Here is a 144,179-nt window from a genome sequence, read left to right as displayed (position 1 = left end):
CTTCATCCCACTGAAGCTGATTACAGTCTTCTAAAGCTGTCTTCATCACACTGAAACTGATTACATTCTTCTAAAGCTGTCTTCATCCCAATGAAACTGATTACATTCTTTTAAAGCTGTCTTTATCCCAATGAAACTGATTACATTATTCTAAAGCTGTCTTCATCACACTGAAACAGATTACATTATTCCAAAGCTGTCTTTATCAAACTGAAGCTGATTACAATCTTCTAAAGCTGTCTTCATCCCACTCAAACTGATTACATTATTCTAAAGCTGTCTTCATCACACTGAAACAGATGACATTATTCCAAAGCTGTCTTTATCCCACTGAAACTTATTACATTCTTCTAAAGCTGTCTTCATCCCACTCAAGCTGATTACAGTCTTCTAAAGCTGTCTTCATCCAACCGAAACTGATTACATTCTTCTAAAGCTGTCTTTATCAAACTGAAGCTGATTACAGTCTTCTAAAGCTGTCTTCATCCCACTGAAACTGATTACATTCTTCTAAAGCTGTCTTCATCCCACTGAAGCTGAATACAGTCTTCTAAACCTGTCTTCATCCAACCGAAACTGATTACATTCTTCTAAAGCTGTCTTCATCCCACTGAAGCTGATAACAGTCATCTAAAGCTGTCTTTATCAAACTGAAGCTGATTACAGTCTTCTAAAGCTGTCTTCATCCCACTGAAGCTGATTACAGTCTTCTAAAGCTGTCTTCATCCAACTGAAACTAATTACATTCTTCTACAGCTGTCTTCATCCCACTGAAGCTGATTACAGTCTTCTAAAGCTGTCTTCATCACACTGAAACTGATTACATTCTTCTAAAGCTGTCTTCATCCCAATGAAACTGATTACATTCTTTTAAAGCTGTCTTTATCCCAATGAAACTGATTACATTATTCCAAAGCTGTCTTCATCACACTGAAACAGATTACATTATTCCAAAGCTGTCTTTATCCCACTGAAACTTATTACATTCTTCTAAAGCTGTCTTCATCCCACTCAAGCTTATTACATTCTTCTAAAGCTGTCTTCATCCCACTCAAGCTGATTACAGTCTTCTAAAGCTGTCTTAGTCCAACCGAAGCTGATTACAGTCTTCTAAAGCTGTCTTTATTCCACTGAAGCTGATTACAGTCTTCTAAAGCTGTCTTCATCCCACTGAAGCTGAGTACAGTCATCTAAAGCTGTCTTCATCCAATTGAAGCTGATTACATTCTTCTAAAGCTGTCTTCATCCCACTGAAGCTGAATACAGTCTTCTAAACCTGTCTTCATCCAACCGAAACTGATTACATTCTTCTAAAGCTGTCTTCATCCCACTGAAGCTGATAACAGTCATCTAAAGCTGTCTTTATCAAACTGAAGCTGATTACAGTCTTCTAAAGCTGTCTTCATCCCACTGAAGCTGATTACAGTCTTCTAAAGCTGTCTTCATCCAACTGAAACTAATTACATTCTTCTACAGCTGTCTTCATCCCACTGAAGCTGATTACAGTCTTCTAAAGCTGTCTTCATCACACTGAAACTGATTACATTCTTCTAAAGCTGTCTTCATCCCAATGAAACTGATTACATTCTTTTAAAGCTGTCTTTATCCCAATGAAACTGATTACATTATTCTAAAGCTGTCTTCATCACACTGAAACAGATTACATTATTCCAAAGCTGTCTTTATCAAACTGAAGCTGATTACAATCTTCTAAAGCTGTCTTCATCCCACTCAAACTGATTACATTATTCTAAAGCTGTCTTCATCACACTGAAACAGATGACATTATTCCAAAGCTGTCTTTATCCCACTGAAACTTATTACATTCTTCTAAAGCTGTCTTCATCCCACTCAAGCTGATTACAGTCTTCTAAAGCTGTCTTCATCCAACCGAAACTGATTACATTCTTCTAAAGCTGTCTTTATCAAACTGAAGCTGATTACAGTCTTCTAAAGCTGTCTTCATCCCACTGAAACTGATTACATTCTTCTAAAGCTGTCTTCATCCCACTGAAGCTGAATACAGTCTTCTAAACCTGTCTTCATCCAACCGAAACTGATTACATTCTTCTAAAGCTGTCTTCATCCCACTGAAGCTGATAACAGTCATCTAAAGCTGTCTTTATCAAACTGAAGCTGATTACAGTCTTCTAAAGCTGTCTTCATCCCACTGAAGCTGATTACAGTCTTCTAAAGCTGTCTTCATCCAACTGAAACTAATTACATTCTTCTACAGCTGTCTTCATCCCACTGAAGCTGATTACAGTCTTCTAAAGCTGTCTTCATCACACTGAAACTGATTACATTCTTCTAAAGCTGTCTTCATCCCAATGAAACTGATTACATTCTTTTAAAGCTGTCTTTATCCCAATGAAACTGATTACATTATTCCAAAGCTGTCTTCATCACACTGAAACAGATTACATTATTCCAAAGCTGTCTTTATCCCACTGAAACTTATTACATTCTTCTAAAGCTGTCTTCATCCCACTCAAAGCTGCTTCTCTCCTCCCCATTACAGTCTTCTAAAGCTGTCTTAGTCCAACCGAAGCTGATTACAGTCTTCTAAAGCTGTCTTTATTCCACTGAAGCTGATTACAGTCTTCTAAAGCTGTCTTCATCCCACTGAAGCTGAGTACAGTCATCTAAAGCTGTCTTCATCCAATTGAAGCTGATTACAGTCTTCTAATGCTGTCTTCATCCCATTGAAGCTGATTACAGTCTTCTAAAGCTGTCTTTATCAAACTGAAACTGATTACATTCTTCTAAAGCTGTCTTCATCCCACTGAAGCTGATTCTATCTTTTAAACCTGTCTTCATCACACTGAAACTGATTACATGCTTCTAAAGCTGTCTTCATCCCACTGAAACTGATTACATTCTTCTAAAGCTGTCTTCATCCCACTGAAGCTGATTACAGTCTTCTAAAGCTGTCTTCATCCAACTGAAACTGATTACATTCTTCTAAAGCTGTCTTCATCCCACTGAAGCTGATTACAGTCTTCTAAAGCTGTCTTCATCCAACCGAAACTGATTACATTCTTCTAAAGCTGTCTTCATCCCACTGAAGCTGATAACAGTCTTCTAAAGCTGTCTTCATCACAGTGAAACTGATTACATTCTTCTAAAGCTGTTTTCATCCCAATGAAACTGATTACATTCTTCTAAAGCTGTCTTCATCCCACTGAACCTGATTACATTATTCTAAAGCTGTCTTCATCACACTGAAACAGATAACATTATTCCAAAGCTGTCTTTATCCCACTGAAACTTATCACATTCTTTTAAAGCTGTCTTCATCACACTCAAGCTGATTACAGTCTTCTAAAGCTGTCTTTATCCAACTGAAACTTATTACATTCTTCTAAAGCTGTCTTTATCAAACTGAAGCTGATTACAATCTTCTAAAGCTGTCTTCATCCCACTCAAACTGATTACATTATTCTAAAGCTGTCTTCATCACACTGAAACAGATGACATTATTCCAAAGCTGTCTTTATCCCACTGAAACTTATTACATTCTTCTAAAGCTGTCTTCATCCCACTCAAGCTGATTACAGTCTTCTAAAGCTGTCTTCATCCAACCGAAACTGATTACATTCTTCTAAAGCTGTCTTTATCAAACTGAAGCTGATTACAGTCTTCTAAAGCTGTCTTCATCCCACTGAAACTGATTACATTCTTCTAAAGCTGTCTTCATCCCACTGAAGCTGAATACAGTCTTCTAAACCTGTCTTCATCCAACCGAAACTGATTACATTCTTCTAAAGCTGTCTTCATCCCACTGAAGCTGATAACAGTCATCTAAAGCTGTCTTTATCAAACTGAAGCTGATTACAGTCTTCTAAAGCTGTCTTCATCCCACTGAAGCTGATTACAGTCTTCTAAAGCTGTCTTCATCCAACTGAAACTAATTACATTCTTCTACAGCTGTCTTCATCCCACTGAAGCTGATTACAGTCTTCTAAAGCTGTCTTCATCACACTGAAACTGATTACATTCTTCTAAAGCTGTCTTCATCCCAATGAAACTGATTACATTCTTTTAAAGCTGTCTTTATCCCAATGAAACTGATTACATTATTCTAAAGCTGTCTTCATCACACTGAAACAGATTACATTATTCCAAAGCTGTCTTTATCCCACTGAAACTTATTACATTCTTCTAAAGCTGTCTTCATCCCACTCAAGCTTATTACATTCTTCTAAAGCTGTCTTCATCCCACTCAAGCTGATTACAGTCTTCTAAAGCTGTCTTAGTCCAACCGAAGCTGATTACAGTCTTCTAAAGCTGTCTTTATTCCACTGAAGCTGATTACAGTCTTCTAAAGCTGTCTTCATCCCACTGAAGCTGAGTACAGTCATCTAAAGCTGTCTTCATCCAATTGAAGCTGATTACAGTCTTCTAATGCTGTCTTCATCCCATTGAAGCTGATTACAGTCTTCTAAAGCTGTCTTTATCAAACTGAAACTGATTACATTCTTCTAAAGCTGTCTTCATCCCACTGAAGCTGATTCTATCTTTTAAACCTGTCTTCATCACACTGAAACTGATTACATGCTTCTAAAGCTGTCTTCATCCCACTGAAACTGATTACATTCTTCTAAAGCTGTCTTCATCCCACTGAAGCTGATTACAGTCTTCTAAAGCTGTCTTCATCCAACTGAAACTGATTACATTCTTCTAAAGCTGTCTTCATCCCACTGAAGCTGATTACAGTCTTCTAAAGCTGTCTTCATCCAACCGAAACTGATTACATTCTTCTAAAGCTGTCTTCATCCCACTGAAGCTGATAACAGTCTTCTAAAGCTGTCTTCATCACAGTGAAACTGATTACATTCTTCTAAAGCTGTTTTCATCCCAATGAAACTGATTACATTCTTCTAAAGCTGTCTTCATCCCACTGAACCTGATTACATTATTCTAAAGCTGTCTTCATCACACTGAAACAGATAACATTATTCCAAAGCTGTCTTTATCCCACTGAAACTTATCACATTCTTTTAAAGCTGTCTTCATCACACTCAAGCTGATTACAGTCTTCTAAAGCTGTCTTTATCCAACTGAAACTTATTACATTCTTCTAAAGCTGTCTTTATCAAACTGAAGCTGATTACAATCTTCTAAAGCTGTCTTCATCCCACTCAAACTGATTACATTATTCTAAAGCTGTCTTCATCACACTGAAACAGATGACATTATTCCAAAGCTGTCTTTATCCCACTGAAACTTATTACATTCTTCTAAAGCTGTCTTCATCCCACTCAAGCTGATTACAGTCTTCTAAAGCTGTCTTCATCCAACCGAAACTGATTACATTCTTCTAAAGCTGTCTTTATCAAACTGAAGCTGATTACAGTCTTCTAAAGCTGTCTTCATCCCACTGAAACTGATTACATTCTTCTAAAGCTGTCTTCATCCCACTGAAGCTGAATACAGTCTTCTAAACCTGTCTTCATCCAACCGAAACTGATTACATTCTTCTAAAGCTGTCTTCATCCCACTGAAGCTGATAACAGTCATCTAAAGCTGTCTTTATCAAACTGAAGCTGATTACAGTCTTCTAAAGCTGTCTTCATCCCACTGAAGCTGATTACAGTCTTCTAAAGCTGTCTTCATCCAACTGAAACTAATTACATTCTTCTACAGCTGTCTTCATCCCACTGAAGCTGATTACAGTCTTCTAAAGCTGTCTTCATCACACTGAAACTGATTACATTCTTCTAAAGCTGTCTTCATCCCAATGAAACTGATTACATTCTTTTAAAGCTGTCTTTATCCCAATGAAACTGATTACATTATTCTAAAGCTGTCTTCATCACACTGAAACAGATTACATTATTCCAAAGCTGTCTTTATCCCACTGAAACTTATTACATTCTTCTAAAGCTGTCTTCATCCCACTCAAGCTTATTACAGTCTTCTAAAGCTGTCTTTATCCAACTGAAACTTATTACATTCTTCTAAAGCTGTCTTCATCCCACTCAAGCTGATTACAGTCTTCTAAAGCTGTCTTAGTCCAACCGAAGCTGATTACAGTCTTCTAAAGCTGTCTTTATTCCACTGAAGCTGATTACAGTCTTCTAAAGCTGTCTTCATCCCACTGAAGCTGAGTACAGTCATCTAAAGCTGTCTTCATCCAATTGAAGCTGATTACAGTCTTCTAATGCTGTCTTCATCCCATTGAAGCTGATTACAGTCTTCTAAAGCTGTCTTTATCAAACTGAAACTGATTACATTCTTCTAAAGCTGTCTTCATCCCACTGAAGCTGATTCTATCTTTTAAACCTGTCTTCATCACACTGAAACTGATTACATGCTTCTAAAGCTGTCTTCATCCCACTGAAACTGATTACATTCTTCTAAAGCTGTCTTCATCCCACTGAAGCTGATTACAGTCTTCTAAAGCTGTCTTCATCCAACTGAAACTGATTACATTCTTCTAAAGCTGTCTTCATCCCACTGAAGCTGATTACAGTCTTCTAAAGCTGTCTTCATCCAACCGAAACTGATTACATTCTTCTAAAGCTGTCTTCATCCCACTGAAGCTGATAACAGTCTTCTAAAGCTGTCTTCATCACAGTGAAACTGATTACATTCTTCTAAAGCTGTTTTCATCCCAATGAAACTGATTACATTCTTCTAAAGCTGTCTTCATCCCACTGAACCTGATTACATTATTCTAAAGCTGTCTTCATCACACTGAAACAGATAACATTATTCCAAAGCTGTCTTTATCCCACTGAAACTTATCACATTCTTTTAAAGCTGTCTTCATCACACTCAAGCTGATTACAGTCTTCTAAAGCTGTCTTTATCCAACTGAAACTTATTACATTCTTCTAAAGCTGTCTTTATCAAACTGAAGCTGATTACAATCTTCTAAAGCTGTCTTCATCCCACTCAAACTGATTACATTATTCTAAAGCTGTCTTCATCACACTGAAACAGATTACATTATTCCAAAGCTGTCTTTATCCCACTGAAACTTATTACATTCTTCTAAAGCTGTCTTCATCCCACTCAAGCTGATTACAGTCTTCTAAAGCTGTCTTCATCCAACCGAAACTGATTACATTCTTCTAAAGCTGTCTTTATCAAACTGAAGCTGATTACAGTCTTCTAAAGCTGTCTTCATCCCACTGAAGCTGATAACAGTCTTCTAAAGCTGTCTTCATCACAGTGAAACTGATTACATTCTTCTAAATCTGTCTTCATCCCACTGAACCTGATTACATTATTCTAAAGCAGTCTTCTTCACACTGAAACAGATTACATTATTCCAAAGCTGTCTTTATCCAACTGAAACTTATTACATTCTTCTAAAGCTGTCTTCATCCCACTCAAGCTGATTACAGTCTTCTAAAGCTGTCTTCATCCCACTCAAGCTGATTACAGTCTTCTAAAGCTGTCTTAGTCCAACCGAAGCTGATTACAGTCTTCTAAAGCTGTCTTTATTCCACTGAAGCTGATTACAGTCTTCTAAAGCTGTCTTCATCCCACTGAAGCTGAGTACAGTCTTCTAAAGCTGTCTTCATCCAACCGAAGCTGATTACAGTCTTCTAATGCTGTCTTTATCCCATTGAAGCTGATTACAGTCTTCTAAAGCTGTCTTTATCAAACTGAAGCTGATTACAGTCTTCTAAAGCTGTATTCATCCCACTGAAACTGATTACATTCTTCTAAAGCTGTCTTCATCCCACTGAAGCTGATTCTTTCTTTTAAACCTGTCTTCATCACACTGAAACTGATTACATGCTTCTAAAGCTGTCTTCATCCCACTGAAACTGATTACATTCTTCTAAAGCTGTCTTCATCCCACTGAAGCTGATTACAGTCTTCTAAAGCTGTCTTCATCCAACTGAAACTAATTACATTCTTCTACAGCTGTCTTCATCCCACTGAAGCTGATTACAGTCTTCTAAAGCTGTCTTCATCACACTGAAACTGATTACATTCTTCTAAAGCTGTCTTCATCCCAATGAAACTGATTACATTCTTTTAAAGCTTTCTTTATCCCACTGAAACTGATTACATTATTCTAAAGCTGTCTTCATCACACTGAAACAGATTACATTATTCCAAAGCTGTCTTTATCCCACTGAAACTTATTACATTCTTCTAAAGCTGTCTTCATCCCACTCAAGCTGATTACAGTCTTCTAAAGCTGTCTTTATCAAACTGAAGCTGATTACAGTCTTCTAAAGCTGTCTTCATGCCACTCAAGCTGATTACAGTCTTCTAAAGCTGTCTTCATCCCACTGAAGCTGATTCTTTATTTTAAACCTGTCTTCATCACACTGAAACTGATTACATTATTCCAAAGCTGTCTTTATCCCACTGAAACCGATTACATTCTTCTAAAGCTGTCTTCATCCCACTCAAGCTGATTGCAGTCTTCTAAAGATGTCTTCATCCAACCGAAACTGATTACATTCTTCTAAAGCTGTCTTTATCAAACTGAAGTTGATTACAGTCTTCTAAAGCTGTCTTCATCCCACTGAAGCTGATAACAGTCTTCTAAAGCTGTCTTCATCACAGTGAAACTGATTACATTCTTCTAAAGCTGTCTTCATCCCAATGAAACTGATTACATCCTTCTAAAGCTGTCTTCATCCCACTGAACCTGATTACATTATTCTAAAGCTGTCTTCATCACACTGAAACAGATTACATTATTCCAAAGCTGTCTTTATCCCACTGAAACTTATTACATTCTTCTAAAGCTGTCTTCATCCCACTCAAGCTGATTACAGTCTTCTAAAGCTGTCTTTATCCAACTGAAACGTATTACATTCTTCTAAAGCTGTCTTCATCCCACTCAAGCTGATTACAGTCTTCTAAAGCTGTCTTCATCCCACTCAAGCTGATTACAGTCTTCTAAAGCTGTCTTAGTCCAACCGAAGCTGATTACAGTCTTCTATAGCTGTCTTTATTCCACTGAAGCTGATTACAGTCTTCTAAAGCTGTCTTCATCCCACTGAAGCTGATTACAGTCTTCTAAAGCTGTCTTCATCCAACCGAAGCTGATTACAGTCTTCTAATGCTGTCTTCATCCCACTGAAGCTGATTACATTCTTCTAAAGCTGTCTTTATCAAACTGAAGCTGATTACATTCTTCTAAAGCTGTCTTCATCCCACTGAAACTGATTACATTCTTCTAAAGCTGTCTTCATCCCACTGAAGCTGATTCTTTCTTCTAAACCTGTCTTCATCCCACTGAAACTGATTACATTCTTCTAAAGCTTTCTTCATCCCACTGAAACTGATTACATTCTTCTAAAGCTGTCTTCATCCCACTGAAGCTGATTACAGTCTTCTAAAGCTGTCTTCATCCAACTGAAACTAATTACATTCTTCTACAGCTGTCTTCATCCCACTGAAGCTGATTACAGTCTTCTAAAGCTGTCTTCATCACACTGAAACTGATTACATTCTTCTAAAGCTGTCTTCATCCCAATGAAGCTGATTACATTCTTTTAAAGCTTTCTTTATCCCACTGAAGCTGATTACATTCTTCTAAAGCTGTCTTCATCACACTGAAACTGATTACATTATTCCAAAGCTGTCTTTATCCCACTGAAACTGATTACATTCTTCTAAAGCTGTCTTCATCCCACTCAAGCTGATTACAGTCTTCTAAAGCTGTCTTTATCAAACTGAAGCTGATTACAGTCTTCTAAAGCTGTCTTCATGCCACTCAAGCTGATTACAGTCTTCCAAAGCTGTCTTCATCCCACTGAAGCTGATTACTTTATTTTAAACCTGTCTTCATCACACTGAAACTGATTACAGTCTTCCAAAGCTGTCTTTATCCCACTGAAACCGATTACATTCTTCTAAAGCTGTCTTCATCCCACTCAAGCTGATTGCAGTCTTCTAAAGATGTCTTCATCCAACCGAAACTGATTACATTCTTCTAAAGCTGTCTTCATCAAACTGAAGCTGATTACAGTCTTCTAAAGCTGTCTTCATCCCACTGAAGCTGATAACAGTCTTCTAAAGCTGTCTTCATCACAGTGAAACTGATTACATTCTTCTAAAGCTGTCTTCATCCCAATGAAGCTGATTACATCCTTCTAAAGCTGTCTTCATCCCACTGAAGCTGATTACATTCTTCTAAAGCTGTCTTCATCACACTGAAACAGATTACATTCTTCCAAAGCTGCCTTCATCCCACTGAAACTTATTACATTCTTCTAAAGCTGTCTTCATCCCACTCAAGCTGATTACAGTCTTCTAAAGCTGTCTTTATCCAACTGAAACGTATTACATTCTTCTAAAGCTGTCTTCATCCCACTCAAGCTGATTACAGTCTTCTAAAGCTGTCTTCATCCCACTCAAGCTGATTACAGTCTTCTAAAGCTGTCTTAGTCCAACCGAAGCTGATTACAGTCTTCTAAAGCTGTCTTCATCCCACTGAAGCTGATTACATTCTTCTAAAGCTGTCTTCATCAAACTGAAGCTGATTACATTCTTCTAAAGCTGTCTTCATCCCACTGAAACTGATTACATTCTTCTAAAGCTGTCTTCATCCCACTGAAGCTGATTCATTCTTCTAAAGCTGTCTTCATCACACTGAAGCTGATTACATTCTTCTAAAGCTGTCTTCATCCCACTGAAGCTGATTACATTCTTCTAAAGCTGTCTTCATCCCACTGAAGCTGATTACAGTCTTCTAAAGCTGTCTTCATCCAACTGAAACTGATTACAGTCTTCTACAGCTGTCTTCATCCCACTGAAGCTGATTACAGTCTTCTAAAGCTGTCTTCATCACACTGAAGCTGATTACATTCTTCTAAAGCTGTCTTCATCCCAATGAAACTGATTACATTCTTCTAAAGCTTTCTTCATCCCACTGAAGCTGATTACATTCTTCTAAAGCTGTCTTCATCACACTGAAGCTGATTACATTCTTCTAAAGCTGTCTTTATCCCACCGAAACTTATTACATTCTTCTAAAGCTGTCTTCATCCCACTGAAGCTGATTACAGTCTTCTAAAGCTGTCTTCATCCAAACTGAAGCTGATTACAGTCTTCTAAAGCTGTCTTCATGCCACTGAAGCTGATTACAGTCTTCTAAAGCTGTCTTCATCCCACTGAAGCTGATTACTTTATTCTAAAGCTGTCTTCATCACACTGAAACTGATTACATTCTTCTAAAGCTGTCTTCATCCCACTGAAACCGATTACATTCTTCTAAAGCTGTCTTCATCCCACTCAAGCTGATTGCAGTCTTCTAAAGCTGTCTTCATCCAACCGAAGCTGATTACATTCTTCTAAAGCTGTCTTCATCACACTGAAGCTGATTACAGTCTTCTAAAGCTGTCTTCATCCCACTGAAGCTGATTACAGTCTTCTAAAGCTGTCTTCATCACACTGAAACTGATTACATTCTTCTAAAGCTGTCTTCATCCCAATGAAACTGATTACATCCTTCTAAAGCTTTCTTCATCCCACTGAACCTGATTACATTCTTCTAAAGCTGTCTTCATCACACTGAAACAGATTACATTATTCCAAAGCTGTCTTTATCCCACTGAAACTTATTACATTCTTCTAAAGCTGTCTTCATCCCACTCAAGCTGATTACAGTCTTCTAAAGCTGTCTTTATCCAACTGAAACTTATTACATTCTTCTAAAGCTGTCTTCATCCCACTCAAGCTGATTACAGTCTTCTAAAGCTGTCTTCATCCCACTCAAGCTGATTACAGTCTTCTAAAGCTGTCTTAGTCCAACCGAAGCTGATTACAGTCTTCTAAAGCTGTCTTTATTCCACTGAAGCTGATTACAGTCTTCTAAAGCTGTCTTCATCCCACTGAAGCTGAGTACAGTCTTCTAAAGCTGTCTTCATCCAACCGAAGCTGATTACAGTCTTCTAATGCTGTCTTCATCCCATTGAAGCTGATTACAGTCTTCTAAAGCTGTCTTTATCAAACTGAAGCTGATTACAGTCTTCTAAAGCTGTCTTCATCCCACTGAAACTGATTACAGTCTTCTAAAGCTGTCTTCATCCCACTGAAGCTGATTACTTTCTTCTAAAGCTGTCTTCATCCCACTGAAGCTGATTACATTCTTCTAAAGCTGTCTTCATCCCACTGAAACTGATTACATTCTTCTAAAGCTGTCTTCATCCCACTGAAGCTGATTACAGTCTTCTAAAGCTGTCTTCATCCAACTGAAACTGATTACATTCTTCTACAGCTGTCTTCATCCCACTGAAGCTAATTACAGTCTTTTCAACCTGTCTTCATCCCACTGAAGCTTATTACAGTCTTCTAAAGCTGTCTTCAAACAACTGAAGCTGATTACATTCTCCTAAAGCTGGCTTCATCCCACTGAAACTGAGTACATTCTTCTAAAGCTGTCTTCATCACACTGAAACAGATTACATTTTCCAAAGCTGTCTTCATCCCACTGAAACTTATTACATTCTTCTAAAGCTGTCTTCATCCCACTGAAGCTGATTACAGTCTTCTAAAGCTGTCTTTATCAAACTGAAGCTGATTACAGTCTTCTAAACCTGTCTTCATGCCACTGAAGCTGATTACAGTCTTCTAAAGCTGTCTTCATCCCACTGAAACCGATTACAGTCTTCTAAAGCTGTCTTCATCCCACTCAAACTGATTACATTCTTCTAAAGCTGTCTTCATCCCACCGAAGCTGATTACATTCTTCTAAAGCTGTCTTTATCACACTGAAGCTGATTACAGTCTTCTAAAGCTGTCTTCATCCCACTGAAGCTGAGTACAGTCTTCTAAAGCTGTCTTCATCACAGTGAAGCTGATTACATTCTTCTAAAGCTGTCTTTATCCCAAACTGAAGCTGATTACATCCTTCTAAAGCTGTCTTCATCCCACTGAAACTGATTACATTCTTCTAAAGCTGTCTTCATCCCACTGAAGCTGATTACATTCTTCTAAAGCTGTCTTCATCCCACTGAAACTTATTACATTCTTCTAAAGCTGTCTTCATCCCACTGAAGCTGATTACATTCTTCTAAAGCTGTCTTCATCCAACTGAAACGGATTACAGTCTTCTAAAGCTGTCTTCATCCCACCCAAGCTGATTACATTCTTCTAAAGCTGTCTTCATCCCACTGAAGCTAATTACAGTCTTCTAAAGCTGTCTTTGTCCAACCGAAGCTGATTACAGTCTTCTAAAGCTGTCTTTATTCCACTGAAGCTGATTACAGTCTTCTAAAGCTGTCTTCATCCCACTGAAGCTGAGTACAGTCTTCTAAAGCTGTCTTCATCCAACCGAAGCTGATTACATTCTTCTAAAGCTGTCTTCATCCCACTGAAGCTGATTACAGTCTTCTAAAGCTGTCTTTATCAAACTGAAGCTGATAACAGTCTTCTAAACCTGTCTTCATCCCACTGAAGCTGATCATTCGTCTAAAGCTGTCTTCATCCCACTGAAGCTGATCAGTACTGTCTTCAAGCTGTCTTCATCCCACTGAAACTGATTACTTCTTCTAAAGCTGTCTTCATCCCACTGAAACTGATTACATTCTTCTAAAGCTGTCTTCATCCCACTGAAGCTGATTACATTCTTCTAAAGCTTTCTTCATCCCACTGAAGCTGATTACATTCTTCTAAAGCTGTCTTCATCCCACTGAAACTGATTACATTCTTCCAAAGCTGTCTTCATCCCACTGAAGCGTATTACATTCTTCTAAAGCTGTCTTCATCCCACTCAAGCTGATTACAGTCTTCTAAAGCTGTCTTCATCCCACTGAAACTGATTACATTCTTCTAAAGCTGTCTTCATCCCACTGAAGCTGATTACAGTCTTCTAAAGCTGTCTTCATCCAACTGAAACTGATTAAATTCTTCTAAAGCTGTCTTCATCCCACTGAAGCTGATTACAGTCTTCTAAAGCTGTCTTCATCCCACTGAAGCTGATTACATTCTTCTAAAGCTGTCTTCATCCCACTGAAACTGATTACATTCTTCTAAATCTTTCTTCATCCCACTGTAACTGATTACATTCTTCTAAAGCTGTCTTCATCACACTGAAACAGATTACATTCTTCTAAAGCTGTCTTCATCCCACTGAAACTGATTACATTCTTCTAAAGCTGTCTTCATCCCACTCAAGCTGATTGCAGTCTTCTAAAGCTGTCTTCATCCAACCGAAACTGATTACATTCTTCTAAAGCTGTCTTCATCCCACTGAAGCTGATAACAGTCTTCTAAAGCTGTCTTTATCAAACTGAAGCTGATTATAGTCTTCTAAACCTGTCTTCATCCCACTGAAGCTGATCAGTCGTTTAAAGCTGTCTTCATCCCACTGAAGCTTGATTACATTGTTCTAAAGCTGTCTTCATCCCACTGAAGCTGATTACTTCTTCTAAAGCTGTCTTCATCACACTGAAACTGATTACATTCTTCTAAAGCTGTCTTCATCCCAATGAAACTGATTACATTCTTCTAAAGCTTTCTTCATCCCACTGAAACTGATTACATTATTCTAAAGCTGTCTTCATCACACTGAAACAGATTACATTATTCCAAAGCTGTCTTTATCCCACTGAAACTTATTACATTCTTCTAAAGCTGTCTTCATCCCACTCAAGCTGATTAGAGTCTTCTAAAGCTGTCTTTATCCAACTGAAACTTATTAGATTCTTCTAAAGCTGTCTTCATCCCACTCAAGCTGAGTACAGTCTTCTAAAGCTGTCTTCATCCCACTCAAGCTGATTACAGTCTTCTATAGCTGTCTTAGTCCAACCGAAGCTGATTACAGTCTTCTAAAGCTGTCTTTATTCCACTGAAGCTGATTACAGTCTTCTAAAGCTGTCTTCATCCCACTGAAGCTGAGTACAGTCTTCTAATGCTGTCTTCATCCAATTGAAGCTGATTACAGTCTTCTAAAGCTGTCTTTATCAAACTGAAGCTGATTAGTCTTCTAAAGCTGTCTTCATCCCACTGAAACTGATTACATTCTTCTAAAGCTGTCTTCATCCCACTGAAGCTGATTACAGTCTTCTAAAGCTGTCTTCATCCAACTGAAACTGATTAAATTCTTCTAAAGCTGTCTTCATCCCACTGAAGCTGATTAAAGTCTTCTAAAGCTGTCTTCATCCAACCGAAACTGATTACATTCTTCTAAAGCTGTCTTCATCCCACTGAAGCTAATAACAGTCTTCTAAAGCTGTCTTTCACCAACCGAAGCTGATTACAGTCTTCTAAAGCTGTCTTCATCCCACTGAAGCTGATTACAGTCTTCTAAAGCTGTCTTCATCCCACTGAAGCTGATTACAGTCTTCTAAAGCTGTCTTCATCCAACTGAAACTGATTACATTCTTCTAAAGCTGTCTTCATCCCACTGAAGCTGATTACAGTCTTCTAAAGCTGTCTTTATCAAACTGAAGCTGATAACAGTCTTCTAAACCTGTCGTCATGCCACTGAAGCTGGTCAGTCGTTTAAAGCTGTTTTCATCCCACTGAATCTGATTACAGTCTTCTAAAGCTGTCTTTATCCCACTGAAACGTATTACATTCTTCTAAAGCTGTCTTCATCCCACTCAAGCTGATTACAGTCTTCTAAACCTGTCTTTATTCCACTGAAGCTGATTACAGTCTTCTAAAGCTGTCTTCATCCCACTGAAGCTGAGTACAGTCTTCTAATGCTGTCTTCATCCAATTGAAGCTGATTACAGTCTTCTAAAGCTGTCTTTATCAAACTGAAGCTGATTACAGTCTTCTAAAGCTGTCTTCATCCCACTGAAACTGATTACATTCTTCTAAAGTTGTCTTCATCCCACTGAAGCTGATTACATTCTTCTAAAGCTGTCTTCATCCAACTGAAACTGATTAAATTCTTCTAAAGCTGTCTTCATCCCACTGAAGCTGATTACAGTCTTCTAAAGCTGTCTTCATCCAACCAAAACTGATTACATTCTTCTAAAGCTGTCTTCATCCCACTGAAGCTAATAACAGTCTTCTAAAGCTGTCTTTGACCAACCGAAGCTGATCAGTCGTTTAAAGCTGTTTTCATCCCACTGAAGCTGATGACAGTCTTCTAAAGCTGTCTTCATCCCACTGAAACTAATTATTTCTTCTAAAGCTGTCTTCATCACACTGAAACTGATTACATTCTTCTAAAGCTGTCTTCATCCCAATGAAACTGATTACATTCTTCTAAAACTTTCTTCATCCCACTGAAACTGATTACATTATTCTAAAGCTGTCTTCATCAAACTGAAACAGATTACATTATTCCAAAGCTGTCTTTATCCCACTGAAACGTATTACATTCTTCTAAAGCTGTCTTCATCCCACTCAAGCTGATTACAGTCTTCTAAAGCTGTCTTCATCCCACTGAAACTGATTACATTCTTCTAAAGCTGTCTTCATCCCACTGAAGCTGATTACAGTCTTCTTAAGCTGTCTTCATCCAACTGAAACTGATTAAATTCTTCTAAAGCTGTCTTCATCCCACTGAAGCTGATTACAGTCTTCTAAAGCTGTCTTCATCCCACTGAAGCTGATAAGTCTTCTAAAGCTGTCTTTATCCCTCTGAAACTGATTACATTCTTCTAAATCTTTCTTCATCCCACTGTAACTGATTACATTCTTCTAAAGCTGTCTTCATCCCACTGAAACTGATTACATTCTTCTAAAGCTGTCTTCATCCCACTCAAGCTGATTGCAGTCTTCTAAAGCTGTCTTCATCCCACTCAAGCTGATTACAGTCTTCTAAAGCTGTCTTTGTCCAACCCGAAGCTGATTACAGTCTTTTAAAGCTGTCATCATCCCACTGAAGCTGATTACAGACTCCTAAAGCTGTATTTATTCCACTGAAGCTGATTACAGTCTTCTAAAGCTGTCTTCATCCAACTGAAACTGATTAAATTCTTCTAAAGCTGTCTTCATCCCACTGAAGCTGATTACAGTCTTCTAAAGCTGTCTTCATCCAACCGAAACTGATTACATTCTTCTAAAGCTGTCTTCATCCCACTGAAGCTGATAACAGTCTTCTAAAGCTGTCTTTATCAAACTGAAGCTGATTATAGTCTTCTAAACCTGTCTTCATGCCACTGAAGCTGATCAGTCGTTTAAAGCTGTTTTCATCCCACTGAAGCTGATTACAGTGTTCTAAAGCTGTCTTCATCCCACTGAAACTGATTATTTCTTCTAAAGCTGTCTTCATCACACTGAAACTGATTACATTCTTCTAAAGCTGTCTTCATCCCAATGAAACTGATTACATTCTTCTAAATCTTTCTTCATCCCACTGAAACTGATTACATTATTCTAAAGCTGTCTTCATCACACTGAAACAGATTACTATATTCCAAAGCTGTCTTTATCCCACTGAAACTTATTACATTCTTCTAAAGCTGTCTTCATCCCACTCAAGCTGATTAGAGTCTTCTAAAGCTGTCTTTATCCAACTGAAACTTATTAGATTCTTCTAAAGCTGTCTTCATCCCACTCAAGCTGAGTACAGTCTTCTAAAGCTGTCTTCATCCCACTCAAGCTGATTACAGTCTTCTATAGCTGTCTTAGTCCAACCGAAGCTGATTACAGTCTTCTAAAGCTGTCTTTATTCCACTGAAGCTGATTACAGTCTTCTAAAGCTGTCTTCATCCCACTGAAGCTGAGTACAGTCTTCTAAAGCTGTCTTCATCCAACTGAAGCTGATTACAGTCTTCTAAAGCTGTCTTTATCAAACTGAAGCTGATTACAGTCTTCTAAAGCTGTCTTCATCCCACTGAAACTGATTACATTCTTCTAAAGCTGTCTTCATCCCACTGAAGCTGATTACAGTCTTCTAAAGCTGTCTTCATCCAACTGAAACTGATTAAATTCTTCTAAAGCTGTCTTCATCCCACTGAAGCTGATTAAAGTCTTCTAAAGCTGTCTTCATCCAACCGAAACTGATTACATTCTTCTAAAGCTGTCTTCATCCCACTGAAGCTAATAACAGTCTTCTAAAGCTGTCTTTGACCAACCGAAGCTGATTACAGTCTTCTAAAGCTGTCTTTATTCCACTGAAGCTGATTACAGTCTTCTAAAGCTGTCTTCATCCCACTGAAGCTGAGTACAGTCTTCTAAAGCTGTCTTCATCCAACTGAAACTGATTACATTCTTCTAAAGCTGTCTTCATCCCACTGAAGCTGATTACAGTCTTCTAAAGCTGTCTTTATCAAACTGAAGCTGATAACAGTCTTCTAAACCTGTCGTCATGCCACTGAAGCTGGTCAGTCGTTTAAAGCTGTTTTCATCCCACTGAATCTGATTACAGTCTTCTAAAGCTGTCTTCATCCCACTGAAACTAATTATTTCTTCTAAAGCTGTCTTCATCACACTGAAACTGATTACATTCTTCTAAAGCTGTCTTCATCCCAATGAAACTGATTACATTCTTCTAAAGCTTTCTTCATCCCACTGAAACTGATTACATTCTTCTAAAGCTGTCATCATCAAACTGAAACAGATTACATTATTCCAAAGCTGTCTTTATCCCACTGAAACGTATTACATTCTTCTAAAGCTGTCTTCATCCCACTCAAGCTGATTACAGTCTTCTAAACCTGTCTTTATTCCACTGAAGCTGATTACAGTCTTCTAAAGCTGTCTTCATCCCACTGAAGCTGAGTACAGTCTTCTAATGCTGTCTTCATCCAATTGAAGCTGATTACAGTCTTCTAAAGCTGTCTTCATCAAACTGAAGCTGATTACAGTCTTCTAAAGCTGTCTTCATCCCACTGAAACTGATTACATTCTTCTAAAGCTGTCTTCATCCCACTGAAGCTGATTACAGTCTTCTAAAGCTGTCTTCATCCAACTGAAGCTGATTACAGACTCCTAAAGCTGTATTTATTCCACTGAAGCTGATTACAGTCTTCTAAAGCTGTCTTCATCCAACTGAAACTGATTAAATTCTTCTAAAGCTGTCTTCATCCCACTGAAGCTGATTACAGTCTTCTAAAGTTGTCTTCATCCAACCGAAACTGATTACATTCTTCTAAAGCTGTCTTCATCCCACTGAAGCTGATAACAGTCTTCTAAAGCTGTCTTTATCAAACTGAAGCTGATTATAGTCTTCTAAACCTGTCTTCATGCCACTGAAGCTGATCAGTTGTTTAAAGCTGTTTTCATCCCACTGAAGCTGATTACAGTGTTCTAAAGCTGTCTTCATCCCACTGAAACTGATTATTTCTTCTAAAGCTGTCTTCATCACACTGAAACTGATTACATTCTTCTAAAGCTGTCTTCATCCCAATGAAACTGATTACATTCTTCTAAATCTTTCTTCATCCCACTGAAACTGATTACATTCTTCTAAAGCTGTCTTCATCCCACTCAAGCTGATTACAGTCTTCTAAACCTGTCTTTATTCCACTGAAGCTGATTACAGTCTTCTAAAGCTGTCTTCATCCCACTGAAGCTGAGTACAGTCTTCTAATGCTGTCTTCATCCAATTGAAGCTGATTACAGTCTTCTAAAGCTGTCTTTATCAAACTGAAGCTGATTACCGTCTTCTAAAGCTGTCTTCATCCCACTGAAACTGATTACATTCTTCTAAAGTTGTCTTCATCCCACTGAAGCTGATTACAGTCTTCTAAAGCTGTCTTCATCCAACTGAAGCTGATTACAGACTCCTAAAGCTGTATTTATTCCACTGAAGCTGATTACAGTCTTCTAAAGCTGTCTTCATCCAACTGAAACTGATTAAATTCTTCTAAAGCTGTCTTCATCCCACTGAAGCTGATTACAGTCTTCTAAAGTTGTCTTCATCCAACCGAAACTGATTACATTCTTCTAAAGCTGTCTTCATCCCACTGAAGCTGATAACAGTCTTCTAAAGCTGTCTTTATCAAACTGAAGCTGATTATAGTCTTCTAAACCTGTCTTCATGCCACTGAAGCTGATCAGTCGTTTAAAGCTGTTTTCATCCCACTGAAGCTGATTACAGTGTTCTAAAGCTGTCTTCATCCCACTGAAACTGATTATTTCTTCTAAAGCTGTCTTCATCACACTGAAACTGATTACATTCTTCTAAAGCTGTCTTCATCCCAATGAAACTGATTACATTCTTCTAAAACTTTCTTCATCCCACTGAAACTGATTACATTATTCTAAAGCTGTCTTCATCAAACTGAAACAGATTACATTATTCCAAAGCTGTCTTTATCCCACTGAAACGTATTACATTCTTCTAAAGCTGTCTTCATCCCACTCAAGCTGATTACAGTGTTCTAAAGCTGTCTTCATCCCACTGAAACTGATTATTTCTTCTAAAGCTGTCTTCATCACACTGAAACTGATTACATTCTTCTAAAGCTGTCTTCATCCCAATGAAACTGATTACATTCTTCTAAAACTTTCTTCATCCCACTGAAACTGATTACATTATTCTAAAGCTGTCTTCATCAAACTGAAACAGATTACATTATTCCAAAGCTGTCTTTATCCCACTGAAACGTATTACATTCTTCTAAAGCTGTCTTCATCCCACTCAAGCTGATTACAGTCTTCTAAAGCTGTCTTCATCCCACTGAAACTGATTACATTCTTCTAAAGCTGTCTTCATCCCACTGAAGCTGATTACAGTCTTCTAAAGCTGTCTTCATCCAACCGAAACTGATTACATTCTTCTAAAGCTGTCTTCATCCCACTGAAGCTAATAACAGTCTTCTAAAGCTGTCTTTGACCAACCGAAGCTGATTACAGTCTTCTAAAGCTGTCTTTATTCCACTGAAGCTGATTACAGTCTTCTAAAGCTGTCTTCATCCCACTGAAGCTGAGTACAGTCTTCTAAAGCTGTCTTCATCCAACTGAAACTGATTACATTCTTCTAAAGCTGTCTTCATCCCACTGAAGCTGATTACAGTCTTCTAAAGCTGTCTTTATCAAACTGAAGCTGATAACAGTCTTCTAAACCTGTCGTCATGCCACTGAAGCTGGTCAGTCGTTTAAAGCTGTTTTCATCCCACTGAAGCTGATTACAGTCTTCTAAAGCTGTCTTCATCCCACTGAAACTAATTATTTCTTCTAAAGCTGTCTTCATCACACTGAAACTGATTACATTCTTCTAAAGCTGTCTTCATCCCAATGAAACTGATTACATTCTTCTAAAACTTTCTTCATCCCACTGAAACTGATTACATTATTCTAAAGCTGTCTTCATCAAACTGAAACAGATTACATTATTCCAAAGCTGTCTTTATCCCACTGAAACGTATTACATTCTTCTAAAGCTGTCTTCATCCCACTCAAGCTGATTGCAGTCTTCTAAAGCTGTCTTCATCCCACTCAAGCTGATTACAGTCTTCTATTTCTGTCTTAGTCCAACCGAAGCTGATTACCGTCTTCTAAAGCTGTCTTTATTCCACTGAAGCTGATTACAGTCTTCTAAAGCTGTCTTTATCCCACTGAAGCTGAGTACAGTCTTCTAATGCTGTCTTCATCCAATTGAAGGTGATTACAGTCTTCTAAAGCTGTCTTTATCAAACTGAAGCTGATTACAGTCTTCTAAAGCTGTCTTCATCCCACTGAAACTGATTACATTCTTCTAAAGCTGTCTTCATCCCACTGAAGCTGATTACAGTCTTCTAAAGCTGTCTTCATCCAACTAAAACTGATTAAATTCTTCTAAAGCTGTCTTCATCCCACTGAAGCTGATTACAGTCTTCTAAAGCTGTCTTCATCCAACCGAAACTGATTACATTCTTCTAAAGCTGTCTTCATGCCACTGAAGCTGATCAGTCGTTTAAAGCTGTTTTCATCCCACTGAAGCTGATTACAGTCTTCTAAAGCTGTCTTCATCCCACTGAAACTGATTACATTCTTCTAAAGCTGTCTTCATCCCACTGAAGCTGATTACAGTCTTCTGAAGCTGTCGTCATGCCACTGAAGCTGGTCAGTCGTTTAAAGCTGTTTTCATCCCACTGAAGCTGATTACAGTCTTCTAAAGCTGTCTTCATCCCACTGAAACTAATTATTTCTTCTAAAGCTGTCTTCATCACACTGAAACTGATTACATTCTTCTAAAGCTGTCTTCATCCCAATGAAACTGATTACATTCTTCTAAAACTTTCTTCATCCCACTGAAACTGATTACATTATTCTAAAGCTGTCTTCATCAAACTGAAACAGATTACATTATTCCAAAGCTGTCTTTATCCCACTGAAACGTATTACATTCTTCTAAAGCTGTCTTCATCCCACTCAAGCTGATTGCAGTCTTCTAAAGCTGTCTTCATCCCACTCAAGCTGATTACAGTCTTCTATAGCTGTCTTAGTCCAACCGAAGCTGATTACCGTCTTCTAAAGCTGTCTTTATTCCACTGAAGCTGATTACAGTCTTCTAAAGCTGTCTTTATCCCACTGAAGCTGAGTACAGTCTTCTAATGCTGTCTTCATCCAATTGAAGCTGATTACAGTCTTCTAAAGCTGTCTTTATCAAACTGAAGCTGATTACAGTCTTCTAAAGCTGTCTTCATCCCACTGAAACTGATTACATTCTTCTAAAGCTGTCTTCATCCCACTGAAGCTGATTACAGTCTTCTAAAGCTGTCTTCATCCAACTAAAACTGATTAAATTCTTCTAAAGCTGTCTTCATCCCACTGAAGCTGATTACAGTCTTCTAAAGCTGTCTTCATCCAACCGAAACTGATTACATTCTTCTAAAGCTGTCTTCATGCCACTGAAGCTGATCAGTCGTTTAAAGCTGTTTTCATCCCACTGAAGCTGATTACAGTCTTCTAAAGCTGTCTTCATCCCACTGAAACTGATTACATTCTTCTAAAGCTGTCTTCATCCCACTGAAGCTGATTACAGTCTTCTAAAGCTGTCTTCATCCCACTGAAACTAATTATTTCTTCTAAAGCTGTCTTCATCACACTGAAACTGATTACATTCTTCTAAAGCTGTCTTCATCCCAATGAAACTGATTACATTCTTCTAAAACTTTCTTCATCCCACTGAAACTGATTACATTATTCTAAAGCTGTCTTCATCAAACTGAAACAGATTACATTATTCCAAAGCTGTCTTTATCCCACTGAAACGTATTACATTCTTCTAAAGCTGTCTTCATCCCACTCAAGCTGATTGCAGTCTTCTAAAGCTGTCTTCATCCCACTCAAGCTGATTACAGTCTTCTATAGCTGTCTTAGTCCAACCGAAGCTGATTACAGTCTTCTAAAGCTGTCTTTATTCCACTGAAGCTGATTACAGTCTTCTAAAGCTGTCTTTATCCCACTGAAGCTGAGTACAGTCTTCTAATGCTGTCTTCATCCAATTGAAGCTGATTACAGTCTTCTAAAGCTGTCTTTATCAAACTGAAGCTGATTACAGTCTTCTAAAGCTGTCTTCATCCAACCGAAACTGATTACATTCTTCTAAAGCTGTCTTCATGCCACTGAAGCTGATCAGTCGTTTAAAGCTGTTTTCATCCCACTGAAGCTGATTACAGTCTTCTAAAGCTGTCTTCATCCCACTGAAACTGATTACATTCTTCTAAAGCTGTCTTCATCCCACTGAAGCTGATTACAGTCTTCGAAAGCTGTCTTCATCCAACTGAAACTGATTAAATTCTTCTAAAGCTGTCTTCATCCCACTGAAGCTGATTACAGTCTTCTAAAGCTGTCTTCATCCAACCGAAACTGATTACATTCTTCTAAAGCTGTCTTCATCCCACTGAAGCTAATAACAGTCTTCTAAAGCTGTCTTTGACCAACCGAAGCTGATTACAGTCTTCTAAAGCTGTCTTTATTCCACTGAAGCTGATTACAGTCTTCTAAAGCTGTCTTCATCCCACTGAAGCTGAGTACAGTCTTCTAAAGCTGTCTTCATCCAACTGAAACTGATTACATTCTTCTAAAGCTGTCTTCATCCCACTGAAGCTGATTACAGTCTTCTAAAGCTGTCTTTATCAAACTGAAGCTGATAACAGTCTTCTAAACCTGTCTTCATCACACTGAAACTGATTACATTCTTCTAAAGCTGTCTTCATCCCAATGAAACTGATTACATTCTTCTAAAGCTTTCTTCATCCCACTGAAACTGATTACATTATTCTAAAGCTGTCATCATCAAACTGAAACAGATTACATTATTCCAAAGCTGTCTTTATCCCACTGAAACGTATTACATTCTTCTAAAGCTGTCTTCATCCCACTCAAGCTGATTACAGTCTTCTAAACCTGTCTTTATTCCACTGAAGCTGATTACAGTCTTCTAAAGCTGTCTTCATCCCACTGAAGCTGAGTACAGTCTTCTAATGCTGTCTTCATCCAATTGAAGCTGATTACAGTCTTCTAAAGCTGTCTTTATCAAACTGAAGCTGATTACAGTCTTCTAAAGCTGTCTTCATCCCACTGAAACTGATTATATTCTTCTAAAGTTGTCTTCATCCCACTGAAGCTGATTACAGTCTTCTAAAGCTGTCTTCATCCAACCGAAACTGATTACATTCTTCTAAAGCTGTCTTCATCCCACTGAAGCTAATAACAGTCTTCTAAAGCTGTCTTTGACCAACCGAAGCTGATTACAGTCTTCTAAAGCTGTCTTTATTCCACTGAAGCTGATTACATTCTTCTAAAGCTGTCTTCATCCCAATGAAACTGATTACATTCTTCTAAAACTTTCTTCATCCCACTGAAACTGATTACATTATTCTAAAGCTGTCTTCATCAAACTGAAACAGATTACATTATTCCAAAGCTGTCTTTATCCCACTGAAACGTATTACATTCTTCTAAAGCTGTCTTCATCCCACTCAAGCTGATTGCAGTCTTCTAAAGCTGTCTTCATCCCACTCAAGCTGATTACAGTCTTCTAAAGCTGTCTTTGTCCAACCAAAGCTGATTACAGTCTTTTAAAGCTGTCATCATCCCACTGAAGCTGATTACAGACTCCTAAAGCTGTATTTATTCCACTGAAGCTGATTACAGTCTTCTAAAGCTGTCTTCATCCAACTGAAACTGATTAAATTCTTCTAAAGCTGTCTTCATCCCACTGAAGCTGATTACAGTCTTCTAAAGCTGTCTTCATCCAACCGAAACTGATTACATTCTTCTAAAGCTGTCTTCATCCCACTGAAGCTGATAACAGTCTTCTAAAGCTGTCTTTATCAAACTGAAGCTGATTACAGTCTTCTAAACCTGTCTTCATGCCACTGAAGCTGATCAGTCGTTTAAAGCTGTTTTCATCCCACTGAAGCTGATTACAGTCTTCTAAAGCTGTCTTCATCCCACTGAAACTGATTATTTCTTCTAAAGCTGTCTTCATCACACTGAAACTGATTACATTCTTCTAAAGCTGTCTTCATCCCAATGAAACTGATTACATTCTTCTAAATCTTTCTTCATCCCACTGAAACTGATTACATTATTCTAAAGCTGTCTTCATCACACTGAAACAGATTACATTATTCCAAAGCTGTCTTTATCCCACTGAAACTTATTACATTCTTCTAAAGCTGTCTTCATCCCACTCAAGCTGAGTACAGTCTTCTAAAGCTGTCTTCATCCCACTCAAGCTGATTACAGTCTTCTAAAGCTGTCTTAGTCCAACCGAAGCTGATTACAGTCTTCTAAAGCTGTCTTTATTCCACTGAAGCTGATTACAGTCTTCTAAAGCTGTCTTCATCCCACTGAAGCTGAGTACAGTCTTCTAATGCTGTCTTCATCCAATTGAAGCTGATTACAGTCTTCTAAAGCTGTCTTTATCAAACTGAAGCTGATTACAGTCTTCTAAAGCTGTCTTCATCCCACTGAAACTGATTACATTCTTCTAAAGCTGTCTTCATCCCACTGAAGCTGATTACAGTCTTCTAAAGCTGTCTTCATCCAACTGAAACTGATTAAATTCTTCTAAAGCTGTCTTCATCCCACTGAAGCTGATTACAGTCTTCTAAAGCTGTCTTCATCCAACCGAAACTGATTACATTCTTCTAAAGCTGTCTTCATCCCACTGAAGCTAATAACAGTCTTCTAAAGCTGTCTTTGACCAACCGAAGCTGATTACAGTCTTCTAAAGCTGTCTTTATTCCACTGAAGCTGATTACAGTCTTCTAAAGCTGTCTTCATCCAACTGAAACTGATTACATTCTTCTAAAGCTGTCTTCATCCCACTGAAGCTGATTACAGTCTTCTAAAGCTGTCTTTATCAAACTGAAGCTGATAACAGTCTTCTAAAGCTTTCTTCATCCCACTGAAACTGATTACATTATTCTAAAGCTGTCATCATCAAACTGAAACAGATTACATTATTCCAAAGCTGTCTTTATCCCACTGAAACGTATTACATTCTTCTAAAGCTGTCTTCATCCCACTCAAGCTGATTACAGTCTTCTAAACCTGTCTTTATTCCACTGAAGCTGATTACAGTCTTCTAAAGCTGTCTTCATCCCACTGAAGCTGAGTACAGTCTTCTAATGCTGTCTTCATCCAATTGAAGCTGATTACAGTCTTCTAAAGCTGTCTTTATCAAACTGAAGCTGATTACAGTCTTCTAAAGCTGTCTTCATCCCACTGAAACTGATTACATTCTTCTAAAGTTGTCTTCATCCCACTGAAGCTGATTACAGTCTTCTAAAGCTGTCTTCATCCAACTGAAACTGATTAAATTCTTCTAAAGCTGTCTTCATCCCACTGAAGCTGATTACAGTCTTCTAAAGCTGTCTTCATCCAACCGAAGCTGATTACAGTCTTCTAAAGCTGTCTTCATCCAACTGAAACTGATTACATTCTTCTAAAGCTGTCTTCATCCCACTGAAGCTGATTACAGTCTTCTAAAGCTGTCTTTATCAAACTGAAGCTGATAACAGTCTTCTAAACCTGTCGTCATGCCACTGAAGCTGGTCAGTCGTTTAAAGCTGTTTTCATCCCACTGAAGCTGATTACAGTCTTCTAAAGCTGTCTTCATCCCACTGAAACTAATTATTTCTTCTAAAGCTGTCTTCATCACACTGAAACTGATTACATTCTTCTAAAGCTGTCTTCATCCCAATGAAACTGATTACATTCTTCTAAAACTTTCTTCATCCCACTGAAACTGATTACATTATTCTAAAGCTGTCTTCATCAAACTGAAACAGATTACATTATTCCAAAGCTGTCTTTATCCCACTGAAACGTATTACATTCTTCTAAAGCTGTCTTCATCCCACTCAAGCTGATTGCAGTCTTCTAAAGCTGTCTTCATCCCACTCAAGCTGATTACAGTCTTCTATTTCTGTCTTAGTCCAACCGAAGCTGATTACCGTCTTCTAAAGCTGTCTTTATTCCACTGAAGCTGATTACAGTCTTCTAAAGCTGTCTTTATCCCACTGAAGCTGAGTACAGTCTTCTAATGCTGTCTTCATCCAATTGAAGGTGATTACAGTCTTCTAAAGCTGTCTTTATCAAACTGAAGCTGATTACAGTCTTCTAAAGCTGTCTTCATCCCACTGAAACTGATTACATTCTTCTAAAGCTGTCTTCATCCCACTGAAGCTGATTACAGTCTTCTAAAGCTGTCTTCATCCAACTAAAACTGATTAAATTCTTCTAAAGCTGTCTTCATCCCACTGAAGCTGATTACAGTCTTCTAAAGCTGTCTTCATCCAACCGAAACTGATTACATTCTTCTAAAGCTGTCTTCATGCCACTGAAGCTGATCAGTCGTTTAAAGCTGTTTTCATCCCACTGAAGCTGATTACAGTCTTCTAAAGCTGTCTTCATCCCACTGAAACTGATTACATTCTTCTAAAGCTGTCTTCATCCCACTGAAGCTGATTACAGTCTTCTGAAGCTGTCGTCATGCCACTGAAGCTGGTCAGTCGTTTAAAGCTGTTTTCATCCCACTGAAGCTGATTACAGTCTTCTAAAGCTGTCTTCATCCCACTGAAACTAATTATTTCTTCTAAAGCTGTCTTCATCACACTGAAACTGATTACATTCTTCTAAAGCTGTCTTCATCCCAATGAAACTGATTACATTCTTCTAAAACTTTCTTCATCCCACTGAAACTGATTACATTATTCTAAAGCTGTCTTCATCAAACTGAAACAGATTACATTATTCCAAAGCTGTCTTTATCCCACTGAAACGTATTACATTCTTCTAAAGCTGTCTTCATCCCACTCAAGCTGATTGCAGTCTTCTAAAGCTGTCTTCATCCCACTCAAGCTGATTACAGTCTTCTATAGCTGTCTTAGTCCAACCGAAGCTGATTACCGTCTTCTAAAGCTGTCTTTATTCCACTGAAGCTGATTACAGTCTTCTAAAGCTGTCTTTATCCCACTGAAGCTGAGTACAGTCTTCTAATGCTGTCTTCATCCAATTGAAGCTGATTACAGTCTTCTAAAGCTGTCTTTATCAAACTGAAGCTGATTACAGTCTTCTAAAGCTGTCTTCATCCCACTGAAACTGATTACATTCTTCTAAAGCTGTCTTCATCCCACTGAAGCTGATTACAGTCTTCTAAAGCTGTCTTCATCCAACTAAAACTGATTAAATTCTTCTAAAGCTGTCTTCATCCCACTGAAGCTGATTACAGTCTTCTAAAGCTGTCTTCATCCAACCGAAACTGATTACATTCTTCTAAAGCTGTCTTCATGCCACTGAAGCTGATCAGTCGTTTAAAGCTGTTTTCATCCCACTGAAGCTGATTACAGTCTTCTAAAGCTGTCTTCATCCCACTGAAACTGATTACATTCTTCTAAAGCTGTCTTCATCCCACTGAAGCTGATTACAGTCTTCTAAAGCTGTCTTCATCCCACTGAAACTAATTATTTCTTCTAAAGCTGTCTTCATCACACTGAAACTGATTACATTCTTCTAAAGCTGTCTTCATCCCAATGAAACTGATTACATTCTTCTAAAACTTTCTTCATCCCACTGAAACTGATTACATTATTCTAAAGCTGTCTTCATCAAACTGAAACAGATTACATTATTCCAAAGCTGTCTTTATCCCACTGAAACGTATTACATTCTTCTAAAGCTGTCTTCATCCCACTCAAGCTGATTGCAGTCTTCTAAAGCTGTCTTCATCCCACTCAAGCTGATTACAGTCTTCTATAGCTGTCTTAGTCCAACCGAAGCTGATTACAGTCTTCTAAAGCTGTCTTTATTCCACTGAAGCTGATTACAGTCTTCTAAAGCTGTCTTTATCCCACTGAAGCTGAGTACAGTCTTCTAATGCTGTCTTCATCCAATTGAAGCTGATTACAGTCTTCTAAAGCTGTCTTTATCAAACTGAAGCTGATTACAGTCTTCTAAAGCTGTCTTCATCCAACCGAAACTGATTACATTCTTCTAAAGCTGTCTTCATGCCACTGAAGCTGATCAGTCGTTTAAAGCTGTTTTCATCCCACTGAAGCTGATTACAGTCTTCTAAAGCTGTCTTCATCCCACTGAAACTGATTACATTCTTCTAAAGCTGTCTTCATCCCACTGAAGCTGATTACAGTCTTCGAAAGCTGTCTTCATCCAACTGAAACTGATTAAATTCTTCTAAAGCTGTCTTCATCCCACTGAAGCTGATTACAGTCTTCTAAAGCTGTCTTCATCCAACCGAAACTGATTACATTCTTCTAAAGCTGTCTTCATCCCACTGAAGCTAATAACAGTCTTCTAAAGCTGTCTTTGACCAACCGAAGCTGATTACAGTCTTCTAAAGCTGTCTTTATTCCACTGAAGCTGATTACAGTCTTCTAAAGCTGTCTTCATCCCACTGAAGCTGAGTACAGTCTTCTAAAGCTGTCTTCATCCAACTGAAACTGATTACATTCTTCTAAAGCTGTCTTCATCCCACTGAAGCTGATTACAGTCTTCTAAAGCTGTCTTTATCAAACTGAAGCTGATAACAGTCTTCTAAACCTGTCTTCATCACACTGAAACTGATTACATTCTTCTAAAGCTGTCTTCATCCCAATGAAACTGATTACATTCTTCTAAAGCTTTCTTCATCCCACTGAAACTGATTACATTATTCTAAAGCTGTCATCATCAAACTGAAACAGATTACATTATTCCAAAGCTGTCTTTATCCCACTGAAACGTATTACATTCTTCTAAAGCTGTCTTCATCCCACTCAAGCTGATTACAGTCTTCTAAACCTGTCTTTATTCCACTGAAGCTGATTACAGTCTTCTAAAGCTGTCTTCATCCCACTGAAGCTGAGTACAGTCTTCTAATGCTGTCTTCATCCAATTGAAGCTGATTACAGTCTTCTAAAGCTGTCTTTATCAAACTGAAGCTGATTACAGTCTTCTAAAGCTGTCTTCATCCCACTGAAACTGATTATATTCTTCTAAAGTTGTCTTCATCCCACTGAAGCTGATTACAGTCTTCTAAAGCTGTCTTCATCCAACCGAAACTGATTACATTCTTCTAAAGCTGTCTTCATCCCACTGAAGCTAATAACAGTCTTCTAAAGCTGTCTTTGACCAACCGAAGCTGATTACAGTCTTCTAAAGCTGTCTTTATTCCACTGAAGCTGATTACATTCTTCTAAAGCTGTCTTCATCCCAATGAAACTGATTACATTCTTCTAAAACTTTCTTCATCCCACTGAAACTGATTACATTATTCTAAAGCTGTCTTCATCAAACTGAAACAGATTACATTATTCCAAAGCTGTCTTTATCCCACTGAAACGTATTACATTCTTCTAAAGCTGTCTTCATCCCACTCAAGCTGATTGCAGTCTTCTAAAGCTGTCTTCATCCCACTCAAGCTGATTACAGTCTTCTAAAGCTGTCTTTGTCCAACCGAAGCTGATTACAGTCTTTTAAAGCTGTCATCATCCCACTGAAGCTGATTACAGACTCCTAAAGCTGTATTTATTCCACTGAAGCTGATTACAGTCTTCTAAAGCTGTCTTCATCCAACTGAAACTGATTAAATTCTTCTAAAGCTGTCTTCATCCCACTGAAGCTGATTACAGTCTTCTAAAGCTGTCTTCATCCAACCGAAACTGATTACATTCTTCTAAAGCTGTCTTCATCCCACTGAAGCTGATAACAGTCTTCTAAAGCTGTCTTTATCAAACTGAAGCTGATTACAGTCTTCTAAACCTGTCTTCATGCCACTGAAGCTGATCAGTCGTTTAAAGCTGTTTTCATCCCACTGAAGCTGATTACAGTCTTCTAAAGCTGTCTTCATCCCACTGAAACTGATTATTTCTTCTAAAGCTGTCTTCATCACACTGAAACTGATTATATTCTTCTAAAGCTGTCTTCATCCCAATGAAACTGATTACATTCTTCTAAATCTTTCTTCATCCCACTGAAACTGATTACATTATTCTAAAGCTGTCTTCATCACACTGAAACAGATTACATTATTCCAAAGCTGTCTTTATCCCACTGAAACTTATTACATTCTTCTAAAGCTGTCTTCATCCCACTCAAGCTGAGTACAGTCTTCTAAAGCTGTCTTCATCCCACTCAAGCTGATTACAGTCTTCTAAAGCTGTCTTAGTCCAACCGAAGCTGATTACAGTCTTCTAAAGCTGTCTTTATTCCACTGAAGCTGATTACAGTCTTCTAAAGCTGTCTTCATCCCACTGAAGCTGAGTACAGTCTTCTAATGCTGTCTTCATCCAATTGAAGCTGATTACAGTCTTCTAAAGCTGTCTTTATCAAACTGAAGCTGATTACAGTCTTCTAAAGCTGTCTTCATCCCACTGAAACTGATTACATTCTTCTAAAGCTGTCTTCATCCCACTGAAGCTGATTACAGTCTTCTAAAGCTGTCTTCATCCAACTGAAACTGATTAAATTCTTCTAAAGCTGTCTTCATCCCACTGAAGCTGATTACAGTCTTCTAAAGCTGTCTTCATCCAACCGAAACTGATTACATTCTTCTAAAGCTGTCTTCATCCCACTGAAGCTAATAACAGTCTTCTAAAGCTGTCTTTGACCAACCGAAGCTGATTACAGTCTTCTAAAGCTGTCTTTATTCCACTGAAGCTGATTACAGTCTTCTAAAGCTGTCTTCATCCAACTGAAACTGATTACATTCTTCTAAAGCTGTCTTCATCCCACTGAAGCTGATTACAGTCTTCTAAAGCTGTCTTTATCAAACTGAAGCTGATAACAGTCTTCTAAAGCTTTCTTCATCCCACTGAAACTGATTACATTATTCTAAAGCTGTCATCATCAAACTGAAACAGATTACATTATTCCAAAGCTGTCTTTATCCCACTGAAACGTATTACATTCTTCTAAAGCTGTCTTCATCCCACTCAAGCTGATTACAGTCTTCTAAACCTGTCTTTATTCCACTGAAGCTGATTACAGTCTTCTAAAGCTGTCTTCATCCCACTGAAGCTGAGTACAGTCTTCTAATGCTGTCTTCATCCAATTGAAGCTGATTACAGTCTTCTAAAGCTGTCTTTATCAAACTGAAGCTGATTACAGTCTTCTAAAGCTGTCTTCATCCCACTGAAACTGATTACATTCTTCTAAAGTTGTCTTCATCCCACTGAAGCTGATTACAGTCTTCTAAAGCTGTCTTCATCCAACTGAAACTGATTAAATTCTTCTAAAGCTGTCTTCATCCCACTGAAGCTGATTACAGTCTTCTAAAGCTGTCTTCATCCAACCGAAACTGAATACATTCTTCTAAAGCTGTCTTCATCCCACTGAAGCTAATAACAGTCTTCTAAAGCTGTCTTTGACCAACCGAAGCTGATTACAGTCTTCTAAAGCTGTCTTTATTCCACTGAAGCTGATTACATTCTTCTAAAGCTGTCTTCATCCCAATGAAACTGATTACATTCTTCTAAAACTTTCTTCATCCCACTGAAACTGATGACATTATTCTAAAGCTGTCTTCATCAAACTGAAACAGATTACATTATTCCAAAGCTGTCTTTATCCCACTGAAACGTATTACATTCTTCTAAAGCTGTCTTCATCCCACTCAAGCTGATTGCAGTCTTCTAAAGCTGTCTTCATCCCACTCAAGCTGATTACAGTCTTCTAAAGCTGTCTTTGTCCAACCGAAGCTGATTACAGTCTTTTAAAGCTGTCATCATCCCACTGAAGCTGATTACAGACTCCTAAAGCTGTATTTATTCCACTGAAGCTGATTACAGTCTTCTAAAGCTGTCTTCATCCAACTGAAACTGATTAAATTCTTCTAAAGCTGTCTTCATCCCACTGAAGCTGATTACAGTCTTCTAAAGCTGTCTTCATCCAACCGAAACTGATTACATTCTTCTAAAGCTGTCTTCATCCCACTGAAGCTGATAACAGTCTTCTAAAGCTGTCTTTATCAAACTGAAGCTGATTACAGTCTTCTAAAGCTGTCTTCATCCCACTGAAACTGATTACATTCTTCTAAAGCTGTCTTCATCCCACTGAAGCTGATTACAGTCTTCTAAAGCTGTCTTCATCCAACCGAAACTGATTACATTCTTCTAAAGCTGTCTTCATCCCACTGAAGCTAATAACAGTCTTCTAAAGCTGTCTTTGACCAACCGAAGCTGATTACAGTCTTCTAAAGCTGTCTTTATTCCACTGAAGCTGATTACAGTCTTCTAAAGCTGTCTTCATCCCACTGAAGCTGAGTACAGTCTTCTAAAGCTGTCTTCATCCAACTGAAACTGATTACATTCTTCTAAAGCTGTCTTCATCCCACTGAAGCTGATTACAGTCTTCTAAAGCTGTCTTTATCAAACTGAAGCTGATAACAGTCTTCTAAACCTGTCGTCATGCCACTGAAGCTGGTCAGTCGTTTAAAGCTGTTTTCATCCCACTGAAGCTGATTACAGTCTTCTAAAGCTGTCTTCATCCCACTGAAACTAATTATTTCTTCTAAAGCTGTCTTCATCACACTGAAACTGATTACATTCTTCTAAAGCTGTCTTCATCCCAATGAAACTGATTACATTCTTCTAAAACTTTCTTCATCCCACTGAAACTGATTACATTATTCTAAAGCTGTCTTCATCAAACTGAAACAGATTACATTATTCCAAAGCTGTCTTTATCCCACTGAAACGTATTACATTCTTCTAAAGCTGTCTTCATCCCACTCAAGCTGATTGCAGTCTTCTAAAGCTGTCTTCATCCCACTCAAGCTGATTACAGTCTTCTATTTCTGTCTTAGTCCAACCGAAGCTGATTACCGTCTTCTAAAGCTGTCTTTATTCCACTGAAGCTGATTACAGTCTTCTAAAGCTGTCTTTATCCCACTGAAGCTGAGTACAGTCTTCTAATGCTGTCTTCATCCAATTGAAGGTGATTACAGTCTTCTAAAGCTGTCTTTATCAAACTGAAGCTGATTACAGTCTTCTAAAGCTGTCTTCATCCCACTGAAACTGATTACATTCTTCTAAAGCTGTCTTCATCCCACTGAAGCTGATTACAGTCTTCTAAAGCTGTCTTCATCCAACTAAAACTGATTAAATTCTTCTAAAGCTGTCTTCATCCCACTGAAGCTGATTACAGTCTTCTAAAGCTGTCTTCATCCAACCGAAACTGATTACATTCTTCTAAAGCTGTCTTCATGCCACTGAAGCTGATCAGTCGTTTAAAGCTGTTTTCATCCCACTGAAGCTGATTACAGTCTTCTAAAGCTGTCTTCATCCCACTGAAACTGATTACATTCTTCTAAAGCTGTCTTCATCCCACTGAAGCTGATTACAGTCTTCTGAAGCTGTCGTCATGCCACTGAAGCTGGTCAGTCGTTTAAAGCTGTTTTCATCCCACTGAAGCTGATTACAGTCTTCTAAAGCTGTCTTCATCCCACTGAAACTAATTATTTCTTCTAAAGCTGTCTTCATCACACTGAAACTGATTACATTCTTCTAAAGCTGTCTTCATCCCAATGAAACTGATTACATTCTTCTAAAACTTTCTTCATCCCACTGAAACTGATTACATTATTCTAAAGCTGTCTTCATCAAACTGAAACAGATTACATTATTCCAAAGCTGTCTTTATCCCACTGAAACGTATTACATTCTTCTAAAGCTGTCTTCATCCCACTCAAGCTGATTGCAGTCTTCTAAAGCTGTCTTCATCCCACTCAAGCTGATTACAGTCTTCTATAGCTGTCTTAGTCCAACCGAAGCTGATTACCGTCTTCTAAAGCTGTCTTTATTCCACTGAAGCTGATTACAGTCTTCTAAAGCTGTCTTTATCCCACTGAAGCTGAGTACAGTCTTCTAATGCTGTCTTCATCCAATTGAAGCTGATTACAGTCTTCTAAAGCTGTCTTTATCAAACTGAAGCTGATTACAGTCTTCTAAAGCTGTCTTCATCCCACTGAAACTGAATACATTCTTCTAAAGCTGTCTTCATCCCACTGAAGCTGATTACAGTCTTCTAAAGCTGTCTTCATCCAACTAAAACTGATTAAATTCTTCTAAAGCTGTCTTCATCCCACTGAAGCTGATTACAGTCTTCTAAAGCTGTCTTCATCCAACCGAAACTGATTACATTCTTCTAAAGCTGTCTTCATGCCACTGAAGCTGATCAGTCGTTTAAAGCTGTTTTCATCCCACTGAAGCTGATTACAGTCTTCTAAAGCTGTCTTCATCCCACTGAAACTGATTACATTCTTCTAAAGCTGTCTTCATCCCACTGAAGCTGATTACAGTCTTCTAAAGCTGTCTTCATCCCACTGAAACTAATTATTTCTTCTAAAGCTGTCTTCATCACACTGAAACTGATTACATTCTTCTAAAGCTGTCTTCATCCCAATGAAACTGATTACATTCTTCTAAAACTTTCTTCATCCCACTGAAACTGATTACATTATTCTAAAGCTGTCTTCATCAAACTGAAACAGATTACATTATTCCAAAGCTGTCTTTATCCCACTGAAACGTATTACATTCTTCTAAAGCTGTCTTCATCCCACTCAAGCTGATTGCAGTCTTCTAAAGCTGTCTTCATCCCACTCAAGCTGATTACAGTCTTCTATAGCTGTCTTAGTCCAACCGAAGCTGATTACAGTCTTCTAAAGCTGTCTTTATTCCACTGAAGCTGATTACAGTCTTCTAAAGCTGTCTTTATCCCACTGAAGCTGAGTACAGTCTTCTAATGCTGTCTTCATCCAATTGAAGCTGATTACAGTCTTCTAAAGCTGTCTTTATCAAACTGAAGCTGATTACAGTCTTCTAAAGCTGTCTTCATCCAACCGAAACTGATTACATTCTTCTAAAGCTGTCTTCATGCCACTGAAGCTGATCAGTCGTTTAAAGCTGTTTTCATCCCACTGAAGCTGATTACAGTCTTCTAAAGCTGTCTTCATCCCACTGAAACTGATTACATTCTTCTAAAGCTGTCTTCATCCCACTGAAGCTGATTACAGTCTTCGAAAGCTGTCTTCATCCAACTGAAACTGATTAAATTCTTCTAAAGCTGTCTTCATCCCACTGAAGCTGATTACAGTCTTCTAAAGCTGTCTTCATCCAACCGAAACTGATTACATTCTTCTAAAGCTGTCTTCATCCCACTGAAGCTAATAACAGTCTTCTAAAGCTGTCTTTGACCAACCGAAGCTGATTACAGTCTTCTAAAGCTGTCTTTATTCCACTGAAGCTGATTACAGTCTTCTAAAGCTGTCTTCATCCCACTGAAGCTGAGTACAGTCTTCTAAAGCTGTCTTCATCCAACTGAAACTGATTACATTCTTCTAAAGCTGTCTTCATCCCACTGAAGCTGATTACAGTCTTCTAAAGCTGTCTTTATCAAACTGAAGCTGATAACAGTCTTCTAAACCTGTCTTCATCACACTGAAACTGATTACATTCTTCTAAAGCTGTCTTCATCCCAATGAAACTGATTACATTCTTCTAAAGCTTTCTTCATCCCACTGAAACTGATTACATTATTCTAAAGCTGTCATCATCAAACTGAAACAGATTACATTATTCCAAAGCTGTCTTTATCCCACTGAAACGTATTACATTCTTCTAAAGCTGTCTTCATCCCACTCAAGCTGATTACAGTCTTCTAAACCTGTCTTTATTCCACTGAAGCTGATTACAGTCTTCTAAAGCTGTCTTCATCCCACTGAAGCTGAGTACAGTCTTCTAATGCTGTCTTCATCCAATTGAAGCTGATTACAGTCTTCTAAAGCTGTCTTTATCAAACTGAAGCTGATTACAGTCTTCTAAAGCTGTCTTCATCCCACTGAAACTGATTATATTCTTCTAAAGTTGTCTTCATCCCACTGAAGCTGATTACAGTCTTCTAAAGCTGTCTTCATCCAACCGAAACTGATTACATTCTTCTAAAGCTGTCTTCATCCCACTGAAGCTAATAACAGTCTTCTAAAGCTGTCTTTGACCAACCGAAGCTGATTACAGTCTTCTAAAGCTGTCTTTATTCCACTGAAGCTGATTACATTCTTCTAAAGCTGTCTTCATCCCAATGAAACTGATTACATTCTTCTAAAACTTTCTTCATCCCACTGAAACTGATTACATTATTCTAAAGCTGTCTTCATCAAACTGAAACAGATTACATTATTCCAAAGCTGTCTTTATCCCACTGAAACGTATTACATTCTTCTAAAGCTGTCTTCATCCCACTCAAGCTGATTGCAGTCTTCTAAAGCTGTCTTCATCCCACTCAAGCTGATTACAGTCTTCTAAAGCTGTCTTTGTCCAACCGAAGCTGATTACAGTCTTTTAAAGCTGTCATCATCCCACTGAAGCTGATTACAGACTCCTAAAGCTGTATTTATTCCACTGAAGCTGATTACAGTCTTCTAAAGCTGTCTTCATCCAACTGAAACTGATTAAATTCTTCTAAAGCTGTCTTCATCCCACTGAAGCTGATTACAGTCTTCTAAAGCTGTCTTCATCCAACCGAAACTGATTACATTCTTCTAAAGCTGTCTTCATCCCACTGAAGCTGATAACAGTCTTCTAAAGCTGTCTTTATCAAACTGAAGCTGATTACAGTCTTCTAAACCTGTCTTCATGCCACTGAAGCTGATCAGTCGTTTAAAGCTGTTTTCATCCCACTGAAGCTGATTACAGTCTTCTAAAGCTGTCTTCATCCCACTGAAACTGATTATTTCTTCTAAAGCTGTCTTCATCACACTGAAACTGATTACATTCTTCTAAAGCTGTCTTCATCCCAATGAAACTGATTACATTCTTCTAAATCTTTCTTCATCCCACTGAAACTGATTACATTATTCTAAAGCTGTCTTCATCACACTGAAACAGATTACATTATTCCAAAGCTGTCTTTATCCCACTGAAACTTATTACATTCTTCTAAAGCTGTCTTCATCCCACTCAAGCTGAGTACAGTCTTCTAAAGCTGTCTTCATCCCACTCAAGCTGATTACAGTCTTCTAAAGCTGTCTTAGTCCAACCGAAGCTGATTACAGTCTTCTAAAGCTGTCTTTATTCCACTGAAGCTGATTACAGTCTTCTAAAGCTGTCTTCATCCCACTGAAGCTGAGTACAGTCTTCTAATGCTGTCTTCATCCAATTGAAGCTGATTACAGTCTTCTAAAGCTGTCTTTATCAAACTGAAGCTGATTACAGTCTTCTAAAGCTGTCTTCATCCCACTGAAACTGATTACATTCTTCTAAAGCTGTCTTCATCCCACTGAAGCTGATTACAGTCTTCTAAAGCTGTCTTCATCCAACTGAAACTGATTAAATTCTTCTAAAGCTGTCTTCATCCCACTGAAGCTGATTACAGTCTTCTAAAGCTGTCTTCATCCAACCGAAACTGATTACATTCTTCTAAAGCTGTCTTCATCCCACTGAAGCTAATAACAGTCTTCTAAAGCTGTCTTTGACCAACCGAAGCTGATTACAGTCTTCTAAAGCTGTCTTTATTCCACTGAAGCTGATTACAGTCTTCTAAAGCTGTCTTCATCCAACTGAAACTGATTACATTCTTCTAAAGCTGTCTTCATCCCACTGAAGCTGATTACAGTCTTCTAAAGCTGTCTTTATCAAACTGAAGCTGATAACAGTCTTCTAAAGCTTTCTTCATCCCACTGAAACTGATTACATTATTCTAAAGCTGTCATCATCAAACTGAAACAGATTACATTATTCCAAAGCTGTCTTTATCCCACTGAAACGTATTACATTCTTCTAAAGCTGTCTTCATCCCACTCAAGCTGATTACAGTCTTCTAAACCTGTCTTTATTCCACTGAAGCTGATTACAGTCTTCTAAAGCTGTCTTCATCCCACTGAAGCTGAGTACAGTCTTCTAATGCTGTCTTCATCCAATTGAAGCTGATTACAGTCTTCTAAAGCTGTCTTTATCAAACTGAAGCTGATTACAGTCTTCTAAAGCTGTCTTCATCCCACTGAAACTGATTACATTCTTCTAAAGTTGTCTTCATCCCACTGAAGCTGATTACAGTCTTCTAAAGCTGTCTTCATCCAACTGAAACTGATTAAATTCTTCTAAAGCTGTCTTCATCCCACTGAAGCTGATTACAGTCTTCTAAAGCTGTCTTCATCCAACCGAAACTGAATACATTCTTCTAAAGCTGTCTTCATCCCACTGAAGCTAATAACAGTCTTCTAAAGCTGTCTTTGACCAACCGAAGCTGATTACAGTCTTCTAAAGCTGTCTTTATTCCACTGAAGCTGATTACATTCTTCTAAAGCTGTCTTCATCCCAATGAAACTGATTACATTCTTCTAAAACTTTCTTCATCCCACTGAAACTGATGACATTATTCTAAAGCTGTCTTCATCAAACTGAAACAGATTACATTATTCCAAAGCTGTCTTTATCCCACTGAAACGTATTACATTCTTCTAAAGCTGTCTTCATCCCACTCAAGCTGATTGCAGTCTTCTAAAGCTGTCTTCATCCCACTCAAGCTGATTACAGTCTTCTAAAGCTGTCTTTGTCCAACCGAAGCTGATTACAGTCTTTTAAAGCTGTCATCATCCCACTGAAGCTGATTACAGACTCCTAAAGCTGTATTTATTCCACTGAAGCTGATTACAGTCTTCTAAAGCTGTCTTCATCCAACTGAAACTGATTAAATTCTTCTAAAGCTGTCTTCATCCCACTGAAGCTGATTACAGTCTTCTAAAGCTGTCTTCATCCAACCGAAACTGATTACATTCTTCTAAAGCTGTCTTCATCCCACTGAAGCTGATAACAGTCTTCTAAAGCTGTCTTTATCAAACTGAAGCTGATTACAGTCTTCTAAACCTGTCTTCATGCCACTGAAGCTGATCAGTCGTTTAAAGCTGTTTTCATCCCACTGAAGCTGATTACAGTCTTCTAAAGCTGTCTTCATCCCACTGATACTGATTATTTCTTCTAAAGCTGTCTTCATCACACTGAAACTGATTACATTCTTCTAAAGCTGTCTTCATCCCAATGAAACTGATTACATTCTTCTAAATCTTTCTTCATCCCACTGAAACTGATTACATTATTCTAAAGCTGTCTTCATCACACTGAAACAGATTACATTATTCCAAAGCTGTCTTTATCCCACTGAAACTTATTACATTCTTCTAAAGCTGTCATCATCCCACTCAAGCTGATTAGAGTCTTCTAAAGCTGTCTTTATCCAAATGAAACGTATTAGATTCTTCTAAAGCTGTCTTCATCCCACTCAAGCTGAGTACAGTCTTCTAAAGCTGTCTTCATCCCACTCAAGCTGATTACAGTCTTCTAAAGCTGTCTTAGTCCAACCGAAGCTGATTGCAGTCTTCTAAAGCTGTCTTTATTCCACTGAAGCTGATTACAGTCTTCTAAAGCTGTCTTCATCCCACTGAAGCTGAGTACAGTCTTCTAATGCTGTCTTCATCCAATTGAAGCTGATTACATTCTTCTAAAGCTGTCTTTATCAAACTGAAGCTGATTACAGTCTTCTAAAGCTGTCTTCATCCCACTGAAACTGATTACATTCTTCTAAAGCTGTCTTCATCCTACTGAAGCTGATTACAGTCTTCTAAAGCTGTCTTCATCCAACCAAAACTGATTACATTCTTCTAAAGCTGTCTTCATCCCACTGAAGCTGATAACAGTCTTCTAAAGCTGTCTTTATTCCACTGAAGCTGATTACAGTCTTCTAAAGCTGTCTTCATCCCACTGAAGCTGAGTACAGTCTTCTAAAGCTGTCTTCATCCAACTGAAACTGATTACATTCTTCTAAAGCTGTCTTCATCCCACTGAAGCTGTTTACAGTCTTCTAAAGCTGTCTTTATCAAACTGAAGCTGATAACAGTCTTCTAAACCTGTCTTCATGCCACTGAAGCTGATCAGTCGTTTAAAGCTGTCTTCATCCCAATGAAACTGATTACATTCTTCTAAATCTTTCTTCATCCCACTGAAACTGATTACATTATTCTAAAGCTGTCTTCATCACACTGAAACAGATTACATTATTCCAAAGCTGTCTTTATCCCACTGAAACTTATTAGATTCTTCTAAAGCTGTCTTCATCCCACTCAAGCTGAGTACAGTCTTCTAAAGCTGTCTTCATCCCACTCAAGCTGATTACAGTCTTCTAAAGCTGTCTTCATCCAACCGAAACTGATTACATTCTTCTAAAGCTGTCTTCATCCCACTGAAGCTAATAACAGTCTTCTAAAGCTGTCTTTGACCAACCGAAGCTGATTACAGTCTTCTAAATCTGTCTTTATTCCACTGAAGCTGATTACAGTCTTCTAAAGCTGTCTTCATCCCACTGAAGCTGAGTACAGTCTTCTAAAGCTGTCTTCATCCAACTGAAACTGATTACATTCTTCTAAAGCTGTCTTCATCCCACTGAAGCTGATTACAGTCTTCTAAAGCTGTCTTCATCCCACTGAAACTGATTACATTCTTCTAAAATTGTCTTCATCCCACTGAAGCTGATTACAGTCTTCTAAAGCTGTCTTCATCCAACTGAAACTGATTACATTCTTCTAAAGCTGTCTTCATCCCACTGAAGCTGATTACAGTCTTCTAAAGCTGTCTTCATCCAACTGAAACTGATTAAATTCTTCTAAAGCTTTCTTCATCCCACTGAAGCTGATTACAGTCTTCTAAAGCTGTCTTCATCCAACCGAAACTGATTACATTCTTCTAAAGCTGTCTTCATCCCACTCAAGCTGATTACAGTCTTCTAAAGCTGTCTTTATCCAACTGAAACTTATTACATTCTTCTAAAGCTGTCTTCATCCCACTCAAACTGATTCTTTGTTTTAAACCTGTCTTCATCACACTGAAACTGATTACAGTCTTTTAAAGCTGTCTTCATCCCACTGATGCTGATTACAGTCTTCTAAAGCTGTCTTCATCCCACTGAAACTGATTCTTTCTTTTAAACCTGTCTTCATCACACTGAAACTGATTACATTCTTCTAAAGCTTCCTCCATCCCACTAAAGCTGATTACCTTCTTCTAAAGCTGTCTTCATCCCACTGAAGCTGATTACAGTCTTCTACAGCTGTCTTCATCCCACTGAAGGTGATTACAGTATCTAAAGCTGACTTCATCCAACCGCAGCTGATTACAGTCTTCTAAAGCTGTCTTTATTCCACTGAAGCTGATTACAGTCTTCTAAAGCTGTCTTCATCCCACTGAAGCTGAGTACAGTCTTCTAAAGCTGTATTCATCCAACTGAAACTGATTACATTCTTCTAAAGCTGTCTTCATCCCACTGAAGCTGATTACAGTCTTCTAAAGCTGTCTTTATCAAACTGAAGCTGATAACAGTCTTCTAAACCTGTCTTCATCCAACTGAAACTGATTAAATTCTTCTAAAGCTTTCTTCATCCCACTGAAGCTGATTACAGTCTTCTAAAGCTGTATTCATCCAACCGAAACAGATTACATTCTTCTAAAGCTGTCTTCATCCCACTCAAGCTGATTACAGTCTTCTAAAGCTGTCTTTATCCAACTGAAACGTATTACATTCTTCTAAAGCTGTCTTCATCCCACTCAAACTGATTACAGTCTTCTAAAGCTGTCTTCATCCCACTCAAGCTGATTACAGTCTTCTAAAGCTGTCTCAGTCCAACCGAAGCTGATTACAGTCTTCTAAAGCTGTCTTTATTCCACTGAAGCTGATTACAGTCGTCTAAAGCTGTCTTCATCCCACTGAAGCTGAGTACAGTCTTCTAATGCTTTCTTCATCCAACCGAAGCTGATTACAGTCTTCTAATGCTGTCTTGATCCCATTGAAGCTGTTAAGTCTTTTAAAGCTGTCTTCATCCCACTGATGCTGATTACAGTCTTCTAAAGCTGTCTTCATCCCACTGAAACTGATTCTTTGTTTTAAACCTGCCTTCATCACACTGAAACTGATTACAGTCTTTTAAAGCTGTCTTCATCCCACTGATGCTGATTACAGTCTTCTAAAGCTGTCTTCATCCCACTGAAACTGATTCTTTCTTTTAAACCTGTCTTCATCACACTGAAACTGATTACATTCTTCTAAAGCTTCCTCCATCCCACTAAAGCTGATTACCTTCTTCTAAAGCTGTCTTCATCCCACTGAAGCTGATTACAGTCTTCTAAAGCTGTCTTCATCCCACTGAAGGTGATTACAGTATCTAAAGCTGTCTTCATCGAACCGCAGCTGATTACAGTCTTCTAAAGCTGTCTTTATTCCACTGAAGCTGATTACAGTCTTCTAAAGCTGTCTTCATCCCACTGAAGCTGAGTACAGTCTTCTAAAGCTGTCTTCATCCAACCGAAACTGATTACATTCTTCTAAAGCTGTCTTCATCCCACTGAAGCTAATAACAGTCTTCTAAAGCTTTCTTTGACCAACCGAAGCTGATTACAGTCTTCTAAAGCTGTCTTTATTCCACTGAAGCTGATTACAGTCTTCTAAAGCTGTCTTTATTCCACTGAAGCTGATTACAGTCTTCTAAAGCTGTCTTCATCCCACTGAAGATGAGTACAGTCTTCTAAAGCTGTCTTCATCCAACTGAAACTGATTACATTCTTCTAAAGCTGTCTTCATCCCACTGAAGCTGATTACAGTCTTCTAAAGCTGTCTTTATCAAACTGAAGCTGATAACAGTCTTCTAATCCTGTCTTCATGCCACTGAAGCTGATCAGTCGTTTAAAGCTGTTTTCATCCCACTGAAGCTGATTACAGTCTTCTAAAGCTGTCTTCATCCCACTGAAGCTGAGTACAGTCTTCTAATGCTGTCTTCATCCAATTGAAGCTGATTACAGTCTTCTAAAGCTGTCTTTATCAAACTGAAGCTGATTACAGTCTTCTAAAGCTGTCTTCATCCCACTGAAACTGATTACATTCTTCTAAAGCTGTCTTCATCCCACTGAAGCTGATTACGGTCTTCTAAAGCTGTCTTCATCCAACTGAAACTGATTAAATTCTTCTAAAGCTGTCTTCATCCCACTGAAGCTGATTACAGTCTTCTAAAGCTGTCTTCGTCCCAATGAAAGTGATTACATTCTTCTAAAGCTTTCTTCATCCCACTGAAACTGATTACATTATTCTAAAGCTGTCTTCATCAAACTGAAACAGATTACATTATTCCAAAGCTGTCTTTATCCCACTGAAACGTATTACATTCTTCTAAAGCTGTCTTCATCCCACTCAAGCTGATTACAGTCCTCTAAAGCTGTCTTCATCCCACTCAAGCTTATTACAGTCTTCTATAGCTGTCTTAGTCCAACCGAAGCTAATTACACTCTTCTAAAGCTGTCTTTATTCCACTGAAGCTGATTACAGTCTTCTAAAGCTGTCTTCATCCCACGGAAGCTGAGTACAGTCTTCTAATGCTGTCTTCATCCAATTGAAGCTGATTACAGTCTTCTAAAGCTGTCTTTATCAAACTGAAGCTGATTACAGTCTTCTAAAGCTGTCTTCATCCCACTGAAACTGATTACATTCTTCTAAAGCTGTCTTCATCCCACTGAAGCTGATTACAGTCTTCTAAAGCTGTCTTCATCCAACCGAAACTGATTACATTCTTCTAAAGCTGTCTTCATCCCACTGAAGCTAATAACAGTCTTCTAAAGCTGTCTTTGACCAACCGAAGCTGATTACAGTCTTCTAAAGCTGTCTTTATTCCACTGAAGCTGATTACAGTCTTCTAAAGCTGTCTTCATCCCACTGAAGCTGAGTACAGTCTTCTAAAGCTGTCTTCATCCAACTGAAACTGATTAATTCTTCTAAAGCTGTCTTCATCCCACTGAAGCTGATTACAGTCTTCTAAAGCTGTCTTCATCCCACTGAAACTGATTACATTCTTCTAAAGCTGTCTTCATCCCACTGAAGCTGATTACAGTCTTCTAAAGCTGTCTTCATCCAACTGAAACTGATTACATTCTTCTAAAGCTGTCTTCATCCCACTGAAGCTGATTACAGTCTTCTAAAGCTGTCTTTATCCAACTGAAACTTATTACATTCTTCTAAAGCTGTCTTCATCCCACTCAAACTGATTACAGTCTTCTAAAGCTGTCTTCATCCCACTCAAGCTGATTACAGTCTTCTAAAGCTGTCTTAGTCCAACCGAAGCTGATTACAGTCTTCTAAAGCTGTCTTCATCCCACTGAAACTAATTATTTCTTCTAAAGCTGTCTTCATCACACTGAAACTGATTACATTCTTCTAAAGCTGTCTTCGTCCCAATGAAAGTGATTACATTCTTCTAAAGCTTTCTTCATCCCACTGAAACTGATTACATTATTCTAAAGCTGTCTTCATCAAACTGAAACAGATTACATTATTCCAAAGCTGTCTTTATCCCACTGAAACGTATTACATTCTTCTAAAGCTGTCTTCATCCCACTCAAGCTGATTCAAGTCCTCTAAAGCTGTCTTCATCCCACTCAAGCTTATTACAGTCTTCTATAGCTGTCTTAGTCCAACCGAAGCTAATTACACTCTTCTAAAGTTTCTTTATTCCACTGAAGCTGATTACAGTCTTCTAAAGCTGTCTTCATCCCACTGAAGCTGATTACAGTCTTCTAAAGCTGTCTTCATCCCACTGAAGGTGATTACAGTATCTAAAGCTGTCTTCATCCAACCGCAGCTGATTACAGTCTTCTAAAGCTGTCTTTATTCCACTGAAGCTGATTACAGTCTTCTAAAGCTGTCTTCATCCCACTGAAGCTGAGTACAGTCTTCTAAAGCTGTCTTCATCCAACTGAAACTGATTACATTCTTCTAAAGCTGTCTTCATCCCACTGAAGCTGATTACAGTCTTCTAAAGCTGTCTTTATCAAACTGAAGCTGATAACAGTCTTCTAAACCTGTCTTCATCCAACTGAAACTGATTAAATTCTTCTAAAGCTTTCTTCATCCCACTGAAGCTGATTACAGTCTTCTAAAGCTGTATTCATCCAACCGAAACTGATTACATTCTTCTAAAGCTGTCTTCATCCCACTCAAGCTGATTACAGTCTTCTAAAGCTGTCTTTATCCAACTGAAACGTATTACATTCTTCTAAAGCTGTCTTCATCCCACTCAAACTAATTACAGTCTTCTAAAGCTGTCTTCATCCCACTCAAGCTGATTACAGTCTTCTAAAGCTGTCTTAGTCCAACCGAAGCTGATTACAGTCTTCTAAAGCTGTCTTTATTCCACTGAAGCTGATTACAGTCTTCTAAAGCTGTCTTCATCCCACTGAAGCTGAGTACAGTCTTCTAATGCTGTCTTCATCCAACCGAAGCTGATTACAGTCTTCTAATGCTGTCTTGATCCCATTGAAGCTGTTAAGTCTTTTAAAGCTGTCTTCATCCCACTGATGCTGATTACAGTCTTCTAAAGCTGTCTTCATCCCACTGAAACTGATTCTTTCTTTTAAACCTGTCTTCATCACACTGAAACTGATTACATTCTTCTAAAGTTTCCTCCATCCCACTAAAGCTGATTACCTTCTTCTAAAGCTGTCTTCATCCCACTGAAGCTGATTACAGTCTTCTAAAGCTGTCTTCATCCCACTGAAGGTGATTACAGTATCTAAAGCTGTCTTCATTGAACCGCAGCTGATTACAGTCTTCTAAAGCTGTCTTTATTCCACTGAAGCTGATTACAGTCTTCTAAAGCTGTCTTCATCCCACTGAAGCTGAGTACAGTCTTCTAAAGCTGTCTTCATCCAACCGAAACTGATTACATTCTTCTAAAGCTGTCTTCATCCCACTGAAGCTAATAACAGTCTTCTAAAGCTGTCTTTGACCAACCGAAGCTGATTACAGTCTTCTAAAGCTGTCTTTATTCCACTGAAGCTGATTACAGTCTTCTAAAGCTGTCTTTATTCCACTGAAGCTGATTACAGTCTTCTAAAGCTGTCTTCATCCCACTGAAGATGAGTACAGTCTTCTAAAGCTGTCTTCATCCAACTGAAACTGATTACATTCTTCTAAAGCTGTCTTCATCCCACTGAAGCTGATTACAGTCTTCTAAAGCTGTCTTTATCAAACTGAAGCTGATAACAGTCTTCTAATCCTGTCTTCATGCCACTGAAGCTGATCAGTCGTTTAAAGCTGTTTTCATCACACTGAAGCTGATTACAGTCTTCTAAAGCTGTCTTCATCCCACTGAAACTAATTATTTCTTCTAAAGCTGTCTTCATCACACTGAAACTGATTACATTCTTCTAAAGCTATCTTCATCCCAATGAAAGTGATTACATTCTTCTAAAGCTTTCTTCATCCCACTGAAACTGATTACATTATTCTAAAGCTGTCTTCATCAAACTGAAACAGATTACATTATTCCAAAACTGTCTTTATCCCACTGAAACGTATTACATTCATCTAAAGCTGTCTTCATCCCACTCAAGCTGATTACAGTCCTCTAAAGCTGTCTTCATCCCACTCAAGCTTATTACAGTCTTCTAAAGCTGTCTTTATCGAACTGAAACTTATTACATTCTTCTAAAGCTGTCTTCATCCCACTCAAACTGATTACAGTCTTCTAAAGCTGTCTTCATCCCACTCAAGCTGATTACAGTCTTCTAAAGCTGTCTTAGTCCAACCGAAGCTGATTACAGTCTTCTAAAGCTGTCTTTATTCCACTGAAGCTGATTACAGTCTTCTAAAGCTGTCTTCATCCCACTGAAGCTGAGTACAGTCTTCTAAAGCTGTCTTCATCCCACTGATGCTGATTACAGTCTTCTACAGCTGTCTTCATCCCACTGAAACTGATTCTTTGTTTTAAACCTGTCTTCATCACACTGAAACTGATTACAGTCTTTTAAAGCTGTCTTCATCCCACTGATGCTGATTACAGTCTTCTAAAGCTGTCTTCATCCCACTGAAACTGATTCTTTCTTTTAAACCTGTCTTCATCACACTGAAACTGATTACATTCTTCTAAAGCTTCCTCCATCCCACTAAAGCTGATTACCTTCTTCTAAAGGTGTCTTCATCCCACTGAAGCTGATTACAGTCTTCTAAAGCTGTCTTCATCCCACAGAAGGTGATTACAGTATCTAAAGCTGTCTTCATCCAACCGCAGCTGATTACAGTCTTCTAAAGCTGTCTTTATTCCACTGAAGCTGATTACAGTCTTCTAAAGCTGTCTCCCACTGAAGCTGAGTACAGTCTTCTAAAGCTGTCTTCATCCAACTGAAACTGATTACATTCTTCTAAAGCTGTCTTCATCCCACTGAAGCTGATTACAGTCTTCTAAAGCTGTCTATATCAAACTGAAGCAGATAACAGTCTTCTAAACCTGTCTTCATCCAACTGAAACTGATTAAATTCTTCTAAAGCTTTCTTCATCCCACTGAAGCTGATTACAGTCTTCTAAAGCTGTCTTCATCCAACCGAAACTGATTACATTCTTCTAAAGCTGTCTTCATCCCGCTCAAGCTGATTACAGTCTTCTAAAGCTGTCTTTATCCAACTGAAACTTATTACATTCTTCTAAAGCTGTCTTCATCCCACTCAAACTGATTACAGTCTTCTAAAGCTGTCTTCATCCCACTCAAGCTGATTACAGTCTTCTAAAGCTGTCTTAGTCCAACCGAAGCAGATTACAGTCTTCTAAAGCTGTCTTTATTCCACTGAAGCTGATTACAGTCTTCTAAAGCTGTCTTCATCCCACTGAAGCTGAGTACAGTCTTCTAAAGCTGTCTTCATCCAACCGAAGCTGATTACAGTCTTCTAATGCTGTCTTGATCCCATTGAAGCTGTTAAGTCTTTTAAAGCTGTCTTCATCCCTCTGATGCTGATTACAGTCTTCTAAAGCTGTCTTCATCCCACTGAAACTGATTCTTTGTTTTAAACCTGTCTTCATCACACTGAAACTGATTACAGTCTTTTAAAGCTGTCTTCATCCCACTGATGCTGATTACAGTCTTCTAAAGCTGTCTTCATCCCACTGAAACTGATTCTTTCTTTTAAACCTGTCTTCATCACACTGAAACTGATTACATTCTTCTAAAGCTTCCTCCATCCCACTAAAGCTGATTACCTTCTTCTAAAGCTGTCTTCATCCCACTGAAGCTGATTACAGTCTTCTAAAGCTGTCTTCATCCCACTGAAGCTGATTACAGTCTTCTAAAGCTGTCTTTATAAAACTGAAGCTGATAACAGTCTTCTAAACCTGTCTTCATCCAACTGAAACTGATTAAATTCTTCTAAAGCTTTCTTCATCCCACTGAAGCTGATTACAGTCTTCTAAAGCTGTATTCATCCAACCGAAACTGATTACATTCTTCTAAAGCTGTCTTCATCCCACTCAAGCTGATTACAGTCTTCTAAAGCTGTCTTTATCCAACTGAAACTTATTACATTCTTCTAAAGCTGTCTTCATCCCACTCAAACTGATTACAGTCTTCTAAAGCTGTCTTCATCCCACTCAAGCTTATTACAGTCTTCTAAAGCTGTCTTTATCCAACTGAAACTTATTACATTCTTCTAAAGCTGTCTTCATCCCACTCAAACTGATTACAGTCTTCTAAAGCTGTCTTCATCCCACTCAAGCTGATTACAGTCTTCTAAAGCTGTCTTAGTCCAACCGAAGCTGATTACAGTCTTCTAAAGCTGTCTTTATTCCACTGAAGCTGATTACAGTCTTCTAAAGCTGTCTTCATCCCACTGATGCTGATTACAGTCTTCTACACCTGTCTTCATCCCACTGAAACTGATTCTTTGTTTTAAACCTGTCTTCATCACACTGAAACTGATTACAGTCTTTTAAAGCTGTCTTCATCCCACTGATGCTGATTACAGTCTTCTAAAGCTGTCTTCATCCCACTGAAACTGATTCTTTCTTTTAAACCTGTCTTCATCACACTGAAACTGATTACATTCTTCTAAAGCTTCCTTTATCCCACTAAAGCTGATTACCTTCTTCTAAAGGTGTCTTCATCCCACTGAAGCTGATTACAGTCTTCTAAAGCTGTCTTCATCCCACAGAAGGTGATTACAGTATCTAAAGCTGTCTTCATCCAACCGCAGCTGATTACAGTCTTCTAAAGCTGTCTTTATTCCACTGAAGCTGATTACAGTCTTCTAAAGCTGTCTCCCACTGAAGCTGAGTACAGTCTTCTAAAGCTGTCTTCATCCAACTGAAACTGATTACATTCTTCTAAAGCTGTCTTCATCCCACTGAAGCTGATTACAGTCTTCTAAAGCTGTCTATATCAAACTGAAGCAGATAACAGTCTTCTAAACCTGTCTTCATCCAACTGAAACTGATTAAATTCTTCTAAAGCTTTCTTCATCCCACTGAAGCTGATTACAGTCTTCTAAAGCTGTCTTCATCCAACCGAAACTGATTACATTCTTCTAAAGCTGTCTTCATCCCGCTCAAGCTGATTACAGTCTTCTAAAGCTGTCTTTATCCAACTGAAACTTATTACATTCTTCTAAAGCTGTCTTCATCCCACTCAAACTGATTACAGTCTTCTAAAGCTGTCTTCATCCCACTCAAGCTGATTACAGTCTTCTAAAGCTGTCTTAGTCCAACCGAAGCAGATTACAGTCTTCTAAAGCTGTCTTTATTCCACTGAAGCTGATTACAGTCTTCTAAAGCTGTCTTCATCCCACTGAAGCTGAGTACAGTCTTCTAAAGCTGTCTTCATCCAACCGAAGCTGATTACAGTCTTCTAATGCTGTCTTGATCCCATTGAAGCTGTTAAGTCTTTTAAAGCTGTCTTCATCCCTCTGATGCTGATTACAGTCTTCTAAAGCTGTCTTCATCCCACTGAAACTGATTCTTTGTTTTAAACCTGTCTTCATCACACTGAAACTGATTACAGTCTTTTAAAGCTGTCTTCATCCCACTGATGCTGATTACAGTCTTCTAAAGCTGTCTTCATCCCACTGAAACTGATTCTTTCTTTTAAACCTGTCTTCATCACACTGAAACTGATTACATTCTTCTAAAGCTTCCTCCATCCCACTAAAGCTGATTACCTTCTTCTAAAGCTGTCTTCATCCCACTGAAGCTGATTACAGTCTTCTAAAGCTGTCTTCATCCCACTGAAGCTGATTACAGTCTTCTAAAGCTGTCTTTATAAAACTGAAGCTGATAACAGTCTTCTAAATCTGTCTTCATCCAACTGAAACTGATTAAATTCTTCTAAAGCTTTCTTCATCCCACTGAAGCTGATTACAGTCTTCTAAAGCTGTATTCATCCAACCGAAACTGATTACATTCTTCTAAAGCTGTCTTCATCCCACTCAAGCTGATTACAGTCTTCTAAAGCTGTCTTTATCCCACTCAAGCTGATTACAGTCTTCTAAAGCTGTCTTAGTCCAACCGAAGCTGATTACAGTCTTCTAAAGCTGTCTTTATTCCACTGAAGCTGATTACAGTCTTCTAAAGCTGTCTTCATCCCACTGAAGCTGAGTACAGTCTTCTAAAGCTGTCTTCATCCAACCGAAGCTGATTACAGTCTTCTAATGCTGTCTTGATCCCATTGAAGCTGTTAAGTCTTTTAAAGCTGTCTTCATCCCACTGATGCTGATTACAGTCTTCTACAGCTGTCTTCATCCCACTGAAACTGATTCTTTGTTTTAAACCTGTCTTCATCACACTGAAACTGATTACAGTCTTTTAAAGCTGTCTTCATCCCACTGATGCTGATTACAGTCTTCTAAAGCTGTCTTCATCCCACTGAAACTGATTCTTTCTTTTAAACCTGTCTTCATCACACTGAAACTGATTACATTCTTCTAAAGCTTCCTCCATCCCACTAAAGCTGATTACCTTCTTCTAAAGCTGTCTTCATCCCACTGAAGCTGATTACAGTCTTCTAAAGCTGTCTTCATCCCACTGAAGGTGATTACAGTATCTAAAGCTGTCTTCATCCAACCGCAGCTGATTACAGTCTTCTAAAGCTGTCTTTATTCCACTGAAGCTGATTACAGTCTTCTAAAGCTGTCTTCATCCCACTGAAGCTGAGTACAGTCTTCTAAAGCTGTCTTCATCCAACTGAAACTGATTACATTCTTCTAAAGCTGTCTTCATCCCACTGAAGCTGATTACAGTCTTCTAAAGCTGTCTTTATCAAACTGAAGCTGATAACAGTCTTCTAAACCTGTCTTCATCCAACTGAAACTGATTAAATTCTTCTAAAGCTTTCTTCATCCCACTGAAGCTGATTACAGTCTTCTAAAGCTGTATTCATCCAACCGAAACTGATTACATTCTTCTAAAGCTGTCTTCATCCCACTCAAGCTGATTACAGTCTTCTAAAGCTGTCTTTATAAAACTGAAGCTGATAACAGTCTTCTAAATCTGTCTTCATCCAACTGAAACTGATTAAATTCTTCTAAAGCTTTCTTCATCCCACTGAAGCTGATTACAGTCTTCTAAAGCTGTATTCATCCAACCGAAACTGATTACATTCTTCTAAAGCTGTCTTCATCCCACTCAAGCTGATTACAGTCTTCTAAAGCTGTCTTTATCCCACTCAAGCTGATTACAGTCTTCTAAAGCTGTCTTAGTCCAACCGAAGCTGATTACAGTCTTCTAAAGCTGTCTTTATTCCACTGAAGCTGATTACAGTCTTCTAAAGCTGTCTTCATCCCACTGAAGCTGAGTACAGTCTTCTAAAGCTGTCTTCATCCAACCGAAGCTGATTACAGTCTTCTAATGCTGTCTTGATCCCATTGAAGCTGTTAAGTCTTTTAAAGCTGTCTTCATCCCACTGATGCTGATTACAGTCTTCTACAGCTGTCTTCATCCCACTGAAACTGATTCTTTGTTTTAAACCTGTCTTCATCACACTGAAACTGATTACAGTCTTTTAAAGCTGTCTTCATCCCACTGATGCTGATTACAGTCTTCTAAAGCTGTCTTCATCCCACTGAAACTGATTCTTTCTTTTAAACCTGTCTTCATCACACTGAAACTGATTACATTCTTCTAAAGCTTCCTCCATCCCACTAAAGCTGATTACCTTCTTCTAAAGCTGTCTTCATCCCACTGAAGCTGATTACAGTCTTCTAAAGCTGTCTTCATCCCACTGAAGGTGATTACAGTATCTAAAGCTGTCTTCATCCAACCGCAGCTGATTACAGTCTTCTAAAGCTGTCTTTATTCCACTGAAGCTGATTACAGTCTTCTAAAGCTGTCTTCATCCCACTGAAGCTGAGTACAGTCTTCTAAAGCTGTCTTCATCCAACTGAAACTGATTACATTCTTCTAAAGCTGTCTTCATCCCACTGAAGCTGATTACAGTCTTCTAAAGCTGTCTTTATCAAACTGAAGCTGATAACAGTCTTCTAAACCTGTCTTCATCCAACTGAAACTGATTAAATTCTTCTAAAGCTTTCTTCATCCCACTGAAGCTGATTACAGTCTTCTAAAGCTGTATTCATCCAACCGAAACTGATTACATTCTTCTAAAGCTGTCTTCATCCCACTCAAGCTGATTACAGTCTTCTAAAGCTGTCTTTATCCAACTGAAACGTATTACATTCTTCTAAAGCTGTCTTCATCCCACTCAAACTAATTACAGTCTTCTAAAGCTGTCTTCATCCCACTCAAGCTGATTACAGTCTTCTAAAGCTGTCTTAGTCCAACCGAAGCTGATTACAGTCTTCTAAAGCTGTCTTTATTCCACTGAAGCTGATTACAGTCTTCTAAAGCTGTCTTCATCCCACTGAAGCTGAGTACAGTCTTCTAATGCTGTCTTCATCCAACCGAAGCTGATTACAGTCTTCTAATGCTGTCTTGATCCCATTGAAGCTGTTAAGTCTTTTAAAGCTGTCTTCATCCCACTGATGCTGATTACAGTCTTCTAAAGCTGTCTTCATCCCACTGAAACTGATTCTTTCTTTTAAACCTGTCTTCATCACACTGAAACTGATTACATTCTTCTAAAGTTTCCTCCATCCCACTAAAGCTGATTACCTTCTTCTAAAGCTGTCTTCATCCCACTGAAGCTGATTACAGTCTTCTAAAGCTGTCTTCATCCCACTGAAGGTGATTACAGTATCTAAAGCTGTCTTCATCGAACCGCAGCTGATTACAGTCTTCTAAAGCTGTCTTTATTCCACTGAAGCTGATTACAGTCTTCTAAAGCTGTCTTCATCCCACTGAAGCTGAGTACAGTCTTCTAAAGCTGTCTTCATCCAACCGAAACTGATTACATTCTTCTAAAGCTGTCTTCATCCCACTGAAGCTAATAACAGTCTTCTAAAGCTGTCTTTGACCAACCGAAGCTGATTACAGTCTTCTAAAGCTGTCTTTATTCCACTGAAGCTGATTACAGTCTTCTAAAGCTGTCTTTATTCCACTGAAGCTGATTACAGTCTTCTAAAGCTGTCTTCATCCCACTGAAGATGAGTACAGTCTTCTAAAGCTGTCTTCATCCAACTGAAACTGATTACATTCTTCTAAAGCTGTCTCCATCCCACTGAAGCTGATTACAGTCTTCTAAAGCTGTCTTTATCAAACTGAAGCTGATAACAGTCTTCTAATCCTGTCTTCATGCCACTGAAGCTGATCAGTCGTTTAAAGCTGTTTTCATCCCACTGAAGCTGATTACAGTCTTCTAAAGCTGTCTTCATCCCACTGAAACTAATTATTTCTTCTAAAGCTGTCTTCATCACACTGAAACTGATTACATTCTTCTAAAGCTATCTTCATCCCAATGAAAGTGATTACATTCTTCTAAAGCTTTCTTCATCCCACTGAAACTGATTACATTATTCTAAAGCTGTCTTCATCAAACTGAAACAGATTACATTATTCCAAAACTGTCTTTATCCCACTGAAACGTATTACATTCTTCTAAAGCTGTCTTCATCCCACTCAAGCTGATTACAGTCCTCTAAAGCTGTCTTCATCCCACTCAAGCTTATTACAGTCTTCTAAAGCTGTCTTTATCCAACTGAAACTTATTACATTCTTCTAAAGCTGTCTTCATCCCACTCAAACTGATTACAGTCTTCTAAAGCTGTCTTCATCCCACTCAAGCTGATTACAGTCTTCTAAAGCTGTCTTAGTCCAACCGAAGCTGATTACAGTCTTCTAAAGCTGTCTTTATTCCACTGAAGCTGATTACAGTCTTCTAAAGCTGTCTTCATCCCACTGAAGCTGAGTACAGTCTTCTAAAGCTGTCTTCATCCCACTGATGCTGATTACAGTCTTCTACAGCTGTCTTCATCCCACTGAAACTGATTCTTTGTTTTAAACCTGTCTTCATCACACTGAAACTGATTACAGTCTTTTAAAGCTGTCTTCATCCCACTGATGCTGATTACAGTCTTCTAAAGCTGTCTTCATCCCACTGAAACTGATTCTTTCTTTTAAACCTGTCTTCATGCCACTGAAGCTGATCAGTCGTTTAAAGCTGTTTTCATCCCACTGAAGCTGATTACAGTCTTCTAAAGCTGTCTTCATCCCACTGAAACTAATTATTTCTTCTAAAGCTGTCTTCATCACACTGAAACTGATTACATTCTTCTAAAGCTATCTTCATCCCAATGAAAGTGATTACATTCTTCTAAAGCTTTCTTCATCCCACTGAAACTGATTACATTATTCTAAAGCTGTCTTCATCAAACTGAAACAGATTACATTATTCCAAAACTGTCTTTATCCCACTGAAACGTATTACATTCTTCTAAAGCTGTCTTCATCCCACTCAAGCTGATTACAGTCCTCTAAAGCTGTCTTCATCCCACTCAAGCTTATTACAGTCTTCTAAAGCTGTCTTTATCCAACTGAAACTTATTACATTCTTCTAAAGCTGTCTTCATCCCACTCAAACTGATTACAGTCTTCTAAAGCTGTCTTCATCCCACTCAAGCTGATTACAGTCTTCTAAAGCTGTCTTAGTCCAACCGAAGCTGATTACAGTCTTCTAAAGCTGTCTTTATTCCACTGAAGCTGATTACAGTCTTCTAAAGCTGTCTTCATCCCACTGAAGCTGAGTACAGTCTTCTAAAGCTGTCTTCATCCCACTGATGCTGATTACAGTCTTCTACAGCTGTCTTCATCCCACTGAAACTGATTCTTTGTTTTAAACCTGTCTTCATCACACTGAAACTGATTACAGTCTTTTAAAGCTGTCTTCATCCCACTGATGCTGATTACAGTCTTCTAAAGCTGTCTTCATCCCACTGAAACTGATTCTTTCTTTTAAACCTGTCTTCATCACACTGAAACTGATTACATTCTTCTAAAGCTTCCTCCATCCCACTAAAGCTGATTACCTTCTTCTAAAGGTGTCTTCATCCCACTGAAGCTGATTACAGTCTTCTAAAGCTGTCTTTATTCCACTGAAGCTGATTACAGTCTTCTAAAGCTGTCTTCATCCCACTGAAGCTGAGTACAGTCTTCTAAAGCTGTCTTCATCCAACTGAAACTGATTACATTCTTCTAAAGCTGTCTTCATCCCACTGAAGCTGATTACAGTCTTCTAAAGCTGTCTTTATCAAACTGAAGCTGATAACAGTCTTCTAAACCTGTCTTCATCCAACTGAAACTGATTAAATTCTTCTAAAGCTTTCTTCATCCCACTGAAGCTGATTACAGTCTTCTAAAGCTGTATTCATCCAACCGAAACTGATTACATTGTTCTAAAGCTGTCTTCATCCCACTCAAGCTGATTACAGTCTTCTAAAGCTGTCTTTATCCAACTGAAACGTATTACATTCTTCTAAAGCTGTCTTCATCCCACTCAAACTAATTACAGTCTTCTAAAGCTGTCTTCATCCCACTCAAGCTGATTACAGTCTTCTAAAGCTGTCTTAGTCCAACCGAAGCTGATTACAGTCTTCTAAAGCTGTCTTTATTCCACTGAAGCTGATTACAGTCTTCTAAAGCTGTCTTCATCCCACTGAAGCTGAGTACAGTCTTCTAATGCTGTCTTCATCCAACCGAAGCTGATTACAGTCTTCTAATGCTGTCTTGATCCCATTGAAGCTGTTAAGTCTTTTAAAGCTGTCTTCATCCCACTGATGCTGATTACAGTCTTCTAAAGCTGTCTTCATCCCACTGAAACTGATTCTTTCTTTTAAACCTGTCTTCATCACACTGAAACTGATTACATTCTTCTAAAGTTTCCTCCATCCCACTAAAGCTGATTACCTTCTTCTAAAGCTGTCTTCATCCCACTGAAGCTGATTACAGTCTTCTAAAGCTGTCTTCATCCCACTGAAGGTGATTACAGTATCTAAAGCTGTCTTCATCGAACCACAGCTGATTACAGTCTTCTAAAGCTGTCTTTATTCCACTGAAGCTGATTACAGTCTTCTAAAGCTGTCTTCATCCCACTGAAGCTGAGTACAGTCTTCTAAAGCTGTCTTCATCCAACCGAAACTGATTACATTCTTCTAAAGCTGTCTTCATCCCACTGAAGCTAATAACAGTCTTCTAAAGCTGTCTTTGACCAACCGAAGCTGATTACAGTCTTCTAAAGCTGTCTTTATTCCACTGAAGCTGATTACAGTCTTCTAAAGCTGTCTTTATTCCACTGAAGCTGATTACAGTCTTCTAAAGCTGTCTTCATCCCACTGAAGATGAGTACAGTCTTCTAAAGCTGTCTTCATCCAACTGAAACTGATTACATTCTTCTAAAGCTTCCTCCATCCCACTAAAGCTGATTACCTTCTTCTAAAGGTGTCTTCATCCCACTGAAGCTGATTACAGTCTTCTAAAGCTGTCTTCATCCCACTGAAGGTGATTACAGTATCTAAAGCTGTCTTCATCCAACCGCAGCTGATTACAGTCTTCTAAAGCTGTCTTTATTCCACTGAAGCTGATTACAGTCTTCTAAAGCTGTCTCCCACTGAAGCTGAGTACAGTCTTCTAAAGCTGTCTTCATCCAACTGAAACTGATTACATTCTTCTAAAGCTGTCTTCATCCCACTGAAGCTGATTACAGTCTTCTAAAGCTGTCTATATCAAACTGAAGCAGATAACAGTCTTCTAAACCTGTCTTCATCCAACTGAAACTGATTAAATTCTTCTAAAGCTTTCTTCATCCCACTGAAGCTGATTACAGTCTTCTAAAGCTGTCTTCATCCAACCGAAACTGATTACATTCTTCTAAAGCTGTCTTCATCCCGCTCAAGCTGATTACAGTCTTCTAAAGCTGTCTTTATCCAACTGAAACTTATTACATTCTTCTAAAGCTGTCTTCATCCCACTCAAACTGATTACAGTCTTCTAAAGCTGTCTTCATCCCACTCAAGCTGATTACAGTCTTCTAAAGCTGTCTTAGTCCAACCGAAGCAGATTACAGTCTTCTAAAGCTGTCTTTATTCCACTGAAGCTGATTACACTCTTCTAAAGCTGTCTTCATCCCACTGAAGCTGAGTACAGTCTTCTAAAGCTGTCTTCATCCAACCGAAGCTGATTACAGTCTTCTAATGCTGTCTTGATCCCATTGAAGCTGTTAAGTCTTTTAAAGCTGTCTTCATCCCACTGATGCTGATTACAGTCTTCTAAAGCTGTCTTCATCCCACTGAAACTGATTCTTTGTTTTAAACCTGTCTTCATCACACTGAAACTGATTACAGTCTTTTAAAGCTGTCTTCATCCCACTGATGCTGATTACAGTCTTCTAAAGCTGTCTTCATCCCACTGAAACTGATTCTTTCTTTTAAACCTGTCTTCATCACACTGAAACTGATTACATTCTTCTAAAGCTTCCTCCATCCCACTAAAGCTGATTACCTTCTTCTAAAGCTGTCTTCATCCCACTGAAGCTGATTACAGTCTTCTAAAGCTGTCTTCATCCCACTGAAGCTGATTACAGTCTTCTAAAGCTGTCTTTATAAAACTGAAGCTGATAACAGTCTTCTAAACCTGTCTTCATCCAACTGAAACTGATTAAATTCTTCTAAAGCTTTCTTCATCCCACTGAAGCTGATTACAGTCTTCTAAAGCTGTATTCATCCAACCGAAACTGATTACATTCTTCTAAAGCTGTCTTCATCCCACTCAAGCTGATTACAGTCTTCTAAAGCTGTCTTTATCCAACTGAAACTTATTACATTCTTCTAAAGCTGTCTTCATCCCACTCAAACTGATTACAGTCTTCTAAAGCTGTCTTCATCCCACTCAAGCTGATTGCAGTCTTCTAAAGCTGTCTTAGTCCAACCGAAGCTGATTACAGTCTTCTAAAGCTGTCTTTATTCCACTGAAGCTGATTACAGTCTTCTAAAGCTGTCTTCATCCCACTGAAGCTGAGTACAGTCTTCTAAAGCTGTCTTCATCCAACCGAAGCTGATTACAGTCTTCTAATGCTGTCTTGATCCCATTGAAGCTGTTAAGTCTTTTAAAGCTGTCTTCATCCCACTGATGCTGATTACAGTCTTCTAAAGCTGTCTTCATCCCACTGAAACTGATTCTTTGTTTTAAACCTGTCTTCATCACACTGAAACTGATTACCTTCTTCTAAAGCTGTCTTCATCCCACTAAAGCTGATTACAGTCTTCTAAAGCTGTCTTTATTCCACTGAAGCTGATTACAGTCTTCTAAAGCTGTCTTTATTCCACTGAAGCTGATTACAGTCTTCTAAAGCTGTCTTCATCCAACTGAAACTGATTACATTCTTCTAAAGCTGTCTTCATCCCACTGAAGCTGATTACAGTCTTCTAACGCTGTCTTTATCAAACTGAAGCTGATAACAGTCTTCTAATCCTGTCTTCATGCCACTGAAGCTGATCAGTCGTTTAAAGCTGTTTTCATCCCACTGAAGCTGATTACAGTCTTCTAAAGCTGTCTTCATCCCACTGAAACTGATTACATTCTTCTAAAGCTGTCTTCATCCCAATGAAACTGATTACATTCTTCTAAAGCTTTCTTCATCCCACTGAAACTGATTACATTCTTCTAAAGCTTTCTTCATCCCACTGAAACTGATTACATTATTCTAAAGCTGTCTTCATCAAACTGAAACAGATTACATTATTCAAAAGCTGTCTTTATCCCACTGAAACGTATTACATTCTTCTAAAGCTTTCTTCATCCCACTGAAACTGATTACATTATTCTAAAGCTGTCTTCATCAAACTGAAACAGATTACATTATTCCAAAGCTGTCTTTATCCCACTGAAAAGTATTACATTCTTCTAAAGCTGTCTTCATCCCACTCAAGCTGATTACAGTCCTCTAAAGCTGTCTTCATCCCACTCAAGCTGAGTACAGTCTTCTAAAGCTGTCTTCATCCAACCGAAACTGATTACATTCTTCTAAAGCTGTCTTCATCCCACTGAAGCTGATTACAGTCTTCTAAAGCTGTCTTCATCCCACTGAAACTGATTATTTCTTTTAAACCTGTCTTCATCACACTGAAACTGATTACATTCTTCTAAAGCTTCCTCCATCCCACTAAAGCTGATTACCTTCTTCTAAAGCTGTCTTCATCCCACTGAAGCTGATTACAGTCTTCTAAAGCTGTCTTCATCCCACTGAAGGTGATTACAGTATCTAAAGCTGTCTTCATCCAACCGCAGCTGATTACAGTCTTCTAAAGCTGTCTTTATTCCACTGAAGCTGATTACAGTCTTCTAAAGCTGTCTTCATCCCACTGAAGCTGAGTACAGTCTTCTAAAGCTGTCTTCATCCAACCGAAACTGATTACATTCTTCTAAAGCTGTCTTCATCCCACTGAAGCTAATAACAGTCTTCTAAAGCTGTCTTTGACCAACCGAAGCTGATTACAGTCTTCTAAAGCTGTCTTTATTCCACTGAAGCTGATTACAGTCTTCTAAAGCTGTCTTCATCCCACTGAAGCTGAGTACAGTCTTCTAAAGCTGTCTTCATCCAACCGAAACTGATTACATTCTTCTAAAGCTGTCTTCATCCCACTGAAGCTAATAACAGTCTTCTAAAGCTGTCTTTGACCAACCGAAGCTGATTACAGTCTTCTAAAGCTGTCTTTATTCCACTGAAGCTGATTACAGTCTTCTAAAGCTGTCTTCATCCAACTGAAACTGATTACATTCTTCTAAAGCTGTCTTCATCCCACTGAAGCTGATTACAGTCTTCTAACGCTGTCTTTATCAAACTGAAGCTGATAAGAGTCTTCTAATCCTGTCTTCATGCCACTGAAGCTGATCAGTCGTTTAAAGCTGTTTTCATCCCACTGAAGCTGATTACAGTCTTCTAAAGCTGTCTTCATCCCACTGAAACTGATTACATTCTTCTAAAGCTGTCTTCATCCCAATGAAACTGATTACATTCTTTTAAAGCTTTCTTCATCCCACTGAAACTGATTACATTCTTCTAAAGCTTTCTTCATCCCACTGAAACTGATTACATTATTCTAAAGCTGTCTTCATCAAACTGAAACAGATTACATTATTCAAAAGCTGTCTTTATCCCACTGAAACGTATTACATTCTTCTAAAGCTTTCTTCATCCCACTGAAACTGATTACATTATTCTAAAGCTGTCTTCATCAAACTGAAACTGATTACATTATTCCAAAGCTGTCTTTATCCCACTGAAAAGTATTACATTCTTCTAAAGCTGTCTTCATCCCACTCAAGCTGATTACAGTCCTCTAAAGCTGTCTTCATCCCACTCAAGCTGATTACAGTCCTCTAAAGCTGTCTTCATCCCACTCAAGCTGATTACAGTCTTCTAAAGCTGTCTTTATCCAACTGAAACTTATTACATTCTTCTAAAGCTGTCTTCATACCACTCAAACTGATTACAGTCTTCTAAAGCTGTCTTCATCCCACTCAAGCTGATTACAGTCTTCTAAAGCTGTCTTCATCCAACCGAAGCTGATTACAGTCTTCTAATGCTGTCTTGATCCCATTGAAGCTGTTAAGTCTTTTAAAGCTGTCTTCATCCCACTGATGCTGATTACAGTCTTCTAAAGCTGTCTTCATCCCACTGAAACTGATTCTTTGTTTTAAACCTGTCTTCATCACACTGAAACTGATTACAGTATTTTAAAGCTGTCTTCATCCCACTGATGCTGATTACAGTCTTCTAAAGCTGTCTTCATCCCACTGAAACTGATTCTTTCTTTTAAACCTGTCTTCATCACACTGAAACTGATTACATTCTTCTAAAGCTTCCTCCATCCCACTAAAGCTGATTACTTTCTTCTAAAGCTGTCTTCATCCCACTGAAGCTGATTACAGTCTTCTAAAGCTGTCTTCATCCCACTGAAGGTGATTACAGTATCTAAAGCTGTCTTCATCCAACCGCAGCTTATTACAGTCTTCTAAAGCTGTCTTTATTCCACTGAAGCTGATTACAGTCTTCTAAAGCTGTCTTCATCCCACTGAAGCTGAGTACAGTCTTCTAAAGCCGTCTTCATCCAACCGAAACTGATTACATTCTTCTAAAGCTGTCTTCATCCCACTGAAGCTAATAAAAGTCTTCTAAAGCTGTCTTTGACCAACCGAAGCTGATTACAGTCTTCTAAAGCTGTCTTCATCCCACTGAAGCTAATAACAGTCTTCTAAAGCTGTCTTTGACCAACCGAAGCTGATTACAGTCTTCTAAAGCTGTCTTTATTCCACTGAAGCTGATTACAGTCTTCTAAAGCTGTCTTCATCCCACTGAAGCTGAGTACAGTCTTCTAAAGCTGTCTTCATCCAACTGAAACTGATTACATTCTTCTAAAGCTGTCTTCATCCCACTGAAGCTGATTACAGTCTTCTAAAGCTGTCTTTATCAAACTGAAACTGATTACATTCTTCTAAAGCTGTCTTCATCCCAATGAAACGTATTACATTCTTCTAAAGCTTTCTTCATCCCACTGAAACTGATTACATTATTCTAAAGCTGTCTTCATCAAACTGAAACAGATTACATTATTCCAAAGCTGTCTTTATCCCACTGAAAAGTATTACATTCTTCTAAAGCTGTCTTCATCCCACTCAAGCTGATTACAGTCCTCTAAAGCTGTCTTCATCCCACTCAAGCTGATTACAGTCTTCTAAAGCTGTCTTTATCCAACTGAAACTTATTACATTCTTCTAAAGCTGTCTTCATCCCACTCAAGCTGATTACAGTCTTCTAAAGCTGTCTTAGTCCAACCGAAGCTGATTACAGTCTTCTAAAGCTGTCTTTATTCCACTGAAGCTGATTACAGTCTTCTAAAGCTGTCTTCATCCCACTGAAGCTGAGTACAGTCTTCTAAAGCTGTCTTCATCCAACCGAAACTGATTACATTCTTCTAAATCTGTCTTCATCCCACTGAAGCTAATAACAGTCTTCTAAAGGTGGCTTTGACCAACCGAAGCTGATTACAGTCTTCTAAAGCTGTCTTTATTCCACTGAAGCTGATTACAGTCTTCTAAAGCTGTCTTCATCCCACTGAAGCTGAGTACAGTCTTCTAAAGCTGTCTTCATACCACTCAAACTGATTACAGTCTTCTAAAGCTGTCTTCATCCCACTGAAACTGATTACATTCTTCTAAAGCTTTCTTCATCCCACTGAAACTGATTACATTATTCTAAAGCTGTCTTCATCAAACTGAAACAGATTACATTATTCAAAAGCTGTCTTTATCCCACTGAAACGTATTACATTCTTCTAAAGCTTTCTTCATCCCACTGAAACTGATTACATTATTCTAAAGCTGTCTTCATCAAACTGAAACTGATTACATTATTCCAAAGCTGTCTTTATCCCACTGAAAAGTATTACATTCTTCTAAAGCTGTCTTCATCCCACTCAAGCTGATTACAGTCCTCTAAAGCTGTCTTCATCCCACTCAAGCTGATTACAGTCTTCTAAAGCTGTCTTTATCCAACTGAAACGTATTACATTCTTCTAAAGCTGTCTTCATACCACTCAAACTGATTACAGTCTTCTAAAGCTGTCTTCATCCCACTCAAGCTGATTACAGTCTTCTAAAGCTGTCTTAGTCCAACCGAAGCTGATTACAGTCTTCTAAAGCTGTCTTTATTCCACTGAAGCTGATTACAGTCTTCTAAAGCTGTCTTCATCCCACTGAAGCTGAGTACAGTCTTCTAAAGCTGTCTTCATCCAACCGAGCTGATTACAGTCTTCTAATGCTGTCTTGATCCCATTGAAGCTGTTAAGTCTTTTAAAGCTGTCTTCATCCCACTGATGCTGATTACAGTCTTCTAAAGCTGTCTTCATCCCACTGAAACTGATTCTTTGTTTTAAACCTGTCTTCATCACACTGAAACTGATTACAGTATTTTAAAGCTGTCTTCATCCCACTGATGCTGATTACAGTCTTCTAAAGCTGTCTTCATCCCACTGAAACTGATTCTTTCTTTTAAACCTGTCTTCATCACACTGAAACTGATTACATTCTTCTAAAGCTTCCTCCATCCCACTAAAGCTGATTACTTTCTTCTAAAGCTGTCTTCATCCCACTGAAGCTGATTACAGTCTTCTAAAGCTGTCTTCATCCCACTGAAGGTGATTACAGTATCTAAAGCTGTCTTCATCCAACCGCAGCTTATTACAGTCTTCTAAAGCTGTCTTTATTCCACTGAAGCTGATTACAGTCTTCTAAAGCTGTCTTCATCCCACTGAAGCTGAGTACAGTCTTCTAAAGCTGTCTTCATCCAACCGAAACTGATTACATTCTTCTAAAGCTGTCTTCATCCCACTGAAGCTAATAAAAGTCTTCTAAAGCTGTCTTTGACCAACCGAAGCTGATTACAGTCTTCTAAAGCTGTCTTTATTCCACTGAAGCTGATTACAGTCTTCTAAAGCTGTCTTCATCCCACTGAAGCTGAGTACAGTCTTCTAAAGCTGTCTTCATCCAACTGAAACTGATTACATTCTTCTAAAGCTGTCTTCATCCCACTGAAGCTGATTACAGTCTTCTAAAGCTGTCTTTATCAAACTGAAGCTGATTACATTCTTCTAAAGCTGTCTTCATCCCACTGAAGCTAATAACAGTCTTCTAAAGCTGTCTTTGACCAACCGAAGCTGATTACAGTCTTCTAAAGCTGTCTTTATTCCACTGAAGCTGATTACAGTCTTCTAAAGCTGTCTTCATCCCACTGAAGCTGAGTACAGTCTTCTAAAGCTGTCTTCATCCAACTGAAACTGATTACATTCTTCTAAAGCTGTCTTCATCCCACTGAAGCTGATTACAGTCTTTTAAAGCTGTCTTCATGCCACTGAAGCTGATCAGTCGTTTAAAGCTGTTTTCATCCCACTGAAGCTGATTACAGTCTTCTAAAGCTGTCTTCATCCCACTGAAACTAATTATTTCTTCTAAAGCTGTCTTCATCACACTGAAACTGATTACATTCTTCTAAAGCTGTCTTCATCCCAATGAAACTGATTACATTCTTCTAAAGCTTTCTTCATCCCACTGAAACTGATTACATTATTCTAAAGCTGTCTTCATCAAACTGAAACAGATTACATTATTCCAAAGCTGTCTTTATCCCACTGAAACGTATTACATTCTTCTAAAGCTGTCTTCATCCCACTCAAGCTGATTACAGTCTTTTAAAGCTGTCTTTGTCCAACCGAAGCTGATTACAGTCTTTTAAAGCTGTCATCATCCCACTGAAGCAGATTACAGACTCCTAAAGCTGTATTTATTCCACTGAAGCTGATTACAGTCTTCTAAAGCTGTCTTCATCCAACTGAAACTGATTAAATTCTTCTAAAGCTGTCTTCATCCCACTGAAGCTGATTACAGTCTTCTAAAGCTGTCTTCATCCAACCGAAACTGATTACATTCTTCTAAAGCTGTCTTCATCCCACTGAAGCTGATAACAGTCTTCTAAAGCTGTCTTCATCCCACTCAAGCTGATTACAGTCCTCTAAAGCTGTCTTCATCCCACTCAAGCTGATTACAGTCTTTTAAAGCTGTCTTTGTCCAACCGAAGCTGATTACAGTCTTTTAAAGCTGTCATCATCCCACTGAAGCAGATTACAGACTCCTAAAGCTGTATTTATTCCACTGAAGCTGATTACAGTCTTCTAAAGCTGTCTTCATCCAACTGAAACTGATTAAATTCTTCTAAAGCTGTCTTCATCCCACTGAAGCTGATTACATTCTTCTAAAGCTGTCTTCATCCCACTGAAACTAATTATTTCTTCTAAAGCTGTCTTCATCACACTGAAACTGATTACATTCTTCTAAAGCTGTCTTCATCCCAATGAAACTGATTACATTCTTCTAAATCTTTCTTCATCCCACTGAAACTGATTACATTATTCTAAAGCTGTCTTCATCACACCGAAACTGATTACATTCTTCTAAAGCTGTCTTCATCCCACTGAAGCTGATTACAGTCTTCTAAAGCTGTCTTCATCCAACCGAAACTGATTACATTCTTCTAAAGCTGTCTTCATCCCACTCAAGCTGATTACAGTCTTCTAAAGCTGTCTTCATCCCACTCAAGCTGATTACAGTCTTCTAAAGCTGTCTTTGTCCAACCGAAGCTGATTACAGTCTTTTAAAGCTGTCATCATCCCACTGAAGCTGATTACAGACTCCTAAAGATGTATTTATTCCACTGAAGCTGATTACAGTCTTCTAAAGCTGTCTTCATCCAACTGAAACTGATTAAATTCTTCTAAAGCTGTCTTCATCCCACTCAAGCTGATTACAGTCTTTTAAAGCTGTCTTTGTCCAACCGAAGCTGATTACAGTCTTTTAAAGCTGTCATCATCCCACTGAAGCAGATTACAGACTCCTAAAGCTGTATTTATTCCACTGAAGCTGATTACAGTCTTCTAAAGCTGTCTTCATCCAACTGAAACTGATTAAATTCTTCTAAAGCTGTCTTCATCCCACTGAAGCTGATTACAGTCTTCTAAAGCTGTCTTCATCCAACCGAAACTGATTACATTCTTCTAAAGCTGTCTTCATCCCACTGAAGCTGATAACAGTCTTCTAAAGCTGTCTTCATCCCACTCAAGCTGATTACAGTCCTCTAAAGCTGTCTTCATCCCACTCAAGCTGATTACAGTCTTTTAAAGCTGTCTTTGTCCAACCGAAGCTGATTACAGTCTTTTAAAGCTGTCATCATCCCACTGAAGCAGATTACAGACTCCTAAAGCTGTATTTATTCCACTGAAGCTGATTACAGTCTTCTAAAGCTGTCTTCATCCAACTGAAACTGATTAAATTCTTCTAAAGCTGTCTTCATCCCACTGAAGCTGATTACATTCTTCTAAAGCTGTCTTCATCCCACTGAAACTAATTATTTCTTCTAAAGCTGTCTTCATCACACTGAAACTGATTACATTCTTCTAAAGCTGTCTTCATCCCAATGAAACTGATTACATTCTTCTAAATCTTTCTTCATCCCACTGAAACTGATTACATTATTCTAAAGCTGTCTTCATCACACCGAAACTGATTACATTCTTCTAAAGCTGTCTTCATCCCACTGAAGCTGATTACAGTCTTCTAAAGCTGTCTTCATCCAACCGAAACTGATTACATTCTTCTAAAGCTGTCTTCATCCCACTCAAGCTGATTACAGTCTTCTAAAGCTGTCTTCATCCCACTCAAGCTGATTACAGTCTTCTAAAGCTGTCTTTGTCCAACCGAAGCTGATTACAGTCTTTTAAAGCTGTCATCATCCCACTGAAGCTGATTACAGACTCCTAAAGATGTATTTATTCCACTGAAGCTGATTACAGTCTTCTAAAGCTGTCTTCATCCAACTGAAACTGATTAAATTCTTCTAAAGCTGTCTTCATCCCACTGAAGCTGATTACAGTCTTCTAAAGCTGTCTTCATCCAACCGAAACAAATTACATTCTTCTAAAGCTGTCTTCATCCCACTGAAGCTGATTACAGTCTTCTAAAGCTGTCTTTGTCAAACTGAAGCTGATTACAGTCTTCTAAACCTGTCTTCATGCCACTGAAGATGATCAGTCGTTTAAAGCTGTTTTCATCCCACTGAAGCTGATTACAGTCTTCTAAAGCTGTCTTCATCCCACTGAAACTGTTTATTTCTTCTAAAGCTGTCTTCATCACACTGAAACTGATTACATTCTTCTAAAGCTGTCTTCATCCCAATGAAACTGATTACATTCTTCTAAATCTTTCTTCATCCCACTGAAACTGATTACATTATTCTAAAGCTGTCTTCATCACACTGAAACAGATTACAATATTCCAAAGCTGTCTTTATCCCACTGAAACTTATTACATTCTTCTAAAGCTGTCATCATCCCACTCAAGCTGATTAGAGTCTTCTAAAGCTGTCTTTATCCAACTGAAACGTATTAGATTCTTCTAAAGCTGTCTTCATCCCACTCAAGCTGAGTACAGTCTTCTAAAGCTGTCTTCATCCCACTCAAGCTGATTACAGTCTTCTAAAGCTGTCTTAGTCCAACCGAAGCTGATTACAGTCTTCTAAAGCTGTCTTTATTCCACTGAAGCTGATTACAGTCTTCTAAAGCTGTCTTCATCCCACTGAAGCTGAGTACAGTCTTCTAATGCTGTCTTCATCCAATTGAAGCTGATTACAGTCTTCTAAAGCTGTCTTTATCAAACTGAAGCTGATTACAGTCTTCTAAAGCTGTCTTCATCCCACTGAAACTGATTACATTCTTCTAAAGCTGTCTTCATCCCACTGAAGCTGATTACAGTCTTCTAAAGCTGTCTTCATCCCACTGCAGCTGATAAGTCTTTTAAAGCTGTCTTCATCCCACTGATGCTGATTACAGTCTTCTAAAGCTGTCTTCATCCCACTGAAACTGATTCTTTCTTTTAAACCTGTCTTCATCACACTGAAACTGATTACATTCTTCTAAAGCTGTCTTCATCCCACTGAAGCTGATTACAGTCTTCTAAAGCTGTCTTCATCCAACTGAAACTGATTACATTCTTCTAAAGCTGTCTTCATCCCACTGAAGCTGATTACAGTCTTCTAAAGCTGTCTTCGTCCAACCAAAACTGATTACATTCTTCTAAAGCTGTCTTCATCCCACTGAAGCTGATAACAGTCTTCTAAAGCTGTCTTTATCAAACTGAAGCTGATTACAGTCTTCTAAACCTGTCTTCATGCCACTGAAGCTGATCAGTCGTTTAAAGCTGTTTTCATCCCACTGAAGCTGATTACAGTCTTCTAAAGCTGTCTTCATCCCACTGAAACTGATTACATTCTTCTAAAGCTGTCTTCATCCCACTGAAGCTGATTACAGTCTTCTAAAGCTGTCTTCATCCAACTGAAACAGATTACATTATTCCAAAGCTGTCTTTATCCCACTGAAACGTATTACATTCTTCTAAAGCTGTCTTCATCCCACTCAAGCTGATTAGAGTCTTCTAAAGCTGTCTTTATCCACCTGAAACTTATTACATTCTTCTAAAGCTGTCTTCATCCCACTCAAGCTGATTACAGTCTTCTAAAGCTGTCTTCATCCCACTCAAGCTGATTACAGTCTTCTAAAGCTGTCTTTGTCCAACCGAAGCTGATTACAGTCTTTTAAAGCTGTCATCATCCCACTGAAGCTGATTACAGACTCCTAAAGCTGTATTTATTCCACTGAAGCTGATTACAGTCTTCTAAAGCTGTCTTCATCCAACTGAAACTGATTAAATTCTTCTAAAGCTGTCTTCATCCCACTGAAGCTGATTACAGTCTTCTAAAGCTGTCTTCATCCAACCGAAACTGATTACATTCTTCTAAAGCTGTCTTCATCCCACTGAAGCTGATTACAGTCTTCTAAAGCTGTCTTCATCCAACCGAAACTGATTACATTCTTCTAAAGCTGTCTTCATCCCACTCAAGCTGATTACAGTCTTCTAAAGCTGTCTTCATCCCACTCCAAGCTGATTACAGTCTTCTAAAGCTGTCTTTGTCCAACCGAAGCTGATTACAGTCTTTTAAAGCTGTCATCATCCCACTGAAGCTGATTACAGACTCCTAAAGCTGTATTTATTCCACTGAAGCTGATTACAGTCTTCTAAAGCTGTCTTCATCCAACTGAAACTGATTAAATTCTTCTAAAGCTGTCTTCATCCCACTGAAGCTGATTACAGTCTTCTAAAGCTGTCTTCATCCAACCGAAACTGATTACATTCTTCTAAAGCTGTCTTCATCCCACTGAAGCTGATAACAGTCTTCTAAAGCTGTCTTTATCAAACTGAAGCTGATTACAGTCTTCTAAACCTGTCTTCATGCCACTGAAGCTGATCAGTCGTTTAAAGCTGTTTTCATCCCACTGAAGCTGATTACAGTCTTCTAAAGCTGTCTTCATCCCACTGAAACTGATTATTTCTTCTAAAGCTGTCTTCATCACACTGAAACTGATTACATTCTTCTAAAGCTGTCTTCATCCCACTGAAACTGATTACATTATTCTAAAGCTGTCTTCATCACACTGAAACAGATTACATTATTCCAAAGCTGTCTTTATCCCACTGAAACTTATTACATTCTTCTAAAGCTGTCTTCATCCCACTCAAGCTGAGTACAGTCTTCTAAAGCTGTCTTCATCCCACTCAAGCTGATTACAGTCTTCTAAAGCTGTCTTAGTCCAACCGAAGCTGATTACAGTCTTCTAAAGCTGTCTTTATTCCACTGAAGCTGATTACAGTCTTCTAAAGCTGTCTTCAACCCACTGAAGCTGAGTACAGTCTTCTAATGCTGTCTTTATCAAACTGAAGCTGATTACAGTCTTCTAAAGCTGTCTTCATCCCACTGAAACTGATTACATTCTTCTAAAGCTGTCATCATCCCACTGAAGCTGATTACAGTCTTCTAAAGCTGTCTTCATCCCACTGCAGCTGATAAGACTTTTAAAGCTTACTTCATCCCACTGATGCTGATTACAGTCTTCTAAAGCTGTCTTCCCTGTAGCCTTCCCTGTAGCTCAGTTGGTAGAGCATGGTGTTTGCAACACCAGGGTTGTGGGTTCGATTCCCACGGGGGGCCAGCACAGAAAAAAAAAAAAATGTATGAAATGTATGCATTCACTACTGTAAGTCGCTCTGGATAAGAGCGTCTGCTAAATGATGTAAATGTAAAATGTAAATGTCTTCATCCCACTGAAACTGATTCTTTCTTTTAAACCTGTCTTCATCACACTGAAACTGATTACATTCTTCTAAAGCTGTCTTCATCCCACTGAAGCTGATTACAGTCTTCTAAAGCTGTCTTCATCCAACTGAAACTGATTACATTCTTCTAAAGCTGTCTTCATCCCACTGAAGCTGATTACAGTCTTCTAAAGCTGTCTTCATCCAACCAAAACTGATTACATTCTTCTAAAGCTGTCTTCATCCCACTGAAGCTGATAACAGTCTTCTAAAGCTGTCTTTATCAAACTGAAGCTGATTACAGTCTTCTAAACTTGTCTTCATGCCACTGAAGCTGATCAGTCGTTTAAAGCTGTTTTCATCCCACTGAAGCTGATTACAGTCTTCTAAAGCTGTCTTCATCCCACTGAAACTGATTACATTCTTCTAAAGCTGTCTTCATCCCACTGAAGCTGATTACAGTCTTCTAAAGCTGTCTTCATCCAACTGAAACTGATTACATTCTTCTAAAGCTGTCTTCATCCCACTCAAGCTGATTACAGTCTTCTAAAGCTGTCTTTATCCAACTGAAAATTATTACATTCTTCTAAAGCTGTCTTCATCCCACTCAAGCTGATTACAGTCTTCTAAAGCTGTCTTTATCCAACTGAAACTTATTACATTCTTCTAAAGCTGTCTTCATCCCACTCAAACTGATTACAGTCTTCTAAAGCTGTCTTCATCCCACTGAAGCTGAGTACAGTCTTCTAAAGCTGTCTTCATCCAACCGAAGCTGATTACAGTCTTCTAATGCTGTCTTGATCCCATTGAAGCTGTTAAGTCTTTTAAAGCTGTCTTCATCCCACAGATGCTGATTACAGTCTTCTAAAGCTGTCTTCATCCCACTGAAACTGATTCTTTGTTTTAAACCTGTCTTCATCACACTGAAACTGATTACAGTCTTTTAAAGCTGTCTTCATCCCACTGATGCTGATTACAGTCTTCTAAAGCTGTCTTCATCCCACTGAAACTGATTCTTTCTTTTAAACCTGTCTTCATCACACTGAAACTGATTACATTCTTCTAAAGCTTTCTCCATCCCACTAAAGCTGATTACCTTCTTCTAAAGGTGTCTTCATCCCACTGAAGCTGATTACAGTCTTCTAAAGCTGTCTTCATCCCACTGAAGGTGATTACAGTATCTAAAGCTGTCTTCATCCAACCGCAGCTGATTACAGTCTTCTAAAGCTGTCTTTATTCCACTGAAGCTGATTACAGTCTTCTAAAGCTGTCTTCATCCAACCGAAACTGATTACATTCTTCTAAAGCTGTCTTCATCCCACTCAAGCTGATTACAGTCTTCTAAAGCTGTCTTCATCCCACTCAAGCTGATTACAGTCTTCTAAAGCTGTCTTTGTCCAACCGAAGCTGATTACAGTCTTTTAAAGCTGTCATCATCCCACTGAAGCTGATTACAGACTCCTAAAGATTTATTTATTCCACTGAAGCTGATTACAGTCTTCTAAAGCTGTCTTCATCCAACTGAAACTGATTAAATTCTTCTAAAGCTGTCTTCATCCCACTGAAGCTGATTACAGTCTTCTAAAGCTGTCTTCATCCAACCGAAACAAATTACATTCTTCTAAAGCTGTCTTCATCCCACTGAAGCTGATTACAGTCTTCTAAAGCTGTCTTTGTCAAACTGAAGCTGATTACAGTCTTCTAAACCTGTCTTCATGCCACTGAAGATGATCAGTCGTTTAAAGCTGTTTTCATCCCACTGAAGCTGATTACAGTCTTCTAAAGCTGTCTTCATCCCACTGAAACTGATTATTTCTTCTAAAGCTGTCTTCATCACAGTGAAACTGATTACATTCTTCTAAAGCTGTCTTCATCCCAATGAAACTGATTACATTCTTCTAAATCTTTCTTCATCCCACTGAAACTGATTACATTATTCTAAAGCTGTCTTCATCACACTGAAACAGATTACAATATTCCAAAGCTGTCTTTATCCCACTGAAACTTATTACATTCTTCTAAAGCTGTCATCATCCCACTCAAGCTGATTAGAGTCTTCTAAAGCTGTCTTTATCCAACTGAAACGTATTAGATTCTTCTAAAGCTGTCTTCATCCCACTCAAGCTGAGTACAGTCTTCTAAAGCTGTCTTCATCCCACTCAAGCTGATTACAGTCTTCTAAAGCTGTCTTAGTCCAACCGAAGCTGATTACAGTCTTCTAAAGCTGTCTTTATTCCACTGAAGCTGATTACAGTCTTCTAAAGCTGTCTTCATCCCACTGAAGCTGAGTACAGTCTTCTAATGCTGTCTTCATCCAATTGAAGCTGATTACAGTCTTCTAAAGCTGTCTTCATCCCACTGAAGCTGATTACAGTCTTCTAAAGCTGTCTTCATCCCACTGCAGCTGATAAGTCTTTTAAAGCTGTCTTCATCCCACTGATGCTGATTACAGTCTTCTAAAGCTGTCTTCATCCCACTGAAACTGATTCTTTCTTTTAAACCTGTCTTCATCACACTGAAACTGATTACATTCTTCTAAAGCTGTCTTCATCCCACTGAAGCTGATTACAGTCTTCTAAAGCTGTCTTTGTCCAACCGAAGCTGATTACAGTCTTTTAAAGCTGTCATCATCCCACTGAAGCTGATTACAGACTCCTAAAGCTGTATTTATTCCACTGAAGCTGATTACAGTCTTCTAAAGCTGTCTTCATCCAACTGAAACTGATTAAATTCTTCTAAAGCTGTCTTCATCCCACTGAAGCTGATTACAGTCTTCTAAAGCTGTCTTCATCCAACCGAAACTGATTACATTCTTCTAAAGCTGTCTTCATCCCACTGAAGCTGATTACAGTCTTCTAAAGCTGTCTTCATCCAACCGAAACTGATTACATTCTTCTAAAGCTGTCTTCATCCCACTCAAGCTGATTACAGTCTTCTAAAGCTGTCTTCATCCCACTCAAGCTGATTACAGTCTTCTAAAGCTGTCTTTGTCCAACCGAAGCTGATTACAGTCTTTTAAAGCTGTCATCATCCCACTGAAGCTGATTACAGACTCCTAAAGCTGTATTTATTCCACTGAAGCTGATTACAGTCTTCTAAAGCTGTCTTCATCCAACTGAAACTGATTAAATTCTTCTAAAGCTGTCTTCATCCCACTGAAGCTGATTACAGTCTTCTAAAGCTGTCTTCATCCAACCGAAACTGATTACATTCTTCTAAAGCTGTCTTCATCCCACTGAAGCTGATAACAGTCTTCTAAAGCTGTCTTTATCAAACTGAAGCTGATTACAGTCTTCTAAACCTGTCTTCATGCCACTGAAGCTGATCAGTCGTTTAAAGCTGTTTTCATCCCACTGAAGCTGATTACAGTCTTCTAAAGCTGTCTTCATCCCACTGAAACTGATTATTTCTTCTAAAGCTGTCTTCATCACACTGAAACTGATTACATTCTTCTAAAGCTGTCTTCATCCCACTGAAACTGATTACATTATTCTAAAGCTGTCTTCATCACACTGAAACAGATTACATTATTCCAAAGCTGTCTTTATCCCACTGAAACTTATTACATTCTTCTAAAGCTGTCTTCATCCCACTCCAAGCTGAGTACAGTCTTCTAAAGCTGTCTTCATCCCACTCAAGCTGATTACAGTCTTCTAAAGCTGTCTTAGTCCAACCGAAGCTGATTACAGTCTTCTAAAGCTGTCTTTATTCCACTGAAGCTGATTACAGTCTTCTAAAGCTGTCTTCAACCCACTGAAGCTGAGTACAGTCTTCTAATGCTGTCTTTATCAAACTGAAGCTGATTACAGTCTTCTAAAGCTGTCTTCATCCCACTGAAACTGATTACATTCTTCTAAAGCTGTCATCATCCCACTGAAGCTGATTACAGTCTTCTAAAGCTGTCTTCATCCCACTGCAGCTGATAAGACTTTTAAAGCTTACTTCATCCCACTGATGCTGATTACAGTCTTCTAAAGCTGTCTTCATCCCACTGAAACTGATTCTTTCTTTTAAACCTGTCTTCATCACACTGAAACTGATTACATTCTTCTAAAGCTGTCTTCATCCCACTGAAGCTGATTACAGTCTTCTAAAGCTGTCTTCATCCAACTGAAACTGATTACATTCTTCTAAAGCTGTCTTCATCCCACTCAAGCTGATTACAGTCTTCTAAAGCTGTCTTTATCCAACTGAAACTTATTACATTCTTCTAAAGCTGTCTTCATCCCACTGAAGCTGATTACAGTCTTCTAAAGCTGTCTTCATCCAACCAAAACTGATTACATTCTTCTAAAGCTGTCTTCATCCCACTGAAGCTGATAACAGTCTTCTAAAGCTGTCTTTATCAAACTGAAGCTGATTACAGTCTTCTAAACCTGTCTTCATGCCACTGAAGCTGATCAGTCGTTTAAAGCTGTTTTCATCCCACTGAAGCTGATTACAGTCTTCTAAAGCTGTCTTCATCCCACTGAAACTGATTACATTCTTCTAAAGCTGTCTTCATCCCACTGAAGCTGATTACAGTCTTCTAAAGCTGTCTTCATCCAACTGAAACTGATTACATTCTTCTAAAGCTGTCTTCATCCCACTCAAGCTGATTACAGTCTTCTAAAGCTGTCTTTATCCAACTGAAACTTATTACATTCTTCTAAAGCTGTCTTCATCCCACTCAAGCTGATTACAGTCTTCTAAAGCTGTCTTTATCCAACTGAAACTTATTACATTCTTCTAAAGCTGTCTTCATCCCACTCAAACTGATTACAGTCTTCTAAAGCTGTCTTCATCCCACTGAAGCTGAGTACAGTCTTCTAAAGCTGTCTTCATCCAACCGAAGCTGATTACAGTCTTCTAATGCTGTCTTGATCCCATTGAAGCTGTTAAGTCTTTTAAAGCTCTCTTCATCCCACAGATGCTGATTACAGTCTTCTAAAGCTGTCTTCATCCCACTGAAACTGATTCTTTCTTTTAAACCTGTCTTCATCACACTGAAACTGATTACAGTCTTTTAAAGCTGTCTTCATCCCACTGATGCTGATTACAGTCTTCTAAAGCTGTCTTCATCCCACTGAAACTGATTCTTTCTTTTAAACCTGTCTTCATCACACTGAAACTGATTACATTCTTCTAAAGCTTCCTCCATCCCACTAAAGCTGATTACCTTCTTCTAAAGGTGTCTTCATCCCACTGAAGCTGATTACAGTCTTCTAAAGCTGTCTTCATCCCACTGAAGGTGATTACAGTATCTAAAGCTGTCTTCATCCAACCGCAGCTGATTACAGTCTTCTAAAGCTGTCTTTATTCCACTGAAGCTGATTACAGTCTTCTAAAGCTGTCTTCATCCCACTGAAACTGATTACATTATTCTAAAGCTGTCTTCATCACACTGAAACAGATTACATTATTCCAAAGCTGTCTTTATCCCACTGAAACTTATTACATTCTTCTAAAGCTGTCTTCATCCCACTCAAGCTGAGTACAGTCTTCTAAAGCTGTCTTCATCCCACTCAAGCTGATTACAGTCTTCTAAAGCTGTCTTAGTCCAACCGAAGCTGATTACAGTCTTCTAAAGCTGTCTTTATTCCACTGAAGCTGATTACAGTCTTCTAAAGCTGTCTTCAACCCACTGAAGCTGAGTACAGTCTTCTAATGCTGTCTTTATCAAACTGAAGCTGATTACAGTCTTCTAAAGCTGTCTTCATCCCACTGAAACTGATTACATTCTTCTAAAGCTGTCATCATCCCACTGAAGCTGATTACAGTCTTCTAAAGCTGTCTTCATCCCACTGCAGCTGATAAGACTTTTAAAGCTTACTTCATCCCACTGATGCTGATTACAGTCTTCTAAAGCTGTCTTCATCCCACTGAAACTGATTCTTTCTTTTAAACCTGTCTTCATCACACTGAAACTGATTACATTCTTCTAAAGCTGTCTTCATCCCACTGAAGCTGATTACAGTCTTCTAAAGCTGTCTTCATCCAACTGAAACTGATTACATTCTTCTAAAGCTGTCTTCATCCCACTCAAGCTGATTACAGTCTTCTAAAGCTGTCTTTATCCAACTGAAACGTATTACATTCTTCTAAAGCTGTCTTCATCCCACTGAAGCTGATTACAGTCTTCTAAAGCTGTCTTCATCCAACCAAAACTGATTACATTCTTCTAAAGCTGTCTTCATCCCACTGAAGCTGATAACAGTCTTCTAAAGCTGTCTTTATCAAACTGAAGCTGATTACAGTCTTCTAAACCTGTCTTCATGCCACTGAAGCTGATCAGTCGTTTAAAGCTGTTTTCATCCCACTGAAGCTGATTACAGTCTTCTAAAGCTGTCTTCATCCCACTGAAGCTGAGTACAGTCTTCTAAAGCTGTCTTCATCCAACTGAAACTGATTACATTCTTCTAAAGCTGTCTTCATCCTACTGAAGCTGATTACAGTCTTCTAAAGCTGTCTTCATCCCACTGAAACTGATTACATTCTTCTAAAGCTGTCTTCATCCCACTGAAGCTGATTACAGTCTTCTAAAGCTGTCTTCATCCAACTGAAACTGATTACATTCTTCTAAAGCTGTCTTCATCCCACTGAAGCTGATTACAGTCTTCTAAAGCTGTCTTCATCCAACTGAAACTGATTAAATTCTTCTAAAGCTTTCTTCATCCCACTGAAGCTGATTACAGTCTTCTAAAGCTGTCTTCATCCAACCGAAACTGATTACATTCTTCTAAAGCTGTCTTCATCCCACTCAAGCTGATTACAGTCTTCTAAAGCTGTCTTTATCCAACTGAAACTTATTACATTCTTCTAAAGCTGTCTTTATTCCACTGAAGCTGATTACAGTCTTCTAAAGCTGTCTTCATCCCACTGAAGCTGAGTACAGTCTTCTAAAGCTGTCTTCATCCAACAGAAGCTGATTACAGTCTTCTAATGCTGTCTTGATCCCATTGAAGCTGTTAAGTCTTTTAAAGCTGTCTTCATCCCACTGATGCTGATTACAGTCTTCTACAGCTGTCTTCATCCCACTGAAACTGATTCTTTGTTTTAAACCTGTCTTCATCACACTGAAACTGATTACAGTCTTTTAAAGCTGTCTTCATCCCACTGATGCTGATTACAGTCTTCTAAACCTGTCTTCATCACACTGAAACTGATTACATTCTTCTAAAGCTTCCTCCATCCCACTAAAGCTGATTACCTTCTTCTAAAGCTGTCTTCATCCCACTGAAGCTGATTACAGTCTTCTAAAGCTGTCTTCATCCCACTGAAGCTGAGTACAGTCTTCTAAAGCTGTCTTCATCCAACTGAAACTGATTACATTCTTATAAAGCTGTCTTCATCCCACTGAAGCTGATTACAGTCTTCTAAAGCTGTCTTTATCAAACTGAAGCTGATAACAGTCTTCTAAACCTGTCTTCATCCAACTGAAACTGATTAAATTCTTCTAAAGCTTTCTTCATCCCACTGAAGCTGATTACAGTCTTCTAAAGCTGTCTTCATCCAACCAAAACTGATTACATTCTTCTAAAGCTGTCTTCATCCCACTCAAGCTGATTACAGTCTTCTAAAGCTGTCTTTATCCAACTGAAACTAATTATTTCTTCTAAAGCTGTCTTCATCACACTGAAACTGATTATATTCTTCTAAAGCTGTCTTCATCCCAATGAAACTGATTACATTCTTCTAAAGCTTTCTTCATCCCACTGAAACTGATTACATTATTCTAAAGCTGTCTTCATCAAACTGAAACAGATTACATTATTCCAAAGCTGTCTTTATCCCACTGAAACGTATTACATTCTCCTAAAGCTGTCTTCATCCCACTCAAGCTGATTAGAGTCTTCTAAAGCTGTCTTTATCCAACTGAAACTTATTACATTCTTCTAAAGCTGTCTTCATCCCACTCAAGCTGATTACAGTCTTCTAAAGCTGTCTTCATCCCACTCAAGCTGATTAGTCTTCTAAAGCTGTCTTTGTCCAACCGAAGCTGATTACAGTCTTTTAAAGCTGTCTTCATCCCACTGAAGCTGATTACAGTCTTCTAAAGCTGTCTTCATCCAACCGAAACTGATTACATTCTTCTAAAGCTGTCTTCATCCCACTGAAGCTGATAACAGTCTTCTAAAGCTGTCTTTATCAAACTGAAGCTGATTACAGTCTTCTAAACCTGTCTTCATGCCACTGAAGCTGATCAGTCGTTTAAAGCTGTTTTCATCCCACTGAAGCTGATTACAGTCTTCTAAAGCTGTCTTCATCCCACTGAAGCTGATTATTTCTTCTAAAGCTGTCTTCATCACACTGAAACTGATTACATTTTTCTAAAGCTGTCTTCATCCCAATGAAACTGATTACATTCTTCTAAATCTTTCTTCATCCCACTGAAACTGATTACATTATTCTAAAGCTGTCTTCATCACACTGAAACAGATTACATTATTCCAAAGCTGTCTTTATCCCACTGAAACTTATTACATTCTTCTAAAGCTGTCTTCATCCCACTGAAGCTGATTACAGTCTTCTAAAGCTGTCTTCATCCAACTGAAACTGATTAAATTCTTCTAAAGCTGTCTTCATCCCACTGAAGCTTATTACAGTCTTCTAAAGCTGTCTTCATCCAACCGAAACTGATTACATTCTTCTAAAGCTGTCTTCATCCCACTCAAGCTGATTACAGTCTTCTAAAGCTGTCTTTATCCAACTGAAACTTATTACATTCTTCTAAAGCTGTCTTTATTCCACTGAAGCTGATTACAGTCTTCTAAAGCTGTCTTCATCCCACTGAAGCTGAGTACAGTCTTCTAAAGCTGTCTTCATCCAACAGAAGCTGATTACAGTCTTCTAATGCTGTCTTGATCCCATTGAAGCTGTTAAGTCTTTTAAAGCTGTCTTCATCCCACTGATGCTGATTACAGTCTTCTACAGCTGTCTTCATCCCACTGAAACTGATTCTTTGTTTTAAACCTGTCTTCATCACACTGAAACTGATTACAGTCTTTTAAAGCTGTCTTCATCCCACTGATGCTGATTACAGTCTTCTAAACCTGTCTTCATCACACTGAAACTGATTACATTCTTCTAAAGCTTCCTCCATCCCACTAAAGCTGATTACCTTCTTCTAAAGCTGTCTTCATCCCACTGAAGCTGATTACAGTCTTCTAAAGCTGTCTTCATCCCACTGAAGCTGAGTACAGTCTTCTAAAGCTGTCTTCATCCAACTGAAACTGATTACATTCTTATAAAGCTGTCTTCATCCCACTGAAGCTGATTACAGTCTTCTAAAGCTGTCTTTATCAAACTGAAGCTGATAACAGTCTTCTAAACCTGTCTTCATCCAACTGAAACTGATTAAATTCTTCTAAAGCTTTCTTCATCCCACTGAAGCTGATTACAGTCTTCTAAAGCTGTCTTCATCCAACCAAAACTGATTACATTCTTCTAAAGCTGTCTTCATCCCACTCAAGCTGATTACAGTCTTCTAAAGCTGTCTTTATCCAACTGAAACTAATTATTTCTTCTAAAGCTGTCTTCATCACACTGAAACTGATTATATTCTTCTAAAGCTGTCTTCATCCCAATGAAACTGATTACATTCTTCTAAAGCTTTCTTCATCCCACTGAAACTGATTACATTATTCTAAAGCTGTCTTCATCAAACTGAAACAGATTACATTATTCCAAAGCTGTCTTTATCCCACTGAAACGTATTACATTCTCCTAAAGCTGTCTTCATCCCACTCAAGCTGATTAGAGTCTTCTAAAGCTGTCTTTATCCAACTGAAACTTATTACATTCTTCTAAAGCTGTCTTCATCCCACTCAAGCTGATTACAGTCTTCTAAAGCTGTCTTCATCCCACTCAAGCTGATTAGTCTTCTAAAGCTGTCTTTGTCCAACCGAAGCTGATTACAGTCTTTTAAAGCTGTCTTCATCCCACTGAAGCTGATTACAGTCTTCTAAAGCTGTCTTCATCCAACCGAAACTGATTACATTCTTCTAAAGCTGTCTTCATCCCACTGAAGCTGATAACAGTCTTCTAAAGCTGTCTTTATCAAACTGAAGCTGATTACAGTCTTCTAAACCTGTCTTCATGCCACTGAAGCTGATCAGTCGTTTAAAGCTGTTTTCATCCCACTGAAGCTGATTACAGTCTTCTAAAGCTGTCTTCATCCCACTGAAGCTGATTATTTCTTCTAAAGCTGTCTTCATCACACTGAAACTGATTACATTTTTCTAAAGCTGTCTTCATCCCAATGAAACTGATTACATTCTTCTAAATCTTTCTTCATCCCACTGAAACTGATTACATTATTCTAAAGCTGTCTTCATCACACTGAAACAGATTACATTATTCCAAAGCTGTCTTTATCCCACTGAAACTTATTACATTCTTCTAAAGCTGTCTTCATCCCACTGAAGCTGATTACAGTCTTCTAAAGCTGTCTTCATCCAACTGAAACTGATTAAATTCTTCTAAAGCTGTCTTCATCCCACTGAAGCTTATTACAGTCTTCTAAAGCTGTCTTCATCCAACCGAAACTGATTACATTCTTCTAAAGCTGTCTTCATCCCACTCAAGCTGATTACAGTCTTCTAAAGCTGTCTTTATCCAACTGAAACTTATTACATTCTTCTAAAGCTGTCTTTATTCCACTGAAGCTGATTACAGTCTTCTAAAGCTGTCTTCATCCCACTGAAGCTGAGTACAGTCTTCTAAAGCTGTCTTCATCCAACTGAAACTGATTACATTCTTATAAAGCTGTCTTCATCCCACTGAAGCTGATTACAGTCTTCTAAAGCTGTCTTTATCAAACTGAAGCTGATAACAGTCTTCTAAACCTGTCTTCATCCAACTGAAACTGATTAAATTCTTCTAAAGCTTTCTTCATCCCACTGAAGCTGATTACAGTCTTCTAAAGCTGTCTTCATCCAACCAAAACTGATTACATTCTTCTAAAGCTGTCTTCATCCCACTCAAGCTGATTACAGTCTTCTAAAGCTGTCTTTATCCAACTGAAACTAATTATTTCTTCTAAAGCTGTCTTCATCACACTGAAACTGATTATATTCTTCTAAAGCTGTCTTCATCCCAATGAAACTGATTACATTCTTCTAAAGCTTTCTTCATCCAACTGAAACTGATTACATTATTCTAAAGCTGTCTTCATCAAACTGAAACAGATTACATTATTCCAAAGCTGTCTTTATCCCACTGAAACGTATTACATTCTCCTAAAGCTGTCTTCATCCCACTCAAGCTGATTAGAGTCTTCTAAAGCTGTCTTTATCCAACTGAAACTTATTACATTCTTCTAAAGCTGTCTTCATCCCACTCAAGCTGATTACAGTCTTCTAAAGCTGTCTTCATCCCACTCAAGCTGATTAGTCTTCTAAAGCTGTCTTTGTCCAACCGAAGCTGATTACAGTCTTTTAAAGCTGTCTTCATCCCACTGAAGCTGATTACAGTCTTCTAAAGCTGTCTTCATCCAACCGAAACTGATTACATTCTTCTAAAGCTGTCTTCATCCCACTGAAGCTGATAACAGTCTTCTAAAGCTGTCTTTATCAAACTGAAGCTGATTACAGTCTTCTAAACCTGTCTTCATGCCACTGAAGCTGATCAGTCGTTTAAAGCTGTTTTCATCCCACTGAAGCTGATTACAGTCTTCTAAAGCTGTCTTCATCCCACTGAAGCTGATTATTTCTTCTAAAGCTGTCTTCATCACACTGAAACTGATTACATTTTTCTAAAGCTGTCTTCATCCCAATGAAACTGATTACATTCTTCTAAATCTTTCTTCATCCCACTGAAACTGATTACATTATTCTAAAGCTGTCTTCATCACACTGAAACAGATTACATTATTCCAAAGCTGTCTTTATCCCACTGAAACTTATTACATTCTTCTAAAGCTGTCTTCATCCCACTGAAGCTGATTACAGTCTTCTAAAGCTGTCTTCATCCAACTGAAACTGATTAAATTCTTCTAAAGCTGTCTTCATCCCACTGAAGCTGATTACAGTCTTCTAAAGCTGTCTTCATCCAACCGAAACTGATTACATTCTTCTAAAGCTGTCTTCATCCCACTGAAGCTGATTACAGTCTTCTAAAGCTGTCTTCATCCAACTGAAACTGATTAAATTCTTCTAAAGCTGTCTTCATCCCACTGAAGCTGATTACAGTCTTCTAAAGCTGTCTTCATCCAACCGAAACTGATTACATTCTTCTAAAGCTGTCTTCATCCCACTGAAGCTAATAACAGTCTTCTAAAGCTGTCTTTGACCAACCGAAGCTGATTACAGTCTTCTAAAGCTGTCTTTATTCCACTGAAGCTGATTACAGTCTTCTAAAGCTGTCTTCATCTCACTGAAGCTGAGTACAGTCTTCTAAAGCTGTCTTCATCCAACTGAAACTGATTACATTCTTCTAAAGCTGTCTTCATCCTACTGAAGCTGATTACAGTCTTCTAAAGCTGTCTTCATCCCACTGAAACTGATTACATTCTTCTAAAGCTGTCTTCATCCCACTGAAGCTGACTACAGTCTTCTAAAGCTGTCTTCATCCAACTGAAACTGATTACATTCTTCTAAAGCTGTCTTCATCCCACTGAAGCTGATTACAGTCTTCTAAAGCTGTCTTCATCCAACTGAAACTGATTAAATTCTTCTAAAGCTTTCTTCATCCCACTGAAGCTGATTACAGTCTTCTAAAGCTGTCTTCATCCAACCGAAACTGATTATATTCTTCTAAAGCTGTCTTCATCCCACTCAAGCTGATTACAGTCTTCTAAAGCTGTCTTTATCCAACTGAAACTTATTACATTCTTCTAAAGCTGTCTTTATTCCACTGAAGCTGATTACAGTCTTCTAAAGCTGTCTTCATCCCACTGAAGCTGAGTACAGTCTTCTAATGCTGTCTTGATCCCATTGAAGCTGTTAAAACCTCTTGGGGCTAGGTGGGACGCTAGCGTGCCACCCGTGGTGCACTCCATCAACAGCAGGTGCATTTCAAGAGCGGCAAATTTGAATCCAAATAAATGTCAAAATTCAAATTTTTCAAACATACAACTATGTTACACCATTTGAAAGATAAACATCTCCTTAATCTAACCACGTTTTACGATTTCAAAAAGGTTTTACGGCGAAAGCATAAATTTAGAGTATGTTAGGACAGTACATTTACAAGAGTTGTGTGTAATGTTTTGTCAAGTCAAAGACAGGGTCACCAAAACCATAAAACCAGCTAAAATGATGCACTAACCTTTTACAATCTCCATCAGATGACACTCCTAGGACATTATGTTAGACAATGCATGCATTTTTAGTTCTATCAAGTTCATATTTATATACAAAAACAGCGTTTTACTATGGCATTGATGTTGAGGAAATCGTTTCCCTCCAATAACCGGCAGTCAAGTCAGTACCACAAATTAAATAATTAAAATTAGAAAACATTGGTAAAATATTATATTGTCATTTAAAGAATTATAGATTTACATCTCTTGAACGCAATCAACTTGCCAGATTTAAAAATAACCTTACTGGGAAATCACACTTTGCAATAATCTGAGCACTGCGACCAGAAAAATACGCGTTGCGATACAGACTAGACGTCATGTTGGGGAGATCTAAAATCGAAAATACTATGTAAATAATCCATTACCTTTGATTCTCTTCATCAGATGTCACTTCCAGGTATCACAGGTCCATAACGAATGTAGTTTTGTTCAAAAAAGCTCATCATTTATGTCCAAAAATCTCCGTCTCGTTAGCACATGATGTAAGCCAGCCGGACTTCTCGTCATGAACGAGGTGAAAAAATATATTTCCGTTCGTTCAAACATGTCAAACGTTGTATAGCATAAATCATTAGGGCCTTTTTAACCAGAACATGAATAATATTCAAGGTGGACGAATGCATACTCTTTTATAACGTATTGGAACGAGGGTACCCAACATGAAGTAGCGCCAGGTGTCTAATGGGACATCACCGTTCCATGGCTCTTGTTCGGTCAGATCTCCCTCCAGAAGACTCAAAACACTTTGTAAAGGCTGGTGACATCTAGTGGAAGCAATAGGAAGTGCCAAAATATTCCTAAACCCCTGTGTTTTTCAATGGGATAGGTTTAAAGTCAATACAACACATCAGGTATCCACTTCCTGTCAGAAAATGTCTCAGGGTTTTGCCTGCCAAATGAGTTCTGTTATACTCACAGACACCATTCAAACAGTTTTGGAAACTTTAGAGTGTTTTCTATCCATATATAATAAGTATATGCATATTCTAGTTACTGGGTAGGATTAGTAACCAGATTAAATCGGGTACATTTTTTTTATCCAGACGTGCAAATGCTGCCCCCTAGACCCAACAGGTTAAGTCTTTTAAAGCTGTCTTCATCCCACTGATGCTGATTACAGTCTTCTACAGCTGTCTTCATCCCACTGAAACTGATTCTTTCTTTTAAACCTGTCTTCATCACACTGAAACTGATTACATTCTTCTAAAGCTGTCTTCATCCCACTGAAGCTGATTACAGTCTTCTAAAGCTGTCTTCATCCAACTGAAACTGATTACATTCTTCTAAAGCTTCCTCCATCCCACTAAAGCTGATTACCTTCTTCTAAAGCTGTCTTCATCCCACTGAAGCTGATTACAGTCTTCTAAAGCTGTCTTCATCCCACTGAAGGTGATTACAGTATCTAAAGCTGTCTTCATCCAACCGCAGCTGATTACAGTCTTCTAAAGCTGTCTTTATTCCACTGAAGCTGATTACAGTCTTCTAAAGCTGTCTTCATCCCACTGAAGCTGAGTACAGTCTTCTAAAGCTGTCTTCATCCAACTGAAACTGATTACATTCTTCTAAAGCTGTCTTCATCCCACTGAAGCTGATTACAGTCTTCTAAAGCTGTCTTTATCAAACTGAAGCTGATAACAGTCTTCTAAACCTGTCTTCATCCAACTGAAACTGATTAAATTCTTCTAAAGCTTTCTTCATCCCACTGAAGCTGATTACAGTCTTCTAAAGCTGTCTTCATCCAACCAAAACTGATTACATTCTTCTAAAGCTGTCTTCATCCCACTCAAGCTGATTACAGTCTTCTAAAGCTGTCTTTATCCAACTGAAACTTGTTACATTCTTCTAAAGCTGTCTTCATCCCACTCAAACTGATTACAGTCTTCTAAAGCTGTCTTCATCCCACTCAAGCTGATTACAGTCTTCTAAAGCTGTCTTAGTCCAACCGAAGCTGATTACAGTCTTCTAAAGCTGTCTTTATTCCACTGAAGCTGATTACAGTCTTCTAAAGCTGTCTTCATTTTACTGAAGCTGAGTACAGTCTTCTAAAGCTGTCTTCATCCAACCGAAGCTGATTACAGTCTTCTAATGCTGTCTTGATCCCATTGAAGCTGTTAAGTCTTTTAAAGCTGTCTTCATCCCACTGATGCTGATTCTTTGTTTTAAACCTGTCTTCATCACACTGAAACTGATTACAGTCTTTTAAAGCTGTCTTCATCCCACTGAAACTGATTCTTTCTTTTAAACCTGTCTTCATCACACTGAAACTGATTACATTCTTCTAAAGCTTCCTCCATCCCACTAAAGCTGATTACCTTCTTCTAAAGCTGTCTTCATCCCACTGAAGCTGATTACAGTCTTCTAAAGCTGTCTTCATCCCACTGAAGGTGATTACAGTATCTAAAGCTGTCTTCATCCAACCGCAGCTGATTACAGTCTTCTAAAGCTGTCTTTATTCCACTGAAGCTGATTACAGTCTTCTAAAGCTGTCTTCATCCCACTCAAGCTGATTACAGTCTTCTAAAGCTGTCTTCATCCCACTCAAGCTGATTACAGTCTTCTAAAGCTGTCTTTGTCCAACCGAAGCTGATTACAGTCTTTTAAAGCTGTCATCATCCCACTGAAGCTGATTACAGACTCCTAAAGCTGTCTTTATTCCACTGAAGCTGATTACAGTCTTCTAAAGCTGTCTTCATCCAACTGATACTGATTAAATTCTTCTAAAGCTGTCTTCATCCCACTGAAGCTGATTACAGTCTTCTAAAGCTGTCTTTATCAAACTGAAGCTGATTACAGTCTTCTAAACCTGTCTTCATGCCACTGAAGCTGATCAGTCGTTTAAAGCTGTTTTCATCCCACTGAAGCTGATTACAGTCTTCTAAACCTGTCTTCATGCCACTGAAGCTGATCAGTCGTTTAAAGCTGTTTTCATCCCACTGAAGCTGATTACAGTCTTCTAAAGCTGTCTTCATCCCACTGAAATTGATTATTTCTTCTAAAGCTGTCTTCATCACACTGAAACTGATTACATTCTTCTAAAGCTTTCTTCATCCCAATGAAACTGATTACATTCTTCTAAATCTTTCTTCATCCCACTGAAACTGATTACATTATTCTAAAGCTGTCTTCATCACACTGAAACAGATTACATTATTCCAAAGCTGTCTTTATCCCACTGAAACTTATTACATTCTTCTAAAGCTGTCGTCATCCCACTCAAGCTGATTAGAGTCTTCTAAAGCTGTCTTTATCCAACTGAAACTTATTAGATTCTTCTAAAGCTGTCTTCATCCCACTCAAGCTGAGTACTGTCTTCTAAAGCTGTCTTCATCCCACTCAAGCTGATTACAGTCTTCTATAGCTGTCTTAGTCCAACCAAAGCTAATTACACTCTTCTAAAGCTGTCTTTATTCCACTGAAGCTGATTACAGTCTTCTAAAGCTGTCTTCATCCCACTGAAGCTGAGTACAGTCTTCTAATGCTTTCTTCATCCAATTGAAGCTGATTACAGTCTTCTAAAGCTGTCTTTATCAAACTGAAGCTGATTACAGTCTTCTAAAGCTGTCTTCATCCCACTGAAGCTGATTACATTCTTCTAAAGCTGTCTTCATCCCACTGAAGCTGATTACAGTCTTCTAAAGCTGTCTTCATCCAACTGAAACTGATTAAATTCTTCTAAAGCTGTCTTCATCCCACTGAAGCTGATTACAGTCTTCTAAAGCTGTCTTCATCCAACCGAAACTGATTACATTCTTCTAAAGCTGTCTTCATCCCACTGAAGCTAATAACAGTCTTCTAAAGCTGTCTTTGACCAACCGAAGCTGATTACAGTCTTCTAAAGCTGTCTTTATTCCACTGAAGCTGATTACAGTCTTCTAAAGCTGTCTTCATCTCACTGAAGCTGAGTACAGTCTTCTAAAGCTGTCTTCATCCAACTGAAACTGATTACATTCTTCTAAAGCTGTCTTCATCCTACTGAAGCTGATTACAGTCTTCTAAAGCTGTCTTCATCCCACTGAAACTGATTACATTCTTCTAAAGCTGTCTTCATCCCACTGAAGCTGATTACAGTCTTCTAAAGCTGTCTTCATCCAACTGAAACTGATTACATTCTTCTAAAGCTGTCTTCATCCCACTGAAGCTGATTACAGTCTTCTAAAGCTGTCTTCATCCAACTGAAACTGATTAAATTCTTCTAAAGCTTTCTTCATCCCACTGAAGCTGATTACAGTCTTCTAAAGCTGTCTTCATCCAACCAAAACTGATTACATTCTTCTAAAGCTGTCTTCATCCCACTCAAGCTGATTACAGTCTTCTAAAGCTGTCTTTATCCAACTGAAACTTGTTACATTCTTCTAAAGCTGTCTTCATCCCACTCAAACTGATTACAGTCTTCTAAAGCTGTCTTCATCCCACTCAAGCTGATTACAGTCTTCTAAAGCTGTCTTAGTCCAACCGAAGCTGATTACAGTCTTCTAAAGCTGTCTTTATTCCACTGAAGCTGATTACAGTCTTCTAAAGCTGTCTTCATTTTACTGAAGCTGAGTACAGTCTTCTAAAGCTGTCTTCATCCAACCGAAGCTGATTACAGTCTTCTAATGCTGTCTTGATCCCATTGAAGCTGTTAAGTCTTTTAAAGCTGTCTTCATCCCACTGATGCTGATTCTTTGTTTTAAACCTGTCTTCATCACACTGAAACTGATTACAGTCTTTTAAAGCTGTCTTCATCCCACTGAAACTGATTCTTTCTTTTAAACCTGTCTTCATCACACTGAAACTGATTACATTCTTCTAAAGCTTCCTCCATCCCACTAAAGCTGATTACCTTCTTCTAAAGCTGTCTTCATCCCACTGAAGCTGATTACAGTCTTCTAAAGCTGTCTTCATCCCACTGAAGGTGATTACAGTATCTAAAGCTGTCTTCATCCAACCGCAGCTGATTACAGTCTTCTAAAGCTGTCTTTATTCCACTGAAGCTGATTACAGTCTTCTAAAGCTGTCTTCATCCCACTCAAGCTGATTACAGTCTTCTAAAGCTGTCTTCATCCCACTCAAGCTGATTACAGTCTTCTAAAGCTGTCTTTGTCCAACCGAAGCTGATTACAGTCTTTTAAAGCTGTCATCATCCCACTGAAGCTGATTACAGACTCCTAAAGCTGTCTTTATTCCACTGAAGCTGATTACAGTCTTCTAAAGCTGTCTTCATCCAACTGATACTGATTAAATTCTTCTAAAGCTGTCTTCATCCCACTGAAGCTGATTACAGTCTTCTAAAGCTGTCTTTATCAAACTGAAGCTGATTACAGTCTTCTAAACCTGTCTTCATGCCACTGAAGCTGATCAGTCGTTTAAAGCTGTTTTCATCCCACTGAAGCTGATTACAGTCTTCTAAACCTGTCTTCATGCCACTGAAGCTGATCAGTCGTTTAAAGCTGTTTTCATCCCACTGAAGCTGATTACAGTCTTCTAAAGCTGTCTTCATCCCACTGAAACTGATTATTTCTTCTAAAGCTGTCTTCATCACACTGAAACTGATTACATTCTTCTAAAGCTTTCTTCATCCCAATGAAACTGATTACATTCTTCTAAATCTTTCTTCATCCCACTGAAACTGATTACATTATTCTAAAGCTGTCTTCATCACACTGAAACAGATTACATTATTCCAAAGCTGTCTTTATCCCACTGAAACTTATTACATTCTTCTAAAGCTGTCGTCATCCCACTCAAGCTGATTAGAGTCTTCTAAAGCTGTCTTTATCCAACTGAAACTTATTAGATTCTTCTAAAGCTGTCTTCATCCCACTCAAGCTGAGTACTGTCTTCTAAAGCTGTCTTCATCCCACTCAAGCTGATTACAGTCTTCTATAGCTGTCTTAGTCCAACCAAAGCTAATTACACTCTTCTAAAGCTGTCTTTATTCCACTGAAGCTGATTACAGTCTTCTAAAGCTGTCTTCATCCCACTGAAGCTGAGTACAGTCTTCTAATGCTTTCTTCATCCAATTGAAGCTGATTACAGTCTTCTAAAGCTGTCTTTATCAAACTGAAGCTGATTACAGTCTTCTAAAGCTGTCTTCATCCCACTGAAGCTGATTACATTCTTCTAAAGCTGTCTTCATCCCACTGAAGCTGATTACAGTCTTCTAAAGCTGTCTTCATCCAACTGAAACTGATTAAATTCTTCTAAAGCTGTCTTCATCCCACTGAAGCTGATTACAGTCTTCTAAAGCTGTCTTCATCCAACCGAAACTGATTACATTCTTCTAAAGCTGTCTTCATCCCACTGAAGCTAATAACAGTCTTCTAAAGCTGTCTTTGACCAACCGAAGCTGATTACAGTCTTCTAAAGCTGTCTTTATTCCACTGAAGCTGATTACAGTCTTCTAAAGCTGTCTTCATCTCACTGAAGCTGAGTACAGTCTTCTAAAGCTGTCTTCATCCAACTGAAACTGATTACATTCTTCTAAAGCTGTCTTCATCCTACTGAAGCTGATTACAGTCTTCTAAAGCTGTCTTCATCCCACTGAAACTGATTACATTCTTCTAAAGCTGTCTTCATCCCACTGAAGCTGATTACAGTCTTCTAAAGCTGTCTTCATCCAACTGAAACTGATTACATTCTTCTAAAGCTGTCTTCATCCCACTGAAGCTGATTACAGTCTTCTAAAGCTGTCTTCATCCAACTGAAACTGATTAAATTCTTCTAAAGCTTTCTTCATCCCACTGAAGCTGATTACAGTCTTCTAAAGCTGTCTTCATCCAACCGAAACTGATTACATTCTTCTAAAGCTGTCTTCATCCCACTCAAGCTGATTACAGTCTTCTAAAGCTGTCTTTATCCAACTGAAACTTATTACATTCTTCTAAAGCTGTCTTTATTCCACTGAAGCTGATTACAGTCTTCTAAAGCTGTCTTCATCCCACTGAAGCTGAGTACAGTCTTCTAAAGCTGTCTTCATCCAACCGAAGCTGATTACAGTCTTCTAATGCTGTCTTGATCCCATTGAAGCTGTTAAGTCTTTTAAAGCTGTCTTCATCCCACTGATGCTGATTACAGTCTTCTACAGCTGTCTTCATCCCACTGAAACTGATTACATTCTTCTAAAGCTTCCTCCATCCCACTAAAGCTGATTACCTTCTTCTAAAGCTGTCTTCATCCCACTGAAACTGATTCTTTCTTTTAAACCTGTCTTCATCACACTGAAACTGATTACATTCTTCTAAAGCTGTCTTCATCCCACTGAAGCTGTTTACAGTCTTCTAAAGCTGTCTTCATCCAACTGAAACTGATTACATTCTTCTAAAGCTTCCTCCATCCCACTAAAGCTGATTACCTTCTTCTAAAGCTGTCTTCATCCCACTGAAGCTGATTACAGTCTTCTAAAGCTGTCTTCATCCCACTGAAGGTGATTACAGTATCTAAAGCTGTCTTCATCCAACCGCAGCTGATTACAGTCTTCTAAAGCTGTCTTTATTCCACTGAAGCTGATTACAGTCTTCTAAAGCTGTCTTCATCCCACTGACGCTGAGTACAGTCTTCTAAAGCTGTCTTCATGCAACTGAAACTGATTACATTCTTCTAAAGCTGTCTTCATCCCACTGAAGCTGATTACAGTCTTCTAAAGCTGTCTTTATCAAACTGAAGCTGATAACAGTCTTCTAAACCTGTCTTCATCCAACTGAAACTGATTAAATTCTTCTAAAGCTTTCTTCATCCCACTGAAGCTGATTACAGTCTTCTAAAGCTGTCTTCATCCAACCAAAACTGATTACATTCTTCTAAAGCTGTCTTCATCCCACTCAAGCTGATTACAGTCTTCTAAAGCTGTCTTTATCCAACTGAAACTTGTTACATTCTTCTAAAGCTGTCTTCATCCCACTCAAACTGATTACAGTCTTCTAAAGCTGTCTTCATCCCACTCAAGCTGATTACAGTCTTCTAAAGCTGTCTTAGTCCAACCGAAGCTGATTACAGTCTTCTAAAGCTGTCTTTATTCCACTGAAGCTGATTACAGTCTTCTAAAGCTGTCTTCATTTTACTGAAGCTGAGTACAGTCTTCTAAAGCTGTCTTCATCCAACCGAAGCTGATTACAGTCTTCTAATGCTGTCTTGATCCCATTGAAGCTGTTGAGTCTTTTAAAGCTGTCTTCATCCCACTGATGCTGATTCTTTGTTTTAAACCTGTCTTCATCACACTGAAACTGATTACAGTCTTTTAAAGCTGTCTTCATCCCACTGAAACTGATTCTTTCTTTTAAACCTGTCTTCATCACACTGAAACTGATTACATTCTTCTAAAGCTTCCTCCATCCCACTAAAGCTGATTACCTTCTTCTAAAGCTGTCTTCATCCCACTGAAGCTGATTACAGTCTTCTAAAGCTGTCTTCATCCCACTGAAGGTGATTACAGTATCTAAAGCTGTCTTCATCCAACCGCAGCTGATTACAGTCTTCTAAAGCTGTCTTTATTCCACTGAAGCTGATTACAGTCTTCTAAAGCTGTCTTCATCCCACTCAAGCTGATTACAGTCTTCTAAAGCTGTCTTCATCCCACTCAAGCTGATTACAGTCTTCTAAAGCTGTCTTTGTCCAACCGAAGCTGATTACAGTCTTTTAAAGCTGTCATCATCCCACTGAAGCTGATTACAGTCTTCTAAAGCTGTCTTTATCAAACTGAAGCTGATTACAGTCTTCTAAACCTGTCTTCATGCCACTGAAGCTGATCAGTCGTTTAAAGCTGTTTTCATCCCACTGAAGCTGATTACAGTCTTCTAAACCTGTCTTCATGCCACTGAAGCTGATCAGTCGTTTAAAGCTGTTTTCATCCCACTGAAGCTGATTACAGTCTTCTAAAGCTGTCTTCATCCCACTGAAACTGATTATTTCTTCTAAAGCTGTCTTCATCACACTGAAACTGATTACATTCTTCTAAAGCTTTCTTCATCCCAATGAAACTGATTACATTCTTCTAAATCTTTCTTCATCCCACTGAAACTGATTACATTATTCTAAAGCTGTCTTCATCACACTGAAACAGATTACATTATTCCAAAGCTGTCTTTATCCCACTGAAACTTATTACATTCTTCTAAAGCTGTCTTCATCCCACTCAAGCTGATTAGAGTCTTCTAAAGCTGTCTTTATCCAACTGAAACTTATTAGATTCTTCTAAAGCTGTCTTCATCCCACTCAAGCTGAGTACTGTCTTCTAAAGCTGTCTTCATCCCACTCAAGCTGATTACAGTCTTCTATAGCTGTCTTAGTCCAACCAAAGCTAATTACACTCTTCTAAAGCTGTCTTTATTCCACTGAAGCTGATTACAGTCTTCTAAAGCTGTCTTCATCCCACTGAAGCTGAGTACAGTCTTCTAATGCTTTCTTCATGCAATTGAAGCTGATTACAGTCTTCTAAAGCTGTCTTTATCAAACTGAAGCTGATTACAGTCTTCTAAAGCTGTCTTCATCCCACTGAAGCTGATTACATTCTTCTAAAGCTGTCTTCATCCCACTGAAGCTGATTACAGTCTTCTAAAGCTGTCTTCATCCAACTGAAACTGATTAAATTCTTCTAAAGCTGTCTTCATCCCACTGAAGCTGATTACAGTCTTCTAAAGCTGTCTTTGACCAACCGAAGCTGATTACAGTCTTCTAAAGCTGTCTTTATTCCACTGAAGCTGATTACAGTCTTCTAAAGCTGTCTTCATCCCACTGAAGCTGAGTACAGTCTTCTAAAGCTGTCTTCATCCAACTGAAACTGATTACATTCTTCTAAAGCTGTCTTCATCCCACTGAAGCTGATTACAGTCTTCTAAAGCTGTCTTCATCCCACTGAAACTGATTACATTCTTCTAAAGCTGTCTTCATCCAACCGAAGCTGATTACAGTCTTCTAAAGCTGTCTTTATTCCACTGAAGCTGATTACAGTCTTCTAAAGCTGTCTTCATCCCACTGAAGCTGAGTACAGTCTTCTAAAGCTGTCTTCATCCAACCGAAGCTGATTACAGTCTTCTAAAGCTGTCTTGATCCCATTGAAGCTGTTAAGTCTTTTAAAGCTGTCTTCATCCCACTGATGCTGATTACAGTCTTCTAAAGCTGTCGTCATCCCACTGAAACTGATTCTTTGTTTTAAACCTGTCTTCATCACACTGAAACTGATTACAGTCTTTTAAAGCTGTCTTCATCCCACTGATGCTGATTACAGTCTTCTAAAGCTCTCTTCATCCCACTGAAAGTGATTCTTTCTTTAAACCTGTCTTCATCACACTGAAACTGATTACATTCTTCTAAAGCTTCCTCCATCCCACTAAAGCTGATTACCTTCTTCTAAAGCTGTCTTCATCCCACTGAAGCTGATTACAGTCTTCTGAAGCTGTCTTCATCCCACTGAAGGTGATTACAGTATCTAAAGCTGTCTTCATCCAACCGCAGCTGATTACAGTCTTCTAAAGCTGTCTTTATTCCACTGAAGCTGATTACAGTCTTCTAAAGCTGTCTTAATCCCACTGAAGCTGAGTACAGTCTTCTAAAGCTGTCTTCATCCAACTGAAACTGATTACATTCTTCTAAAGCTGTCTTCATCCCACTGAAGCTGATTACAGTCTTCTAAAGCTGTCTTTATCAATCTGAAGCTGATAACAGTCTTCTAAACCTGTCTTCATGCCACTGAAGCTGATCAGTCGTTTAAAGCTGTTTTCATCCCACTGAAGCTGATTACAGTCTTCTAAAGCTGTCTTCATCCCACTGAAATTAATTATTTATTCTAAAGCTGTCTTCATCACACTGAAACTGATTACATTCTTCTAAAGCTGTCTTCATCCCACTGAAGCTAATAACAGTCTTCTAAAGCTGTCTTTGACCAACCGAAGCTGATTACAGTCTTCTAAAGCTGTCTTTATTCCACTGAAGCTGATTACAGTCTTCTAAAGCTGTCTTCATCCCACTGAAGCTGAGTACAGTCTTCTAAAGCTGTCTTCATCCAACTGAAACTGATTACATTCTTCTAAAGCTGTCTTCATCCCACTGAAGCTGATTATAGTCTTCTAAAGCTGTCTTCATCCCACTGAAACTGATTACATTCTTCTAAAGCTGTCTTCATCCCACTGAAGCTGATTACAGTCTTCTAAAGCTGTCTTCATCCAACTGAAACTGATTACATTCTTCTAAAGCTGTCTTCATCCCACTGAAGCTGATTACAGTCTTCTAAAGCTGTCTTCATTCAACTGAAACTGATTAAATTCTTCTAAAGCTTTCTTCATCCCACTGAAGCTGATTACAGTCTTCTAAAGCTGTCTTCATCCAACCGAAACTGATTACATTCTTCTAAAGCTGTCTTCATCCCACTCAAGCTGATTACAGTCTTCTAAAGCTGTCTTCATCCCACTCAAGCTGATTACAGTCTTCTAAAGCTGTCTTAGTCCAACCGAAGCTGATTACAGTCTTCTAAAGCTGTCTTTATTCCACTGAAGCTGATTACAGTCTTCTAAAGCTGTCTTCATCCCACTGAAGCTGAGTACAGTCTTCTAAAGCTGTCTTCATCCAACCGAAGCTGATTACAGTCTTCTAAAGCTGTCTTGATCCCATTGAAGCTGTTAAGTCTTTTAAAGCTGTCTTCATCCCACTGATGCTGATTACAGTCTTCTAAAGCTGTCTTCATCCCACTGAAGCTGATTACAGTCTTCTAAAGCTGTCTTCATCCCACTGAAGGTGATTACAGTATCTAAAGCTGTCTTCATCCAACCGCAGCTGATTACAGTCTTCTAAAGCTGTCTTTATTCCACTGAAGCTGATTACAGTCTTCTAAAGCTGTCTTCATCCCACTGAAGCTGAGTACAGTCTTCTAAAGCTGTCTTCATGCAACTGAAACTGATTACATTCTTCTAAAGCTGTCTTCATCCCACTGAAGCTGATTACAGTCTTCTAAAGCTGTCTTTATCAAACTGAAGCTGATAACAGTCTTCTAAACCTGTCTTCATCCAACTGAAACTGATTAAATTCTTCTAAAGCTTTCTTCATCCCACTGAAGCTGATTACAGTCTTCTAAAGCTGTCTTCATCCAACCAAAACTGATTACATTCTTCTAAAGCTGTCTTCATCCCACTCAAGCTGATTACAGTCTTCTAAAGCTGTCTTTATCCAACTGAAACTTGTTACATTCTTCTAAAGCTGTCTTCATCCCACTCAAACTGATTACAGTCTTCTAAAGCTGTCTTCATCCCACTCAAGCTGATTACAGTCTTCTAAAGCTGTCTTAGTCCAACCGAAGCTGATTACAGTCTTCTAAAGCTGTCTTTATTCCACTGAAGCTGATTACAGTCTTCTAAAGCTGTCTTCATTTTACTGAAGCTGAGTACAGTCTTCTAAAGCTGTCTTCATCCAACCGAAGCTGATTACAGTCTTCTAATGCTGTCTTGATCCCATTGAAGCTGTTGAGTCTTTTAAAGCTGTCTTCATCCCACTGATGCTGATTCTTTGTTTTAAACCTGTCTTCATCACACTGAAACTGATTACAGTCTTTTAAAGCTGTCTTCATCCCACTGAAACTGATTCTTTCTTTTAAACCTGTCTTCATCACACTGAAACTGATTACATTCTTCTAAAGCTTCCTCCATCCCACTAAAGCTGATTACCTTCTTCTAAAGCTGTCTTCATCCCACTGAAGCTGATTACAGTCTTCTAAAGCTGTCTTCATCCCACTGAAGGTGATTACAGTATCTAAAGCTGTCTTCATCCAACCGCAGCTGATTACAGTCTTCTAAAGCTGTCTTTATTCCACTGAAGCTGATTACAGTCTTCTAAAGCTGTCTTCATCCCACTCAAGCTGATTACAGTCTTCTAAAGCTGTCTTCATCCCACTCAAGCTGATTACAGTCTTCTAAAGCTGTCTTTGTCCAACCGAAGCTGATTACAGTCTTTTAAAGCTGTCATCATCCCACTGAAGCTGATTACAGTCTTCTAAAGCTGTCTTTATCAAACTGAAGCTGATTACAGTCTTCTAAACCTGTCTTCATGCCACTGAAGCTGATCAGTCGTTTAAAGCTGTTTTCATCCCACTGAAGCTGATTACAGTCTTCTAAACCTGTCTTCATGCCACTGAAGCTGATCAGTCGTTTAAAGCTGTTTTCATCCCACTGAAGCTGATTACAGTCTTCTAAAGCTGTCTTCATCCCACTGAAACTGATTATTTCTTCTAAAGCTGTCTTCATCACACTGAAACTGATTACATTCTTCTAAAGCTTTCTTCATCCCAATGAAACTGATTACATTCTTCTAAATCTTTCTTCATCCCACTGAAACTGATTACATTATTCTAAAGCTGTCTTCATCACACTGAAACAGATTACATTATTCCAAAGCTGTCTTTATCCCACTGAAACTTATTACATTCTTCTAAAGCTGTCTTCATCCCACTCAAGCTGATTAGAGTCTTCTAAAGCTGTCTTTATCCAACTGAAACTTATTAGATTCTTCTAAAGCTGTCTTCATCCCACTCAAGCTGAGTACTGTCTTCTAAAGCTGTCTTCATCCCACTCAAGCTGATTACAGTCTTCTATAGCTGTCTTAGTCCAACCAAAGCTAATTACACTCTTCTAAAGCTGTCTTTATTCCACTGAAGCTGATTACAGTCTTCTAAAGCTGTCTTCATCCCACTGAAGCTGAGTACAGTCTTCTAATGCTTTCTTCATGCAATTGAAGCTGATTACAGTCTTCTAAAGCTGTCTTTATCAAACTGAAGCTGATTACAGTCTTCTAAAGCTGTCTTCATCCCACTGAAGCTGATTACATTCTTCTAAAGCTGTCTTCATCCCACTGAAGCTGATTACAGTCTTCTAAAGCTGTCTTCATCCAACTGAAACTGATTAAATTCTTCTAAAGCTGTCTTCATCCCACTGAAGCTGATTACAGTCTTCTAAAGCTGTCTTTGACCAACCGAAGCTGATTACAGTCTTCTAAAGCTGTCTTTATTCCACTGAAGCTGATTACAGTCTTCTAAAGCTGTCTTCATCCCACTGAAGCTGAGTACAGTCTTCTAAAGCTGTCTTCATCCAACTGAAACTGATTACATTCTTCTAAAGCTGTCTTCATCCCACTGAAGCTGATTACAGTCTTCTAAAGCTGTCTTCATCCCACTGAAACTGATTACATTCTTCTAAAGCTGTCTTCATCCAACCGAAGCTGATTACAGTCTTCTAAAGCTGTCTTTATTCCACTGAAGCTGATTACAGTCTTCTAAAGCTGTCTTCATCCCACTGAAGCTGAGTACAGTCTTCTAAAGCTGTCTTCATCCAACCGAAGCTGATTACAGTCTTCTAAAGCTGTCTTGATCCCATTGAAGCTGTTAAGTCTTTTAAAGCTGTCTTCATCCCACTGATGCTGATTACAGTCTTCTAAAGCTGTCGTCATCCCACTGAAACTGATTCTTTGTTTTAAACCTGTCTTCATCACACTGAAACTGATTACAGTCTTTTAAAGCTGTCTTCATCCCACTGATGCTGATTACAGTCTTCTAAAGCTCTCTTCATCCCACTGAAAGTGATTCTTTCTTTTAAACCTGTCTTCATCACACTGAAACTGATTACATTCTTCTAAAGCTTCCTCCATCCCACTAAAGCTGATTACCTTCTTCTAAAGCTGTCTTCATCCCACTGAAGCTGATTACAGTCTTCTGAAGCTGTCTTCATCCCACTGAAGGTGATTACAGTATCTAAAGCTGTCTTCATCCAACCGCAGCTGATTACAGTCTTCTAAAGCTGTCTTTATTCCACTGAAGCTGATTACAGTCTTCTAAAGCTGTCTTAATCCCACTGAAGCTGAGTACAGTCTTCTAAAGCTGTCTTCATCCAACTGAAACTGATTACATTCTTCTAAAGCTGTCTTCATCCCACTGAAGCTGATTACAGTCTTCTAAAGCTGTCTTTATCAATCTGAAGCTGATAACAGTCTTCTAAACCTGTCTTCATGCCACTGAAGCTGATCAGTCGTTTAAAGCTGTTTTCATCCCACTGAAGCTGATTACAGTCTTCTAAAGCTGTCTTCATCCCACTGAAATTAATTATTTATTCTAAAGCTGTCTTCATCACACTGAAACTGATTACATTCTTCTAAAGCTGTCTTCATCCCACTGAAGCTAATAACAGTCTTCTAAAGCTGTCTTTGACCAACCGAAGCTGATTACAGTCTTCTAAAGCTGTCTTTATTCCACTGAAGCTGATTACAGTCTTCTAAAGCTGTCTTCATCCCACTGAAGCTGAGTACAGTCTTCTAAAGCTGTCTTCATCCAACTGAAACTGATTACATTCTTCTAAAGCTGTCTTCATCCCACTGAAGCTGATTATAGTCTTCTAAAGCTGTCTTCATCCCACTGAAACTGATTACATTCTTCTAAAGCTGTCTTCATCCCACTGAAGCTGATTACAGTCTTCTAAAGCTGTCTTCATCCAACTGAAACTGATTACATTCTTCTAAAGCTGTCTTCATCCCACTGAAGCTGATTACAGTCTTCTAAAGCTGTCTTCATTCAACTGAAACTGATTAAATTCTTCTAAAGCTTTCTTCATCCCACTGAAGCTGATTACAGTCTTCTAAAGCTGTCTTCATCCAACCGAAACTGATTACATTCTTCTAAAGCTGTCTTCATCCCACTCAAGCTGATTACAGTCTTCTAAAGCTGTCTTCATCCCACTCAAGCTGATTACAGTCTTCTAAAGCTGTCTTAGTCCAACCGAAGCTGATTACAGTCTTCTAAAGCTGTCTTTATTCCACTGAAGCTGATTACAGTCTTCTAAAGCTGTCTTCATCCCACTGAAGCTGAGTACAGTCTTCTAAAGCTGTCTTCATCCAACCGAAGCTGATTACAGTCTTCTAAAGCTGTCTTGATCCCATTGAAGCTGTTAAGTCTTTTAAAGCTGTCTTCATCCCACTGATGCTGATTACAGTCTTCTAAAGCTGTCGTCATCCCACTGAAACTGATTCTTTGTTTTAAACCTGTCTTCATCACACTGAAACTGATTACAGTCTTTTAAAGCTGTCTTCATCCCACTGATGCTGATTACAGTCTTCTAAAGCTGTCTTCATCCCACTGAAACTGATTCTTTCTTTTAAACCTGTCTTCATCACACTGAAACTGATTACATTCTTCTAAAGCTTCCTCCATCCCACTAAAGCTGATTACCTTCTTCTAAAGCTGTCTTCATCCCACTGAAGCTGATTACAGTCTTCTAAAGCTGTCTTCATCCCACTGAAGGTGATTACAGTATCTAAAGCTGTCTTCATCCAACCGCAGCTGATTACAGTCTTCTAAAGCTGTCTTTATTCCACTGAAGCTGATTACAGTCTTCTAAAGCTGTCTTAATCCCACTGAAGCTGAGTACAGTCTTCTAAAGCTGTCTTCATCAAACTGAAACTGATTACATTCTTCTAAAGCTGTCTTCATCCCACTGAAGCTGATTACAGTCTTCTAAAGCTGTCTTCATCCCACTGAAACTGATTACATTCTTCTAAAGCTGTCTTCATCCCACTGAAGCTGAGTACAGTCTTCTAAAGCTGTCTTCATCCAACTGAAACTGATTACATTCTTCTAAAGCTGTCTTCATCCCACTGAAGCTGATTACAGTCTTCTAAAGCTGTCTTCATCCCACTGAAACTGATTACATTCTTCTAAAGCTGTCTTCATCCAACCGAAGCTGATTACAGTCTTCTAAAGCTGTCTTTATTCCACTGAAGCTGATTACAGTCTTCTAAAGCTGTCTTCATCCCACTGAAGCTGAGTACAGTCTTCTAAAGCTGTCTTCATCCAACCGAAGCTGATTACAGTCTTCTAAAGCTGTCTTGATCCCATTGAAGCTGTTAAGTCTTTTAAAGCTGTCTTCATCCCACTGATGCTGATTACAGTCTTCTAAAGCTGTCGTCATCCCACTGAAACTGATTCTTTGTTTTAAACCTGTCTTCATCACACTGAAACTGATTACATTCTTCTAAAGCTTCCTCCATCCCACTAAAGCTGATTACCTTCTTCTAAAGCTGTCTTCATCCCACTGAAGCTGATTACAGTCTTCTGAAGCTGTCTTCATCCCACTGAAGGTGATTACAGTATCTAAAGCTGTCTTCATCCAACCGCAGCTGATTACAGTCTTCTAAAGCTGTCTTTATTCCACTGAAGCTGATTACAGTCTTCTAAAGCTGTCTTAATCCCACTGAAGCTGAGTACAGTCTTCTAAAGCTGTCTTCATCCAACTGAAACTGATTACATTCTTCTAAAGCTGTCTTCATCCCACTGAAGCTGATTACAGTCTTCTAAAGCTGTCTTCATCCCACTGAAACTGATTATTTCTTCTAAAGCTGTCTTCATCACACTGAAACTGATTACATTCTTCTAAAGCTTTCTTCATCCCAATGAAACTGATTACATTCTTCTAAATCTTTCTTCATCCCACTGAAACTGATTACATTATTCTAAAGCTGTCTTCATCACACTGAAACAGATTACATTATTCCAAAGCTGTCTTTATCCCACTGAAACTTATTACATTCTTCTAAAGCTGTCTTCATCCCACTCAAGCTGATTAGAGTCTTCTAAAGCTGTCTTTATCCAACTGAAACTTATTAGATTCTTCTAAAGCTGTCTTCATCCCACTCAAGCTGAGTACTGTCTTCTAAAGCTGTCTTCATCCCACTCAAGCTGATTACAGTCTTCTATAGCTGTCTTAGTCCAACCAAAGCTAATTACACTCTTCTAAAGCTGTCTTTATTCCACTGAAGCTGATTACAGTCTTCTAAAGCTGTCTTCATCCCACTGAAGCTGAGTACAGTCTTCTAATGCTTTCTTCATGCAATTGAAGCTGATTACAGTCTTCTAAAGCTGTCTTTATCAAACTGAAGCTGATTACAGTCTTCTAAAGCTGTCTTCATCCCACTGAAGCTGATTACATTCTTCTAAAGCTGTCTTCATCCCACTGAAGCTGATTACAGTCTTCTAAAGCTGTCTTCATCCAACTGAAACTGATTAAATTCTTCTAAAGCTGTCTTCATCCCACTGAAGCTGATTACAGTCTTCTAAAGCTGTCTTTGACCAACCGAAGCTGATTACAGTCTTCTAAAGCTGTCTTTATTCCACTGAAGCTGATTACAGTCTTCTAAAGCTGTCTTCATCCCACTGAAGCTGAGTACAGTCTTCTAAAGCTGTCTTCATCCAACTGAAACTGATTACATTCTTCTAAAGCTGTCTTCATCCCACTGAAGCTGATTACAGTCTTCTAAAGCTGTCTTCATCCCACTGAAACTGATTACATTCTTCTAAAGCTGTCTTCATCCAACCGAAGCTGATTACAGTCTTCTAAAGCTGTCTTTATTCCACTGAAGCTGATTACAGTCTTCTAAAGCTGTCTTCATCCCACTGAAGCTGAGTACAGTCTTCTAAAGCTGTCTTCATCCAACCGAAGCTGATTACAGTCTTCTAAAGCTGTCTTGATCCCATTGAAGCTGTTAAGTCTTTTAAAGCTGTCTTCATCCCACTGATGCTGATTACAGTCTTCTAAAGCTGTCGTCATCCCACTGAAACTGATTCTTTGTTTTAAACCTGTCTTCATCACACTGAAACTGATTACAGTCTTTTAAAGCTGTCTTCATCCCACTGATGCTGATTACAGTCTTCTAAAGCTCTCTTCATCCCACTGAAAGTGATTCTTTCTTTTAACCTCTTGGGGCTAGGTGGGACGCTAGCGTGCCACCTGTGGTGCACTCCATCAACAGCAGGTGCATTTCAAGAGCGGCAAATTTGAATCCAAATAAATGTCAAAATTCAAATTTTTCAAAAATACAACTATGTTACACCATTTGAAAGATAAACATCTCCTTAATCTAACCACGTTTTACGATTTCAAAAAGGTTTTACGGCGAAAGCATAAATTTAGAGTATGTTAGGACAGTACATTTACAAGAGTTGTGTGTAATGTTTTGTCAAGTCAAAGACAGGGTCACCAAAACCATAAAACCAGCTAAAATGATACACTAACCTTTTACAATCTCCATCAGATGACACTCCTAGGACATTATGTTAGACAATGCATGCATTTTTAGTTCTATCAAGTTCATATTTATATACAAAAACAGCGTTTTACTATGGCATTGATGTTGAGGAAATCGTTTCCCTCCAATAACCGGCAGTCAAGTCAGCGTCAGAAATTAAATAATTAAAATTAGAAAACATTGGTAAAATATTATATTGTCATTTAAAGAATTATAGATTTACATCTTTTGAACGCAATCAACTTGCCAGATTTAAAAATAACCTTACTGGGAAATCACACTTTGCAATAATCTGAGCACTGTGCCCAGAAAAATACGCGTTGCGATACAGACTAGACGTCATGTTGGGGAGATCTAAAATCGAAAATACTATGTAAATAATCCATTACCTTTGATTCTCTTCATCAGATGTCACTTCCAGGTATCACAGGTCCATAACGAATGTAGTTTTGTTCAAAAAAGCTCATCATTTATGTCCAAAAATCTCCGTCTCGTTAGCACATGATGTAAGCCAGCCGGACTTCTCGTCATGAACGAGGGGAAAAAATATATTTCCGTTCGTTCAAACATGTCAAACGTTGTATAGCATAAATCATTAGGGCCTTTTTAACCAGAACATGAATAATATTCAAGGTGGACGAATGCATAGCCTTTTATAACGTATTGGAACGAGGGTACCCAACATGAAGTAGCGCGCCAGGTGTCTAATGGGACATCACCGTTCCATGGCTCTTGTTCGGTCAGATCTCCCTCCAGAAGACTCAAAACACTTTGTAAAGGCTGGTGACATCTAGTGGAAGCAATAGGAAGTGCCAAAATATTCCTAAACCCCTGTGTTTTTCAATGGGAGAGGTTTAAACTCAATACAACACATCAGGTATCCACTTCCTGTCAGAAAATGTCTCAGGGTTTTGCCTGCCAAATGAGTTCTGTTATACTCACAGACACCATTCAAACAGTTTTGGAAACTTTAGAGTGTTTTCTATCCATATATAATAAGTATATGCATATTCTAGTTACTGGGTAGGATTAGTAACCAGATTAAATCGGGTACATTTTTTTTATCCAGACGTGCAAATGCTGCCCCCTAGACCCAACAGGTTAAACCTGTCTTCATCACACTGAAACTGATTACATTCTTCTAAAGCTTCCTCCATCCCACTAAAGCTGATTACCTTCTTCTAAAGCTGTCTTCATCCCACTGAAGCTGATTACAGTCTTCTGAAGCTGTCTTCATCCCACTGAAGGTGATTACAGTATCTAAAGCTGTCTTCATCCAACCGCAGCTGATTACAGTCTTCTAAAGCTGTCTTTATTCCACTGAAGCTGATTACAGTCTTCTAAAGCTGTCTTAATCCCACTGAAGCTGAGTACAGTCTTCTAAAGCTGTCTTCATCCAACTGAAACTGATTACATTCTTCTAAAGCTGTCTTCATCCCACTGAAGCTGATTACAGTCTTCTAAAGCTGTCTTTATCAATCTGAAGCTGATAACAGTCTTCTAAACCTGTCTTCATGCCACTGAAGCTGATCAGTCGTTTAAAGCTGTTTTCATCCCACTGAAGCTGATTACAGTCTTCTAAAGCTGTCTTCATCCCACTGAAATTAATTATTTATTCTAAAGCTGTCTTCATCACACTGAAACTGATTACATTCTTCTAAAGCTGTCTTCATCCCACTGAAGCTAATAACAGTCTTCTAAAGCTGTCTTTGACCAACCGAAGCTGATTACAGTCTTGTAAAGCTGTCTTTATTCCACTGAAGCTGATTACAGTCTTCTAAAGCTGTCTTCATCCCACTGAAGCTGAGTACAGTCTTCTAAAGCTGTCTTCATCCAACTGAAACTGATTACATTCTTCTAAAGCTGTCTTCATCCCACTGAAGCTGATTATAGTCTTCTAAAGCTGTCTTCATCCCACTGAAACTGATTACATTCTTCTAAAGCTGTCTTCATCCCACTGAAGCTGATTACAGTCTTCTAAAGCTGTCTTCATCCAACTGAAACTGATTACATTCTTCTAAAGCTGTCTTCATCCCACTGAAGCTGATTACAGTCTTCTAAAGCTGTCTTCATTCAACTGAAACTGATTAAATTCTTCTAAAGCTTTCTTCATCCCACTGAAGCTGATTACAGTCTTCTAAAGCTGTCTTCATCCAACCGAAACTGATTACATTCTTCTAAAGCTGTCTTCATCCCACTCAAGCTGATTACAGTCTTCTAAAGCTGTCTTCATCCCACTCAAGCTGATTACAGTCTTCTAAAGCTGTCTTAGTCCAACCGAAGCTGATTACAGTCTTCTAAAGCTGTCTTTATTCCACTGAAGCTGATTACAGTCTTCTAAAGCTGTCTTCATCCCACTGAAGCTGAGTACAGTCTTCTAAAGCTGTCTTCATCCAACCGAAGCTGATTACAGTCTTCTAAAGCTGTCTTGATCCCATTGAAGCTGTTAAGTCTTTTAAAGCTGTCTTCATCCCACTGATGCTGATTACAGTCTTCTAAAGCTGTCGTCATCCCACTGAAACTGATTCTTTGTTTTAAACCTGTCTTCATCACACTGAAACTGATTACAGTCTTTTAAAGCTGTCTTCATCCCACTGATGCTGATTACAGTCTTCTAAAGCTGTCTTCATCCCACTGAAACTGATTCTTTCTTTTAAACCTGTCTTCATCACACTGAAACTGATTACATTCTTCTAAAGCTTCCTCCATCCCACTAAAGCTGATTACCTTCTTCTAAAGCTGTCTTCATCCCACTGAAGCTGATTACAGTCTTCTAAAGCTGTCTTCATCCCACTGAAGGTGATTACAGTATCTAAAGCTGTCTTCATCCAACCGCAGCTGATTACAGTCTTCTAAAGCTGTCTTTATTCCACTGAAGCTGATTACAGTCTTCTAAAGCTGTCTTAATCCCACTGAAGCTGAGTACAGTCTTCTAAAGCTGTCTTCATCAAACTGAAACTGATTACATTCTTCTAAAGCTGTCTTCATCCCACTGAAGCTGATTACAGTCTTCTAAAGCTGTCTTCATCCCACTGAAACTGATTACATTCTTCTAAAGCTGTCTTCATCCCACTGAAGCTGAGTACAGTCTTCTAAAGCTGTCTTCATCCAACTGAAACTGATTACATTCTTCTAAAGCTGTCTTCATCCCACTGAAGCTGATTACAGTCTTCTAAAGCTGTCTTCATCCCACTGAAACTGATTACATTCTTCTAAAGCTGTCTTCATCCAACCGAAGCTGATTACAGTCTTCTAAAGCTGTCTTTATTCCACTGAAGCTGATTACAGTCTTCTAAAGCTGTCTTCATCCCACTGAAGCTGAGTACAGTCTTCTAAAGCTGTCTTCATCCAACCGAAGCTGATTACAGTCTTCTAAAGCTGTCTTGATCCCATTGAAGCTGTTAAGTCTTTTAAAGCTGTCTTCATCCCACTGATGCTGATTACAGTCTTCTAAAGCTGTCGTCATCCCACTGAAACTGATTCTTTGTTTTAAACCTGTCTTCATCACACTGAAACTGATTACATTCTTCTAAAGCTTCCTCCATCCCACTAAAGCTGATTACCTTCTTCTAAAGCTGTCTTCATCCCACTGAAGCTGATTACAGTCTTCTGAAGCTGTCTTCATCCCACTGAAGGTGATTACAGTATCTAAAGCTGTCTTCATCCAACCGCAGCTGATTACAGTCTTCTAAAGCTGTCTTTATTCCACTGAAGCTGATTACAGTCTTCTAAAGCTGTCTTAATCCCACTGAAGCTGAGTACAGTCTTCTAAAGCTGTCTTCATCCAACTGAAACTGATTACATTCTTCTAAAGCTGTCTTCATCCCACTGAAGCTGATTACAGTCTTCTAAAGCTGTCTTTATCAATCTGAAGCTGATAACAGTCTTCTAAACCTGTCTTCATGCCACTGAAGCTGATCAGTCGTTTAAAGCTGTTTTCATCCCACTGAAGCTGATTACAGTCTTCTAAAGCTGTCTTCATCCCACTGAAATTAATTATTTATTCTAAAGCTGTCTTCATCACACTGAAACTGATTACATTCTTCTAAAGCTGTCTTCATCCCACTGAAGCTAATAACAGTCTTCTAAAGCTGTCTTTGACCAACCGAAGCTGATTACAGTCTTGTAAAGCTGTCTTTATTCCACTGAAGCTGATTACAGTCTTCTAAAGCTGTCTTCATCCCACTGAAGCTGAGTACAGTCTTCTAAAGCTGTCTTCATCCAACTGAAACTGATTACATTCTTCTAAAGCTGTCTTCATCCCACTGAAGCTGATTATAGTCTTCTAAAGCTGTCTTCATCCCACTGAAACTGATTACATTCTTCTAAAGCTGTCTTCATCCCACTGAAGCTGATTACAGTCTTCTAAAGCTGTCTTCATTCAACTGAAACTGATTAAATTCTTCTAAAGCTTTCTTCATCCCACTGAAGCTGATTACAGTCTTCTAAAGCTGTCTTCATCCAACCGAAACTGATTACATTCTTCTAAAGCTGTCTTCATCCCACTCAAGCTGATTACAGTCTTCTAAAGCTGTCTTCATCCCACTCAAGCTGATTACAGTCTTCTAAAGCTGTCTTAGTCCAACCGAAGCTGATTACAGTCTTCTAAAGCTGTCTTTATTCCACTGAAGCTGATTACAGTCTTCTAAAGCTGTCTTCATCCCACTGAAGCTGAGTACAGTCTTCTAAAGCTGTCTTCATCCAACCGAAGCTGATTACAGTCTTCTAAAGCTGTCTTGATCCCATTGAAGCTGTTAAGTCTTTTAAAGCTGTCTTCATCCCACTGATGCTGATTACAGTCTTCTAAAGCTGTCGTCATCCCACTGAAACTGATTCTTTGTTTTAAACCTGTCTTCATCACACTGAAACTGATTACAGTCTTTTAAAGCTGTCTTCATCCCACTGATGCTGATTACAGTCTTCTAAAGCTGTCTTCATCCCACTGAAACTGATTCTTTCTTTTAAACCTGTCTTCATCACACTGAAACTGATTACATTCTTCTAAAGCTTCCTCCATCCCACTAAAGCTGATTACCTTCTTCTAAAGCTGTCTTCATCCCACTGAAGCTGATTACAGTCTTCTAAAGCTGTCTTCATCCCACTGAAGGTGATTACAGTATCTAAAGCTGTCTTCATCCAACCGCAGCTGATTACAGTCTTCTAAAGCTGTCTTTATTCCACTGAAGCTGATTACAGTCTTCTAAAGCTGTCTTAATCCCACTGAAGCTGAGTACAGTCTTCTAAAGCTGTCTTCATCAAACTGAAACTGATTACATTCTTCTAAAGCTGTCTTCATCCCACTGAAGCTGATTACAGTCTTCTAAAGCTGTCTTCATCCCACTGAAACTGATTACATTCTTCTAAAGCTGTCTTCATCCCACTGAAGCTGAGTACAGTCTTCTAAAGCTGTCTTCATCCAACTGAAACTGATTACATTCTTCTAAAGCTGTCTTCATCCCACTGAAGCTGATTACAGTCTTCTAAAGCTGTCTTCATCCCACTGAAACTGATTACATTCTTCTAAAGCTGTCTTCATCCAACCGAAGCTGATTACAGTCTTCTAAAGCTGTCTTTATTCCACTGAAGCTGATTACAGTCTTCTAAAGCTGTCTTCATCCCACTGAAGCTGAGTACAGTCTTCTAAAGCTGTCTTCATCCAACCGAAGCTGATTACAGTCTTCTAAAGCTGTCTTGATCCCATTGAAGCTGTTAAGTCTTTTAAAGCTGTCTTCATCCCACTGATGCTGATTACAGTCTTCTAAAGCTGTCGTCATCCCACTGAAACTGATTCTTTGTTTTAAACCTGTCTTCATCACACTGAAACTGATTACATTCTTCTAAAGCTTCCTCCATCCCACTAAAGCTGATTACCTTCTTCTAAAGCTGTCTTCATCCCACTGAAGCTGATTACAGTCTTCTGAAGCTGTCTTCATCCCACTGAAGGTGATTACAGTATCTAAAGCTGTCTTCATCCAACCGCAGCTGATTACAGTCTTCTAAAGCTGTCTTTATTCCACTGAAGCTGATTACAGTCTTCTAAAGCTGTCTTAATCCCACTGAAGCTGAGTACAGTCTTCTAAAGCTGTCTTCATCCAACTGAAACTGATTACATTCTTCTAAAGCTGTCTTCATCCCACTGAAGCTGATTACAGTCTTCTAAAGCTGTCTTTATCAATCTGAAGCTGATAACAGTCTTCTAAACCTGTCTTCATGCCACTGAAGCTGATCAGTCGTTTAAAGCTGTTTTCATCCCACTGAAGCTGATTACAGTCTTCTAAAGCTGTCTTCATCCCACTGAAATTAATTATTTATTCTAAAGCTGTCTTCATCACACTGAAACTGATTACATTCTTCTAAAGCTGTCTTCATCCCACTGAAGCTAATAACAGTCTTCTAAAGCTGTCTTTGACCAACCGAAGCTGATTACAGTCTTCTAAAGCTGTCTTTATTCCACTGAAGCTGATTACAGTCTTCTAAAGCTGTCTTCATCCCACTGAAGCTGAGTACAGTCTTCTAAAGCTGTCTTCATCCAACTGAAACTGATTACATTCTTCTAAAGCTGTCTTCATCCCACTGAAGCTGATTATAGTCTTCTAAAGCTGTCTTCATCCCACTGAAACTGATTACATTCTTCTAAAGCTGTCTTCATCCCACTGAAGCTGATTACAGTCTTCTAAAGCTGTCTTCATCCAACTGAAACTGATTACATTCTTCTAAAGCTGTCTTCATCCCACTGAAGCTGATTACAGTCTTCTAAAGCTGTCTTCATTCAACTGAAACTGATTAAATTCTTCTAAAGCTTTCTTCATCCCACTGAAGCTGATTACAGTCTTCTAAAGCTGTCTTCATCCAACCGAAACTGATTACATTCTTCTAAAGCTGTCTTCATCCCACTCAAGCTGATTACAGTCTTCTAAAGCTGTCTTCATCCCACTCAAGCTGATTACAGTCTTCTAAAGCTGTCTTAGTCCAACCGAAGCTGATTACAGTCTTCTAAAGCTGTCTTTATTCCACTGAAGCTGATTACAGTCTTCTAAAGCTGTCTTCATCCCACTGAAGCTGAGTACAGTCTTCTAAAGCTGTCTTCATCCAACCGAAGCTGATTACAGTCTTCTAAAGCTGTCTTGATCCCATTGAAGCTGTTAAGTCTTTTAAAGCTGTCTTCATCCCACTGATGCTGATTACAGTCTTCTAAAGCTGTCGTCATCCCACTGAAACTGATTCTTTGTTTTAAACCTGTCTTCATCACACTGAAACTGATTACAGTCTTTTAAAGCTGTCTTCATCCCACTGATGCTGATTACAGTCTTCTAAAGCTGTCTTCATCCCACTGAAACTGATTCTTTCTTTTAAACCTGTCTTCATCACACTGAAACTGATTACATTCTTCTAAAGCTTCCTCCATCCCACTAAAGCTGATTACCTTCTTCTAAAGCTGTCTTCATCCCACTGAAGCTGATTACAGTCTTCTAAAGCTGTCTTCATCCCACTGAAGGTGATTACAGTATCTAAAGCTGTCTTCATCCAACCGCAGCTGATTACAGTCTTCTAAAGCTGTCTTTATTCCACTGAAGCTGATTACAGTCTTCTAAAGCTGTCTTAATCCCACTGAAGCTGAGTACAGTCTTCTAAAGCTGTCTTCATCAAACTGAAACTGATTACATTCTTCTAAAGCTGTCTTCATCCCACTGAAGCTGATTACAGTCTTCTAAAGCTGTCTTCATCCCACTGAAACTGATTACATTCTTCTAAAGCTGTCTTCATCCAACCGAAGCTGATTACAGTCTTCTAAAGCTGTCTTGATCCCATTGAAGCTGTTAAGTCTTTTAAAGCTGTCTTCATCCCACTGATGCTGATTACAGTCTTCTAAAGCTGTCGTCATCCCACTGAAACTGATTCTTTGTTTTAAACCTGTCTTCATCACACTGAAACTGATTACAGTCTTTTAAAGCTGTCTTCATCCCACTGATGCTGATTACAGTCTTCTAAAGCTCTCTTCATCCCACTGAAAGTGATTCTTTCTTTTAAACCTGTCTTCATCACACTGAAACTGATTACATTCTTCTAAAGCTTCCTCCATCCCACTAAAGCTGATTACCTTCTTCTAAAGCTGTCTTCATCCCACTGAAGCTGATTACAGTCTTCTGAAGCTGTTTTCATCCCACTGAAGGTGATTACAGTATCTAAAGCTGTCTTCATCCAACCGCAGCTGATTACAGTCTTCTAAAGCTGTCTTTATTCCACTGAAGCTGATTACAGTCTTCTAAAGCTGTCTTAATCCCACTGAAGCTGAGTACAGTCTTCTAAAGCTGTCTTCATCCAACTGAAACTGATTACATTCTTCTAAAGCTGTCTTCATCCCACTGAAGCTGATTACAGTCTTCTAAAGCTGTCTTTATCAATCTGAAGCTGATAACAGTCTTCTAAACCTGTCTTCATGCCACTGAAGCTGATCAGTCGTTTAAAGCTGTTTTCATCCCACTGAAGCTGATTACAGTCTTCTAAAGCTGTCTTCATCCCACTGAAATTAATTATTTCTTCTAAAGCTGTCTTCATCACACTGAAACTGATTACATTCTTCTAAAGCTGTCTTCATCCCACTGAAGCTAATAACAGTCTTCTAAAGCTGTCTTTGACCAACCGAAGCTGATTACAGTCTTCTAAAGCTGTCTTTATTCCACTGAAGCTGATTACAGTCTTCTAAAGCTGTCTTCATCCCACTGAAGCTGAGTACAGTCTTCTAAAGCTGTCTTCATCCAACTGAAACTGATTACATTCTTCTAAAGCTGTCTTCATCCCACTGAAGCTGATTACAGTCTTCTAAAGCTGTCTTCATCCCAGTGAAACTGATTACATTCTTCTAAAGCTGTCTTCATCCCACTGAAGCTGATTACAGTCTTCTAAAGCTGTCTTCATCCAACTGAAACTGATTACATTCTTCTAAAGCTGTCTTCATCCCACTGAAGCTGATTACAGTCTTCTAAAGCTGTCTTCATTCAACTGAAACTGATTAAATTCTTCTAAAGCTTTCTTCATCCCACTGAAGCTGATTACAGTCTTCTAAAGCTGTCTTCATCCAACCGAAACTGATTACATTCTTCTAAAGCTGTCTTCATCCCACTCAAGCTGATTACAGTCTTCTAAAGCTGTCTTCATCCCACTCAAGCTGATTACAGTCTTCTAAAGCTGTCTTAGTCCAACCGAAGCTGATTACAGTCTTCTAAAGCTGTCTTTATTCCACTGAAGCTGATTACAGTCTTCTAAAGCTGTCTTCATCCCACTGAAGCTGAGTACAGTCTTCTAAAGCTGTCTTCATCCAACCGAAGCTGATTACAGTCTTCTAAAGCTGTCTTGATCCCATTGAAGCTGTTAAGTCTTTTAAAGCTGTCTTCATCCCACTGATGCTGATTACAGTCTTCTAAAGCTGTCGTCATCCCACTGAAACTGATTCTTTGTTTTAAACCTGTCTTCATCACACTGAAACTGATTACAGTCTTTTAAAGCTGTCTTCATCCCACTGATGCTGATTACAGTCTTCTAAAGCTGTCTTCATCCCACTGAAACTGATTCTTTCTTTTAAACCTGTCTTCATCACACTGAAACTGATTACATTCTTCTAAAGCTTCCTCCATCCCACTAAAGCTGATTACCTTCTTCTAAAGCTGTCTTCATCCCACTGAAGCTGATTACAGTCTTCTAAAGCTGTCTTCATCCCACTGAAGGTGATTACAGTATCTAAAGCTGTCTTCATCCAACCGCAGCTGATTACAGTCTTCTAAAGCTGTCTTTATTCCACTGAAGCTGATTACAGTCTTCTAAAGCTGTCTTAATCCCACTGAAGCTGAGTACAGTCTTCTAAAGCTGTCTTCATCAAACTGAAACTGATTACATTCTTCTAAAGCTGTCTTCATCCCACTGAAGCTGATTACAGTCTTCTAAAGCTGTCTTCATCCCACTGAAACTGATTACATTCTTCTAAAGCTGTCTTCATCCAACCGAAGCTGATTACAGTCTTCTAAAGCTGTCTTGATCCCATTGAAGCTGTTAAGTCTTTTAAAGCTGTCTTCATCCCACTGATGCTGATTACAGTCTTCTAAAGCTGTCGTCATCCCACTGAAACTGATTCTTTGTTTTAAACCTGTCTTCATCACACTGAAACTGATTACAGTCTTTTAAAGCTGTCTTCATCCCACTGATGCTGATTACAGTCTTCTAAAGCTCTCTTCATCCCACTGAAACTGATTCTTTCTTTTAAACCTGTCTTCATCACACTGAAACTGATTACATTCTTCTAAAGCTTCCTCCATCCCACTAAAGCTGATTACCTTCTTCTAAAGCTGTCTTCATCCCACTGAAGCTGATTACAGTCTTCTAAAGCTGTCTTCATCCCACTGAAGGTGATTACAGTATCTAAAGCTGTCTTCATCCAACCGCAGCTGATTACAGTCTTCTAAAGCTGTCTTTATTCCACTCAAGCTGATTACAGTCTTCTAAAGCTGTCTTAATCCCACTGAAGCTGAGTACAGTCTTCTAAAGCTGTCTTCATCCAACTGAAACTGATTACATTCTTCTAAAGCTGTCTTCATCCCACTGAAGCTGATTACAGTCTTCTAAAGCTGTCTTTATCAATCTGAAGCTGATAACAGTCTTCTAAACCTGTCTTCATGCCACTGAAGCTGATCAGTCGTTTAAAGCTGTTTTCATCCCACTGAAGCTGATTACAGTCTTCTAAAGCTGTCTTCATCCCACTGAAATTAATTTTTTCTTCTAAAGCTGTCTTCATCACACTGAAACTGATTACATTCTTCTAAAGCTGTCTTCATCCCACTGAAGCTAATAACAGTCTTCTAAAGCTGTCTTTGACCAACCGAAGCTGATTACAGTCTTCTAAAGCTGTCTTTATTCCACTGAAGCTGATTACAGTCTTCTAAAGCTGTCTTCATCCCACTGAAGCTGAGTACAGTCTTCTAAAGCTGTCTTCATCCAACTGAAACTGATTACATTCTTCTAAAGCTGTCTTCATCCCACTGAAGCTGATTACAGTCTTCTAAAGCTGTCTTCATCCCACTGAAACTGATTACATTCTTCTAAAGCTGTCTTCATCCCACTGAAGCTGATTACAGTCTTCTAAAGCTGTCTTCATCCAACTGAAACTGATTACATTCTTCTAAAGCTGTCTTCATCCCACTGAAGCTGATTACAGTCTTCTAAAGCTGTCTTCATTCAACTGAAACTGATTAAATTCTTCTAAAGCTTTCTTCATCCCACTGAAGCTGATTACAGTCTTCTAAAGCTGTCTTCATCCAACCGAAACTGATTACATTCTTCTAAAGCTGTCTTCATCCCACTCAAGCTGATTACAGTCTTCTAAAGCTGTCTTCATCCCACTCAAGCTGATTACAGTCTTCTAAAGCTGTCTTAGTCCAACCGAAGCTGATTACAGTCTTCTAAAGCTGTCTTTATTCCACTGAAGCTGATTACAGTCTTCTAAAGCTGTCTTCATCCCACTGAAGCTGAGTACAGTCTTCTAAAGCTGTCTTCATCCAACCGAAGCTGATTACAGTCTTCTAAAGCTGTCTTGATCCCATTGAAGCTGTTAAGTCTTTTAAAGCTGTCTTCATCCCACTGATGCTGATTACAGTCTTCTAAAGCTGTCGTCATCCCACTGAAACTGATTCTTTGTTTTAAACCTGTCTTCATCACACTGAAACTGATTACAGTCTTTTAAAGCTGTCTTCATCCCACTGATGCTGATTACAGTCTTCTAAAGCTGTCTTCATCCCACTGAAACTGATTCTTTCTTTTAAACCTGTCTTCATCACACTGAAACTGATTACATTCTTCTAAAGCTTCCTCCATCCCACTAAAGCTGATTACCTTCTTCTAAAGCTGTCTTCATCCCACTGAAGCTGATTACAGTCTTCTAAAGCTGTCTTCATCCCACTGAAGGTGATTACAGTATCTAAAGCTGTCTTCATCCAACCGCAGCTGATTACAGTCTTCTAAAGCTGTCTTTATTCCACTGAAGCTGATTACAGTCTTCTAAAGCTGTCTTAATCCCACTGAAGCTGAGTACAGTCTTCTAAAGCTGTCTTCATCAAACTGAAACTGATTACATTCTTCTAAAGCTGTCTTCATCCCACTGAAGCTGATTACAGTCTTCTAAAGCTGTCTTCATCCCACTGAAACTGATTACATTCTTCTAAAGCTGTCTTCATCCAACCGAAGCTGATTACAGTCTTCTAAAGCTGTCTTGATCCCATTGAAGCTGTTAAGTCTTTTAAAGCTGTCTTCATCCCACTGATGCTGATTACAGTCTTCTAAAGCTGTCGTCATCCCACTGAAACTGATTCTTTGTTTTAAACCTGTCTTCATCACACTGAAACTGATTACAGTCTTTTAAAGCTGTCTTCATCCCACTGATGCTGATTACAGTCTTCTAAAGCTCTCTTCATCCCACTGAAACTGATTCTTTCTTTTAAACCTGTCTTCATCACACTGAAACTGATTACATTCTTCTAAAGCTTCCTCCATCCCACTAAAGCTGATTACCTTCTTCTAAAGCTGTCTTCATCCCACTGAAGCTGATTACAGTCTTCTAAAGCTGTCTTCATCCCACTGAAGGTGATTACAGTATCTAAAGCTGTCTTCATCCAACCGCAGCTGATTACAGACTTCTAAAGCTGTCTTTATTCCACTCAAGCTGATTACAGTCTTCTAAAGCTGTCTTAATCCCACTGAAGCTGAGTACAGTCTTCTAAAGCTGTCTTCATCCAACTGAAACTGATTACATTCTTCTAAAGCTGTCTTCATCCCACTGAAGCTGATTACAGTCTTCTAAAGCTGTCTTTATCGATCTGAAGCTGATAACAGTCTTCTAAACCTGTCTTCATGCCACTGAAGCTGATCAGTCGTTTAAAGCTGTTTTCATCCCACTGAAGCTGATTACAGTCTTCTAAAGCTGTCTTCATCCCACTGAAATTAATTATTTCTTCTAAAGCTGTCTTCATCACACTGAAACTGATTACATTCTTCTAAAGCTGTCTTCATCCCACTGAAGCTAATAACAGTCTTCTAAAGCTGTCTTTGACCAACCGAAGCTGATTACAGTCTTCTAAAGCTGTCTTTATTCCACTGAAGCTGATTACAGTCTTCTAAAGCTGTCTTCATCCCACTGAAGCTGAGTACAGTCTTCTAAAGCTGTCTTCATCCAACTGAAACTGATTACATTCTTCTAAAGCTGTCTTCATCCCACTGAAGCTGATTACAGTCTTCTAAAGCTGTCTTCATCCCACTGAAACTGATTACATTCTTCTAAAGCTGTCTTCATCCCACTGAAGCTGATTACAGTCTTCTAAAGCTGTCTTCATCCAACTGAAACTGATTACATTCTTCTAAAGCTGTCTTCATCCCACTGAAGCTGATTATAGTCTTCTAAAGCTGTCTTCATCCAACTGAAACTGATTAAATTCTTCTAAAGCTTTCTTCATCCCACTGAAGCTGATTACAGTCTTCTAAAGCTGTCTTCATCCAACCGAAACGGATTACATTCTTCTAAAGCTGTCTTCATCCCACTCAAGCTGATTACAGTCTTCTAAAGCTGTCTTCATCCCACTCAAGCTGATTACAGTCTTCTAAAGCTGTCTTAGTCCAACCGAAGCTGATTACAGTCTTCTAAAGCTGTCTTTATTCCACTGAAGCTGATTACAGTCTTCTAAAGCTGTCTTCATCCCACTGAAGCTGAGTACAGTCTTCTAAAGCTGTCTTCATCCAACCGAAGCTGATTACAGTCTTCTAAAGCTGTCTTGATCCCATTGAAGCTGTTAAGTCTTTTAAAGCTGTCTTCATCCCACTGATGCTGATTACAGTCTTCTAAAGCTGTCGTCATCCCACTGAAACTGATTCTTTGTTTTAAACCTGTCTTCATCACACTGAAACTGATTACAGTCTTTTAAAGCTGTCTTCATCCCACTGATGCTGATTACAGTCTTCTAAAGCTGTCTTCATCCCACTGAAACTGATTCTTTCTTTTAAACCTGTCTTCATCACACTGAAACTGATTACATTCTTCTAAAGCTTCCTCCATCCCACTAAAGCTGATTACCTTCTTCTAAAGCTGTCTTCATCCCACTGAAGCTGATTACAGTCTTCTAAAGCTGTCTTCATCCCACTGAAGGTGATTACAGTATCTAAAGCTGTCTTCATCCAACCGCAGCTGATTACAGTCTTCTAAAGCTGTCTTTATTCCACTGAAGCTGATTACAGTCTTCTAAAGCTGTCTTAATCCCACTGAAGCTGAGTACAGTCTTCTAAAGCTGTCTTCATCAAACTGAAACTGATTACATTCTTTTAAAGCTGTCTTCATCCCACTGAAGCTGATTACAGTCTTCTAAAGCTGTCTTTATCAATCTGAAGCTGATAACAGTCTTCTAAACCTGTCTTCATGCCACTGAAGCTGATCAGTCGTTTAAAGCTGTTTTCATCCCACTGAAGCTGATTACAGTCTTCTAAAGCTGTCTTCATCCCACTGAAACTAATTATTTCTTCTAAAGCTGTCTTCATCACACTGAAACTGATTACATTCTTCTAAAGCTGTCTTCATCCCAATGAAACTGATTACATTCTTCTAAAGCTTTCTTCATCCCAATGAAACTGATTACATTATTCTAAAGCTGTCTTCATCAAACTGAAACAGATTACATTATTCCAAAGCTGTCTTTATCCCACTGAAACGTATTACATTCTTCTAAAGCTGTCTTCATCCCACTCAAGCTGATTAGAGTCTTCTAAAGCTGTCTTTATCCAACTGAAACTTATTACATTCTTCTAAAGCTGTCTTCATCCCACTCAAGCTGATTACAGTCTTCTAAAGCTGTCTTCATCCCACTCAAGCTGATTACAGTCTTCTAAAGCTGTCTTTGTCCAACCGAAGCTGATTACAGTCTTTTAAAGCTGTCATCATCCCACTGAAGCTGATTACAGACTCCTAAAGCTGTCTTTATTCCACTGCAGCTGATTACAGTCTTCTAAAGCTGTCTTCATCCAACTGAAACTGATTAAATTCTTCTAAAGCTGTCTTCATCCCACTGAAGCTGATTACAGTCTTCTAAAGCTGTCTTCATCCAACCGAAACTGATTACATTCTTCTAAAGCTGCCTTCATCCCACTGAAGCTGATAACAGTCTTCTAAAGCTGTCTTTATCAAACTGAAGCTGATTACAGTCTTCTAAACCTGTCTTCATGCCACTGAAGCTGATCAGTCGTTTAAAGCTGTTTTCATCCCACTGAAGCTGATTACAGTCTTCTAAAGCTGTCTTCATCCCACTGAAACTGATTATTTCTTCTAAAGCTGTCTTTATCAAACTGAAATGTATTACATTCTTCTAAAGCTGTCTTCATCCCACTCAAGCTGATTAGAGTCTTCTAAAGCTGTCTTTATCCAACTGAAACTTATTAGATTATTCTAAAGCTGTCTTCATCCCACTCAAGCTGAGTAAAGTCTTCTAAAGCTGTCTTCATCCCACTCAAGCTGATTACATTCTTCTATAGCTGTCTTAGTCCAACCGAAGCTGATTACAGTCTTCTAAAGATTTCTTTATTCCACTGAAGCTGATTACAGTCTTCTAAAGCTGTCTTCATCTCACTGAAGCTGAGAACAGTATTCTAATGCTGTCTTCATCCAATTGAAGCTGATTACAGTCTTCTAAAGCTGTCTTTATCAAACTGAAGCTGATTACAGTCTTCTAAAGCTGTCTTCATCCCACTGAAACTGATTACATTCTTCTAAAGCTGTCTTCATCCCACTGAAGCTGATTATAGTCTTCTAAAGCTGTCTTCATCCAACCGAAACTGATTACATTCTTCTAAAGCTGTCTTCATCCCACTGAAACTGATTACATTCTTCTAAAGCTGTCTTCATCCCACTGAAGCTGATTACAGTCTTCTAAAGCTGTCTTTATTCCACTGAAGCTGATTACAGTCTTCTAAAGCTGTCTTCATCCCACTGAAGCTGAGTACAGTCTTCTAAAGCTGTCTTCATCCAACTGAAACTGATTACATTCTTCTAAAGCTGTCTTCACCCCACTGAAGCTGATTACAGTCTTCTAAAGCTGTCTTTATCAAACTGAAGCTGATAACAGTCTTCTAAACCTGTCTTCATGCCACTGAAGCTGATCAGTCGTTTAAAGCTGTTTTCATCCCACTGAAGCTGATTACAGTCTTCTAAAGCTGTCTTCATCCCACTGAAACTAATTATTTCCTCTAAAGCTGTCTTCATCACACTGAAACTGATTACATTCTTCTAAAGCTTTCTTCATCCCACTGAAACTGATTACATTATTCTAAAGCTGTCTTCATCAAACTGAAACAGATTACATTATTCCAAAGCTGTGTTTATCCCACTGAAACGTATTACATTCTTCTAAAGCTGTCTTCATCCCACTCAAGCTGATTAGAGTCTTCTAAAGCTGTCTTTATCCAACTGAAACTTATTACATTCTTCTAAAGCTGTCTTCATCCCACTCAAGCTGATTACAGTCTTCTAAAGCTGTCTTCATCCCACTCAAGCTGATTACAGTCTTCTAAAGCTGTCTTTGTCCAACCGAAGCTGATTACAGTCTTTTAAAGCTGTCATCATCCCACTGAAGCTGATTACAGACTCCTAAAGCTGTCTTTATTCCACTGCAGCTGATTACAGTCTTCTAAAGCTGTCTTCATCCAACTGAAACTGATTAAATTCTTCTAAAGCTGTCTTCATCCCACTGAAGCTGATTACAGTCTTCTAAAGCTGTCTTCATCCAACCGAAACTGATTACATTCTTCTAAAGCTGCCTTCATCCCACTGAAGCTGATAACAGTCTTCTAAAGCTGTCTTTATCAAACTGAAGCTGATTACAGTCTTCTAAACCTGTCTTCATGCCACTGAAGCTGATCAGTCGTTTAAAGCTGTTTTCATCCCACTGAAGCTGATTACAGTCTTCTAAAGCTGTCTTCATCCCACTGAAACTGATTATTTCTTCTAAAGCTGTCTTTATCAAACTGAAATGTATTACATTCTTCTAAAGCTGTCTTCATCCCACTCAAGCTGATTAGAGTCTTCTAAAGCTGTCTTTATCCAACTGAAACTTATTAGATTATTCTAAAGCTGTCTTCATCCCACTCAAGCTGAGTAAAGTCTTCTAAAGCTGTCTTCATCCCACTCAAGCTGATTACATTCTTCTATAGCTGTCTTAGTCCAACCGAAGCTGATTACAGTCTTCTAAAGCTGTCTTTATTCCACTGAAGCTGATTACAGTCTTCTAAAGCTGTCTTCATCTCACTGAAGCTGAGAACAGTCTTCTAATGCTGTCTTCATCCAATTGAAGCTGATTACAGTCTTCTAAAGCTGTCTTTATCAAACTGAAGCTGATTACAGTCTTCTAAAGCTGTCTTCATCCCACTGAAACTGATTACATTCTTCTAAAGCTGTCTTCATCCCACTGAAGCTGATTACAGTCTTCTAAAGCTGTCTTCATCCAACTGAAACTGATTAAATTCTAATAAAGCTGTCTTCATCCCACTGAAGCTGATTACAGTCTTCTAAAGCTGTCTTCATCCAACCGAAACTGATTACATTCTTCTAAAGCTGTCTTCATCCCACTGAAGCTGATTACAGTCTTCTAAAGCTGTCTTTATTCCACTGAAGCTGATTACAGTCTTCTAAAGCTGTCTTCATCCCACTGAAGCTGAGTACAGTCTTCTAAAGCTGTCTTCATCCAACTGAAACTGATTACATTCTTCTAAAGCTGTCTTCATCCCACTGAAGCTGATTACAGTCTTCTAAACCTGTCGTCATGCCACTGAAGCTGATCAGTCGTTTAAAGCTGTTTTCATCCCACTGAAGCTGATTACAGTCTTCTAAAGCTGTCTTCATCCCACTGAAACTAATTATTTCTTCTAAAGCTGTCTTCATCACACTGAAACTGATTACATTCTTCTAAAGCTGTCTTCATCCCAATGAAACTGATTACATTCTTCTAAAGCTTTCTTCATCCCACTGAAACTGATTACATTATTCTAAAGCTGTCTTCATCAAACTGAAACAGATTACATTATTCCAAAGCTGTCTTTATCCCACTGAAACGTATTACATTCTTCTAAAGCTGTCTTCATCCCACTCAAGCTGATTAGAGTCTTCTAAAGCTGTCTTTATCCAACTGAAACTTATTACATTCTTCTAAAGCTGTCTTCATCCCACTCAAGCTGATTACAGTCTTCTAAAGCTGTCTTCATCCCACTCAAGCTGATTACAGTCTTCTAAAGCTGTCATCATCCCATTGAAGCTGATTACAGACTCCTAAAGCTGTATTTATTCCACTGAAGCTGATTACAGTCTTCTAAAGCTGTCTTCATCCAACTGAAACTGATTAAATTCTTCTAAAGCTGTCTTCATCCCACTGAAGCTGATTACAGTCTTCTAAAGCTGTCTTCATCCAACCGAAACTGATTACATTCTTCTAAAGCTGTCTTCATCCCACTGAAGCTGATAACAGTCTTCTAAAGCTGTCTTTATCAAACTGAAGCTGATTACAGTCTTCTAAACCTGTCTTCATGCCACTGAAGCTGATAAGTCGTTTAAAGCTGTTTTCATCCCACTGAAGCTGATTACAGTCTTCTAAAGCTGTCTTCATCCCACTGAAACTGATTATTTCTTCTAAAGCTGTCTTCATCACACTGAAACTGATTACATTCTTCTAAAGCTGTCTTCATCCCAATGAAACTGATTACATTCTTCTAAATCTTTCTTCATCCCACTGAAACTGATTACATTATTCTAAAGCTGTCTTCATCACACTGAAACAGATTACATTATTCCAAAGCTGTCTTTATCCCACTGAAACTTATTACATTCTTCTAAAGCTGTCTTCATCCCACTCAAGCTGATTAGAGTCTTCTAAAGCTGTCTTTATCCAACTGAAACTTATTAGATTCTTCTAAAGCTGTCTTCATCCCACTCAAGCTGAGTACAGTCTTCTAAAGCTGTCTTCATCCCACTCAAGCTGATTACAGTCTTCTAAAGCTGTCTTAGTCCAACCGAAGCTGATTACAGTCTTCTAAAGCTTTCTTCATCCCACTGAAACTGATTACATTCTTCTAAAGCTGTCTTCATCCCACTGAAGCTAATAACAGTCTTCTAAAGCTGTCTTTGACCAACCGAAGCTGATTACAGTCTTCTAAAGCTGTCTTTATTCCGCTGAAGCTGATTACAGTCTTCTAAAGCTGTCTTCATCCCACTGAAGCTGAGTACAGTCTTCTAAAGCTGTCTTCATCCAACTGAAACTGATTACATTCTTCTAAAGCTGTCTTCATCCCACTGAAGCTGATTACAGTCTTTTAAGCTGTCTTCATGCCACTGAAGCTGATCAGTCGTTTAAAGCTGTTTTCATCCCACTGAAGCTGATTACAGTCTTCTAAAGCTGTCTTCATCCCACTGAAACTAATTATTTCTTCTAAAGCTGTCTTCATCACACTGAAACTGATTACATTCTTCTAAAGCTGTCTTCATCCCATTGAAACTGATTACATTCTTCTAAAGCTTTCTTCATCCCACTGAAACTGATTACATTATTCTAAAGCTGTCTTCGTCAAACTGAAACAGATTACATTATTCCAAAGCTGTCTTTATCTCATTGAAACGTATTACATTCTTCTAAAGCTGTCTTCATCCCACTCAAGCTGATTAGAGTCTTCTAAAGCTGTCTTTATCCAACTGAAACTTATTACATTCTTCTAAAGCTGTCTTCATCCCACTCAAGCTGATTACAGTCTTCTAAAGCTGTCTTCATCCCACTCAAGCTGATTACAGTCTTCTAAAGCTGTCTTTGTCCAACCGAAGCTGATTACAGTCTTCTAACGCTGTCTTCATCCCACTGAAACTGATTATTTCTTCTAAAGCTGTCTTCATCACACTGAAACATTCTTCTAAAGCTGTCTTCATCCCAATGAAACTGATTACATTCTTCTAAATCTTTCTTCATCCCACTGAAACTGATTACATTATTCTAAAGCTGTCTTCATCACACTGAAACAGATTACATTATTCCAAATCTGTCTTTATCCCACTGAAACTTATTACATTCTTCTAAAGCTGTCTTCATCCCACTCCAAGCTGATTAGAGTCTTCTAAAGCTGTCTTTATCCAACTGAAACGTATTAGATTCTTCTAAAGCTGTCTTCATCCCACTCAAGCTGAGTACAGTCTTCTAAAGCTGTCTTCATCCCACTCAAAATGATTACAGTCTTCTAAAGCTGTCTTAGTCCAACCGAAGCTGATTACAGTCTTCTAAAGCTGTCTTTATTCCACTGAAGCTGATTACAGTCTTCTAAAGCTGTCTTCATCCCACTGAAGCTGAGTACAGTCTTCTAATGCTGTCTTCATCCAATTGAAGCTGATTACAGTCTTCTAAAGCTGTCTTTATCAAACTGAAGCTGATTACAGTCTTCTAAAGCTGTCTTCATCCCACTGAAACTGATTACATTCTTCTAAAGCTGTCTTCATCCCAATGAAGCTGATTACAGTCTTCTAAAGCTGTCTTCATCCAACTGAAACTGATTACATTCTTCTAAAGCTGTCTTCATCCCACTGAAGCTGATTACAGTCTTCTAAAGCTGTCTTCATCCACCCGAAACTGATTACATTCTTCTAAAGCTGTCTTCATCCCACAGAAGCTGATAACAGTCTTCTAAAGCTGTCTTTATCAAACTGAAGCTGATTACAGTCTTCTAAACCTGTCTTCATGCCACTGAAGCTGATCAGTCGTTTAAAGCTGTTTTCATCCCACTGAAGCTGATTAGTCTTCTAAAGCTGTCTTCATCCAACTGAAACTGATTAAATTCTTCTAAAGCTTTCTTCATCCCACTGAAGCTGATTACAGTCTTCTAAAGCTGTCTTCATCCAACCGAAACTGATTACATTCTTCTAAAGCTGTCTTCATCCCACTCAAGCTGATTACAGTCTTCTAAAGCTGTCTTTATCCAACTGAAACTTATTACATTCTTCTAAAGCTGTCTTCATCCCACTCAAACTGATTACAGTCTTCTAAAGCTGTCTTCATCCCACTCAAGCTGATTACAGTCTTCTAAAGCTGTCTTCATCCAACTGAAACTGATTACATTCTTCTAAAGCTGTCTTCATCCCACTGAAGCTGATTACAGTCTTCTAAAGCTGTCTTCATCCAACCGAAACTGATTACATTCTTCTAAAGCTGTCTTCATCCCACAGAAGCTGATAACAGTCTTCTAAAGCTGTCTTTATCAAACTGAAGCTGATTACAGTCTTCTAAACCTGTCTTCATGCCACTGAAGCTGATCAGTCGTTTAAAGCTGTTTTCATCCCACTGAACCTGATTAGTCTTCTAAAGCTGTCTTCATCCCACTGAAACTGATTACATTCTTCTAAAGCTGTCTTCATCCCACTGAAGCTGATTACAGTCTTCTAAAGCTGTCTTCATCCAACTGAAACTTATTACATTCTTCTAAAGCTGTCTTCATCCCACTGAAGCTGATTACAGTCTTCTAAAGCTGTCTTCATCCAACTGAAACTGATTAAATTCTTCTAAAGCTTTCTTCATCCCACTGAAGCTGATTACAGTCTTCTAAAGCTGTCTTCATCCAACCGAAACTTATTACATTCTTCTAAAGCTGTCTTCATTACACTCAAACTGATTACAGTCTTCTAAAGCTGTCTTCATCCCACTCAAGCTGATTACAGTCTTCTAAAGCTGTCATAGTCCAACCGAAGCTGATTACAGTCTTCTAAAGCTGTCTTTATTCCACTGAAGCTGATTACAGTCTTCTAAAGCTGTCTTCATCCCACTGAAGCTGAGTACAGTCTTCTAAAGCTGTCTTCATCCAACCGAAGCTGATTACAGTCTTCTAATGCTGTCTTGATCCCATTGAAGCTGTTAAGTCTTTTAAAGCTGTCTTCATCCCACTGATGCTGATTACAGTCTTCTAAAGCTGTCTTCATCCCACTGAAACTGATTCTTTGTTTTAAACCTGTCTTCATCACACTGAAACTGATTACAGTCTTTTAAAGCTGTCTTCATCCCACTGATTCTGATTACAGTCTTCTAAAGCTGTCTTCAACCCACTGAAACTGATTCTTTCTTTTAAACCTGTCTTCATCACACTGAAACTGATTACATTCTTCTAAAGCTTCCTCCATCCACTAAAGCTGATTACCTTCTTCTAAAGCTGTCTTCATCCCACTGAAGCTGATTACAGTCTTCTAAAGCTGTCTTCATCCCACTGAAGGTGATTACAGTATCTAAAGCTGTCTTCATCCAACCGCAGCTGATTACAGTCTTCTAAAGCTGACTTCATCCCACTGAAGCTGATTACATTCTTCTAAAGCTGTCTTTATCCAACCGAAGCTGATTACTGTCTTCTAAAGCTGTCTTCATCCAACCGAAACTGATTACATTCTTCTAAAGCTGTCTTCATCCCACTGAAGCTGATAACAGTCTTCTAAAGCTGTCTTTATCCAACTGAAACTTATTACATTCTTCTAAAGCTGTCTTCATCACACTCAAGCTGATTACAGTCTTCTAAAGCTGTCTTCATCCCACTCAAGCTGATTACAGTCTTCTAAAGCTGTCTTTGTCCAACCGAAGCTGATTACAGTTTTCTAAAGCAGTCTTCATCCCACTGAAACTGATTATTTCTTCTAAAGCTGTCTTCATCACACTGAAACATTCTTCTAAATCTTTCTTCATCCCACTGAAACTGATTACATTATTCTAAAGCTGTCTTCATCACACTGAAACAGATTACATTATTCCAAAGCTGTCTTTATCCCACTGAAACTTATTACATTCTTCTAAAGCTGTCTTCATCCCACTCAAGCTGATTAGAGTCTTCTAAAGCTGTCTTTATCCAACAGAAACGTATTAGATTATTCTAAAGCTGTCTTCATCCCACTCAAGCTGACTACAGTCTTCTAAAGCTGTCTTCATCCCACTCAAGCTGATTACAGTCTTCTAAAGCTGTCTTAGTCCAACCGAAGCTGATTACAGTCTTCTAAAGCTGTCTTTATTCCACTGAAGCTGATTACAGTCTTCTAAAGCTGTCTTCATCCCACTGAAGCTGAGTACAGTCTTCTAATGCTGTCTTCATCCAATTGAAGCTGATTACAGTCTTCTAAAGCTGTCTTTATCAAACTGAAGCTGATTACAGTCTTCTAAAGCTGTCTTCATCCCACTGAAACTGATTACATTCTTCTAAAGCTGTCTTCATCCCAATGAAGCTGATTACAGTCTTCTAAAGCTGTCTTCATCCCACTGAAACTGATTCTTTCTTTTAAACCTGTCTTCATCACACTGAAACTGATTACATTCTTCTAAAGCTGTCTTCATCCCACTGAAGCTGATTACAGTCTTCTAAAGCTGTCTTCATCCAACCGAAACTGATTACATTCTTCTAAAGCTGTCTTCATCCCACTGAAGCTGATAACAGTCTTCTAAAGCTGTCTTTATCAAACTGAAGCTGATTACAGTCTTCTAAACCTGTCTTCATGCCACTGAAGCTGATCAGTCGTTTAATGCTGTTTTCATCCCACTGAAGCTGATTAGTCTTCTAAAGCTGTCTTCATCCCACTGAAACTGATTACATTCTTCTAAAGCTGTCTTCATCCCACTGAAGCTGATTACAGTCTTCTAAAGCTGTCTTCATCCAACTGAAACTGATTAAATTCTTCTAAAGCTGTCTTCATCCCACTGAAATGGATTACAGTCTTCTAAAGCTGTCTTCATCCAACCGAAACTGATTACAATCTTCTAAAGCTGTCTTCATCCCACTGAAGCTAATAACAGTCTTCTAAAGCTGTCTTTGACCAACCGAAGCTGATTACAGTCTTCTAAAGCTGTCTTTATTCCGCTGAAGCTGATTACAGTCTTCTAAAGCTGTCTTCATCCCACTGAAACTGATTACATTCTTCTAAAGCTGTCTTCATCCCAATGAAGCTGATTACAGTCTTCTAAAGCTGTCTTCATCCCACTGAAACTGATTCTTTCTTTTAAACCTGTCTTCATCACACTGAAACTGATTACATTCTTCTAAAGCTGTCTTCATCCCACTGAAGCTGATTACAGTCTTCTAAAGCTGTCTTCATCCAACCGAAACTGATTACATTCTTCTAAAGCTGTCTTCATCCCACTGAAGCTGATAACAGTCTTCTAAAGCTGTCTTTATCAAACTGAAGCTGATTACAGTCTTCTAAACCTGTCTTCATGCCACTGAAGCTGATCAGTCGTTTAAAGCTGTTTTCATCCCACTGAAGCTGATTAGTCTTCTAAAGCTGTCTTCATCCCACTGAAACTGATTACATTCTTCTAAAGCTGTCTTCATCCCACTGAAGCTGATTACAGTCTTCTAAAGCTGTGTTCATCCAACTGAAACTGATTAAATTCTTCTAAAGCTGTCTTCATCCCACTGAAGCTGATTACAGTCTTCTAAAGCTGTCTTCATCCAACCGAAACTGATTACATTCTTCTAAAGCTGTCTTCATCCCACTGAAGCTAATAACAGTCTTCTAAAGCTGTCTTTGACCAACCGAAGCTGATTACAGTCTTCTAAAGCTGTCTTTATTCCGCTGAAGCTGATTACAGTCTTCTAAAGCTGTCTTCATCCCACTGAAGCTGAGTACAGTCTTCTAAAGCTGTCTTCATCCAACTGAAACTGATTACATTCTTCTAAAGCTGTCTTCATCCCACTGAAGCTGATTACAGTCTTCTAAAGCTGTCTTCATGCCACTGAAGCTGATCAGTCGTTTAAAGCTGTTTTCATCCCACTGAAGCTGATTACAGTCTTCTAAAGCTGTCTTCATCCCACTGAAACTGATTACATTCTTCTAAAGCTGTCTTCATCCCATTGAAACTGATTACATTCTTCTAAAGCTTTCTTCATCCCACTGAAACTGATTACATTATTCTTATGCTGTCTTCATCAAACTGAAACAGATTACATTATTCCAAAGCTGTCTTTATCCCATTGAAACGTATTACATTCTTCTAAAGCTGTCTTCATCCCACTCAAGCTGATTAGAGTCTTCTAAAGCTTTCTTTATCCAACTGAAACTTATTACATTCTTCTAAAGCTGTCTTCATCCCACTCAAGCTGATTACAGTCTTCTAAAGCTGTCTTCATCCCACTCAAGCTGATTACAGTCTTCTAAAGCTGTCTTAGTCCAACCGAAGCTGATTACAGTCTTCTAAAGCTGTCTTTATTCCACTGAAGCTGATTACAGTCTTCTAAAGCTGTCTTCATCCCACTGAAGCTGAGTACAGTCTTCTAATGCTGTCTTCATCCAATTGAAGCTGATTACAGTCTTCTAAAGCTGTCTTTATCAAACTGAAGCTGATTACAGTCTTCTAAAGCTGTCTTCATCCCACTGAAACTGATTACATTCTTCTAAAGCTGTCTTCATCCCAATGAAGCTGATTACAGTCTTCTAAAGCTGTCTTCATCCCACTGAAACTGATTCTTTCTTTTAAACCTGTCTTCATCACACTGAAACTGATTACATTCTTCTAAAGCTGTCTTCATCCCACTGAAGCTGATTACAGTCTTCTAAAGCTGTCTTCATCCAACCGAAACTGATTACATTCTTCTAAAGCTGTCTTCATCCCACTGAAGCTGATAACAGTCTTCTAAAGCTGTCTTTATCAAACTGAAGCTGATTACAGTCTTCTAAACCTGTCTTCATGCCACTGAAGCTGATCAGTCGTTTAATGCTGTTTTCATCCCACTGAAGCTGATTAGTCTTCTAAAGCTGTCTTCATCCCACTGAAACTGATTACATTCTTCTAAAGCTGTCTTCATCCCACTGAAGCTGATTACAGTCTTCTAAAGCTGTCTTCATCCAACTGAAACTGATTAAATTCTTCTAAAGCTGTCTTCATCCCACTGAAATGGATTACAGTCTTCTAAAGCTGTCTTCATCCAACCGAAACTGATTACAATCTTCTAAAGCTGTCTTCATCCCACTGAAGCTAATAACAGTCTTCTAAAGCTGTCTTTGACCAACCGAAGCTGATTACAGTCTTCTAAAGCTGTCTTTATTCCGCTGAAGCTGATTACAGTCTTCTAAAGCTGTCTTCATCCCACTGAAACTGATTACATTCTTCTAAAGCTGTCTTCATCCCAATGAAGCTGATTACAGTCTTCTAAAGCTGTCTTCATCCCACTGAAACTGATTCTTTCTTTTAAACCTGTCTTCATCACACTGAAACTGATTACATTCTTCTAAAGCTGTCTTCATCCCACTGAAGCTGATTACAGTCTTCTAAAGCTGTCTTCATCCAACCGAAACTGATTACATTCTTCTAAAGCTGTCTTCATCCCACTGAAGCTGATAACAGTCTTCTAAAGCTGTCTTTATCAAACTGAAGCTGATTACAGTCTTCTAAACCTGTCTTCATGCCACTGAAGCTGATCAGTCGTTTAAAGCTGTTTTCATCCCACTGAAGCTGATTAGTCTTCTAAAGCTGTCTTCATCCCACTGAAACTGATTACATTCTTCTAAAGCTGTCTTCATCCCACTGAAGCTGATTACAGTCTTCTAAAGCTGTGTTCATCCAACTGAAACTGATTAAATTCTTCTAAAGCTGTCTTCATCCCACTGAAGCTGATTACAGTCTTCTAAAGCTGTCTTCATCCAACCGAAACTGATTACATTCTTCTAAAGCTGTCTTCATCCCACTGAAGCTAATAACAGTCTTCTAAAGCTGTCTTTGACCAACCGAAGCTGATTACAGTCTTCTAAAGCTGTCTTTATTCCGCTGAAGCTGATTACAGTCTTCTAAAGCTGTCTTCATCCCACTGAAGCTGAGTACAGTCTTCTAAAGCTGTCTTCATCCAACTGAAACTGATTACATTCTTCTAAAGCTGTCTTCATCCCACTGAAGCTGATTACAGTCTTCTAAAGCTGTCTTCATGCCACTGAAGCTGATCAGTCGTTTAAAGCTGTTTTCATCCCACTGAAGCTGATTACAGTCTTCTAAAGCTGTCTTCATCCCACTGAAACTGATTACATTCTTCTAAAGCTGTCTTCATCCCATTGAAACTGATTACATTCTTCTAAAGCTTTCTTCATCCCACTGAAACTGATTACATTATTCTTATGCTGTCTTCATCAAACTGAAACAGATTACATTATTCCAAAGCTGTCTTTATCCCATTGAAACGTATTACATTCTTCTAAAGCTGTCTTCATCCCACTCAAGCTGATTAGAGTCTTCTAAAGCTTTCTTTATCCAACTGAAACTTATTACATTCTTCTAAAGCTGTCTTCATCCCACTCAAGCTGATTACAGTCTTCTAAAGCTGTCTTCATCCCACTCAAGCTGATTACAGTCTTCTAAAGCTGTCTTTGTCCAACCGAAGCTGATTACAGTCTTCTAAAGCTGTCTTCATCCCACTGAAACTGATTATTTCTTCTAAAGCTGTCTTCATCACACTGAAACATTCTTCTAAAGCTGTCTTCATCCCAATGAAACTGATTACATTCTTCTAAATCTTTCTTCGTCCCACTGAAACTGATTACATTATTCTAAAGCTGTCTTCATCACACTGAAACAGATTACATTATTCCAAAGCTGTCTTTATCCCACTGAAACTTATTACATTCTTCTAAAGCTGTCTTCATCCCACTCAAGCTGATTAGAGTCTTCTAAAGCTGTCTTTATCCAACTGAAACGTATTAGATTCTTCTAAAGCTGTCTTCATCCCACTCAAGCTGACTACAGTCTTCTAAAGCTGTCTTCATCCCACTCAAGCTGATTACAGTCTTCTAAAGCTGTCTTAGTCCAACCGAAGCTGATTACAGTCTTCTAAAGCTGTCTTTATTCCACTGAAGCTGATTACAGTCTTCTAAAGCTGTCTTCATCCCACTGAAGCTGAGTACAGTCTTCTAATGCTGTCTTCATCCAATTGAAGCTGATTACAGTCTTCTAAAGCTGTCTTTATCAAACTGAAGCTGATTACAGTCTTCTAAAGCTGTCTTCATCCCAATGAAGCTGATTACAGTCTTCTAAAGCTGTCTTCATCCCACTGAAACTGATTCTTTCTTTTAAACCTGTCTTCATCACACTGAAACTGATTACATTCTTCTAAAGCTGTCTTCATCCCACTGAAGCTGATTACAGTCTTCTAAAGCTGTCTTCATCCAACCGAAACTGATTACATTCTTCTAAAGCTGTCTTCATCCCACTGAAGCTGATAACAGTCTTCTAAAGCTGTCTTTATCAAACTGAAGCTGATTACAGTCTTCTAAACCTGTCTTCATGCCACTGAAGCTGATCAGTCGTTTAATGCTGTTTTCATCCCACTGAAGCTGATTAGTCTTCTAAAGCTGTCTTCATCCCACTGAAACTGATTACATTCTTCTAAAGCTGTCTTCATCCCACTGAAGCTGATTACAGTCTTCTAAAGCTGTCTTCATCCAACTGAAACTGATTAAATTCTTCTAAAGCTGTCTTCATCCCACTGAAATGGATTACAGTCTTCTAAAGCTGTCTTCATCCAACCGAAACTGATTACAATCTTCTAAAGCTGTCTTCATCCCACTGAAGCTAATAACAGTCTTCTAAAGCTGTCTTTGACCAACCGAAGCTGATTACAGTCTTCTAAAGCTGTCTTTATTCCGCTGAAGCTGATTACAGTCTTCTAAAGCTGTCTTCATCCCACTGAAACTGATTACATTCTTCTAAAGCTGTCTTCATCCCAATGAAGCTGATTACAGTCTTCTAAAGCTGTCTTCATCCCACTGAAACTGATTCTTTCTTTTAAACCTGTCTTCATCACACTGAAACTGATTACATTCTTCTAAAGCTGTCTTCATCCCACTGAAGCTGATTACAGTCTTCTAAAGCTGTCTTCATCCAACCGAAACTGATTACATTCTTCTAAAGCTGTCTTCATCCCACTGAAGCTGATAACAGTCTTCTAAAGCTGTCTTTATCAAACTGAAGCTGATTACAGTCTTCTAAACCTGTCTTCATGCCACTGAAGCTGATCAGTCGTTTAAAGCTGTTTTCATCCCACTGAAGCTGATTAGTCTTCTAAAGCTGTCTTCATCCCACTGAAACTGATTACATTCTTCTAAAGCTGTCTTCATCCCACTGAAGCTGATTACAGTCTTCTAAAGCTGTGTTCATCCAACTGAAACTGATTAAATTCTTCTAAAGCTGTCTTCATCCCACTGAAGCTGATTACAGTCTTCTAAAGCTGTCTTCATCCAACCGAAACTGATTACATTCTTCTAAAGCTGTCTTCATCCCACTGAAGCTAATAACAGTCTTCTAAAGCTGTCTTTGACCAACCGAAGCTGATTACAGTCTTCTAAAGCTGTCTTTATTCCGCTGAAGCTGATTACAGTCTTCTAAAGCTGTCTTCATCCCACTGAAGCTGAGTACAGTCTTCTAAAGCTGTCTTCATCCAACTGAAACTGATTACATTCTTCTAAAGCTGTCTTCATCCCACTGAAGCTGATTACAGTCTTCTAAAGCTGTCTTCATGCCACTGAAGCTGATCAGTCGTTTAAAGCTGTTTTCATCCCACTGAAGCTGATTACAGTCTTCTAAAGCTGTCTTCATCCCACTGAAACTGATTACATTCTTCTAAAGCTGTCTTCATCCCATTGAAACTGATTACATTCTTCTAAAGCTTTCTTCATCCCACTGAAACTGATTACATTATTCTTATGCTGTCTTCATCAAACTGAAACAGATTACATTATTCCAAAGCTGTCTTTATCCCATTGAAACGTATTACATTCTTCTAAAGCTGTCTTCATCCCACTCAAGCTGATTAGAGTCTTCTAAAGCTTTCTTTATCCAACTGAAACTTATTACATTCTTCTAAAGCTGTCTTCATCCCACTCAAGCTGATTACAGTCTTCTAAAGCTGTCTTCATCCCACTCAAGCTGATTACAGTCTTCTAAAGCTGTCTTTGTCCAACCGAAGCTGATTACAGTCTTCTAAAGCTGTCTTCATCCCACTGAAACTGATTATTTCTTCTAAAGCTGTCTTCATCACACTGAAACATTCTTCTAAAGCTGTCTTCATCCCAATGAAACTGATTACATTCTTCTAAATCTTTCTTCGTCCCACTGAAACTGATTACATTATTCTAAAGCTGTCTTCATCACACTGAAACAGATTACATTATTCCAAAGCTGTCTTTATCCCACTGAAACTTATTACATTCTTCTAAAGCTGTCTTCATCCCACTCAAGCTGATTAGAGTCTTCTAAAGCTGTCTTTATCCAACTGAAACGTATTAGATTCTTCTAAAGCTGTCTTCATCCCAATCAAGCTGAGTACAGTCTTCTAAAGCTGTCTTCATCCCACTCAAGCTGATTACAGTCTTCTAAAGCTGTCTTAGTCCAACCGAAGCTGATTACAGTCTTCTAAAGCTGTCTTTATTCCACTGAAGCTGATTACAGTCTTCTAAAGCTGTCTTCATCCCACTGAAGCTGAGTACAGTCTTCTAATGCTGTCTTCATCCAATTGAAGCTGATTACAGTCTTCTAAAGCTGTCTTTATCAAACTGAAGCTGATTACAGTCTTCTAAAGCTGTCTTCATCCCACTGAAACTGATTACATTGTTCTAAAGCTGTCTTCATCCCAATGAAGCTGATTACAGTCTTCTAAAGCTGTCTTCATCCCACTGAAACTGATTCTTTCTTTTAAACCTGTCTTCATCACACTGAAACTGATTACATTCTTCTAAAGCTTTCTTCATCCCACTGAAGCTGATTACAGTCTTCTAAAGCTGTCTTCATCCAACCGAAACTGATTACATTCTTCTAAAGCTGTCTTCATCCCACTGAAGCTGATAACAGTCTTCTAAAGCTGTCTTTATCCAACTGAAACTTATTACATTCTTCTAAAGCTGTCTTCATCCCACTCAAGCTGATTACAGTCTTCTAAAGCTGTCTTCATCCCACTCAAGCTGATTACAGTCTTCTAAAGCTGTCTTTGTCCAACCGAAGCTGATTACAGTCTTCTAAAGCTGTCTTCATCCCACTGAAACTGATTATTTCTTCTAAAGCTGTCTTCATCACACTGAAACATTCTTCTAAAGCTGTCTTCATCCCAATGAAACTGATTACATTCTTCTAAATCTTTCTTCATCCCACTGAAACTGATTACATTATTCTAAAGCTGTCTTCATCACACTGAAACAGATTACATTATTCCAAAGCTGTCTTTATCCCACTGAAACTTATTACATTCTTCTAAAGCTGTCTTCATCCCACTCAAGCTGATTAGAGTCTTCTAAAGCTGTCTTTATCCAACTGAAACGTATTAGATTCTTCTAAAGCTGTCTTCATCCCACTCAAGCTGATTACAGTCTTCTAAAGCTGTCTTAGTCCAACCGAAGCTGATTACATTCTTCTAAAGCTGTCTTCATCCCACTCAAGCTGATTACAGTCTTCTAAAGCTGTCTTTGTCCAACCGAAGCTGATTACAGTCTTCTAAAGCTGTCTTCATCCCACTGAAACTGATTATTTCTTCTAAAGCTGTCTTCATCACACTGAAACATTCTTCTAAAGCTGTCTTCATCCCAATGAAACTGATTACATTCTTCTAAATCTTTCTTCGTCCCACTGAAACTGATTACATTATTCTAAAGCTGTCTTCATCACACTGAAACAGATTACATTATTCCAAAGCTGTCTTTATCCCACTGAAACTTATTACATTCTTCTAAAGCTGTCTTCATCCCACTCAAGCTGATTAGAGTCTTCTAAAGCTGTCTTTATCCAACTGAAACGTATTAGATTCTTCTAAAGCTGTCTTCATCCCAATCAAGCTGAGTACAGTCTTCTAAAGCTGTCTTCATCCCACTCAAGCTGATTACAGTCTTCTAAAGCTGTCTTAGTCCAACCGAAGCTGATTACAGTCTTCTAAAGCTGTCTTTATTCCACTGAAGCTGATTACAGTCTTCTAAAGCTGTCTTCATCCCACTGAAGCTGAGTACAGTCTTCTAATGCTGTCTTCATCCAATTGAAGCTGATTACAGTCTTCTAAAGCTGTCTTTATCAAACTGAAGCTGATTACAGTCTTCTAAAGCTGTCTTCATCCCACTGAAACTGATTACATTCTTCTAAAGCTGTCTTCATCCCAATGAAGCTGATTACAGTCTTCTAAAGCTGTCTTCATCCCACTGAAACTGATTCTTTCTTTTAAACCTGTCTTCATCACACTGAAACTGATTACATTCTTCTAAAGCTGTCTTCATCCCACTGAAGCTGATTACAGTCTTCTAAAGCTGTCTTCATCCAACCGAAACTGATTACATTCTTCTAAAGCTGTCTTCATCCCACTGAAGATGATAACAGTCTTCTAAAGCTGTCTTTATCCAACTGAAACTTATTACATTCTTCTAAAGCTGTCTTCATCCCACTCAAGCTGATTACAGTCTTCTAAAGCTGTCTTCATCCCACTCAAGCTGATTACAGTCTTATAAAGCTGTCTTTGTCCAACCGAAGCTGATTACAGTCTTCTAAAGCTGTCTTCATCCCATTGAAACTGATTATTTCTTCTAAAGCTGTCTTCATCACACTGAAACATTCTTCTAAAGCTGTCTTCATCCCAATGAAACTGATTACATTCTTCTAAACCTTTCTTCATCCCACTGAAACTGATTACATTATTCTAAAGCTGTCTTCATCACACTGAAACAGATTACATTATTCCAAAGCTGTCTTTATCCCACTGAAACTTATTACATTCTTCTAAAGCTGTCTTCATCCCACTCAAGCTGATTAGAGTCTTCTAAAGCTGTCTTTATCCAACTGAAACGTATTAGATTCTTCTAAAGCTGTCTTCATCCCACTCAAGCTGATTACAGTCTTCTAAAGCTGTCTTAGTCCAACCGAAGCTGATTACATTCTTCTAAAGCTGTCTTCATCCCACTCTAGCTGATTACAGTCTTCTAAAGCTGTCTTCATCCCACTCAAGCTGATTACAGTCTTCTAAAGCTGTCTTTGTCCAACCGAAGCTGATTACAGTCTTCTAAAGCTGTCTTCATCCCACTGAAACTGATTATTTCTTCTAAAGCTGTCTTCATCACACTGAAACATTCTTCTAAAGCTGTCTTCATCCCAATGAAACTGATTACATTCTTCTAAATCTTTCTTCGTCCCACTGAAACTGATTACATTATTCTAAAGCTGTCTTCATCACACTGAAACAGATTACATTATTCCAAAGCTGTCTTTATCCCACTGAAACTTATTACATTCTTCTAAAGCTGTCTTCATCCCACTCAAGCTGATTAGAGTCTTCTAAAGCTGTCTTTATCCAACTGAAACGTATTAGATTCTTCTAAAGCTGTCTTCATCCCAATCAAGCTGAGTACAGTCTTCTAAAGCTGTCTTCATCCCACTCAAGCTGATTACAGTCTTCTAAAGCTGTCTTAGTCCAACCGAAGCTGATTACAGTCTTCTAAAGCTGTCTTTATTCCACTGAAGCTGATTACAGTCTTCTAAAGCTGTCTTCATCCCACTGAAGCTGAGTACAGTCTTCTAATGCTGTCTTCATCCAATTGAAGCTGATTACAGTCTTCTAAAGCTGTCTTTATCAAACTGAAGCTGATTACAGTCTTCTAAAGCTGTCTTCATCCCACTGAAACTGATTACATTCTTCTAAAGCTGTCTTCATCCCAATGAAGCTGATTACAGTCTTCTAAAGCTGTCTTCATCCCACTGAAACTGATTCTTTCTTTTAAACCTGTCTTCATCACACTGAAGCTGATTACAGTCTTCTAAAGCTGTCTTTATCAAACTGAAGCTGATTACAGTCTTCTAAAGCTGTCTTCATCCCACTGAAACTGATTACATTCTTCTAAAGCTGTCTTCATCCCAATGAAGCTGATTACAGTCTTCTAAAGCTGTCTTCATCCCACTGAAACTGATTCTTTCTTTTAAACCTGTCTTCATCACACTGAAACAGATTACATTCTTCTAAAGCTGTCTTCATCCCACTGAAGCTGATTACAGTCTTCTAAAGCTGTCTTCATCCAACCGAAACTGATTACATTCTTCTAAAGCTGTCTTCATCCCACTGAAGATGATAACAGTCTTCTAAAGCTGTCTTTATCCAACTGAAACTTATTACATTCTTCTAAAGCTGTCTTCATCCCACTCAAGCTGATTACAGTCTTCTAAAGCTGTCTTCATCCCACTCAAGCTGATTACAGTCTTCTAAAGCTGTCTTTGTCCAACCGAAGCTGATTACAGTCTTCTAAAGCTGTCTTCATCCCACTGAAACTGATTATTTCTTCTAAAGCTGTCTTCATCACACTGAAACATTCTTCTAAAGCTGTCTTCATCCCAATGAAACTGATTACATTCTTCTAAATCTTTCTTCATCCCACTGAAACTGATTACATTATTCTAAAGCTGTCTTCATCACACTGAAACAGATTACATTATTCCAAAGCTGTCTTTATCCCACTGAAACTTATTACATTCTTCTAAAGCTGTCTTCATCCCACTCAAGCTGATTAGAGTCTTCTAAAGCTGTCTTCATCCAACTGAAACGTATTAGATTCTTCTAAAGCTGTCTTCATCCCACTCAAGCTGATTACAGTCTTCTAAAGCTGTCTTAGTCCAACCGAAGCTGATTACATTCTTCTAAAGCTGTCTTCATCCCACTCAAGCTGATTACAGTCTTCTAAAGCTGTCTTCATCCCACTCAAGCTGATTACAGTCTTCTAAAGCTGTCTTTGTCCAACCGAAGCTGATTACAGTCTTCTAAAGCTGTCTTCATCCCACTGAAACTGATTATTTCTTCTAAAGCTGTCTTCATCACACTGAAACATTCTTCTAAAGCTGTCTTCATCCCAATGAAACTGATTACATTCTTCTAAATCTTTCTTCGTCCCACTGAAACTGATTACATTATTCTAAAGCTGTCTTCATCACACTGAAACAGATTACATTATTCCAAAGCTGTCTTTATCCCACTGAAACTTATTACATTCTTCTAAAGCTGTCTTCATCCCACTCAAGCTGATTAGAGTCTTCTAAAGCTGTCTTTATCCAACTGAAACGTATTAGATTCTTCTAAAGCTGTCTTCATCCCAATCAAGCTGAGTACAGTCTTCTAAAGCTGTCTTTATCCAACTGAAACTTATTACATTCTTCTAAAGCTGTCTTCATCCCACTCAAGCTGATTACAGTCTTCTAAAGCTGTCTTCATCCCACTCAAGCTGATTACAGTCTTCTAAAGCTGTCTTTGTCCAACCGAAGCTGATTACAGTCTTCTAAAGCTGTCTTCATCCCACTGAAACTGATTATTTCTTCTAAAGCTGTCTTCATCACACTGAAACATTCTTCTAAAGCTGTCTTCATCCCAATGAAACTGATTACATTCTTCTAAATCTTTCTTCATCCCACTGAAACTGATTACATTATTCTAAAGCTGTCTTCATCACACTGAAACAGATTACATTATTCCAAAGCTGTCTTTATCCCACTGAAACTTATTACATTCTTCTAAAGCTGTCTTCATCCCACTCAAGCTGATTAGAGTCTTCTAAAGCTGTCTTTATCCAACTGAAACGTATTAGACTCTTCTAAAGCTGTCTTCATCCCACTCAAGCTGATTACAGTCTTCTAAAGCTGTCTTAGTCCAACCGAAGCTGATTACATTCTTCTAAAGCTGTCTTCATCCCACTCAAGCTGATTACAGTCTTCTAAAGCTGTCTTCATCCCACTCAAGCTGATTACAGTCTTCTAAAGCTGTCTTTGTCCAACCGAAGCTGATTACAGTCTTCTAAAGCTGTCTTCATCCCACTGAAACTGATTATTTCTTCTAAAGCTGTCTTCATCACACTGAAACATTCTTCTAAAGCTGTCTTCATCCCAATGAAACTGATTACATTCTTCTAAATCTTTCTTCGTCCCACTGAAACTGATTACATTATTCTAAAGCTGTCTTCATCACACTGAAACAGATTACATTATTCCAAAGCTGTCTTTATCCCACTGAAACTTATTACATTCTTCTAAAGCTGTCTTCATCCCACTCAAGCTGATTAGAGTCTTCTAAAGCTGTCTTTATCCAACTGAAACGTATTAGATTCTTCTAAAGCTGTCTTCATCCCAATCAAGCTGAGTACAGTCTTCTAAAGCTGTCTTCATCCCACTCAAGCTGATTACAGTCTTCTAAAGCTGTCTTAGTCCAACCGAAGCTGATTACAGTCTTCTAAAGCTGTCTTTATTCCACTGAAGCTGATTACAGTCTTCTAAAGCTGTCTTCATCCCACTGAAGCTGAGTACAGTCTTCTAATGCTGTCTTCATCCAATTGAAGCTGATTACAGTCTTCTAAAGCTGTCTTTATCAAACTGAAGCTGATTACAGTCTTCTAAAGCTGTCTTCATCCCACTGAAACTGATTACATTCTTCTAAAGCTGTCTTCATCCCAATGAAGCTGATTACAGTCTTCTAAAGCTGTCTTCATCCCACTGAAACTGATTCTTTCTTTTAAACCTGTCTTCATCACACTGAAACTGATTACATTCTTCTAAAGCTGTCTTCATCCCACTGAAGCTGATTACAGTCTTCTAAAGCTGTCTTCATCCAACCGAAACTGATTACATTCTTCTAAAGCTGTCTTCATCCCACTGAAGCTGATAACAGTCTTCTAAAGCTGTCTTTATCCAACTGAAACTTATTACATTCTTCTAAAGCTGTCTTCATCCCACTCAAGCTGATTACAGTCTTCTAAAGCTGTCTTCGTCCAACCAAAACTGATTACATTCTTCTAAAGCTGTCTTCATCCCACTGAAGCTGATAACAGTCTTCTAAAGCTGTCTTTATCAAACTGAAGCTGATTACAGTCTTCTAAACCTGTCTTCATCCCACTCAAGCTGATTACAGTCTTCTAAAGCTGTCTTTGTCCAACCGAAGCTGATTACAGTCTTCTAAAGCTGTCTTCATCCCACTGAAACTGATTATTTCTTCTAAAGCTGTCTTCATCACACTGAAACATTCTTCTAAAGCTGTCTTCATCCCAATGAAACTGATTACATTCTTCTAAATCTTTCTTCATCCCACTGAAACTGATTACATTATTCTAAAGCTGTCTTCATCACACTGAAACAGATTACATTATTCCAAAGCTGTCTTTATCCCACTGAAACTTATTACATTCTTCTAAAGCTGTCTTCATCCCACTCAAGCTGATTAGAGTCTTCTAAAGCTGTCTTTATCCAACTGAAACGTATTAGACTCTTCTAAAGCTGTCTTCATCCCACTCAAGCTGATTACAGTCTTCTAAAGCTGTCTTAGTCCAACCGAAGCTGATTACATTCTTCTAAAGCTGTCTTCATCCCACTCAAGCTGATTACAGTCTTCTAAAGCTGTCTTCATCCCACTCAAGCTGATTACAGTCTTCTAAAGCTGTCTTTGTCCAACCGAAGCTGATTACAGTCTTCTAAAGCTGTCTTCATCCCACTGAAACTGATTATTTCTTCTAAAGCTGTCTTCATCACACTGAAACATTCTTCTAAAGCTGTCTTCATCCCAATGAAACTGATTACATTCTTCTAAATCTTTCTTCGTCCCACTGAAACTGATTACATTATTCTAAAGCTGTCTTCATCACACTGAAACAGATTACATTATTCCAAAGCTGTCTTTATCCCACTGAAACTTATTACATTCTTCTAAAGCTGTCTTCATCCCACTCAAGCTGATTAGAGTCTTCTAAAGCTGTCTTTATCCAACTGAAACGTATTAGATTCTTCTAAAGCTGTCTTCATCCCAATCAAGCTGAGTACAGTCTTCTAAAGCTGTCTTCATCCCACTCAAGCTGATTACAGTCTTCTAAAGCTGTCTTAGTCCAACCGAAGCTGATTACAGTCTTCTAAAGCTGTCTTTATTCCACTGAAGCTGATTACAGTCTTCTAAAGCTGTCTTCATCCCACTGAAGCTGAGTACAGTCTTCTAATGCTGTCTTCATCCAATTGAAGCTGATTACAGTCTTCTAAAGCTGTCTTTATCAAACTGAAGCTGATTACAGTCTTCTAAAGCTGTCTTCATCCCACTGAAACTGATTACATTCTTCTAAAGCTGTCTTCATCCCAATGAAGCTGATTACAGTCTTCTAAAGCTGTCTTCATCCCACTGAAACTGATTCTTTCTTTTAAACCTGTCTTCATCACACTGAAACTGATTACATTCTTCTAAAGCTGTCTTCATCCCACTGAAGCTGATTACAGTCTTCTAAAGCTGTCTTCATCCAACCGAAACTGATTACATTCTTCTAAAGCTGTCTTCATCCCACTGAAGCTGATAACAGTCTTCTAAAGCTGTCTTTATCCAACTGAAACTTATTACATTCTTCTAAAGCTGTCTTCATCCCACTCAAGCTGATTACAGTCTTCTAAAGCTGTCTTCATCCCACTCAAGCTGATTACAGTCTTCTAAAGCTGTCTTTGTCCAACCGAAGCTGATTACAGTCTTCTAAAGCTGTCTTCATCCCACTGAAACTGATTATTTCTTCTAAAGCTGTCTTCATCACACTGAAACATTCTTCTAAAGCTGTCTTCATCCCAATGAAACTGATTACATTCTTCTAAATCTTTCTTCATCCCACTGAAACTGATTACATTATTCTAAAGCTGTCTTCATCACACTGAAACAGATTACATTATTCCAAAGTTGTCTTTATCACACTGAAACTTATTACATTCTTCTAAAGCTGTCTTCATCCCACTCAAGCTGATTAGAGTCTTCTAAAGCTGTCTTTATCCAACTGAAACGTATTAGATTCTTCTAAAGCTGTCTTCATCCCACTCAAGCTGAGTACAGTCTTCTAAAGCTGTCTTCATCCCACTCAAGCTGATAACAGTCTTCTAAAGCTGTCTTTATCAAACTGAAGCTGATTACAGTCTTCTAAACCTGTCTTCATGCCACTGAAGCTGATCAGTCGTTTAAAGCTGTTTTCATCCCACTGAAGCTGATTAGTCTTCTAAAGCTGTCTTCATCCCACTGAAACTGATTACATTCTTCTAAAGCTGTCTTCATCCCACTGAAGCTGATTACAGTCTTCTAAAGCTGTCTTCATCCAACTGAAACTTATTACATTCTTCTAAAGCTGTCTTCATCCCACTGAAGCTGATTACAGTCTTCTAAAGCTGTCTTCATCCAACTGAAACTGATTAAATTCTTCTAAAGCTTTCTTCATCCCACTGAAGCTGATTACAGTCTTCTAAAGCTGTCTTCATCCAACCGAAACTGATTACATTCTTCTAAAGCTGTCTTCATCCCACTCAAGCTGATTACAGTCTTCTAAAGCTGTCTTTATCCAACTGAAACTTATTAAATTCTTCTAAAGCTGTCTTCATCCCACTCAAACTGATTACAGTCTTCTAAAGCTGTCTTCATCCCACTCAAGCTGATTACAGTCTTCTAAAGCTGTCTTAGTCCAACCGAAGCTGATTACAGTCTTCTAAAGCTGTCTTTATTCCACTGAAGCTGATTACAGTCTTCTAAAGCTGTCTTCATCCCACTGAAGCTGAGTACAGTCTTCTAAAGCTGTCTTCATCCAACCGAAGCTGATTACAGTCTTCTAATGCTGTCTTGATCCCATTGAAGCTGTTAAGTCTTTTAAAGCTGTCTTCATCCCACTGATGCTGATTACAGTCTTCTAAAGCTGTCTTCATCCCACTGAAACTGATTCTTTGTTTTAAAACTGTCTTCATCACACTGAAACTGATTACAGTCTTTTAAAGCTGTCTTCATCCCACTGATGCTGATTACAGTCTTCTAAAGCTGTCTTCATCCTACTGAAACTGATTCTTTCTTTTAAACCTGTCTTCATCACACTGAAACTGATTACATTCTTCTAAAGCTTCCTCCATCCCACTAAAGCTGATTACCTTCTTCTAAAGCTGTCTTCATCCCATTGAAGGTGATTACAGTATCTAAAGCTGTCTTCATCCAACCGCAGCTGATTACAGTCTTCTAAAGCTGACTTCATCCCACTGAAGCTGATTACATTCTTCTAAAGCTGTCTTTATCCAACCGAAGCTGATTACTGTCTTCTAAAGCTGTCTTCATCCCAATGAAGCTGATTACAGTCTTCTAAAGCTGTCTTCATCCAACCGAAACTGATTACATTCTTCTAAAGCTGTCTTCATCCCACTGAAGCTGATAACAGTCTTCTAAAGCTGTCTTTATCCAACTGAAACTTATTACATTCTTCTAAAGCTGTCTTCATCCCACTCAAGCTGATTAGTCTTCTAAAGCTGTCTTCATCCCACTCAAGCTGATTACAGTCTTCTAAAGCTGTCTTTGTCCAACCGAAGCTGATTACAGTCTTCTAAAGCTGTCTTCATCCCACTGAAACAGATTATTTCTTCTAAAGCTGTCTTCATCACACTGAAACATTCTTCTAAAGCTGTCTTCATCCCAATGAAACTGATTACATTCTTCTAAATCTTTCTTCATCCTACTGAAACTGATTACATTATTCTAAAGCTGTCTTCATCACACTGAAACAGATTACATTATTCCAAAGCTGTCTTTATCCCACTGAAACTTATTACATTCTTCTAAAGCTGTCTTCAT

Source organism: Salmo salar, chromosome ssa01, assembly GCF_905237065.1.
Source record: "Salmo salar chromosome ssa01, Ssal_v3.1, whole genome shotgun sequence".
NCBI classification, from domain to species: Eukaryota; Metazoa; Chordata; class Actinopteri; order Salmoniformes; family Salmonidae; genus Salmo; species Salmo salar.
This window is presented reverse-complemented; position numbering follows the sequence as displayed.